This window comes from Thalassophryne amazonica, chromosome 5 (assembly GCF_902500255.1).
Source record: "Thalassophryne amazonica chromosome 5, fThaAma1.1, whole genome shotgun sequence".
Lineage (NCBI taxonomy): Eukaryota > Metazoa > Chordata > Actinopteri > Batrachoidiformes > Batrachoididae > Thalassophryne > Thalassophryne amazonica.
In genome coordinates, this window is record NC_047107.1 from 108,064,195 (window position 1) to 108,208,373 (window position 144,179).

The 144,179-nt window shown below is 42.9% G+C and overlaps 1 protein-coding gene across 2 annotated transcripts; it reads right to left on the bottom strand.

Moving 5' to 3' along the window:
• Positions 1 to 29,688: 29,688 nt before the first annotated feature.
• Positions 29,689 to 108,767, bottom strand: atad1a (ATPase family AAA domain containing 1a). 2 transcript variants are annotated; one of them, XM_034171076.1, is made up of 10 exons: positions 62,701 to 62,768; positions 55,864 to 56,064; positions 48,574 to 48,672; positions 48,380 to 48,500; positions 48,076 to 48,276; positions 46,841 to 46,947; positions 45,237 to 45,326; positions 35,644 to 35,694; positions 35,319 to 35,491; positions 29,689 to 32,874 (listed from the first exon to the last, which is right to left on the bottom strand). In XM_034171076.1, exons 2-10 carry the CDS (start codon positions 56,035 to 56,037, stop codon positions 32,745 to 32,747), a joined length of 1,146 nt encoding a protein of 381 aa, XP_034026967.1. In that variant the 5' UTR covers positions 56,038 to 56,064; positions 62,701 to 62,768; the 3' UTR covers positions 29,689 to 32,744. The 2 variants fall into 2 exon arrangements, with proteins under 2 accessions (XP_034026967.1, XP_034026968.1); XM_034171077.1 differs by lacking the exons at positions 45,237 to 45,326; positions 46,841 to 46,947; positions 48,076 to 48,276; ... (2 more) ...; positions 55,864 to 56,064; positions 62,701 to 62,768 and adding exons at positions 107,027 to 107,116; positions 107,295 to 107,395; positions 107,760 to 107,960; ... (1 more) ...; positions 108,351 to 108,449; positions 108,552 to 108,767.
• Positions 108,768 to 144,179: the final 35,412 nt, after the last annotated feature.

Genomic DNA, 144,179 nt, shown 5'->3' on the forward strand with positions numbered 1-144,179 from the left:
AGTGCCAAATCACAACAAACAGTTGGCCCAAGGCGCTTTATACTGTAAGGCAAGGCCATACAATAATTACGTAAAAACCCCAACGGTCAAAACGACCCCCTGTGAGCAAGCACTTGGCGACAGTGGGAAGGAAAAACTCCCTTTTAACAGGAAGAAACTGCCAGCAGAACCAGGCTCAGGGAGGGGCAGTCTTCTGCTGGGACTGGTTGGGGCTGAGGGAGAGAACCAGGAAAAAGACATGCTGTGGAGGGGAGCAGAGATCAATCACTAATGATTAAGTGATTAAATGATTAATTGAGTCTATAGACGTAGACTGCTGGGGGGTTCCCATGATGCACTGTTTCTTTCTCTTTTTGCTCTGTATGCACCACTCTGCATTTAATCAGAGTGGTGCATAGAGAGCAAAAAGAGAAAGAAACACTCAGTGCATCATGGGAAACCCCCAGCAGTCTAAGTCTATAGCAGCATAACTAAGGGATGGTTCAGGGTCACCTGATCCAGCCCTAACTATAAGCTTTAGCAAAAAGGAAAGTTTTAAGCCTAATCTTAAAAGTAGAGAGGGTGTCTGTCTCCCTGATCCGAATTGGGAGCTGGTTCCACAGGAGAGGAGCCTGAAAGCTGAAGGTGAATATGGGTGAGATATGCTCTCTCCTTCTAGTCCCCGTTAGTACTCTAGCTGCAGCATTTTGAATTAACTGAAGGCTTTTCAGGGAACTTTTAGGACAACCTGATAATAATGAATTACAATAGTCCAGCCTAGAGGAAATAAATGCATGAATTAGTTTTTCAGCATCACTCTGAGACAAGACCTTTCTAATTTTAGAGATATTGCGTAAATGCAAAAAAGCAGTCCTACATATTTGTTTAATATGGGCTTTGAATGACATATCCTGATCAAAAATTACTCCAAGATTTCTCACAGTATTACTAGAGGTCAGGGTAATGCCATCCAGAGTAAGGATCTGGTTAGACACCATGTTTCTAAGATTTGTGGGGCCAAGTACAATAACTTCAGTTTTATCTGAGTTTAAAAGCAGGAAATTAGAGGTCATCCATGTCTTTATGTCTGTAAGACAATCCTGCAGTTTAGCTAATTGGTGTGTGTCCTCTGGCTTCATGGACAGATAAAGCTGGGTATCATCTGCGTAACAATGAAAATTTAAGCAATACCGTCTAATAATACTGCCTAAGGGAAGCATGTATAAAGTGAATAAAATTGGTCCTAGCACAGAACCTTGTGGAACTCCATAATTAACCTTAGTCTGTGAAGAAGATTCCCCATTTACATGAACAAATTGTAATCTATTAGATAAATATGATTCAAACCACCGCAGCGCAGTGCCTTTAATACCTATGGCATGCTCTAATCTCTGTAATAAAATTTTATGGTCAACAGTATCAAAAGCAGCACTGAGGTCTAACAGAACAAACACAGAGATGAGTCCACTGTCTGAGGCCATAAGAAGATCATTTGTAACCTTCACTAATGCTGTTTCTGTACTATGATGAATTCTAAAACCTGACTGAAACTCTTCAAATAGACCATTCCTCTGCAGATGATCAGTTAGCTGTTTTACAACTACCCTTTGAAGAATTTTTGAGAGAAAAGGAAGGTTGGAGATTGGCCTATAATTAGCTAAGATAGCTGGGTCAAGTGATGGCTTTTTAAGTAATGGTTTAATTACTGCCACCTTAAAACCCTGTGGTACATAGCCAACTAATAAAGATAGATTGATCATATTTAAGATCGAAGCATTAAATAATGGTAGGGCTTCCTTGAGCAGCCTGGTAGGAATGGGGTCTAATAGACATGTTGATGGTTTGGAGGAAGTAACTAATGAAAATAACTCAGACAGAACAATCTGAGAGAAAGAGTCTAACCAAATACCGGCATCACTGAAAGCAACCAAAGATAACGATACGTCTTTGGGATGGTTATGAGTAATTTTTTCTCTAATAGTTAAAATTCTATTAGCAAAAAAAGTCATGAAGTTATTACTAGTTAAAGTTAAAGGAATACTCGGCTCAATAGAGCTCTGACTCTTTGTCAGCCTGGCTACAGTGCTGAAAAGAAACCTGGGGTTGTTCTTATTTTCTTCAATTAGTGATGAGTAGTAAGATGTCCTAGCTTTACGGAGGGCTTTTTTAGAGTCCGAGCTCTAGGGGTATCCAATTATATGGCTTATAAACAGCCAAATCCTGGACTATTTTGAATTCCGAATTCCATTTGTGACTTAAACACACTGTATGAACCCAGGAGTGTTATGTGTCGACGCAGATTGAGGAGCGAACCTGCGTCAGACAGGACCCAGCAGTAAAATAACCAGAAAGCGGTTCCATCAACAAAAAACAATTTATTTTTCACCTGTGCCTAAATAAATTATACAAAAAAACCCCAACCCAATGTCCTTCAAGAGGAGTGACTGCTGGCACGCTCTCCAGTGTTCATGGGGAGAGAAGTCCGGTGCTCCTGGACTCACTACCATCAGACAGACACCCCCCAGGTGGACACGAAAAACTGACTCTCTGTTGAAGCACAGAAGATGTGAGGTACGTTAGCAGTTATAGCAATTTCTTTCACAAAACACATGCTATCAGCAACACATCAAGGTCTGTACTTTTTATCTTTATGCACATGAGCAGCTTCTCACAATAAGTGGAGGATCACTTATCCTGCACGCCACAGCAGTGAGAAGCAAGCCACACCATTCTCATCACAATTTCACGTATACTATGTAGCAAAACATCAAGTTACTATCTACAATTAGTCCAACAGTTAATTACCTTTACTGTGTGCTGACAGCATGTGTCCTCACCCTTCCTTGCTTCATGGGCTCAATGTGTCAAACCCAGGTGCGGTCCTCAGCGTCTCACAAACGAACATCACAAGGTCGAGTTCCCGGCAGTTCTGCTTGATTCACACATGCCTTAAAAGCAGAACGCCATCCAATTATCCGCTACAGCTGAAAGTCTTTAGGGCTGCACGTGAGCACCAGTCCCAGGTGCCTCACATGATATTGACGAGGGTGAGGATTCTTCAGCCAGCACCTTTTTTCCACAGACAAATCAGCTTCCATGCCACCTGAGGAGCAAAGAAAAGAAAACAACACCAAAACCTCCAGCCACACCCTCCAACACACAAGGAGTGGTAATTTCAAAACGGTTGAAATTACGGATGTATTTGCCATTGGGAATGGCGAATCATCCAGGAACTCTATTTGTGGCATCCAGGAACTCTATTTGTGGTAATGGATCCAAGCCAGATGGGGGGAGTGATGTCAGCCCAGTTGCAAACATCAAAATATCCTCCACAGACACAGCAGCCTCACCTTCTGCAAAGAAAGACATGTTCATATATAATCAGGGGTGCACATAACTGGTACTCATCATGCTCATGTGTGCTTAAAAAAAATCATTGATGCACAGCAGACAGCACACAGAGAGAAACACTTTTCCTACAATCTGTCATTGCTTTCGTCCTATGAAGTTCTTCCCTTGTGTTTTTTGCTGCGCATCTTTTATTTTTAGCATGTACAAGCATCATGAGTACCAGTTATGTGCATGCCTATATATAATGCATTTTAAATTCTGTTATAACTTCCAGAACAAAATAGGATCTTTTTTTTTTAAAGATATTTTAAGATTTTTGCAACTTCACCACAAACAACTCCCAGTTGAGAAACACTAATACAACCCCTGGCAATAATTATGGAATCACCGGCCTCTGAGGATGTTCGTTCAGTTGTTTAATTTTGTAGAAAAAAAGCAGATCACAGACATGTCACAAAACTAAAGTCATTTCAAATGGCAACTTTCTGGCTTTAAGAAACACTATAAGAAATCAGGAAAAAAAAAATATACCATGGTAATATGATTTTTCAAGCAGTTACAAAAAACCTTACCTTCACAATCAAGGAGAAAGTCAGCCCAATAGGCCAATGTTTGACTTTCTTTTAGTCTCCTGGTACTTCCTGAAGGGCTGAGGTCAGGTTTGAAGATTCTTTCAAGTTCAAAGCCAGTGAGTCGCTTTTCAGAGTGGCACAGGACCGGGGTCAGCAAAGTAGGGTGTTGCTGTAGTGCACTCAGAAACTGAAGAGCTAAAAGACCATCTTTGAATCTGCAAAGTGAACACAAACACTTTCACTGCTGTGTTCCAACTGCATTTATCTTACCAACAATTACAATCCACCTAAACAAATGTACCTTTGGGGAAAATGGCGTGTGCGCTGTTGTGTGTTGGGGGGGTGTGGCTGGACATTTTGGTGTTCTTTTCTTTTCTTTGCTCTCCAGGTGGCATGAAAACTGATTTGTCTGTGGAGAAGGTGCTGGCTGAAGAGTTCTTCACCCTCATCAACATCATGTGTAGCACCTGTGAATGGTGCTCACGTGCAGCCTTAAAGACTTTCAGCTGAAGCAGATAATTGGATGGCGTTCTGCGTTTAAGTCATGTGTGGTTCAAGCAGAACTGCCGGGAACTCGACCTTGTGATGTTCGTTTGTGAGATGCTGAGGACCGCGCCTGGGTTTGACACATCGAGCCCGTGAAGCAGGAAGGGTGAGGGACACATGCTGTCAGCACACATCAGAGGTGATTAAGTGTTTGACTAATTGTTGATAGTAACTCGGTATTTTGTTACGCAGTATATTTGAATTGTGATGAGAATTGTGCAGCTTGCTTCTCACTGCTGTGGCGTGCGGACAAGTGATCCTCCACCTGTTGTGAGAAGCTGCTCATTTGCATAAAGCTTAAAATACAGACCTGAATGTGTTGCTGATAGTGTGTGTCTTTTGAAGGATATTAGTTGTAACTGCTGACTTACCTCACCTCTTCTATGCTTCGCAGAGAGTCGGTTTGTCGTGTCCACCTGGGGGGGTGTTTGGCGGTGGTAGTGGGTCCAGGAGCGCCGGGCTTCCTTTTGGGCGCTGGAGAGCGTGCCAGCCTTCACTCCACCAGAAGGACGCTATTTTGGTTTTTACACTTTGTTGTGCACCAGCGGGTGAAATAAATAAATTGTTTTTGTTATTGGAACCGCTTTCTGGTTATTTTTAGCGCTGGGTTCCGTCTGACGCAGGTCCGCTCCTCAACCCGCGTCGACACATAACATGCGCAAAATCTCAGTTTGTAGCTATACAGATTTCCATCAAAATTTGTTTCCATGTTCCACTTATGTCATATAAAACCACTAGCTAAAAAAAAAAAAGTATTTTATGGCTTTGACATGAAACGCGCTCCTCTCAAAAAGTGTGTCCCTGTGCAATAAAACAAACGAACCCTTCTTTTGTGGCTTATAACGACACCCTGCATCCTTATTGTTTAATCAGTCCGGCGTCTTTCAAGTACTTAAAAAGCAAACACTTCCCCCCCTCACTTGATCTTATTGCTAAAATACTTCCTACAGAAACTTCTTTCAGGCCTTACAATTGATTTCTTTGTTTTTACACATTAATAGACTAAAAAATGACTAGATATATTATGACGTAAAATCAAACACTGTGCAAAATACTGTTATATATTAATTGGTTATGATTTTTATTATTTATATTAAAACTGGTGGCATTTGAAAGCACTGCATTCTGGTGTTAGTATTTCACAACACTATTTAAAATTCAATTGTCTGGTGGTCGTATTCAGCGTTAATATGCGGTATTGATCTGTTAATATGCGGTATTGATCTGTTAATATGCGGTATTGATCCAGGAACTGTTTATATGACGGGCAAGATTTTTCTGCTGAAATAAGCAGATCTCCGTTTCAAAATAGAAAGTTACCAGCCGCTAACCTTCCATTCACATATTTCAGATAGCAAGCGTTATGCTGCACTTACTTTGTTTAGCATTATCCGGCTGCTCGGATGTCTCCTGCGTGTTTGGTCCTTCCATTTTGTCTGCGCCATCTAAAAACTCCAAAGACCGACCGCACGAAAAGCAAAACCGCGTTAAGCGGCTCATGTGTTTTCCACAAAATGGGCAAAACATAACTCCATCGCTTTCCAACTAAAATAAACTTCAATCTGCCGCTCCTGGTTTCACTTCTGGGTCAATCCCAGAATTGGGACATTCCCTTTCCGGTTGATATTGTTGGGAAAGTGTAGGTACACGGACCCACAACAGGGGGCGCAAATGAACGGACAATGGAGGAAGTCAAATAACAACACTTTACTGTTGTGAATGGGCACAACAAACACAACAGATTACAACAATAGACAAAAAGCCAAATCACAAAAGGTGTCGTGTGGGCAGGCTCGAAGATAGAAGACGTCTGTCCAAAGTAGAACCGGAACCACATGATTTCCTCCACCACCAGACCCCGGGAATACTGGAGCCGCCAAGTCCCGAACTCCCAGGTGGCCACTGCCTCCGCGTGTCGGACCTGGTACTGCTGGCGAGGAACAAAAAAACAATTAAATGTGGGCGCGTTTGCACCCAGCAATCCACACGGCAGGAAAACTACCTCCACCTCTCGTTGGAAAAAGAGTCTGCTATACAATGCACAAAAGCCACAAAAGGTTACTGTCGAAAGATCACACAGTCAGCTGAGAACGTTACCTTCCAGGTAGAGCGATATCTCGGCAAAGAGGTGGAGACGTCGTCCTGCTGATGTACCCCTGCTGATCAGGTGATTGGTAACAGCTGTTGCAGGTGATGCCTGACAGCTGTCACCCTGGCTGCTCCTGTGAGGCGGCTGCGCCCTCTGGTGCCTGGAGCCCGCACTCCAGACAGGGCGCCCTCTGGTGGTGGGCCAGCAGTACCTCCTCTTCTGGCGGCCCACACAACAGATATAGAGAGTTGGGACATTCCCTTTCCGGTTGATATAGATTGTAAATTTGTTTCGGGACTTGTTAATTTGTTTCAGCGTTTGTAAAAGTGTTTCACGTCTTGTTAATTTGTTTTCTAAAATGTAATTTTGTTTTGGAACTTGTTACTGTGTTTCAGAATTTGTAATGTTGGTTTGCACCTCCAGGCCACCGTACCAAACACGTGCAAGTGTTCAGCTGAGCTCTGTTGAAATTCCATGAAGGGATGAGGAGCTCTTGGCCTAGCTGGTGTGGGTTTCATAGCTGCTGTGTTGTCAAGTGTTTATGAAAGCAAAGAAAAACACTGAAAATGCATTTCTACAATCAAAATAAGAGAAACCCCGTGCATCAGCCACTGAGAGCACAAAACGTCCTCAACAGACAGGATCATAAATCATTCAGGAATAAAAGGAGGTGTCCGGAGCACTCAGTCAGAAAAAATGATCTTTGAATAAGTTGCAGCAATGAACATTTCGACAGGCAATGTGTCATCAGATGAAGAAAAGGCAAGACGAAAAGTAGCTCTGGGCATCGTTCACCAAACACTCAATGCCAAATTGCCACAGGGTGTATAAATTAACTAGATAAATGAGACAGAATAAGAATAGTCACCAAACCTAAACCAAGGTTATTACAAAAATAAATAAATAACTAGCGTGTTTCCCGTGGGGATCCATGGGCTCTAGATTGGGTCGTGTTTATAAAATAGTTACCTGACATTTTTCAAGGGTTCAAGATTCTGTAATGAGTTGGAATGACGTGTGAGTCCAGAATGTTTTTAGATCCTTAGACCTCAACAGGTTTTTGTCATGATCTGTGATTGTTCAGCTATGTTTTAGGTCAGTGTTTTTTTGGTGATTATGTCTTCCTTTTCTCTTGGTGCTGGGTGGTGGGCGTGGTACTATCTTGACCACACCCACTTCTGGATCCTTCTGCACAGGTGTTTCTGATCAGCTGCCTATTACCCAGGTGTATATTAGTCTCACTGGTTGCACTGGTTATTCGCTCGATCGTTGCGCCTTGTGCCCTCGCTTCTAGCTCTGTTCAGTTTGTATCTTCCAAGTCCTGTTGCCACGTAGTATATCTGACCACCTGCCTGTTTGTACCGACCACGCCTTTTGCCTGATGATTCTGCTTTGTTTGCTTGTTTTGGACTGCCTATTTGTGTACCGAACCCCACTGAGTTTCTCAGTAAACGATCTCAACCAGAGCTATTGTGTCGCGTCCTGCATTTGTGTCCAGCCATTCCTGTCTGACTCTCCTGATAGTTTTAGAATAAGAACTCAACCCTTTTATTTCCTGTTAATGACATTTTTTAATGTTAATTTACTGTCTTAATGTATTTATAAATTGTTTAGGTTCTTGTTATTATATACACATTATTATAATTATCATTATTATTATTTTATTTTTACTTCTGTTTTGTCATTTGATTTTTAAATGGACCACAGTGGAAATAAGTGTTTTCACTTTCTTGTGTCATCCATGTATTTTTAACGTATTTACAACTATATTATGTACTTACAATAATGTTACTAAATAAAATCACACACACACACACACACACACACACACACACACACACACACACACACACACACACACACACACACACACACACACACACACACACACACACACACACACACACACACACACAGAGGCTACTTAGCTATTATAATATAGATTGCATTTCTTCATTGAGTGAATAAGATTTCACAGTGTTGGGTGCTGAAATCCAAAAACTTTCCTTGTGTAAGAAATGATCTGTTTGGGCTTGTGATGGCAAAGAAATAAATCCTACATCGGCCCTGAGGCTCACCGGTGCTGATGCTTATCTTTGGTTTCTGTAGCATGACACAGATGAGAATCCCCGACCTTTCTATTTACAGCTGGGTGGAGTGGGACAACACATGTCAAGTGTTTGGTCCAAGTAACAACCTCCAGTACTGAGAAATGAGGCAAAACACGGAAGTGGTAAATTTTGCAGGTCCTTGAATGGTAATTTGAGGCTGGCTCCAAAAGTGAGCCACACAGTGGAATGGACTGCTCTATCTGATCTATTTTTTTTCCCCATCAGATGAATTTCCCTTCCCATTGTTTATGCTTGACATCCATGTTTATTCTATTTATTTAAATTTTATTTCATGTGTGTATGAGAAAACCATGCAGTTTTATCTGATTTTGCAAGTGTGTGACCACAAAGGCTTGGAGACAAAGCGACATTGTGCAGAACCAGTGTGTGTTGTCTGGACTAAATCCGATGATGATGTTTGTTTTTTGGATGCACCCGGCCATTCAGGGTAATCACAGTGGATAGAGTACAGATCTGTATAGGGACTTGGCACAAGTTTTACGCTAGATGCTCTTCCTGACACAACTTTAGTTCTGCTGGGAGAAAGACACACAGCATCTGGTCTTGTAAATTGGTCTCCCGGGACTAATCATGACCTACTCCGTTTGACTTCTGAGATCTGACTGGATCAGGTGTAATCAAAGTGGGATGGCTACGATTAAATGTAAGGAAAAGTTCCCTGAATTCCCTGAATGTGAAGGCATTGGTTTGTGCATGTCAAAGTCAAATTTATTTATATAGCACATTTACAGCAACCAAAGCTGCCCAAAGTCCTTCACGGATACAAAATAAAAGGCTATAAAAATACAAAAATAGAAAATACAAGATCCAAACACTAATAAATACAATAAAAGTTTAAAACAAAAATGCAACTCTGCCCAAGTGTTGAAGACCTGTGCAAAAAGATGGGTGCAGATTTCCAAGGTGGATGGAAATGAAACATTGCAGTGGTGATGATGCTGTCACACCATCTGCTTGCTTTGACTTTGTTTTATCATCTGTTGCATGGGCAGAGGCGTGACTACAGTCTAGTTGAGAGCAGAGGCGCCCTGTTGCATAGGCAGCACTGACAAATATTTGGGGTAACAATGATTCATACCCCAATTTTTTTTAAAACATTATCACTGGAGCATTTATTCATTCATAAATTAAAACTGTTACAATTGTTCTGTAAAAAGGATAAACTCTCCTTATAATGATAGATTAAGCATTCATATCGCATGCTTATTTTAAAAATGCGTGCGTTATTTTTGGTGCTCAAATTCCATCATGAGAAAGAGAATGTAAAATAAAATTGCATGAGGGAAACAATTTCCTTCATGGTAGCTGCAGTAGTCTGGAGGAGGACTTCACAGTAGCACAAAAGATTCTGGGAGAACTGGAAAGCTAAATAATTGTTTATTGCAACAAGTTATTTGAGAATGTTGTATGGTAGTTCTTATGGTGAGCTTGTTAAGATTACATTGGTAAGTGAATGGTAAATTATGTTGTTAAAGTTATGTTGATAAGTCAAAATGAAGGAGCAACATTCGGCACCATGTGTATAAATTATATCTCACAGACTGACTTTCACTTCTTGGTTGGTTGTTTGGAATGGTTAGGTACAAAAACTACTTAAGGACTTATTGCTGCCACCTAGTGATATGGAGAAATGTGGCAGGGAAATGCTTAATCTATGATTTCTATCTTATTTTTTAAAGAACTATGTACTTTAAGTTATTTTTGTTTACAGACAAAATAATGAATATATCAAAGACTTAACCTATGACAAAATAATGAATATATCAAAGACTTAACCTATGACATTTGTGTAAATATATGAACATGACAATTTGTAGTCAACTAGCTGTGATATATAAGGCACCAGATAAAAATTTGCCTATGGACCCAAACTGATCAGGGCTCAGTGTTCCGCAACCATAGATCCCGACCCTGTCTGAAAAGACTTCTCATCGAGCCCACACATTTTGTGATCTCCAACATCCTTACACTCATTCAGGACGTTTACACTCACAAATGACTAGACTGAAGCTGCACACCACACTGCATTATTATGTTCTGCTATAAATGCCATTTGGGTATTAAATTATTTTTATATTTCCCTTCACCCTGCATTACCTCATCTTTTATCATTGTTTCTGAGCTAGGCAACGACAGCAGAAGACAAGAGACAGAAAAGCTTCTACAAGGTATTTTTTTCAAAGCAGCTTTGAAACATCTCTGCAAAGATGTAGTGATGTTTTCAGATAAAGCACTCGAGTACTTGTTGCAGCTTGATTTTGTGCAGCAATAATGGCTGCAACTGCTGTGCTGAGGGAAGTGGAAGGGAGGTTTCGGTTTGGATTGGAAATAAGGATATTCTGATCTCTGTGCTTAGGCAACAGCTGCATTTGCAAAAAATCAAATACATATGTGTGTCAGGAACTGTGAGGACATGGCATGACAGGCAGCTGGACACAAATGCAGACTCATTGCTCAGAGGTGGGATTTAGAAAAAGGTTTAATGAAAAACTGGCTCAGGTCGGTACACTGGATGACAAGCAGGCAGGCAGAGGTACAGACAGTCATGAGGCGGCGGTGTGTTCAGTAACAAGCAGAGTTCCAGCACGCGCAAACAGGTGTATCGGAGGAGGCAAAAAACGGAGTCAAAAACAAGCAGGGTTCAGGCACAGAGAAGCAAGTTAACTGGCTCAAGCAAAAGGCAAGGTCAAAACAGGCAAAGGTCATACACGGCAAGAAAACAGACTATGGCAGAAAACACACGAGAGGCTTGGAACGAGGCAAAACGCACAACGAACTAGCAGTGAAATAGAGGAAAGCATGGGCTTAAATACAGAGGTTAATCGGGGCGTGATGACAAGCAGGTGCAGGGAAGAAGGCGTGGCTGAGTGAGACAAGAGTGGAGTGACAGGTGGGCGTGTCAGACGAACGCAGCAAAAAGAGGAATGTGACAGTGACAGAACAAATGTTAAACGATGATACCTAGAATCCAAATGTGAGAAACAGGATAAACAAATGAAGGCAGAAACAGAACAGAAAATTAAAGGCTGGATCTAAACTAGATGAGAACTCAACATGTGGCAGGAGTGTACAGAAAAACCTGAGGGACTAATGTGCTCAAAACAGAGTGACTGAATAGCCAGAAAATGAGACAAAGACTAAACTAGAATGGAACTCAATAAGTGGCTGACGTGATAATTCTCAAAACCTAACTTGATAACACAGAATGACTAAATAAGAAACAGAGACTAAACTAGAACCAAACTTAACATGGGTGAAGTGTAACAATCATAAAACCAAGACTAAAGTGTAAGAAACAGAAAATAAACACTCAGAGCTAAACAGAAGGACCAAGACAGGGAAATGGACGGAGACTGGGGGACAAAAGCAGGTTCTGGGCCGATCCAGGACCAAAGCATGACAATGTGACAATATGTGGCCTAAATCAGATCTGAAAATAGCCCAGGCCTAAGAATGAGACATCCTGAAAGTTGGTCAGGGGTCTGGGGCCTGCTGTCAGGGCCTCCTGGGTCTTAGGCAAAATTAGATCCATTTTATGCCTTACTTTGGCAGTCAGGAATACTTCATCCAAATCATCATGGAAAATCCTGAAAATTCTCATGTCTGAAATACTGAAGTGAATGTACTCACAATGCAGAATTGATACATACCACATGGTAGCAAAAGATCGGAATCAGGTCCCTTGTACAGGTCAGGTGCTGGAGCATGCAATGGTGCCACATTTGCCCTGTACACCACACTATGGAACTGGCCTTGGTTTGAGTTGACATCCACACAGCCAGACCAGTGGTCCATCCCCACTACCTGAAAGTAGCCAATTCTTGTATTTGCGATAGACAGTCAGTGCTGACCTATAATACATCCTATACAGTACAGGCCCTGAGGTCCATTGGTGCTGGTGCTTATCTCTGGATACTGTAGCGTTAAGTGGATGAGAGTCTACGACTTCCTTGGGACAGGATGCCAGTACATCACAGGATACCGATTTAAAGCTGGGTTGACTGAGAATGCAGATGAAGTATCTTGTCCACGGATGCAGATAAGCAGCTTTACTGGGAATCAAATGCAGGTCTGCAGCCCAGGTTCATGTTTTTGACACAACTGCAGTGTTGCTGTTGATGCTCTACCACAGTGCAAACAGTAAGCCTCATCTAGTTCCCCTGAAGCAACAACTCATTTGTCACAGTCATTCCAGCGACATCCTGGGACTGTAGGAGAGGCTTTGTCCAACATCTTCATAATAAACTCTTTCCAGATATCTATGGCATATCTCTCCCTTAAACAGTTCATTTAGCAAAGCTCAAGCCATTTGAACTTTACACGATTTGGACTACATATATGCAGCATGCACCTTCATTTGGGTGAAGGTCACAGTCACTGGAGCCAAATGTCAGACGTGCAGTAGCCCTTACAGTCTTCATGTTTGAGTAGATAAATGTGCATGGCCCACATCTCGTGTCTTCTCACACATCAGCTTTTTGTGGCGCTCCTTGACTCCTATTTGCAGTGTGGAGCTGCTGTTCAGTTCACACGGTTATGGAATATGACTTTGTTAGTTATCCACCCTGTAGCTATATAACCCGTTGAAACGGTGGATTTCAGGATATCTTGCTGAGAAATGTGGTGGCAGTAACAGCTGCTGCTGATTACTTGGAGCTTGCTAGATCATGTCTGATGGCACTGTTGCTTTCAGAGGACTGTCACAGAGTGGTGAGAAGCCATTACGGACACTTTCGCCATCCCCATCGGATAGAAATAGCGGGCTGATGTCATCAGAACGGTGCTGACAGACTGGATCGGTACAAAAGTGAGACAATCTGCTCTCCCTCAGAAGTCTGATATCTCCTGCCAGCCGCGTAGCAGGGGGAGATGTTCTTCCATCGCGTTTATCGACTGGGAGCTGACCTCTAGCTTGAAAAGATCTTAAATGGAAACTCTGACTCCCTCTACATGAATAATTCAATATCTGTATATATAACTAATCAATGATTATGAGACAAAGATCAAACACAAATAGCAGAACACAGTTGGACAGAAAGCCTCAAAGTTGGCCTCATTAAAAACTGAGCCATAAATATCACCTCACCATCTGGTCAGGCTGCAGACAACAAATGTGAACCCATTTAAGGAAGGAATGCTACTGGTCCTAAAATACATCCTGTATGTTTGCTTAAGTTTAATAAAGTGGGTGATTTGCGAGTAAATACTTATGTCACAATATCCACACAAACCTGTGATAATATGTAATTTATTTTAAAAGGGTTTTTTTTGTATTTTCCACTCTACACTGACAGAAAAGCAGCAGTGGCCGAGGTGATCATCAGATCCAGGCTTTGGATATGAACAAAAATGACAATTTCAACCTACATTTGTTTGGTATTGTAGCTCTAATTTGATGAGTGGAATAAATTAATATTTTGAGAAATAATAACTATAGGGATTAACATGCTTTCCACTATACACACACAAAAAAAATGTTGAACTCCCTTGGTTCTAAAACTACACTGTTCAACGGCTCCCAATTCAGGCTGCATGCAGTACTAAATAAATACAGTGCTCAACGTGAACCACAATCAAAACCATATGAACACACATCAGTTATGGTAACCACTGCAGATAGCTTCTACTATATGACAAACTGAAACCCAGTTACATACTTGTTAATATTGGTTATAGTACAAGTGCTACTAAAACAATGTGCACACAAAGACAACTAAAATGACACTCAGAATGCACCTGAAGCCACAAAATAGTTGCCTTTTTTTAACCAATTTTTGCACAGGGGGATGCCCTGGACCCTCTTACATCTTACGTACCTTTGCCACATCAGCTGCTGATTTAAAATAGCCACATATTACTTCACTTGTGGAACACCCCGTGTCCCTTATGCCCCCGTCACACATAGCAAGAATTTGCTGGAAGCATGCCTGACACGGCAAATATTGCCATAATCCAACGCAGCCGGAAGGAAAAGAGGCATGGGCAGCAATGTCAGGACGCAGACAGACTGCCTCATCCACACCTGTCAGATCACATCCAGAGCATATGTAGATGACACAGACTGCTGTCAGACGGCCATAAAAGGCACTGAAGACTGCCCGATCTCCAAATGTCTAGATGGCAAGCACAGACCGGAGCGCTGTGTTCCTCACGCGCATGTGTGCAGCACAGGGCTGCAATTATCACTCAGCCGTGTGTGTGTGTATATGCATAACGCTGCATGGGCCACTAAGCATGTGCATGCAGGGTGCACGTACGCCTGCCTGCCACTGGACAGCTTCGCTCAAAGTTTGCTGGCATTGGGCCATGCAGTCCCTCAGATGGAGCACCTTTCCAGGAAACTTTCCTTTTTCTTGTTTGCCCACTTCAGGAGCACAACGCAACTCTGGACACCGCAATGGTTGGATTATCACATGGACTTACTTTTTATTTTTTGGGTGAGAGGATTTTAACCGCAGGTGGCTGTCCCGGCTTCATGTCCACATTTGCACTGTGAAACACTCCTGGACCATTGCTGGAGGTAAGATGTCTGTCTGTCTGTCTGTCTGTCTGTCTGTCTGTCTGTCTGTCTGTCTGTCTGTCTGTCTGTCTGTCTGTCTGTCTGTCTGTCTGTCTGTCTGTCTGTCTGTCTGTCTGTCTGTCTGTCTATCTATCTATCTATCTATCTATCTATCTATCTATCTATCTATCTATCTATCTATCTATCTATCTATCTATCTATCTATCTATCTATCTATCTATCTATCTATCTATCTATCTATCTATCTATCTATCTATCTATCTATCTATCTATCTATCAATTTTATTTATATAGCGCCAAATCACAACAAACAGTTGCCCCAAGGCGCTTTATATTGTAAGGCAAGGCCATACAATAATTACGTAAAAACCCCAACGGTCAAAACGACCCCCTGTGAGCAAGCACTTGGCGACAGTGGGAAGGAAAAACTCCCTTTTAACAGGAAGAAACCTCCAGCAGAACCAGGCTCAGGGAGGGGCAGTCTTCTGCTGGGACTGGTTGGGGCTGAGGGAGAGAACCAGGAAAAAGACATGCTGTGGAGGGGAGCAGAGATCAATCACTAATGATTAAATGCAGAGTGGTGCATACAGAGCAAAAAGAGAAAGAAACACTCAGTGCATCATGGGAACCCCCCAGCAGTCTAAGTCTATAGCAGCATAACTAAGGGATGGTTCAGGGTCACCTGATCCAGCCCTAACTATAAGCTTTAGCAAAAAGGAAAGTTTTAAGCCTAATCTTAAAAGTAGAGAGGGTGTCTGTCTCCCTGATCTGAATTGGGAGCTGGTTCCACAGGAGAGGAGCCTGAAAGCTGAAGGCTCTGCCTCCCATTCTACTCTTACAAACCCTAGGAACTACAAGTAAGCCTGCAGTCTGAGAGCGAAGCGCTCTATTGGGGTGATATGGTACTATGAGGTCCCTAAGATAAGATGGGACCTGATTATTCAAAACCTTATAAGTAAGAAGAAGAATTTTAAATTCTATTCTAGAATTAACAGGAAGCCAATGAAGAGAGGCCAATATGGGTGAGATATGCTCTCTCCTTCTAGTCCCCGTTAGTACTCTAGCTGCAGCATTTTGAATTAACTGAAGGCTTTTCAGGGACCTTTTAGGACAACCTGATAATAATGAATTACAATAGTCCAGTCTAGCGGAAATAAATGCATGAATTAGTTTTTCAGCATCACTCTGAGACAAGACCTTTCTAATTTTAGAGATATTGCGTAAATGCAAAAAAGCAGTCCTACATATTTGTTTAATATGCGCATTGAATGACATATCCTGATCAAAAATGACTCCAAGATTTCTCACAGTATTACTAGAGGTCAGGGTAATGCCATCCAGAGTAAGGATCTGGTTAGACACCATGTTTCTAAGATTTGTGGGGCCAAGTACAGTAACTTCAGTTTTATCTGAGTTTAAAAGCAGGAAATTAGAGGTCATGTTGTGAAAGTGTAGGAACACGGACCCACAACAGGGGGCGCAAATGAACGGACAATGGAGAAGGTAAATAACAAGTTTTACTGTTGTGAAACGAGCACAACCAATACAACAATCAACAATTTGGGGTTAAGCCGAATTCTGCTGGTGTCGTGTGGGCAGGCTCGAAGGTAGGAGACGTCCGTCCAAGTCGAACCGGAACCACCCAGATCTCCTCTGCCACCGAACCCTGGAAGTACTGGAACCGCCAAGTCCCGAATTCCCAGGTGGCCACTGCCTCTGCTCGTCGGATCCGGTACTGCTGGCAAGACAGAGCAACAACACACAGGTGTGGATGCGGCTGCACCCAGTAACACGGAGAGGGGAGAAGCCGCCTCCACCTCTCGTCACAATAAAGCAGGAAGGTGAGTACTTATCCAAGCAATCGGCTTTCGGTAGTCAGCTGTCCTGAAAGGTTTAACAAGTATTATCAGATAACACAGAATATGCTGCAGAGAAGGTTACCTCTATCTCAAGGCGATATCTCGGCACTGAGGTGGAGACGCCGTCCTGCTGATATACCTCCGTGCTGAGTGGAACAGCTGTGTCCAGTGATGGGTGACAGCTGTCACCCTGGCTGCTCTCGTGAGGCGGTAGCGCCCTCTGGTGCCTGGAGCCCGCACTCCAGGCAGGGCGCCCTCTGGTGGTGGTGGGCCAGCAGTACCTCCTCTTCAGCGGCCCACACAACAGGACCCCCCCCTCAACGGGCGCCTCCTGGCGCACGACCGGGCTTGTCTGGATGGCAACGGTAGAAGTCGGCCAGGAGGGCCGGGTCCAGGATGAAGCCCCTCTTCACCCAGGAGCGTTCTTCGGGACCGTACCCCTCCCAGTCCACCAGGTACTGAAAACCCCGGCCCATTCGACGGACGTCGAGGAGCCGGCGCACAGTCCAAGCCGGTTCCCCGTCGATGATCCGGGCAGGAGGTGGTGCCGGACCTGGGGTGCAGAGGGGTGAGGTGTGATGGGGTTTTATCCGGGAAACATGAAATACTGGATGGATCCGCAGTGAGGCCGGGAGCTGAAGCCTCACTGCGGCGGGATTGATGACTTTAAGGATCTTGAAGGGTCCGATGTATCGTTCCTGGAGTTTTGGGGAGTCCACTTGCAGAGGAATGTCCTTGGTGGACAACCACACTTCCTGCCCAGGACGATACGTGGGGGCCGGGGCCCGCTGCCGGTCTGCATGTTTCTTCGCCCTCGTCCGGGCCTTCAACAAAGCAGAACGGGCGGCACGCCACACCCGACGGCACTTCCGTAGGTGGGCCTGGACCGAGGGCACACCGACCTCTCCCTCAACCACCGGAAACAAGGGGGGCTGATACCCCAAGCACACCTCAAAAGGGGAGAGGCCGGTGGCTGACGACACTTGACTGTTGTGGGCGTACTCGATCCAGGCCAGGTGGGTACTCCAGGCCGTCGGGTGCGCGGCTGTCACACAGCGTAGTGTCTGCTCCAGTTCTTGGTTGGCCCGCTCTGCTTGCCCGTTGGTCTGGGGGTGATACCCGGACGAGAGGCTGACCGTAGCCCCCAGTTCCCGGCAGAAGCTCCTCCAAACGTGCGAGGAAAACTGGGGACCGCGATCGGAGACGATGTCTGATGGTATCCCATGCAGACGGACGACGTGGTGGACCAAGAGGTCCGCCGTCTCCTGGGCCGTTGGTAGCTTCGGGAGGGCCACGAAGTGGGCCGCCTTGGAGAAACGGTCCACTATCGTGAAGATGACGGTGTTACCCTGGGACGGCGGGAGACCCGTGACAAAGTCCAGGCCGATGTGGGACCAGGGGCGATGTGGACCGGGCAGCGGCTGTAGCAGCCCTGAGGTCTTTCGATGGTCGGTCTTGCCCCTGGCGCAGGTGGTACAGGCCTGGACGTAGTCCCGGACGTCGGCCTCCAGGGACGCCCACCAGAAGCGCTGCCGGACGACTGCCATGGTCCTTTGCACCCCAGGGTGACAGGAGAGCTTAGAACCGTGACAGAAGTCCAGCACTGCAGCTCTGGCTTCCGGTGGGACGTAGAGTCTGTTCTTTGGTCCGGTTCCGGGGTCCGGGTCTCGGGTCAGGGCCTCCCGGACGGTCTTCTCCACGTCCCAGGTGAGGGCGGCCACGATAGCGGACTCCGGGATGATGGGATCCGGGGGATCCGACGGTTCTGTTTTGACTTCGTCTTCGTGTACCCGGGACAATGCATCCGATCTCTGATTCCTGGTCCCGGGACGGTAGGTAATCCGGAAGTCAAAACGGCCAAAGAACAGTGACCAGCGGGCTTGCCTGGGGTTCAGCCGCTTGGCGGTCCTGATGTACTCCAGGTTCCGATGGTCAGTGAAAACCGTGAATGGCACGGATGTTCCCTCCAACAGATGTCTCCACTCTTCGAGGGCCTCTTTCACCGCAAGGAGTTCTCGATTACCGACGTCATAGTTCCGTTCGGCCGGGGTCAACCTGCGGGAAAAATAGGCACACGGGTGAAGGACCTTATCGGTCTTCCCGCTCTGGGAGAGCACCGCTCCTATCCCTGAGTCCGAGGCGTCCACTTCAACCACTAACTGGCGGCTAGGATCGGGCTGCACCAGAACGGGTGCAGACGAGAAGCGCCGTTTCAACTCCTTGAACGCGGCATCGCACCGATCCGACCAGGTGAAGGGGACTTTTGGTGAGGTCAGGGCTGTCAGGGGGCTAACTACCTGACTGTAGCCCTTAATGAACCTCCTGTAGAAATTAGCAAAGCCGAGGAACTGTTGCAGCTTCCTACGGCTTGTGGGTTGGGACCAGTCTCTCACCGCCGCCACCTTGGCCGGATCAGGAGCGACGGAGTTGGAGGAGATTATGAACCCCAAGAAGGACAAAGACGTGCGGTGGAACTCACACTTCTCGCCCTTCACAAACAGGCGGTTCTCCAACAACCGCTGTAGGACCTGACGGACATGCCGGACATGAGTCTCAGGATCCGGGGAAAAGATGAGTATATCGTCCAGATACACGAAGACGAACCGGTGCAGGAAGTCCCGCAAGACATCGTTTACCAAAGCTTGGAAAGTCGCGGGAGCATTAGTGAGACCGAACGGCATGACCAGGTACTCAAAATGACCTAACGGGGTGTTAAATGCCGTCTTCCACTCGTCTCCCTTCCGGATCCGAACCAGATGGTACGCATTCCTAAGATCAAGCTTGGTGAAGATACTGGCTCCATGCAAGGGGGTGAACACTGAATCCAATAAGGGCAACGGGTATCGGTTGCGAACCGTGATTTCGTTCAACCCCCTGTAATCAATGCATGGACGAAGCCCGCCATCTTTTTTACCCACAAAAAAGAAACCAGCACCCATCGGAGAGGTGGAATTCTGGATCAACCCGGCAGCTAATGAGTCCCGGATGTAGGTCTCCATTGATTCGCGCTCCGGCCGTGAGAGGTTGTACAGCCTACTGGACGGGAACTCACTGCCTGGCACCAAATCAATGGCACAATCATACGGGCGGTGAGGAGGAAGCGTGAGAGCCAGATCCTTGCTGAACACGTCCGCAAGACCGTGGTACTCCGCCGGCACCGTCCTCAGATTGGGCGGGACTCTGACCTCCTCCTTAGCTTGGGAGCCGGGAGGAACCGAGGAACCTAGACACTCCCGATGGCAGGTCTCGCTCCACTGCACCACTACCCCGGACGGCCAATCGATCCGGGGATTGTGCTTCAACATCCAGGGAAAACCCAGAACCACACGGGAGGTGGCCTGAGTCACAAAGAACTCGATCACCTCCCGGTGGTTACCTGACACCACCAGAGTTACTGGTGGTGTCTTATGCGTGATCGGCGGGAGTAGGGAGCCATCTAGTGCCCGAACCTGTACAGGCGAGGTAAGAGCCACCAGAGGGAGCCCTATCTCCCTGGCCCATCTACTGTCTAGCAGATTCCCCTCAGAGCCCGTGTCCACCAGTGCTGGGGCCTTCAGGGTTGAATCCTCATACAGGATCGTGACTGGGAGTCGTGTGGCAATGTGGGTGTGTCCCACGTGAATGTTTCGGCCCACCCCAGGCCCAGTCTCTAGGGGCGGGGCGTTGGAGTTTAACCGCTCGGGGCAGTCGTTTGCAAGATGCTCAATCGAGCCACAAACAAAACAAGCTCCGTGGGCCCGCCTCCTTTGTGCTCCAGGTGCCCTAAATGTTGCCCTGCTCGTGTCCATAGCTTCGTCAGCAGGGGGAGCCGTAGCCGCACGGAGCACAGGAACAGGGGAGCGTGGGGAGGGCGGAGCTCGGTCGGAACCGGAAGGGAGAGGGACGACGCGTGCCTGGCCACGCCCTTCGCCTCGTTCCCGTCGGCGTTCTTCTAACCGGTTGTCGAGTCGTATGACTAGATCGATGAGCCCATCTAAATCCCGCGGTTCGTCCTTCGCCACCAGGTGCTCTTTTAGGACCAGTGACAGTCCGTTTACAAAGGCGGCGCGGAGGGCAGTGCTATTCCAGCCGGACCTCGCAGCCGCGATGCGGAAGGCGACTGCATAGGCAGCTGCGCTCCGACGCCCCTGTCTCATTGACAGTAGCACGGTTGAAGCGGTCTCTCCTCTATTGGGGTGATCGAACACCGTTCTGAGCTCCCGCACAAACCCATCGTATGTATGAAGGAGCCGTGAGTTCTGCTCACAGAGCGCTGTAGCCCAAGCGCGTGCCTCCCCGCGAAGCAGGTTGATTACATAAGCTACTTTGCTAGCGTCAGTCGCGTACATCACGGGACGCTGTGCGAAGACGAGCGAACACTGCATAAGGAAATCCGCGCACGTCTCCACACAGCCTCCGTATGGTTCTGGAGGGCTTATGTATGCTTCTGGGGACGGAGGGAGGGGCCGTTGAACGACCAGTGGAACGTCACTATTACGCGCAGGGTCCTCGGCAGGGAGAGCCGCAGCGGCGCCCGGAGGGCGCGCTTCCACTTGTGCGGCGAGAGCCTCCACCCTGCGGTTTAGGAGAACGTTCTGCTTGGTCATTAAATCCATCCGAGTGGTGAAAGCGGTGAGGATCCGCTGCAACTCACCGATTACCCCTCCCGAAGACGCCGACGCGCCCTGTTCTTCCATTGGCCGTTCAACAGCCGGTTGACGCCCCTCGGGATCCATGACGCTGGCCGAGATATCCTGTTGTGAAAGTGTAGGAACACGGACCCACAACAGGGGGCGCAAATGAACGGACAATGGAGAAGGTAAATAACAAGTTTTACTGTTGTGAAACGAGCACAACCAATACAACAATCAACAATTTGGGGTTAAGCCGAATTCTGCTGGTGTCGTGTGGGCAGGCTCGAAGGTAGGAGACGTCCGTCCAAGTCGAACCGGAACCACCCAGATCTCCTCTGCCACCGAACCCTGGAAGTACTGGAACCGCCAAGTCCCGAATTCCCAGGTGGCCACTGCCTCCGCTCGTCGGATCCGGTACTGCTGGCAAGAGAGAGCAACAACACACAGGTGTGGATGCGGCTGCACCCAGTAACACGGAGAGGGGAGAAGCCGCCTCCACCTCTCGTCACAATAAAGCAGGAAGGTGAGTACTTATCCAAGCAATCGGCTTTCGGTAGTCAGCTGTCCTGAAAGGTTTAACAAGTATTATCAGATAACACAGAATATGCTGCAGAGAAGGTTACCTCTATCTCAAGGCGATATCTCGGCGCTGAGGTGGAGACGCCGTCCTGCTGATATACCTCCGTGCTGAGTGGAACAGCTGTGTCCAGTGATGGGTGACAGCTGTCACCCTGGCTGCTCTCGTGAGGCGGTAGCGCCCTCTGGTGCCTGGAGCCCGCACTCCAGGCAGGGCGCCCTCTGGTGGTGGTGGGCCAGCAGTACCTCCTCTTCAGCGGCCCACACAACAGGTCATCCATGTCTTTATGTCTGTAAGACAATCCTGCAGTTTAGCTTATTTAGTTTATTAATGCTGTAACAGCCTGGCACAAGTTCCATGTTATATCTTGTACAGAGTTAGAAGGTGATCATTTATTACAGTGTGAGATCCATTCAGCTCTGATCCCGATGTCTGCAATGACGCTTTACTGCACACCACACAGAGGCACAGCTGCCCGTGTTATGATGGAGACAATAGTTCACATTATTTACATCGTCCATGTGAAGGAATGGACAAATATCTGTACTGTAAGGTCCATTGTGGATATAACAGCCTGTTCAGATTTGCGGTGGCGTGTGCACAGTAGCACACAGAGCTTTCAGTTTGATAGCCTCTGTTCACATTTAATGTACATGATAATAATTCAGAATTATTATCGTTATGAAGTGTGCCAAATCCGTGTTTTCGGGGGGGTGGGGGAGTGGATATTATTATACATGGCACATGCAGGTCATACCGGCAGGTTTTGCAGTGCCAGATCCATCTTGAGGTTCCCTCGTATGAGCGCAAATCATTTTGGATCCCGTTTTGCAGCCATCAAAATATGTAAATTGCGGTCAGATGGTCCTCAGATTGCACATGGACCGCTGTCACATAGGTGTCCCATCTCAACCGCGCCCGGAGAGTTTTGAACATATGCATCACACTCGGGGCCCCCAGCTGATTTTGACCAACTGTGCTGACTTCCGCAGATGGCTGTCAGAACATTTTCAAACTGAAATCCGACACTTTTTGCATGTGCGCCATTTCATATTCCAACACCACTCTGCGTGATTCCGGCTATGTGTGACTGGGCCCATCCATCTGGTCCATCAAGATATCGAGATGACAGTATGTGAATGGTAAACCAGTCTGGAGAAAACCGAAAAACCATTGCAGTATAAGGAGATGAGTGAAGAAAGCCACCAGGACACCCACGAGAACTCTGAATGAGTTACAGGTTTCCATAGATCAGACAGGAGAAATTACGGAGAGCAAATTTTGCCTCTTGCGAAATCTATATATACATTTATTGCCAAATGTGTGAAAAAAAAAAATTCATAATAAAAAAATGGCACTTCTTAGTAAGTAAGTAAGTAAGTAAGGTTTATTTATATAGCACCTTTCAAGATAGAAATCACAAAGTGCTTCACATAAGAACAGAGAAATTAAAAACAGCAGAAACATAAAACCATAAAAACTAGGTAAAAGCCAGCCTATACAAAAGGGTCTTTAGCTTCACTTTAAATGTTTCAACAGAGTCCACGGAGCGTAGGTCCAAAGGCAATGCATTCCACATTTTAGGTGCCACCACCTCGAAAGCACAGTCTCTGGTCTTCAGTCTTGTCCTAGGCACAACCAATAGGCCCAGGTCCGAAGACCTCAGAGACCTACTTGTCACATATGGATGTAATAGCTCGGTGATATAAGATGGCATTTGACCATGCAGAGCTCTAAAAGTCAGTACTAGAATTTTAAATTGGACTCTGAAATGGATGGGGAGCCAGTGCAAGGAGGAGAGGATTGGGGTTATATGTGAGCTCTTTGATGACCTCGTCAGCAGCCTCGCAGCCGCATTCTGAACCATTTGTAAGCGGTCCAAAGAGGACTTGCTAAGGCTAAAAAAATAGAGTAGTAGTCTTAGTGTTTTTTGCTGTAGAACTACCTGCTCCTTCAAAATTTAGCAATGAAAAGTCTAAATATAATACAAATGCTTGTTTTTTTTGGTGTTAAACCTTAAAAACGCACCTAAAATAGGCATTTTCCAGTGACAATTAGTTTTAAATGTGTGATTTCATTATGCAGTAAGTGAGTGAATTCATGTCCTGGGATATAAGGTTTGTTCCAAGTTCACATGTTGTGTTATTTTGCTTCGACTTAAAATTCAAGCTTTCCAGGCAGCAGTGACTTCATCCTTCATGATTATTTGTCCAAGGGCTGAGTGACAATTTTGTTGGCAAAATTTTGTGTTTTAGGTCAGACAAAGTATACTTTACTATATGGTGGTGGTGTTTTAAAAGTTGTATTCATAAACTGCCTATCAAAATAATCAGTTGATCCTATGCAGTTGAATGATACTTTACTATAAGCAATATCTAATTGTAGTTAAAAAAAATTAACATTTATCTCAAACCATACATACTCCTTAAATTTATGATGTGTGAAAAAATTATATTATGTTGCAAAAAAGAAAAATCTCATTCCTTCAATTTTAATGGTAGACTCCAAAACCTTTAACTGGTAATACCTATTTATATAGGTTACATGAAAGTTACATAAATATATCTATCACCAAAAAACAGATATGGATTTTTTTTTTCAAAACATTTTTGTGATTTTCCAGGCAGTTATTAGTAACATAACTTAGCATATCTGTCAGGTTAGCTGGGGATGTGTATCCTGTTGGTATATTTTAGAGACAAGAAACCTAATTAAGCATCTGTATTCATGAATTATTCAATCCGCAAATGTGGATTCTTTGTCTGAAAATAAAGCAGATGCCGCCAGAGCATCCAGATCGCATCGGATGCAGATCTTGTATCAGCAAGCTCTGGCTGATCTTGGACTGTGGTATACAGTAGTGTTCAGAATAATAGTACTATGTGACAAAAAAGATTAATCCAGGTTTTGAGTATATTTCTTATTGTTACCTGGGAAACAAGGTACCAGTAGATTCAGTAGATTCTCACAAATCCAACAAGACCAAGCATTCATGATATGCACACTCTTAAGGCTATGAAATTGGGCTATTAGTAAAAAAAAAAGTAGAAAAGGGGGTGTTCACAATAATAGTAGCATCTGCTGTTGACGCTACAAACTCAAAACTATTATGTTCAAACTGCTTTTTTAGCAATCTTGTGAATCACTAAACTAGTATTTAGTTGTATAACCACAGTTTTTCATGATTTCTTCACATCTGTGAGGCATTAATTTTGTTGGTTTGGAACCAAGATTTTGCTCATTTACTAGTGTGCTTGGGGTCATTGTCTTGTTGAAACACCCATTTCAAGGGCATGTCCTCTTCAGCATAAGGCAACATGACCTCTTCAAGTATTTTGACATATCCAAACTGATCCATGATACCTGGTATGCGATATATAGGCCCAACACCATAGTAGGAGAAACATGCCCATATCATGATGCTTGCACCACCATGTCTTCACTGTGAACTGTGGGTTGAATTCAGAGTTTGGGGGTCGTCTCACAAACTGTCTGCGGCCCTTGGACCCAAAAAGAACAATTTTACTCTCATCAGTCCACAAAATATTCCTCCATTTCTCTTTAGGCCAGTTGATGTGTTCGTTGGCAAATTGTAACCTCTTCTGCACGTCTTTTATTTAACAGAGGGACTTTGAGGGGGGATTCTTGCAAATAAATTAGCTTCACACAGGCATCTTCTAACTGTCACGGCACTTACAGGTAACTCCAGACTGTCTTTGATCATCCTGGAGCTGATCAATGGATGAGCCTTTGCCATTCTGGTTATTCTTCTATCCATTTTGATGGTTGTTTTCCATTTTGTTCCATGTGTCTCTGTTTTTTTTGTGTCCATTTTAAATCATTGGAGATCATTGTAGATTAACAGCCTATAATTTTTTGCTCCTGTGTATAAGTTTTCCCCTCTCTAATCAACTTTTTAATCAAACTACTCTGTTCTTCTGAACAATGTCTTGAACGTCCCATTTTCCTCAGGCTTTCAAAGAGAAAAGCATGTTCAATAGGTGCTGGCTTCATCCTTAAATAGGGGACACCTGATTCATACCTGTTTGTTCCACAAAACTGACGAACTCACTGACTGAATGCCACACTACTATTATTGTGAACACCCCCTTTTCTACTTTTTTTTTTTTAAATAATAGCCCAATTTCATAGCCTTAAGAGTGTGCATATCATGAATGCTTGGTCTTGTTGGATTTGTGAGAATCTACTGAATCTACTGGTACCTTGTTTCCCATGTAACAATAAGAAATACGTATACTCAAAACCTGGATTAATCTTTTTAGTCACATAGCACTACTATTATTCTGAACACTACTGTATGTGAACTTTTTTGGTTGATTTATGAAGATTATCTCCTTTGCAAATGATGAAAGCGTGTTAAAATGTTATTTATGCAGTGCTACTTCCTTTTCCCCGCTCATATTCATGATTATAACGTTTAATAAACCTATCTGTAAAATAAGGCTTGCAGCAGCAAAATGGTAAGATATTTTGCATTTTGCATTGCAGCGCTGAATTCCTGAGAGAATTTTAGAAACGAATGATCTGTTATTTTTATTATTACTGATAAGTTATTTTCATAAAGTTGAAATTGGATGATTTTGGCAAGAAGTTGTGAGTCAGACCTCGAACCTTGTTATATTTAGTGCTCCAACTACCTATGGCCTCTGAAAACATAGGGCATCCCTTCACTGACTTCCTGTCCCAGTGAGATCAGATTTTAAGGTTCTGCTACTAACCTATAAAATTATTAATGGACTGACACCTCCTTACCTAGCTGACCTAATTAAACCTTACATACCGGCCCGGGCTTTACGTTCTCAGGGTGCAGGACTACTTTGTGTCCCTAAGGTGAATAAGAAGTCTGCGGGTCACAGAGCTTTCGCTTATCGTGCCCCTGTTCTGTGGAATGATCTCCCTGCATCAATAAAACAGATTCTGTGGAGATTTTCAAGTCCAGACTTAAGACGCACTTATTTTCCCTTTCATATGGCTAGCATACTGGTACAGTTTTGTTTTACGCTTTTTACTCTTTTAATTCATTTATTAGTAATTGGAGCGGGCTGCGGCCTCAACTTTACTTAAATTCTGGGTCTTTTAGTGACGTTTAGGGCTAGTGGCTGGTATTTCTCTGTTTTGGTTGTTGTTTAATGCTGGCAAATTATACAGTATTTTTTGTCTTTCTGATGCCTGATTGTTTTTTCTGTTTAAGGTGCAGCTCCATCCAGAGATGGAGTTGTATTCGTGTTGGCGATCCTCCTGTCCTGTGCGTCAATAGCATTTCTTGTATATTCATCCGTGAATTGTTCTGTAATTTATGTTTGTAGTATGGCCCAAGCAGAGGGTCACCCCTTTGAGTCTGGTCTGCTTGAGGTTTCTTCCTCGGGGGAGTTTTTCCTTACCGTGGTTGCTCTGGAGGTTGGTAAGGTTCGACCTTACCTGTGTGAAATGCTTTGAGGCAACTCTGTTGTGATTTGGCTCTATATAAATGAAAATAAATTAAATTATAGGGACTGTGTATAAAAATGGCTGTAATCACTAAATGGCTCACATATTTCTGCAAAACCTTGAATTAAAGATGCTCAGGTCCACTGTGTCCAAATACTTATGGACCCGACTGTACATACACAGACATGTTAAATGAGATACCATTGAATGAGGTCAGAGTTATCAGACAGATAATCATATCTGGCTGTGGTCCAAATTGGTGATAACTGATGCGGCAGATTGGATGCTGGCACTGGCCAGGAGAGGCTTTACCAAAAAAGGATTGGCCTTCATCATCAAATTGCAAAAAAACCTTCTGATTTATATGAAGTTGCTTTTAATCCTATAACACGATTATGCGCATTCCTGCTGAGCAGACAGTTGACATTTTATAGCTGAGCACTTTGGGCAGCATCTATTAAAAGCATCAGACCACAATTTTAATATTGTCTGGTTGTCATAAACGGCTTAAAAGTGCACTTGTTTGCGATGCAAGGCAAGGACGAAAGCATCAGAGCTGGAATGTGGCCAACAATAACATATTAATGCCTGCCTAAAGGCTGGCTGAAAACAGCATATTGGTTCAGACAAAAGCTGCTGATTCAGAGCTCAACTTTTAAGAATTCAACTGAAATGAACACAACAAGAAAAACATTAATGCCACTTGGTAGGATTTCAGGGTGTTTATTAGCCTAATATAGAATTAATAATCTGTTCATTATTTAATTTCACGCAACAAAAAAATCAACACTTTTCTGCAAGCTTAGATTGAGTCCTTCATATGTTTATATGGGCTCCTTCCTGGAGTTGATACAGTCGCCCAAAAGGGACACACTGACTCCACCCTTTCCCATTTGGCAGGAGAGCTGAGAGACAGCAGCTGGACGATGAAGAAGAAGAATGGTAGTGCAGGCTTACTAGGTTGAGAACACTTGTCTTTATGAAATGGAGGATCACACATATTGCTTATCACAAGAGAATACAGATGCCAGACTGTGGCTGCCCACTGCTCCTAGTGGCTGTATTGTGTATAACTGTAATTAGGATGGGTTAAACGCAGAGGACAAATTTTGTTGTATGCATCTATATACGTGTGTACAGTGACAATAACGGCTCTATTCTATTCTAGCAGGCAAGGCAGCACAAATCCCCACCATCAAACGAGCAAAAACATGAAGAGAAACGGTAAAGTAATTTACTTAAAAATGACTTATGCACTGCATGGACAAATCTTCAAACCAGAACAATTTGCAGTATGTAATTATTTTTATTTCAGGAGAACATTGGTGGCATTTGGTGGAACATTTTTAAGTTTTATTGCAATTACAACTTCTTACAGCATTAAATTAATTGAAACAGAATGAGCGATACATGCAGACGGAAACATCTGGCGGAAGAGGAACGCTTTTACTTTAGACTTTTTTAACTACAGCAGAGGTCTCAAACCGGTTCCAGAAAGGGCCAAGAGGGTGCAGGTTTTCTGTGCAACCACCCACTCCAGCAGGTGATTTCACTGATTAACATCACTTTGAGCAGGTGAAATCAGTTTATCAGTGAAATCACCTGCTGGAGTGGGTGGTTGCACAGAAAGCCTGCACCCTCTCGGCCCTTTCTGGAACCGGTTTGAGACCTCTGAACTACAGTATACATGGTGTGAATAAAAACTACATACTGCTTGCCAAATAACCGACAACTAATCCCGTTGTCGCAGACCAAACAGGTCACCCCTAAAAATTGGTCCACCACTGCGCATGCTTCATTTCGGACCTCAGCAGCTCATCTGAGACAGAGTCTCTTCACCCAAATTGATCAAAAGGATTAATGTGATTATCAACCATCAGATGAAAAGGTAAGACCTCTTAAATCATTCTAAAACCAGTTTTAAGCAGAAACGAGGCAATACTCTAACGTTATGAAATGACTGATGCGCAGTGAACACATCAGCTAGCAGCTTGTGTAGCCACGGCGCTCTGATCGCTTCCTCTGTCTTTTATGATGAAATAATGCTGAATTTATGTGGACATGATTGTCGTACAATAGCTTCAGATAACTGTCGCTGAGACACATGATGACTGGAGTGCAGTTTGAAGCAGAAACGAGTTGATAATCTGTGAACCGCTGCTGATGATGATGCATGCGCAGTGAAGGCAGGGCGGACCAATTTTTAGGGGGGACCATTTGGTCGGTGGCAGTCATTAGTACAATGCTGAAGAATAATGTCTTCAAGAAAAGGAATTGAATTTGCAACCTGCAGTGGCTCAGCTGTTAACAGTTTGACTTTGGACCGACACACACGGTGGTCTAAAGAGCCCTAATGCTGCCAAACAACAACAAAATAGGAACAGATGCTCATTACAGGAATCAGCTCATTATCTCAGCATGCTGTTATAAACAGATCTGAAAATGTACAGCCTCAATAACAAGGCAGTGCAGCTACAGCGCCACCAAGTGGTTGTTTTACTAACATAGGAAAAAACAAGCTCTGGGAAAACTGACATGCTGTGATTGTGAGGCAAACAATGAGACTTTTTACAGAGGGAAATCACAACAACAACAACAACAATAATAATAATCCTAAAATCTGTGTCTGACAGAAATGCACCCTCACAAATAATGTTTGAAGCATGACTGAAAATGTATAACATCTAAATAGAAACTAAAGATGATGGCATAACAAAACTGAGAATGCAAAAAAGCTACTCAAATGCTGACATGATTTTAAAGTGACAAACCTTTCTTAATAATAGCAAAAAAACAAACAAAAAAAAAACTTAAATTCTACTGCAGTCTCACATCATATTGCACAGACATACATACATAGAGCACACCGTGTATCATACAGCGCCGGACTTACAACATATTTAATTTTGCAAACATATTTGCACTTGTAGTCGGAAACTGCTGTATCTTCTTGTGATTAAACAAAATTTGTTTTCTTAGTTTGATGAAATGGGAGGGACTGGAGAATTTGTACCATACTTCATACTGTATGCACAGAACTACCTAAATAACATTACAACAACAATAGTGTACCCATCAAATACACTGCAAGGTGTATTTGATAGGTACATGATTTCATATCAGGTAGAAGCCTGATATTACAGAAAAAACAGGCACATTTCAAAGAATTCTACATGTTAAAACCTAAGCTAGCAAGAAGAGCATTGTGTGCAGTGGGCCAGAGAAGCTAACTCAACTACTAGCCACAATAACAACTGCAATAAGGGGGTACACTTGAACTCTCTCTAGCATTGTTCTGCAGCTGCAGACTACAGTGACCTCATACAATTGTAAAAATGTAAACATGTCATAACTAACCAATATATGGTGACAGCTTGCATCGTTTTAAATATTTTTTTATTTATTTTTTTTTACTTACACCAGGTTAATACCATTTCCCTTCTTGCACATGAGGTCGTAACAACTACAGACCCTGTGCAGTCGATGCCATTAGATCACCTGACGTTCAAGGAAAAGCAAAGTTTCCCCCTGGTGAGACGATGGACACGGAGGTTTCACATTCAGCATAATGTTGCAGAAATTGACTCGAACAAAAGTAGGATGTTTCGTTCCAAATTGTGTTTTGTCATTACCCATAATGCAATGTATTGCTACACAATGGTGCATGCATGCAAAATCTTTAAAAGAGTTTCAGTAGTTTGTGTTCCTTTCTACATCACATTCTCAACACTATTTCAGATCTTTCGGAAATATGGTTAAGTACACTATGTGTGTGTGTGTGTGTACATACAACATTACCATCTTTTTATGTGCTCAGTTGTATTTTCTGTAGATTATCTGCTAAAGTTTAGGGGATAACAAGGACTTAGACTCAATGCCATGGCGTGTTGCCAGCCTTTTAATAACTGCTTGTTACGAGCCATAATTCATTAACAAACAGTAAATCATGTATTCTTTGCCCTGAATTCTGGTCTGCTGTATTTTAAGCCATGTGAATTTCAACTCTGGTTATTTCAGACCAGAAATCATTAACCTCTGGTTCCACTGTGACCTGGAATTTTTCCGGGTTCAGATAGATGCTCTTTGGAGTATAATGTTACTGGCCACTTACTGTTCCTTGTCCTCAATAGATAAGTGTTATAAATATTTAAACAGCAGAACATTCAGGGTGTTAGCCCACGTGCACAAAGAAAAGTCATGTGGCATCCCCAAAACAGTGACAGCAGCACTAACGGTCTAATGGTCACATGACTGCACGTTCTAAAGAAAATTACATTATGCAACATGTGAAAATCAGGGATCTAAGCATAGATGCAGGCACATGCATCATCTGTCTTTTTTTTATAAGAGGCTGAGAGGACAAGTCAAGAATATATGTGAATATATGAGATATGATGCCTGTGTGTGTGTGTGTGTGTGTATATTATATATATATATGATCGAACGTTCTTGCCTTTTTAGTTTAAGAGCAAGGAACTATTCATTCATTTTCAATACCCGCCTACTCCAAGTAAGGGAAGCTGGAGTCTATCCCCAGTGGTCAAAGGGCAAAAGACCAGGTACAACCCTGGACAATCTGTCAGTTCATCTCAGGGTCACAAACAGAGACATTCACACTCACTTTAAAGTTTCCAGTTCACAGAACTTGCCAATCTTTGACAGTGGGAACATTAATCAATCTGCCCCAAAGTTTCTGTTGGCATTTGAAGGACGTCATGTAAAATCATACAGTGGGGAGGAAAAAGTTGCTTGCAGTAGTACAAGCAGTAACTTCATAGTTCTGCTCATTTCTGATAGATGCCACCTCTTCTTTCAGCTCAGACCGTCACTGGCTATGATCTGTTTGACTGATCTGCCAGCAGCAGCTGCAGATTTCTGAAGGTAGTTTAAGTGGACACATGTAGCTGAAAATGAGCGTCGCTCATGTCCCTTCCTAGATGATGTCTGTGAGAAAAGCTTAGATGGCTGCTGAACATCCAATGTGACTTGCTGATGGAACATCTCTTTTGTAGAGTTGGAGCTCACTGTGGGAACACAGGAGGAGAATTCCTTCAACATTTAGTCCAGAGGAACCTCTGACAAGCTGGGCACAGCAGACGCTGTAACCAGCTTAGATTCTTTCAGCTTGTCCAAACCGAAGAGCAGGTCCAGCTGGGTGACTGGCCGCAAACGCTCCTCATCGACAGGACTGGAGAAGTAGACACGAGGTCAGAGGTCAGGCACAGAGGTAAAAAACGGACAATATCCTCCTGTTCACTTAGTCTCTCGATTACATTCACCCAATTTTGTTCGCTTTTCACCTGATGTCTTCACCACCAAGCACAATGACCAAAACAAATCAATGCTTTTACTGCAGATTTAAACCCTTAACTTGCAAAACAAAACAAAACTAAAAAAATGATCTCAAGGACAAATGTCCAAATAGGTGCTGCTACCATGGGAGTAAAGATGGAAAAATACAGCAAAAATAGTTTGTTGACTTTGGACAAAATGGAATCGAAACACAGGCAACATTCAACATGACCAAGGTCTTACCGAGGTGACCTTGTGTACCAAGTCTCACTTTGTCAAAATACCGCAAACATAAGGTTTTACACACTCATCCCCTGGCGGACACAATTAGAACTGAAACGTGCGCAGTGTCAAACTTGTCCACCATGTTACACTTTGACAGAAGAAGCCTTTGTCAAGATATCGTGCACACAGATATGCACAAATCTGATTTACTGTATGTTGTGCCATTTATTTGAAATATCACAGCTTCTACTGAAAGCTGCTCATTCAGCTCAGCTCACTAACACAGCAAGTGTGCACAGAGGCTGTGGACTTTGGTTTCTTTGCCATAATATTGATTGAGGTGGATGGATGAAAGAAAAGTTGCACTTTAACTCAAGAATTCAATTAACAATAACATTTTGTTCCAAAAAGTACAAAACATTTCATTTCACAGCTGAAATAAGGTGCAGCAAGTCAAGTGTTAAGAGTTTTATTTTTACTTCCACCAATGAAGCTGGAGGTTACGTTTTCAACCATTTGTTTTTGAACAGCCCGGAGCCCACAATTTTTCATAAATCATTATGAAATTTTTACTGACGACTCATCTCCTGATAGGCAAGAAGTGATTCAATGTTCAAGGCCATAGGTCAAATGTCAAAGTCAGGAAAACTCCTTGTCTTTAACATTTTCCAAAATTCATAACTCTGTCAAAAAAGAAAATGTCTTTCATATAAGCATTAAGTAGGATTGTATCTTTTATCGATTGGCGAAGTTTGATCTGGATCTGATCTAGATTACTGGTTTTATGGCCATTTAAATTAAAACCCCATTTAATGTATATTTTACATTATATCTTAAATGTGACTCAATCACTCTCATAATTGAAAGTGATGTGCAGACTGACACTCACTGTCACCTGACAAAGTTTGATCCAGATCTGATCTGGTTTGTGGATTTTGTGGACATATGAATTTGAAGTTGAAAAGCCCATTTGGTGTACATTTTGCATTATATCTCAATCAGAAGTGTTCATTTTTCTGTTATGGATTTACCTACACCACCAAAACTGGATGAAGGATCCAATTTTATGCCTGTTTTTCCATCTTCTAGTTATCAGTCAGTCATTTAAACCCATCCTCAATTTACTTTTTATTCCTTATTAAATCAAATCACATGGCACAAAAGTTTTAAACAAGAGCTGTGCAACGCGCGGTATACACCCCCGACTTTATGTGAAGTTGGTGTATGGTTTTATAGAAGTAATAATGAAGTCTGGAAATGATTTCTAGAATGAAAGACTAGTGGTATAGGGTCTGTTTGTATAGTGAAAGTTTGCAGCTTTTCAATTGGCGTGTGGTATTCTCAACCCCATTTTTCAAAAGGATACTTCCTCTAGACTTTCCTAATTCACTACCAAGCAACAGATCCAATCATACAAGGCATTCTTTAGACACTGCACTGAAAGTAAAATCAAGATGGCGCCCGTGGCAGACATACGCCAATTGACAACCAAGAAATAACTTCAGTCAGACAAGGTTTTCTTGAATTGTTGTGCAGAAATGAAAATCAAGACAGCATCCGTAGCAGCCATATTACATCACAGATGATGGCAGTTTTCAAAAGGAACCGATCTGTAGCCTCCCCAAACACACCACTTGATTGTGATGTATTTGTGATTGTGGTGTCTGACTGAAACCTCAATGGCTCCAATCAGACAAGGTGTTCTTTAGTTACTGTGTGGAAACAAAAGGTTGACATACAGACACTTGGAGAGGGTGAAAACATAATGTCCCCCAACTTTGTTGAGTGGGGGCATTAAAAAAAAAAACAAAAAACACACCTTACAGAATTTCCACTAGTGGTCTCATTCATATATGTGTATTGCATTGCTTCAAAACCACAACCAGGTGGTGTATGTCCTATGTTTACATTCTTGTTGATCACACCTGCTAGATGTACATAAAGTAATGGGTTGCAGGATGAAGAAAATGGCTTCAGAATTAAATCTTGGAAGATATCATAAAGAAACAAAACAAACTGAATTTCATGTATAAATAGCATCCCGATAATGGAGCGGGCACCTTTAAAATGTCACTATTTGAGTCCTAAAATCATGCTGCATGTCAGTCCACCTACCTTTCATCATCCTCAAAGTCATTTAGCTGCTGAGCAATCTGCCTCATCTGTTGCTTCCGCACATAGTCACGTACTCGATACATGGCAGCATCGCGGCACAGCTCTCGCAGATCGCTGCCAGAATAACCTTCTGTCTGCTCAGCGATCTCTTTTAGATTAATGGCATTGCTCATCTACAGATGAAAGATCAGGGACACAAAAAGAGACAGAGATATAATGGATCATTCATTTTGTTTTCTGCTTACGTAAAAACTGTATGTGGGTTTCCAAATTTATTTAGATTTGACAAACATTACGTGAAGCTAAAATAAAAACGGAATCTTACGTTTTCTCCTGCCAAGATCAGTCGCAGGATTTCTTGTCTCTGTCTTGCATTCTGGAAAAAGACAGGCTTTTGTTATATGAAAGAAATAGGTTGGATCTCATACTAAAAATACAATGCACGAGTCACTAAAATAAAAACTAAACTAACAATAATCAGAGATGACTGAAAAAAAACGGAGAATGAGAACTAAATCTGCCTCAGATTATCAACTTCATGACTTGTTAGGATTTAAATACTGTTACTCCAGTTTGGCACTCGATTTTGTACTTATCACTGTGTGTGTTTGTGGGGTGGTGGATGTGGCACAATGCAGCACAAGCACATGCTCCCAGACCCGACCTAACTGTTAGGTACCAAATGGGGCCTGTTAGATTGTGTTGAATTATGTCCAGAGACACATCAAACATGGCCAAAATATTATAGCTGAAGTTCTCAGGTATGTTTCTGCTGGTGCCGGTTTCTGCAAACGTCAAGTCATTCCAATGGTACTAAAAAAATCTTTTGAAAAGACTTAATAACAGAGGGGCTACAGACCCTTATTTCAGGGTGAAACACAGATGTACGTAAGTAAAAGCACCCACAGGTTTTTTTAAACCAGAAAATGAAGGAGCAGCACCCTCATACTTTCAGTGAGTGCCCTCTTGACCAAATGCCAATTTATTTTTAGATGCCATTCATAATATGCTATTTACACAGCATGCAATCCTCCAGAGAAGGACCTTTTTCTTTTCTATAATTACTCCAGACGGCCAGATGGCTTATACTGCTTTGATGTGGCATAGCTCCGACAGAGTGCATTGCCACATTGGATCATGCTGTTTATGCCCACATATTCTTGCAAGATTTCCACATAGCTGATTCTTATATCAAATAACATACTATAGAAAAAGATTCTCATGGCCTTGGAAAGTACACTTTTATCAAAGAAGTTCAAAGAGAACTTAGAAAAGTGCATTCTTTACTGTAAACAATGTGTCACCTTTCAGGAAAAATACAAGAACAAAGAATAATTTTCCCCTTCAGGTAGCCTCAGAATTCACAATTTTCAAAAGCTACCCTACCATGAAATGGCAGGTACCCCATTTGGTTATTTTGCTCAGTCACATGAGTATTTGTTGCAGACACTTTAAATAAATAAATAAAATAAAATAAAATAAACACCCTGGCATCCAGTAAAAACAGTGATGTTCTCAGAATGAACCAAACTGCACAATTGCAATTTTTCAAACTCTGTTATTTAGCCTAAAATTTCTGTTGCATCACCTCAGCACAAATACTTTTGCAGTGTTTGTGTAACAGTAGTGCAATCACCTGAGAGTTTGATTTCTCCACCTACTCTAAAACTTAATGAAAAGGCTTTATATTCCATCAGTGGAATTGCACAGCGTATTTTAAGCATGTGTAGCACGGAGAGAGTCAGTGTGAGCTGATTCTTCCAGCACACTGTGTGTACTGACACAACACAAAGACCAGTCCCATTACACTGGTCTCAGACTAAATGAGTGTTTCTCATCATCCCTACATCTTCAACTGCTTATCCAGGAATGGATCGCAGAGGCGACAGCTCCAGCAGGGGGACCCCAAACTTCCCTTTCCCTGAACACATTAATCACCGCTGACTGGGGGATACCAAGGCGTTCCCAGGCCAGTGTGGAGATATATCCTCTCCACCTAGTAGTCCTGGGTCTTCCCTGGGTTCTCCTTCCAGATGTAGGAAAGTGCCTGGAACACCTCCCTACAGAGGCAACCAGGGGGCATCCTTACCAGATCCACGAACCACCTCAGTTGGCTCCTTTCAAAGTGAATGAGCTGTGGCTCTATTCAGAGCTACTCACAAATGACCAAGCTTCTCACCCTATCTATAAGGGAGACACCAGCTACACTCCTGAGGCAATCCATTTGGGCTACTTGTACCCACGATCTAGTTCTTTCGGTCATGACCCTCTCATGACCACAGATGAGAGGAGGAATAAAGATTGACCAGTAGCTTGAGAGCTTCGCCTTTTGGCTCAGCTTCGTTTTCATCACAACAATACAGTAGAATGAATGCAACACCGCCCTTGCTGTGCCGATTCTTCGGCCAATCTCACACTCCATTGTCCCCACACTTGTGAACAACACCCGAGGTACATGAACTCCTTCACTTGGGCAAGATCTCATTCCCTAACTGGAGTTGGCAATCCATTGGTTTCCTGCTGAGCACCACGGCCTCAGATTTAGAGGTGCTGAGCCTCATCCCAGCCGCTTCACACACTGCTACGAATCAACCCAGTCAAGGCCGATGAAGCAAACAGGACCAGATCATCTGCAGAAAGCAGTGATGAGACCCTGACCCCACCAAAGACCATCCTCACCCCAACTATGCCTCGGCATCCTGCCCATGAATATCGCAAACAGGAATGGTGACAGCCTTGGCGGAGGCCAACCCCCGCTGGAAACGAGTCCGACTTAAGCATGGTTTACACATAGACGGTTTTGTCGGCAAGTAGTACGTAGACCGAAGTTCGCAGTAGTCCTGGCTGTTTTCGCGGTGGAAAGGGGCGGAGCATTTCGCCGGAGTTTTGAGTAGAGGTGCACCGATCAGGATTTTTTAGGCCGATCACCGAAATTTTGATCGGCCGATACCAATCAAGTACATATTTGGATCATGCCCAAAATAAGAATATAGGTCTAATGTATAGGACTATTTTTGCATTCAAACTTAATGATGAAAACAAAAAACATGCATTCAAATAAAGACACTAGAATAAACTGCCAACTTTTGTTTTATTACACTGACTTTGTTTGTTCTACCAGCAAGCTTTTCTTTTCCATGTTGCTCAGGTTACAGCCTACAGAACGTTGAGAATGTAAAATACAACCCTCATTCTATGGGGTTAAAATTGTCTCATTAATATTTGTAAATGCACACAGGGTGATCTACAAATAATCATTGATTTGCAAATGTGTTCAGATATCCACAAATACAAATTTCATATTTGTAACTTGTAAATTGGTCTTTGCAAATAATGTTGTAATTTAATAATAAAAATAATAATAATTTGCAAATATAAAACTTAATTTGTAAAAAAAAAAAAAAAAAAAAAAAAAAAAAAAAAATTACATATGTAAAACTGGAAATGGTATTTGTGAATTGAGTTTCAGCATTTGTGGATCACCAATTACATGCATTCATCGCTTTCCTCTGTGATGTCATTTTGAGACATTCTTTTCCCGAAATCCACAGATCCACAAACAAATGCCTACTGATTCACAAATACACACTCACGCACACTGGATATCCACTAGATGGCAGTGTGGTTCCATTCATTACACAGCAGTCTATTTAGATCTCTCAGAGCCATTTGACTCATTTTGACTTCTGATATGAGCTGGACGGACATGGACTACATTACATGATGGTGACTGCTCTCCTTGTCCGTCCAGCTCATATCAGAAGTCAAAATGAGTTTGCGTCACAGAGGAAAGCAAAAACAAAAACAAACAAAATGGTGTTTCACTTTGAAGTTATATATTCAGACTGGACTATCATTCTAACTTGACTCATCAGAGAGCCGCGCAGCGTTTGGAGCTGTGTGAACAGAACAGAGGACGATTCTCATTTCTTTCTCGCAACAAGACAGGAGTCCCAGTTAGTAACTTTAATCCGCACAAACATGACTCACGATTGACATATTCATGGATGAAAGTGGTGAAAAACAAAAAAAAGCTGAAACCTAAAATTACCCCCCAACACCACCCACACGAAAATGCTTCAATTCTAGAAGCTCTGAAATGCAATCTGGGACTATTCCAGATGATAAACTGGAGTGAGTGCAGCATCCATTTAGTGAGAAAATCAAAACAACTTTCCTTATTAAAATTAATTCCAGTAGTATTCTGCTCTTACTAGGATGCAGCAGTTTTCTAGTTTGCCAGATAGTTCTGGAGAAAATCACTGAAGAAATTAACATATTGAAAATATGGTTTGACCGAAACAAACTGTCATTAAACTTAAATAAGACAGGGATGAAATGGAGGTGTAAGAGACACTAGGTGTGCACAGGAAACACTTATTTATTTCTGTATGTATGTATTTATTTATTTATGTATGTTCATTATTAGTTGCTATTATATATTTTCTGTTTTGTTTCTATTCAGGTTCTTTTTGTCTCTTTCTCTAAAATTGTATATAATAAGCATTAGATTATTAATATATAAACAAAAATAAATTTAAGAAATATTACAATTTGAAAACAAATGCACCCAAACGTGATGACAGCTGCAATTGCTTAATGCTAAGTTTTAACACTGAAAATGCCAGAGACATGCTAAGGAGTTAGCATCGCTACCGTTTTTAAGTTATAAAATACATCTATCAACTGTTTCAGAAGACCATAACAGGTCGGTTTAACATAGAAAAGGTAAATAATACTCACAGATGTATGCTCTTTAGGGTTTTAGCGGGGGAAAATTAAGCGAAAGAAAGAAAGTATAAATGAAGCAACAGATCAAAGCATTGCTTCAATCTGCGAACCACTGCTTCGATTGGTTCAAGGTTCAGAGCAAACCCATGCTGCAGAAAAGTTGATCACGGACCCGCTGCAGGGTCTGTAATCAATGTAGAGAAATGATCATTTTCCTGACAAACACCCCCCAAAACAACTGTGCACTGTTGTGATCGGTCCTTTTGCCGATCACCGATCAAACCGATCAAGGCGTGATCGGCCGATAATGATCGGTGGCCGATCGATCGGTGCACCTCTAGTTTTGAGCGCCGTACTAGCCGCAAATACGCGGATAAAACGCCGCTAAATCCGCCGAATAAAGCGGCGTTTTGACGCCATAAGCATCCGGCACACATCAGGCAACGGGGGTTAATACCCAGTTCTATCCTTTACAATCGCAGCTTAAGACGTGCGTGATAATGGCGGTGTTCTGCTGCCGCCGATAATGCCCTGTGTACCGCTGGATTTATCCAGGCAAATCCTGCGTTACTCCAGGAACTTTTGCATATAGGCACCGCCCCCAGAGTATAATAGGCTGAAGCAGCTGTCACTGCAGGGGGAGGGAGATCATACTCAGCCTTTTCTTCTCTTTCCTTTTCCCCTCCTCAACGTGTTGCTCGTCTTCACCACAGGGCTACCCTCTGCTTCTGAACCAGACCTCTTGGTAAGTCCTTGCCGCTGCCAATTTTCTTTTAGGAGGCATACTGGAGCTTCTCTGCAAAAATATCTGGAGCTGGCCGCGAGTGAGAGGCCTGCATGCAGCGCGCTAGCGTTTTTATATTGACCACCGCTTATCGGCCGTTTGGAATGCCGTTAACCGGGAGGTGGCATTTAGAACGGCGTACTGTCCGCTAGCGCCGCCGTTTTGTCTGCCTCTGTCGCCGGTTAAAACGCCCTTGAGGACGCCGATGTGGGCTCTACCGCCGTTTTACACGCCGTTGATTAGGGATACAACGCCGGCCGCCAATTATGGCGGTGTAAACTGTGACACTACAGGAAGGGGCAGGATGAAACGGCGATTAAAAAGTATCAAACGCCGTTGTTCGCGTTGTCTCCGTCGTCACGTGAATTCTCCGGGAGCGGTCCCGGAATTATTCGACATGTTGAATCATTTTTTCGACGATTCCAGGTAAAGCCGGAACTAAGCCATGCCCCCTAGTGCCGGCGTTAACAACGGCGTGTGAGCCTTAAGACGGCCATAAACTCTTCCGGGAGCTCTTACAGTCTATGTGTAAACGGGGCTTTACTACCGAGAACCTGAACATAGCTCTCGCTTTGTGAGTACAGATTTTCTTTGTTTTCCTCTTCTGAGGTGCCTCACAGTCCACCAGAAGCACCTTGATGCTGACTGAAAGATCTTTTCTGTGGTTACTCTGAACTCCTCCCACACCCACTGCTTTGCCTCCCACACAGCAGAGGCTACTGCCCATCCGGCTTATCAGTACCTTGCAACTACCTCCGGAGTCCTCCAGAGACATCTCAGAAGGACTCCTTCAGACGGACGGCTTCCCTGATGACCGGTGTCCACAACAGCGTTCGAGGGTTGCTGCCCCTTGTGGCACCGAAGACTTTCAAGCCACACCTCCCCACTGCAGCTTCAGCAATGGAAGCTTTGAACAATGCCCATTCTGGTTCAATGCCCCCGACCTCCACAGGGATGACAGAAAAGTGCCGTAGGAGGTGTGAGTTGAAGACCTGTTGGACAGTGGGCTCCTCCAAACATTCCCAGTTCACCCGCACTATCCGTTTGGGTTTACCAGGTCTGTCCAAAGTCCTCCGCCACCCTCTGATCCAACTCAACACCACATGCTGATCAGTTGACAGATCTGCTCCTCTCTTCACTCAAGTGTCCAGATCATGCAGCCCCAGATCAGATGATATGATCACAAAATCAATCATCGATCCTCCGCCTAGGGTGCTCTAGTACCATGTACACTCATGAGGATACCTATGTTTGAACATGGTGTTTGTTATTGACAGTCCATGACTAGCACAGAAGACCAATAAAAAACGACTGCTTGGGTTTATATCAGGGAGGCTGCTCCTCCCAGTCACGCCTCTCCAGGGGCCTCATGTACAAAGACGCGTGGATTACCTACTAAAACTTGGCATATGTCAAAACCCAGAAACTGGCATAAGCACAAAAATATCCAGATGTATCAAAGTGTGCATGTTCCGTTTGTACAGTCCACTGAATGTGGATTTGAACACACATGCACACACCATGCAACTCCCTTTCCATGCCCCTATTTAAATATTCAAATCCATGTAAATAGACTCTGGGAGCTGGGAATTCCCTTGCATCAGATCAGTCAACATGAACACAAAAAAGAAATTAGAAATGAATGAATGAGTGAGTTTATTCGACACACAATTCAACAATAACAACAAAAAACTCATAAGAAACAACTCTACAATGAACATGTGTGACCAAAAGGGTGAGGGCAGAAGCAAAGCTTATAAATACCCACTCCTTATATTATAAAAATAAGAACTATGCATGCACACATAAACACAATTTCATAAATGCACATCTACACACACATACATACATGTGTGAACACACATGCACACACATACATAGATATATACATGCATACATATACACACACCCATGACAACCCATGATACCAAAAAAGCATGCAATGAACTCAAATTTACAAAACCCAACCAGACAAACAATGGCACACAACACACAAGCCCGAAAGCAATAACAAAAATCAATAAACCTAAGTCTTCACACTATAACAAGCAATTGTATTATTCTTGCTATGTCTTTTAAAGCCTACTAAAGTACCAAGTACTTTAATATTGTCAGGACAGTTTTTCCAGATGTTCCACCTTTAACAGAAACACAATGATTTTTGCAGTTGTTGAATTCCTTAATTTCTCAAAAATAAAATTCCTCTCCAATTGTAACTGGAGTCCCTCAGTTTAAACAGATCCTAGACATGTTGTGGGGACAGTTTATTTTTAACTTTATACATAATTTGGATTGTGATGTAATCAACCAAGTCCCAGAATTTTAGAACATGGAAAAAGGCAAACATTAGATTTGTTGGCTCGCAATATGATTTGTTCCAGATAATTCTTATAGCTTTCTTTTGCAACAAAAATATTGGATTAGTACTAGTTTTATATGCATTTCCCCATACCTCAATACAGTAGGTCATATATGAAACAAACAATGAATGATATAAAGATTTAAACAGTGGTATCACTTTTGCTAATTTCATTCTGAAAGGAAATTTCCCAGTCACCCGCAACTTGTCATTAGTGACAAGTTACAAATATCCGTGAAAGGTTTAACAATACAATCAATATTTTTAATCAAAAACACATCACAGTTATTAGTATCAATTGATTTTTCCCCTTGAGTTTGTGAACAATGTCAATTATTTTGTATTTATCAGTTTCTTTAATGAACACTGAATCCTGAATTTATTAATTTTTCTCTGTAATCTAAAGAGCACGGTCCGGTAAATACAATTGAATTTGCAAAATTTTTACCCATATTAACAAAGTAATCATTGAAGTGATCTGCTATAGCTTTATTTCCCTTAACAACTGTATCAGTATTTGTGCAAAAAAGGCAGGATATTCTTTAACAACTTTTTTTTTTCTTATTTATGATTTCATTTAAAAGCTTCCATTCAAGTACCCTTAATGTTCGTTTAATTTTTTCCAAATAAATCACTATAATACTAACTGACAAAATTGTATAATGTTAGTTTGTATGTTTTTATATGCGTTATATCTTTTCTCAGCATCAATTATACCGAGTGTGTGCTACAGATGACTGGAAATGAAGTGGAGACACACAGGGATAGTTTACCTTCTCAAATGTAATAAACATGAAACGGTAAGCGAGTTAGTGGGAGTGTGTGCGTGTGAGGCTGAAACACTGTGGGTTCAGGGCAGCACACACACAGTGACATTAAAAGGACATGTCGCACCAAAATCATAATTTAGATTTAGGCTATTCGTGACCATCCGATGATCCACTGGGATTACTTTGTGCACTTCCGTGACCTGTTCCAAAGTATGCGGCATTCGCAACAAACAAAGTACTCGTGAGTACTCGAGTGTTTCCGACAGCCGTGTCCCCCACTGGAGGCCCATGCAGGACACCATTCAGGGACTCCAAGAAAGCAGAATACTCCAAATTACTGTTTGGTGCATATGCACAAACAACAGAGTTTTCCCCTTCACCACCCAAACGTGCAGGGAGGTGATCTTCTTATCTACCAGGTGAAACTCCAATGTAGCGGCGCTCAGCCGGGGACTCATGAGCATCCCCACACCTGCTCGTCACCTCACACCCTGGGCAACGCCAGAGAAGAAGAAGGTCCAACCCCTATCAAGGAGAGTGGTTCCGGAACTGAGGCTGTCCGTGGAGGTGAGGCCCACCAGATCTAACTGGTAGTGCTCTACCTCCCGCAAAAGCTCCGGCTCTTTCCCCAACAGCGAGGTGACGTTCCATACCCCCAGAGCTAATCTCTGCTGCCTGGGTGTGGTCTGTCGAGGTCCTCAACTTTCACTGCCACCAATGGGACAGCACACCTGACCCATGCGGGTGGAGAGCCCACAGGGTGGAGATGGTAAGTCCAAGTAGCCTTTTCGGCTTGTGCCCAACTGGGCAACGTGGCAAGCCCGGGCCACCAGGCACACGCTGATGGGCCCTCTGTCCAGGCCTGGCCCCAGACAGGGGCCCTGGGCTTCCTACGGGGTGGGGTCACGTTTCCTCTTCCATTTTCCATGGAGTCATTGCGAACCATTCATAGACTGGCCTTTCGCCTGAGACCAATTTGTCATGGGAGACCCTACCAGGAGCAGGAAGGCTCCAGACAACACAGCTCTCGGTTCATAGGGGCACACAAACCTCTCCAACACGATAAGGTGATGGTTCCCGAAGACGGTTTCTCAGCCCTGATCCCCAAAAACCATCAGCACTGCACATTTTCCATCTCTGGTGCACCAACACCTGGCAAACGAAATCTGTCACAGCTCCTGATTGGCAAGACACACCTAAATGAGCTAATCAGGTGCGGGTGGAGCAGGAAGAGATGGAAAAATGTGCAGTGCTGCTCTGTGTGCACATCTTACTGGCAATCCAATGTGGAAAGCGGTGGGCATCCTCCTCAGAATAGCGGCATCTACATCCTGTGGCCGGTTTGTTGCTCCCATCACCATCACCTACAATCACAGAAATCACACTGAATTCCTGTTCACACTTTATTGATAGAAACATGTCCCTCATAAACTCGGATTAGAAAAGGTACAGCATCACATGGACAGTGGCACTTTTCAAGTAGTAGGTACCAGCAAAACAAAATCCAGCATTTCACTATAAAGAGAAACCTCAGTCTAAGGTCTGGTAAAAAAACAAAACAAAAAAAAAACCCAAAAAAAAAACACGAACTTGCAACCTGAAGTTCATTTAAATGCTTCTGATAATAAAGAGATGCTAAAAGATTTCTGATGCTGTGACTTGCTGGCTATGCTACCAGTGTGTTGTGTGCAAACCAACCATTACACAGAAACATCCAACTTCACATTAGCAAGGTCAAATCATCAAGATAAAATCACAACCTTTGAAACAATCTCAATTTGACCAATAAACACCTTATCAGAATACACCATTTGCTTGCAAACAAATTCAACAGGTTCATTTGTAGTTGGGTTGGAATTCTCTTGTAGTAACTGGCTCCACAAGCCATCTTGTACCCTGCCTCAAATAAGTTAAAATTTATTAAATTAAAGTGAGTGTATGTGTAGTTTTTATACAAAATGCCAGTTTTCCTTACAAGCGCATCAGACAAATTCAACAAACTGAATGAAATGGTTTCTCTACATCAAGGATATGGAAAAAGTAGAGTTTCCAGGTTTCCAATCATCCAGGTTAACGATAGAAATATACTCTGGAGCAAGTGGTCATCTATTTAGTCTTCATGGTATTCCCAATATGCACTCTTATAGGAAAGTAGACTTTACAGTAAAACAAAGTAGGTCGCTTTTGTTTGTTTAGTTGTTGAAAACTACTCATCTCCAGGGGATCATTGGGTGTGAGGCACAAATTTGAGGGTCAACTCTGAACACGCTGAATGTTATGTAAAGCAGCGGTTCCCAACCTCCAACCCCCCTACCGCCATTTGTACCTATGGAAAAGCTGAGGCCCCTTCACCCAGCCCGTGAAATACCGCGCATACCTTCCAGGCACAAACGCTGCACAAGAATGGAGGTGATTCATTCCAATTTTTGGTTTTTTTGGGGTTTTTTTTGTTTTTTTTTTTTGTTGCTAAAAACAAAGAAAAATCACTAAAATTGATATAACTTTAAGTTATATTACGCCTCCCCCTCCCTTCACTTTGGTTCATCCAAACAAAAACAGCGATCTTTTAATTACTCTTGAATAACCAGTAAGTACATTATTATGGCTTTATGCAAAATGTCTACATCTAATTTTGACAACCTCAGAGTAGACAAAAACTCATGACAACACTGTGCGGCTCATATGATGCCTAGATGTTACTGTATAGTGCTCTGAGATAATTTGGTGCAGTGTAAAATCAACTGGACTGAATCCAAGCAAACCCAATGATTGCAGCAAATGACACTGAAATATAGTGTAATTTGAAAATATGCAACCATTTTAATTCAAGGTTTATTGGGTTAACTGTTAAATGTGATAAAGGCATGCTGGCTGTTACCTGGCTGCCTGTGGAAGTCTGTAGGCCATCCCACAGGCTCATGAATTGGGCCTTCATCATGGCTGTAGCCTCATGATCCAGGTTGGAGCGATTCCTTAGAAATGAATCTGAAAGACCAGAGAAAGCAAAAAAACATCAAAGTACGAAGACATAATAACACCATTTGCAGAGCAACATGACAAATTGAAAGGAAATGTCTTTTAAAGACCAACATTATTTGATGAAATTAACAGTTTATCCCACAGAAGAGGGGAAAAGATGAAAGAAGATAATTGTAAATTAGACTGTTAGACACATTACATTTATTATCTACCATGAATCTTTAATGAGACTTCGGTGCACACAAACACAAAAATATTCAGATCTGAAAGATCTAACAATGTCAAGAGACAAAAAGAGGCCATGAAAACCCCTCAGAATGACATGAAATTCATTTTAACATAAAATAGGGTGTGCATTATGTTTCAAAACTCACAGATGTTACAAAGTGGTTGATATAACTGGAGTGCTCACTTTCCTTCGGCTTTGAGCTGCCAAATCTGTCTGATATTCAAAGGTCTACAAAGAGCAGATCTGAAAATCTCAACACAACTTAAACAAATAAATAAACTGCATCTTTACAAACATGTTGCTTCTGAATATTTTGGAGGACTAAAATTACAATCAAATACACTTATTTTGCCCCAGCACCATTAAATAAAGCAAAGGGCAAAGATAACTAAAATAATTAAAACTCAGCAACATTATCTCTAGCATGCTAAAAGCTCCATGGCGGAATTAAAGGGGTATATTATCCACATTCTCAATCAGATAAAAAAACAAAACAAAAACAAAAAAAAAAAACATAAAAGATTCTAGTCATTCTTTAAATGGAAAGGAGCTGCTGCTTGCTCAGCCTTCCCCTCAGAGACTGGCAAACCCCTTTTCCTCTCAGAAACAGTCTGGGTGGGTTATACACAACAGAGACGAGCTCAATGAGCAGCACACAGAGGCAGCAGGAGTCCAGCAACATCCTGCCATTACATCACAAGCCGTTTCAGGACCAAATTTTGCCTTGAGTGGCAGAAACATGGGAAATCACGGGGGCCTGCTCAGCAGAGTTGGCAGCGTCAACCGATGTCTTTGTGGCAGAATCATCACAAACCTGAAGACAATGTCTGACTTTGATGCGCTGGTCCTCATCCAGGTGAAAGTTTAAAACCACTGTTTTGTAGGTTTCCAAGAGCGACACTCACCGATCTCATCAATGAAGATGATGCAGGGTTGGATTTTGACGGCCAATGAGAAGACGGCAGCTGTCAGCTTCTGTGATTCTCCGTACCACTTATCTGTCAGTGAAGATGTCTGCAGATTGATGAAGTGGCATCCTGAAGCTTTAGCTGTTGCCTTGGCGATCATAGTTTTTCCACAGCCAGGGGGACCATACAATAAAACACCTGAAAAGGCAAGGGGGGAAAAAAAAAATCTAATCAGATCAATACAAAATTTCACTTGAACAACATTTCAAAAGAAGAAGTATTAGATGATGTACTGCTGTACCTTTAGGAGGCTGAAAGAGTTTGGATCCAGCTAAGAGGTGCCTCTTCTGAAAGGGCAGGATGACCGTGTCTTGCAGCTCACTGATAACCTCATCTAGGCCGGCTATCTCTCTCCATGACACCTGCAGGAACACACTGTATTGTGAAATCTAAATTGTTGTGCAACTTCATCTTTTTAAGACTGAGGATTGTTACCGTCATTGACTGTGGAACAACGAGGTGAGACGCGATGTTCATTTCATACTCTGTAAGTTTGACCCCCTCAATGCCGAGCCTCTTCATCAGCTGTTCTGCCTGGAAAGAAAAGACACTTCAGGAAAACAAACAAATATATCAAATCATCTGGCACAACCCACGGTGTAAGTGGAAAAAGAACAGGGCTTAAACAATTGACATAACAGACAGAACTGATAATAATTGACTAATATTTTAAAAGAGAATTAATCATTTCAACCAGTAGGAATACTGTATCTGAGGAGCCTGACAGAGCACATGTCATCAGTCAAAAAGGAATGTTGCAGGCAAAGAGTGGAGACACCAAAGCATGGGAATCATTTAAAAAAAAAAATGCAGTCATGTTGGAGCATCTGAAAAAGAAAAAACTAGGACTAGGAACATCAAAAGTGAAAACAGTGCAGTAGAGCTACAGTAGCTCACTACAGTTCAGTTGGTTAGCTAGCAGCTAGAATACCAGTTCCAAAAATGGGCATGTGTTAGCAAAGTCTTTAACATGTCAAGATGTAATCAAATTGTTACAGCAAGTGACAATGGCTACATACTCATACTTGCTTGCTATACAGAAGCCAAAACGTAGTATGCCACAATTCATAGGGTATCTGAATACTCAGTACGTATTTAGTCGTAGTTGACTGGGACCCAGATTATCTACTACCTTCACAGTGTGCACACGGGCAGCACTCTGTTACCCCCATGATGCAGCTGGAGCCCGTTGACCAAACACGAACTCATTCATTCATTTCCTGCCACTGATCCGGGTCACAGTGGCAGTAAACCAAGCAGCTTATCCTCCACTTCCCTATCCTCGGCCACATCCTCAAACTCTTCTTGGGGATCCTGAGGCTTTCCCCAACCAGCTGGTAGATATAATCCCCTCCAGTCTGTCCTCTGTTCAGCCAAGACTGTGAGACCATGGGACTTAAGGTTACTAGCTATGAACTGGGTATGCAGTACATCTGGAAAGGATTCCCAGGACTTCACTTTTGCCACATTTTATGTTACAGCCTTATTCCAAAATGGAGTAAATTAATTTTTCCCCCTCAAAATTTTACACACAACACCCCATAATGACAACAAGAAAAAAAGTTTTTTTTCCCAATTATATATATATATATATATATATATATATATATATATATATATATATATATATTAAAACAACTAAGAAAACACGTACGCAAGTATTCACACCCTGTGCTCAATACTTTGTTAATGCACCTTTGGCAGCAATTACAGCCTCAAGTCTTCTTGAATATGAAGCCACAAGCTTGGTACACCTATCTTTGGGCAGTTTTTCAAATTCCTCTTTGCAGCACCTCTCAAGCTCCATCAGGTTGCATGGGGAGTGTCAGCGCACAGCCATTTTCAGATCTCTCAAGAGATGTTCAATCACATTCTAGCTGTACCACTTAAGGACATTCACAGAGTTGTCCTGAAGCCACTCCTTTGATAGCTTGGCTGTGTGCTTAGGGTCATTGTCCTGCTGAAAGATGAACCCCAGTCTGAGTTCAAGAGCGCTCTGGAGCAGGTTTTCATCAAGGATGTCTCTGTACATTGCTGCATTCATCTTTCCCTCAATCCTGACGAGTCTCCTAGTTCCTGCTGCTGAAAAACATCCCCACAGCATTATGCTGCCACCACCATGCTTCACTGTAGGGATGGTGCCTGGTTTCCTCCAAACATGATGCCTGGCATTCACACCAAAAGAGTTCAATATTTGTCACAACAGACCACAGAATTTTGTTTCTCATGGTCTGAGAGTCCTTCAGGTGCCTTTTGTCAAACTCCAGGTGGACTGCCATGTGCCTTTTACTAAGGAGTGGCTTCCATCTAGTCACTCTACCATACAGGCTTGATTGGTGGATTACAGCAGAGATGTTTGTCCTGCTGGAAGATTCTCCTCTCTCCACAGAGGAATGCTGGAGCTCTGGCAGAGTGACCATCGGGTTCTTGATCACCTCCCTGACTAACCCCCAATCTCGATTCTCTTTTGTACCCCTACCCCTACGCCTACTCCTTTAAAACAAGGGGTAAGGCGAAGGGGTATGCCTCTAGCCCTATGAATTGAGACACCCCTCCGCCTTAGGAGAAAAAAAACTGCCCGTGTCAATCTGCCGTCTTCACTGTTTGTTAACATGGCAATTGAAATGCAACTTGTTGCAGTAGCCTGTTTGCTCTTTTTATTTTCTCACCTTTCTGGATAAAGGCAAAGAAATAGAAGAAGTTGCAGATTTCTTTGATGCATCGCAATCATGTCATGTTAATTTAATTAATTTGTAATTTATAATAATAATAATAATAATTAATAGTAATAATTAATTAGTAACTGGTTGTTAACAATACTAATAATAATCTAATAGTAATTTAATATTATTTGATTAATCATTAATTGATTGATCAGTAATTAATGAATTAGTGATTATCCATCCATCCATCCATTTTCTTCCGCTTTATCCGGAGTCGGGTCGCGGGGGCAGAAGCTCAAGCAAAGCCGCCCAGACCTCGCGATCCACACACACCTCCCCCAGCTCCTCCGGGGGAACCCCAAGGCGTTCCCAAGCCAGCTGAGAGATGGAGTCCCTCCAGAGTGTCCTGGGTCTTAAAATAATTTCTAATAATAATTTATTAATTTATATAGCGCCAAATCACAACTAATCGCCTCAAGGCGCTTCACAAACATCATTTAAAAGCAGAATAAAAGCAGAATAAAAAAAAAAAAATAATAAAAATAAAATAAATAAAATAAAATAAATAAATAAAATAAAATAAAAAATACAAATACAATAAAGTTTTAAACATAAATAAGTAAAATGAATAAAAAAAAAGACACACAATCATATAAAATACTAATGATAAAACAGGAAAACAGTTTATTTAAAATAAACACGAAATATATCAGCCTGTGTGCAATGAATGTATACATTATACAAGTTTCACTTTTTGAATAGAATTACTGAAATAAATCAACTTTTTCTTGATATTCTAATTATATGATCAGCACCTGAATGTATGTTATGGGCTGCATCTATTTCTGTTAACCTTGTATTTCTTTTTCAAATTCTCCCATTTTTTGCATCCAGCCCTATTTCCTTCAGAAATTTCCTTGACAAATAATAGCAGTCTATTAGGACGTCAGGTTATGTGTTACACATATACGTGTGTGTATATATTTTCCAACTTATTCCCATTAATGAAACTTCTCATTTTCTGCCTGAAAGCTTATTAGGTGACGAGTGTGCTCAGGGCTCCCTGTTTGTTTACAAAATACACACGTGTTACAGACCTTGAAATCCAACAGCAGGGATTGATATTATCCAAAGATTTATGAACATACAAAATTAACGTGCTTATCCTTTATCATGATTTTCTCCGTTGTGACATATGAAAGTGTCTTATTGTAGCGTTCGTGTGTACGAGGTCTATTAGAAAAGAAACCAACCTTTTTATTTTTTCAAAAACTATATGGATTTGAATCACGTGTGATTGCGTCAGACAAGCTTGAACCCTCGTGCGCATAGTGAGTTTTTTCACGCCTGTCGGTTGCGTCATTCGCCTGTGAGCAGGCTTTGAGTGAGCACTGGTCCACCCCCCTCGTCGGAATTCCTTTGTCTGACTTCTTCCTGAGAGACTGGCGCTTTGCTTGATCAAAATTTTTTCTGAAACTGTAAGGCACATCCAAGTGGACACCATTCGAGACATTCAGACGGTTTTCGGTGAAAATTTTAACGGCTGATGAGAGATTAAGGAGTGTTACTATCGCTTTAAGGACAGCCCACGGCGCCGGACGGTGCACTGCGCCCCGAGCTGCCGTCGTCAGCCTGTTTCGAGCTGAAAACTTCCAAATTTAAGCCTCTGTTGACCCAGGACATCGTGAGAGAACAGAGAAGTTTCAGAAGAGCTCGGGATCAGCAGTTTATCCAGACATTCCACTGTTAAAGGAGATTTTGTAATGAAAGACGTGCGGACAGATATGCGCGTCGGCACCCAGCCGCTCATGGCGCGGCGCCACAGCAAAACACCTCCGCTGGAAGCATTACAGGACAAGTTTGAACATGCCCAGCTGTTAAACAATTTCTCAGATACTCACTCGACTGAAAGCCATGGAAAACCGCCTGAATCTTACGAATGGTTATCAACACGGAGGTGTCTTGCTGTGGCGCCGCGCAATGAGCAGCTGGGTGCCGACGCGCGAATCCGTCCGCATGTCTTTCATTACAAAACCTCCTTTAACAGTGGAATGTCCGGATAAACTGCTGATCCCAAGCTCTTCTGAAACTTCTCTTTCTCTCACGACGTCCGGGGTCAACAGAGGCTTAAATTTAGAAGTTTTCAGCTTGAAACAGACTGACGACGGCGGCTCGGGGCGCGGCGCGCCGTCCAGCTCTGTGGGTAGTCCTTAAAGCGACAGTAACACTCTATAATCTCTCATCAGCCGTTAAAATTTTCACCGAAAACCGTCTGAATTTCTCGAATGGTGTCCACTTGGATCTGTCTCACAGTTTCTTAAAAAATGTTGATCAAGCAAAGCGTCAGTCTCTCAGGAAGAAGTCAGACAAAGGAATTCCGACGAGGAGAGTGGACCAGTGCTCACTCAAAGCCTGCTCACAGGCGAATGACGCAACCGAAAGGCGTGAAAAAACTCACGCATGCGCACGAGGGTTCAAGCTTGTCTGACGTAATCGCACGTGATTCAAATCCATATAGTTTTTGAAAAATATAAAAAGGTCGGTTTCTTTTCTAACAGACCTCATATATGCATTATAACGCCTCAGCACATGAGCGAAGTTACGATATTCTTCAGAACGACAATATACACAACATGCATCCAGCAGCATAGATGTTGCTGTCATAGGCAACTGCCTGTAAAGTTGTTTTTTGACAAGTTATAACTTTCTAAACAGCGTAATTTCTAATAAAAGCCGCTTCATTTGTGCGGCTCTTTCGGCACCATGTTTGTTTTTTCAGAGACAGCAGTAAGCTCCACCTACCCCTCTAAACGGAGTGTGCATCCAGATTCACTCCAAATGGAGGGGTTTGAAGCCCTCCGCCTTCCCCTCCACCTCGCTCCAAAAAGAGAATTGAGACACCCCTCTGTCTCTCGTGCCCACGCAAAACGGAGGGGAAGGGGTAAGGGGAAGGGCCAAGTGATAGAACTGAGATTCAGCCTAAGTCCTTCTCCCCTGATTGCTCAGTTTAGAAAGGCAGCCAGCTCTAGGAAGAGTCCTGGTGGATGCAAACCTCTTCCAGGTTTTTTTTTTTTACCCTGTGCATATATCGTGAAGGTAAATGCCAAACTTTGTTCTTGCAAGACAGAACCCCTTCCATTTACAGATAATGAGGCCACTGTGCTAATTAGGACCTTCAAGAAAGCAGAAGTGTTTCTGTACCCTTGCCCAGATTTGTGCCTTATGACACTGTCAATTGTGCGACCTTATATGTAGACAGGTGTGTGTCTTTACAAAACACATCCAACTGAGTTTACCCAAGGTGCACTCCAATTAAGCTGTAGAAACATCTCAAGGATGATCAGTGGAAACAGGATGCACCTGAGCTCAATTTTGAGCTTCATGGCAAAGGATGTGAATGCATATGTGCATGCGATTTCTTGGATTTTTAAATTTAATAAATTTGCAAAACAAAACTTTTTCACATTGTCATTATGGGATGCATGTAGAATTTTGAGAACAACTTTTTCATCCATTTTGGAATAAGGCTGTAACATAAAATTTGGAAAAAATTAAGCGCTGTGAATACTTTCTGGATGTATGATACACACACACACACACACACACACACACACACACACACACACACACACACACACACACACACACACACATATACATATATATACAGTGAGGAAAATAAGTATTTGAACACCCTGCAGTTTTGCAAGTTCTCCCACTTAGAAATCATGGAGGGGTCTGAAATTTTCATCTTAGGTGCATGTCCACTGTGAGAGACAATCTGGGAAAAAAAAAAAAAAAAAAAAAAAAAAAAAAAATCACAATGTATGATTTTTTAAAATAATTTATTTGCATGTTACTGCTGCAAATAAGTATTTGAACACCTGTGAAAATCAGTGTTAATATTTGGTACAGTAGCATTGTCTGCAATTACAGAGGTCAAACCTTTCCTGTAGTATTTTACCAGGTTTGCACACACTGCAGCAGGGATTTTTGTCCACTCATCCATACAGATCTTCTCTAGATCTTTCAGGTTTGGAGTTTCAGCTCCCTCCAATGATTTTCTATTGAGGTCAGGTCTGGAGTCTGGCCAGGCCACTCCAGGACCTTGAAATGCTTCTTACGGAGCCCCTCCTTAGTTGCCCTGGCTGTGTGTTTGGGGTCATTGTCATGCTGGAAGACCCAGCCATGACCCATCTTCAATGCCCTTACTGAAGGAAGGAGGTTGTTTGCCAAAATCTCACAATATATGACCCCATCCATCCTCCCTTCAATACGGTGCAGTCGTCATGTCCCCTTTGCAGAAGAGGACCCCCAGAGTATGATGTTTCCACCCCCATGCTTCACGGTTGGGATGGTTTTCTTGGGGTTGTTCTCATCCTTTAAACATGGTAAGTGGAGTTGATTCCAAAAAGCTCTACTCTGGTCTCATCTGACATGAGCTTCTCCCATGCCTCCTCTGGATTATCCAGATGGTCACTGGTGATCTTTAAATGATCCTAGACATGTGCTGGCTTGAGCAGGAGGACCTTGCTGCCCTGCAGGATTTTAAACCATGACAGCATCATGTGTTACTAATGTAATCTTTGTGACTGTGGTCAGCTCTCTTCAGGTCATTGACCAGGTCCTCCTGTGTAGGTCTGAGCTTTCTCAGAATCATCCTCACCCCACAAAGTGAGATCTTGCATGGAATCCCAGACCGAGGGAGATTGACAGTCATCTTGTGTTTCTTCCACTTTCTAATAAATAATCATAACAGTTGTTGTCTTCTACCAAGCTGCTTGCCTGTTGTCCTGTAGTCCATCCCAGCCTTGTGCAGGTCTACAGTTTTGTCTTTAGACAGCTCTTTGGTCTTGGCTATGGTGGACAGGTTGGAGTGTGATTGATTGAGTGTGTGAACAGGTGTCTTTTATACAGGTAATAAGTTCAAACAGGTGCAATTAATACAGGTAAAGAGTGGAGAATAAGAAGGCTTCTTAAAGAAAAATTAACAGGTCTGTGTGAGCCAGAATTCTTGCTGGTTGGTACACACACACACTATAAAAGATTGAACACTACATACCCTTTTCTTCTCTTGATTTTTCTGTTTGGAGGTCGGGTCCATGGTGTCCACAACCCATTTAATGCTGTAGTAAGTGGCAGCACCAAGAATAGTCAACCTCACCAACAAGCCCACCACTTCATTCCTGGACAAAGGCCGCAACAGGGCCTCTGTGGGTATATCTTTCAGCAACATCTCTGCTGGCCAATGTCAGCTTGTTGCCTGGATAAAGTGGAAGGAAGCAAAAGTATAAGTCCATGACAACAATATTTTTCATGCATGATACACAGTTTGGAACAACATAGCTCCTAGGATCATCCGAGTATGCAAACTCCCCCACCAGGATAAGGTGGCAGCTAGAGGGGGAGGTAATCAGCGCATAAAAAAAAAAAGAAAAACGCAGGGTGTTCAAATACTTATTTTCCTCAGTGTGTGTGTGTGTATATATATATATATATATATATATATATATAAAATTATTATTTTTTTCAATACGCTGATTACCTCCCCCTCTAGCTGCCACCTTATCCTGGTGGGGGAGTTTGCGTACTCGGATGATCCTAGGAGCTATGTTGTCGGGGGCTTTGTGACCCTTGTAGGGTCTCCCAAGGCAAACAGGTCCTAGGTGACGGGTCAGACTAAGGGCAGTTCAGAAGCTCCCATGACCAGTAAAAAAACAAAAAACAAAAAAATCAAGGACCGAGACGTCGCCTGGTATGGCGGAGCCAGGGCCCCACCCTGGAGCCAGGCCTGAGGTTGGGGCTCGCACGCGAGCGCCTGGTGGTCGGGCCTTAGCCCATGGGGCCCGGCAGGGCTCAGCCCGAAAGAACGACGTGGGCCCGCCCTCCTGTGGGTTCACCGCCTGCAGAGGGAGCCATGGAGCTTATTGCTCCCCAGCTCAGTCGCCATGTGTTGGAGTTCGAGTCGGGGACAGGTCTCTCACCGTTGTCTCGGCCTACAGGCCGAGCGGCAGTGCAGAGTATCCGACCTTGGAGTCCCTGGGAGGGGTACTAGATAGCGCTCCGACTAGGGACTCCATTGTTCTCCTGGAGGATTTCAACACCCACGTGGGCGGCGACAGTGAGACCTGGAGGGGGTGATCGGAAAGAACGGCCTCCCCGATCTGAACCTGAGTGGTGTTCAGTTGTTGGACTTCTGTGCTAGTCACAGTTTGTCCATCACGAACACCATGTTCGAGCACAGGGGTGTCCATACGTGCACGTGGCACCAGGACACCCTGAGCCAGAGGTCGATGATCGACTTTGTAGTCGTATCATCTGACCTTCAGCCACGTGTCTCGGACAATCGAGTGAAGAGAGGGGCTGAGCTGTTGACCAATCACCACCTGGTGGTGAGTTGGATCCGCTGGGAGGGGAGGAAGCCGGTCAGACCTGGCAGGCCGAAACGTATCATGAGGGTCTGCTGGGAATGACTGGCGGAACCCTCTGTCAGCGAGGTCTTCAACTCCCACCTCTGGGAGAGCTTCTCCCAAATCCTGGGGGAGATGGAGACATGGAGTCCGAGTGGACTATGTTCTCCACCTCCATTGTCGATGCGGCTGCTCATAGCTGTGGTCGCAAGGTCTCTGGTGCCTGTTGCGGCGGCAATCCCCGAACCCGGTGGTGGACGCCGGAAGTAAGGGATGCTGTCAAGCTGAAGAAGGAATCCTACTTGTCTTTGTTGGTAGGTGGGACCCCGGAGGCAGCTGACAGGTACCGGCAGGCCAAGCGTGCCGCAGCCCGTGCGGTCGCAGAGGCAAAAACCTGGGTCTGGGAGGAGTTCAGGGAGGCCATGGAGGAGCACTATCGGTCGGCCTCGAAGAAATTCTGGCAAACCGTCCGACGCCTCAGGAGGCGGAAGCAGCTCTCCACCAGCACTGTCTACGGTGCGGGTGGGGAGCTGTTGACCCTGACTGGGGATGTTGTCAGGCGGTGGAAGGAGTACTTCGAGGATCTCCTCAATCCCATCGTCATGTCTTCCGAAGAGGAAGCAGAGACTGGGGACTCAGAGGCAGACTCATCCATTACCCAGGCCGAAGTCACCGAGGTGGTTAGAAAGCTCCTTGGTGGCAAGGTTCCTGGGGTGGATGAAGTCCGTCCTGAGTACCTTAAATCTCTGGATGTTGTGAGACTGTCTTGGCTGACACACCTCTGCAACATCGCGTGGCGGTTGGGGACAGTGCCTCTGGATTGGCAGACCGGGGTGGTGGTCCCTGTTTAAGAAGGGGGACCGGAGGGTGTGTTCCAACAACAGGGGGATCACACCTTCCCGGTAAGGTCTATTCCAGAGTACTGGAGAGGAGAATTCGACCAATAGTCAAACCTCGGATTCAGGAGGAGCAGCGTGGTTTTCGTCCTGGTCGCAGCACACTGGACCAGCTCTACACTCTCCATCGGGTGCTCGAGGGTTCATGGGAGTTCGCCCAACCAGTCCACATGTGCTTTGTGGATCTGGAGAAGGCGTTCGACCATGTCCCTCGGCGCACCCTGTGGGGGGTGCTCCGGGAGTACGGGGTCCGGGGTCCTTTGCTAAGGGCTATCCAGTCCCTGTACGACCGTAGCAAGAGCTTGGTTCGCATTGCTAGTATTAAGTCAAACCTGTTTCCAGTGCACGTTGGCCTCCGCCAGGGCTGCCCTTTGTCACCGGTTCTGTTCATTATTTTTATGGACAGAATTTCTAGGTGCAGCCAGGGTGTAGAGGGGGTCTGGTTTGGGAACCACAGAATCTTGTCTCTGCTGTTTACGGACAATGTGGTTCTGTTGGTTTCATCAAATCAGGACCTTCAGCGTGGGGCGGTTTGCAGTCGAGTGTGAAGCGTCCAGGATGAAAATCAGCACCTCCAAATCCGAGGCCATGGTTCTCGACCGGAAACAGGTGGTTTGCCCTCTTCAGGTCGGTGGCGTGTCCTTGCCTCAAGTGAAGGAGTTTAAGTATCTCGGGGTCTTGTTCACGAGTGAGGGACGGATGGAGCGTGAGATCTGCAGTGATGCGGTCGCTGTATCGGACCGTCATGGTAAAGAGAGAGCTGAGTAGGGGGGCAAAGCTCTCGATTTACCAATCGATCTATGTTCCGATCCTCACCTATGGTCATGAGATTTGGCTCATGACTGAAGGAACGAGATCGCGAGTACAAGCGGCCAAGATGAGTTTTCTCTGCAGGGTGGCTGGGCACTTCCTTAGAGATAGGGTGAGGAGCTCGGTCACTCGGGAGGAGCTTGGAGTCGAGCCGCTGCTCCTCCACGTTGAAAGGAGCCAGTTGAGGTGGCTCGGGCATCTTTTCCGGATGCCCCCTGGACGCCTCGCTGGAAGGGTGTTCTGGGCATGTCCCATCGGGAGGAGGCCCCGGGGAAGACCCAGGACACGCTGGAGGGACTACGTCTCTCGGATGGCTTGGGAATGCCTTGGGGTTCCCCCGGAGGAGCTGGGGGAGGTGTGTGTAGATCAAGAGGTCTGGGCGGCTTTGCTTGAGCTGCTGCCCCCGCGACCCGACTCCGGATAAAATGGAAGAAAATGATTACACGCTGATTACATATAGGCATGTATGAGTAACATCAACAGTGACAAATTACTTGTATTTTTTCCGGTGAAGTTTGTGCAGTAACACATATTACATTTTTTGGAGTACAAGTCACACTTAAAAAAAGCCTTTTAAAGTGTAAAAACTCATATACAAAGTCAGACTGGGATATAAATCACACCCCAATTGCTGAAATATCAGCTCTTTAATTTGGGATTTTTGTGTATTGTTGTAGTGTATTTTTATTGTATTACTGGCATTCTTTTATTTATTTTTTTTGTTTAGTGCTTTGATTCCTAGGAAAGCCCCATATAAATAATAATAATAATAATAATATTAATAATAACAACAACATTTATTATTATTATTATTAGTAACAGCAGCAAAGATATGCTTTTTCAAAGCTAAGTTGCACCACACTACAAGTATGACACTAGTAAAATAAAAAAATACGACTTACAGTCCAGAAAATACGGTAGATGTAGTTAACTTTTCAATGACATTTTGTGACTACTAAATTAATCAACAACTATTTTGATAACTGATTCTATCATTACTAATTCTTTTTTAAAATCCACATTGTTTTCAACTTCATCAATAAGAATAACTTAATATCTTTAGTAGAGGTGCACCGATCATTATCGGCCGATCATGCCTTGATCGGTTTGATCGGTGATCGGCAAAATGCGCCGATCAAAAGGACCGATCACAACAGTGCAGGCAGTAGCGCAGGGAGCGCTTGGTCCTGTCATGACACGCTTTCCTCTGTGACGTAAACTCATTTTGACTTCTGATATGAGCTGGACGGACAAGAAGAGCAGTCGTCATTATCTAATGTAGTCCATGTCCGTCCAGCTCATATCAGAAGTCAAAATGAGTCAAATGGCTCTGAGAGATCTAAATCGACTGCTGTGTAATGAATGGAACCACACTGCCATCTAGTGGATATCCAGTGTGCGCGAGTGTGTATTTGTGAATCAGTAGGCATTTTGATTTTGTTTATTTTTTCATATGAGTGTAGAGGTACAGAGAGTACAAAGAAGCTTTGTTCATGTGATTTGCTTATATTATGAACTGCCATGAGACTGGAACTGACAACTAAGTTCGAAATAAAAAAATTGATTGAATTGATTGATTTGTTTGTGGATCTGTGGATTTCGCGAAAAGAATGTCTCAAAATTTAGAGGAAAGCGATAAATGCATGTAATTGGTGATCCACAAATGCTGAAACTCAATTCATAAATACAATTTCCATTTTTACAAATGTAATTTTTTTTTTTTTTTTTTTTTTTTACAAATTAAGTTTTATATTTCCAAATACATTATTTGCAAAGACCAATTTACAAGTTATAAATATTAAATTTGCATTTGTGGATATGTGAACACATTTGCAAATCAATGATTATTTGTAGATCACCCTGCGTGCATTTACAAATATTAGTGAGACAATTTTAACCCCATACGACGAGGGCTGTATTTTACATTGTCAACGTTCTGTAGGCTGTAACCGGAGCAACATGAAACATGGAAAAAAAAAGCTTGTTGGTAGAACAAAGTCAGTGTAATAAAACAAAAGTTGGCAGTTTATTCTAGTGTCTTTATTTGAATGCATGTTTTTTGTTTTCATCATTAAGTTTTAATGCAAAAATAGTCCTATACATTAGACCTATACGAGTATTCTTATTTTGGGCATGATCCAAATATGTACTTGATCGGTATCTGCCTTGATCAGTATCGGCAGATCAAAATTTCAGTGATCGGTGATCGGCCTAAAAAATCCTGATCGGTGCACCTCTAATCTTTAGGCTGTGGACAAAACAACACATCTGAAGGTGTCAACTTGGGCTCTGGTTAACACTGACAGACTTTTTCATCACTTTTTGTCCTTATATGGTACTAACAGCTAATCGAGAAAATAAATGATTGACTAATCTGATGAAAATAACTGTTAGTTGCAGCCCTAATATGCACTAAAATTTCATAACTTTTTGAGTTGTGTTGCTATATCCCTGACATTCTTCTGGATCCCAAATCCAGAATATATTCCAGATCCACTCAAAAATTACAGAAATTATTCATCATCAGCTCACAAAATGTGACTGAACTTCATTATCAATTCATTCATTTGCTGCCACTTATCCGAGTTCGGGTCACAGGGGCACCAAGCAGCTCAGTCCACCCTTCCCTATCCTCAGCCAAGTCCTTTAACTCAGTGGTTCTTAACGGGGTCCTCAAGGATCACTGAACCTGCACAATTTTCATCTCTCCGTGCTCTGCCACAAGCTGATTTACTAATTCAGGTGCGCAGCCAATCAACTCCTAACAGTCCTGAAAAAGTGAACAAGCTTGTGGGAGAGCAGGGAGAGATGGAAAATGTGCAGGTTCAGGGGTCCTTCAGGACCAGGTTGAGAACCACTGCGGAAGATTCCATGGCGTTCCCAAGTCATCTGGGAGATATAATTCCCCTAACATGTCCTGGGTACTCCCCGGGGTCTCATCTTAGGACGTGCCTGAAAAAAAAAAAAAAAAAAAATGTTCCTGGATGCTTAAGATTTCTGAATCAAAAACATGACCCGGACAAATTTTAAATAAAATGTATCAGTTTCTAGGACATTATCCATCTGCTCACAAAATTTCATCAACATCCTCTCACAACAGTTTGACTTTAATATATTGTATGTATGTATGTATGTATGTGCCAAACATTCTTCTGGATCTCAGTTTAAGAATACATTCCGGATTGCATCCAAAATTTAATCACTTATTTCCCACAACATTACAGACCTGCTCACCAAATTTAAGAGAAAGCCGATCGTTACTTTTTGAAGTATCCTGTTAAACATAAACGCTGGTGAAAACTGTAAATATGGTCCAATTCCAAAATAATATTTCTGTATGAAAAGGAACCGTCAATGAACTTGAAAGGAGAGACAAACAGAAACAATTTGACCTGATACAGCAAACAAGTACAGCAATGATCTTTTCTAAACAAAATAATCCACTTATAAACGACTGGAACGCAAACAGCATTGTGGTTAGCCGCAGAGCTAACAAACTCACTACCACTTTGGCTGTATTGTCTGCCGATAGGTCAGGAATTGTTATCTAAAAGAACACTGCAAACCATCTTGCTACCAATACCAATATCATAAAATACTGTTTTGAACGGAAAAAAGCATTTTTGTTAATTTCATGCTAACGCTGACGTCCCTATCGTCTTTCAAGCTGTCACAGCAGCAATTAGACACTACCCATGCCGATTTATAGCTAGACATATTATTGTGCCATGGCTTAAGAACAGAACTTTTCTCACGTAAAGTAAAACATAAATGCCAACTTACTGAATGTGTCACCAAATCAGCAACAAGACGAGGTTGCACAACTCATTGTAGCTCGGGTAGGAACAAACAATATTTGTCCCAGGATTTATTTGGTTCCCTTTCCTCAGTGAGCTGGTAGTACACAGATTCAGCCACTAGAGGGCAGAATTGCAGCAAAGTACATGAGCCAGAGGCTGATCTGAGCCCAAATCTGACATGAAAATCCAACACAAAATATATTAATCCTTTAATCTGGATAATTTCAAACAGACATCAGTAATTAGGACTGGACATACAGTTTTTGCTTTTGTGCACAGCCACAGCAGACATGAAATAAAACATGATTTAGTTGGATGAAATCATTCAGGTTTAGTTTGAGGCTATTTTGCATTTAGCAGCAAAAAGAATTAGGAATTACAGTTTTAATCTGTTGAAAAATAACTGGACAAATGTTTGCTCGGCTGATTCACATCCAGATGTACAATCGTATTTAAATTGTGAAAACACGTCAACACACATTATTGGAAATAATAATAACAATAATAATTTAATTTCTATAGCACTTTAACAAAAGCAAAGTGCTTCACAAACCAAATCACAATGCAACATTGTCAACAGAAAGTAAAAAAAAAAAAAGATTTTGGATGATGAAATGAATGTGCTTGTTTTATCAGTGTCTGTGTCAGTTTATATGAACCTGTAAAACAATTACAGCACGCTGTACATGTACATGAACCTGTTTTAATGAACAAATATGGATTAATTTACACACCTCTCTGCAGCTTCTCTCCCCCTGCCATCCCCTCATTACCCCATCCCCGTAGAGACGGTGCCTGCTCCCAGACTACCAATAACCAGCAAAAATCTATTTAAGCATAAAAATTCAAAAGAAAAAATAATATAGCACCTTCAACTGCACCACAGACTAAACAGTTAAATGTGGTCTATTAAACATTAGGTCTCTCTCTTCTAAGTCCCTGTTGGTAAATGATATAATAATTGATCAAACTATTGATTATTCTGCCTTACAGAAACCTGGTTACAGCAGGATGAATATGTTAGTGTTAAATGAGTCAACACCCCCGAGTCACACTAACTGTCAGAATGCTCGTAGCACGGGCCGAGGCGGAGGATTAGCAGCAATCTTCCATTCCAGCGTATTAATTAATCCAAAACCCAGACAGAGCTTTAATTCATTTGAAAGCTTGTCTCTTAGTCTTGTCCATCCAAATTGGAAGTCCCAAAAACCAGTTTTATTGTTATATCTATCGTCCACCTGGTCGGTTACTGTGAGTTTCTCTGTGAATTTTCAGACCTTTTGTCTGACTTAGTGCTTAGCTCAGATAAGATAATTATAGTGGGCGATTTTAACATCCACACAGATGCTGAGAATGACAGCCTCAACACTGCATTTAATCTATTATTAGACTCTATTGGCTTTGCTCAAAAGTAAATGAGTCCACCCACCACTTTAATCATATCTTAGATCTTGTTCTGACTTATGGTATGGAAATAGAAGACTTAACAGTATTCCCTGAAAACTCCCTTCTGTCTGATCATTTCTTAATAACATTTACATTTACTCTGATGGACTACCCAGCAGTGGGGAATAAGTTTCATTACACTAGAAGTCTTTCAGAAAGCGCTGTAACTAGGTTTAAGGATATGATTCCTTCTTTATGTTCTCTAATGCCATATACCAACACAGTGCAGAGTAGCTACCTAAACTCTGTAAGGGAGATAGAGTATCTCGTCAATAGTTTTACATCCTCATTGAAGACAACTTTGATGCTGTAGCTCCTCTGAAAAAGAGAGCTTTAAATCAGAAGTGTCTGACTCCGTGGTATAACTCACAAACTCGTAGCTTAAAGCAGATAACCCGTAGTTGGAGAGGAAATGGCGTCTCACTAATTTAGAAGATCTTCACTTAGCCTGGAAAAAGAGTCTGTTGCTCTATAAAAAAAGCCCTCCGTAAAGCTAGGACATCTTTCTACTCATCACTAATTGAAGAAAATAAGAACAACCCCAGGTTTCTTTTCAGCACTGTAGCCAGGCTGACAAAGAGTCAGAGCTCTATTGAGCTGAGTATTCCATTAACTTTAACTAGTAATGACTTCATGACTTTCTTTGCTAACAAAATTTTAACTATTAGAGAAAAAATTACTCATAACCATCCCAAAGACGTATCGTTATCTTTGGCTGCTTTCAGTGATGCCGGTATTTGGTTAGACTCTTTCTCTCCGATTGTTCTGTCTGAGTTATTCTCATTAGTTACTTCATCCAAACCATCAACATGTTTATTAGACCCCATTCCTACCAGGCTGCTCAAGGAAGCCCTACCATTATTTAATGCTTCGATCTTAAATATGATCAATCTATCTTTGTTAGTTGGCTATGTACCACAGGCTTTTAAGGTGGCAGTAATTAAACCATTACTTAAAAAGCCATCACTTGACCCAGCTATCTTAGCTAATTATAGGCCAATCTCCAACCTTCCTTTTCTCTCAAAAATTCTTGAAAGGGTAGTTGTAAAACAGCTAACTGATCATCTGCAGAGGAATGGTCTATTTGAAGAGTTTCAGTCAGGTTTTAGAATTCATCATAGTACAGAAACAGCATTAGTGAAGGTTACAAATGATCTTCTTATGGCCTCGGACAGTGGACTCATCTCTGTGCTTGTTCTGTTAGACCTCAGTGCTGCTTTTGATACTGTTGACCATAAAATTTATTACAGAGATTAGAGCATGCCATAGGTATTAAGGCACTGCGCTGCGGTGGTTTGAATCATATTTGTCTAATAGATTACAATTTGTTCATGTAAATGGGGAATCTTCTTCACAGACTAAAGTTAATTATGGAGTTCCACAAGGTTCTGTGCTAGGACCAATTTTATTTACTTTATACATGCTTCCCTTAGGCAGTATTATTAGACGGTATTGCTTAAATTTTCATTGTTACGCAGATGTTACCCAGCTTTATCTATCCATGAAGCCAGAGGACACACACCAATTAGCTAAACTGCAGGATTGTCTTACAGACATAAAGACATGGATGACCTCTAATTTCCTGCTTTTAAACTCAGATAAAACTGAAGTTATTGTACTTGGCCCCACAAATCTTAGAAACATGGTGTCTAACCAGATCCTTACTCTGGATGGCATTACCCTGACCTCTAGTAATACTGTGAGAAATCTTGGAGTCATTTTGATCAGGATATGTCATTCAAAGCGCATATTAAACAAATATGTAGGACTGCTTTTTTGCATTTACGCAATATCTCTAAAATCAGAAAGGTCTTGTCTCAGAGTGATGCTGAAAAACTAATTCATGCATTTATTTCCTCTAGGCTGGACTATTGTAATTCATTATTATCAGGTTGTCCTAAAAGTTCCCTAAAAAGCCTTCAGTTAATTCAAAATGCTGCAGCTAGAGTACTGACGGGGACTAGAAGGAGAGAGCATATCTCACCCATATTGGCCTCTCTTCATTGCTTCCTGTTAATTCTAGAATAGAATTTAAAATTCTTCTTCTTACTTATAAGGTTTTGAATAATCAGGTCCCATAGTACCATATCACCCCAATAGAGCGCTTCGCTCTCAGACTGCAGGCTTACTTGTAGTTCCTAGGGTTTGTAAGAGTAGAATGGGAGGCAGAGCCTTCAGCTTTCAGGCTCCTCTCCTGTGGAACCAGCTCCCAATTCAGATCAGGGAGACAGACACCCTCTCTACTTTTAAGATTAGGCTTAAAACTTTCCTTTTTGCTAAAGCTTATAGTTAGGGCTGGATCAGGTGACCCTGACCATCCCTTAGTTATGCTGCTATAGACGTAGACTGCTGGGGGGTTCCCATGATGCACTGTTTCTTTCTCTTTTTGCTCTGTATGCACCACTCTGCATTTAATCATTAGTGATCGATCTCTGCTCCCCTCCACAGCATGTCTTTTTCCTGGTTCTCTCCCTCAGCCCCAACCAGTCCCAGCAGAAGACTGCCCCTCCCTGAGCCTGGTTCTGCTGGAGGTTTCTTCCTGTTAAAAGGGAGTTTTTCCTTCCCACTGTAGCCAAGTGCTTGCTCACAGGGGGTCGTTTTGACCGTTGGGGTTTTACATAATTATTGTATGGCCTTGCCTTACAATATAAAGCGCCTTGGGGCAACTGTTTGTTGTGATTTGGCGCTATATAAAAAAAATTGATTGATTGATTGATTAATTACACTTTCACTGTACAGATAACGTTTTGTGAAGCAACAGTCAGTGTATCTCACAAGGATAACAGGTTGTTCAAGATTGACCATAATTATACAATGGGACTACAAAACTTTGAAATATCCCTCAACCATATGTTTGTGTTCATGTGATTTGAATGAGTCCTGAATTTATGAACAAATTAAAAACAAATAAAGAACTGTACTACACGCTCCATCGGGTGCTCGAGGGTTCATGGGAGTTTGCCCAACCAGTCCACATGTGTTTTGTGGATCTGGAGAAGGCATTCGACCGTGTCCCTCGGCGCACCCTGTGGGGAGTGCTCCGGGAGTACATGGTCCAGGGTCCTTTGCTAAGGGCTATCCGGTCCCTGTACGACCGCAGCAGGAGCTTGGTTCGCATTGCCGGTAGTAATTCAAACCTGTTTCCAGTGCACGTTGGCCTCCGCCAGGGCTGCCCTTTGTCACCAGTTCTGTTCATTATTTTTATGGACAGAATTTCTAGGCGCAGCCAGGGTGTAGAGGGGGTCTGGTTTGGGAACCACAGAATCTCGTCTCTGCTGTTTGCGGACGATGTGATTCTGTTGGCTTCGTCAAATCAGGACCTTCAGAGTGCACTGGGGCGGTTTGCAGCCGAGTGTGAAGCGTCCGGGATGAAAATCAGCACCTCCAAATCCAAGGCCATGGTTCTCGACCGGAAAAATGTGCTTTGCCCTCTTCAGGTTGGTGGAGTGTCCTTGCCTCAAGTGGAGGAGGTTAAGTATCTCGGGGTCTTGTTCACGAGTGAGGGACAGATGGAGCGTGAGATCGATAGACGGATCGGTGCACCATCTGCAGTGATGCGGTCGCTGTATCGGACCGTAGTGGTGAAGAGAGAGCTGAGCAGGAGGGCAAAGCTCTCGATTTACCGATCAATCTACGTTCCGATCCTCACCTATGGTCATGAGATTTGGCTCATGACCGAAAGAACGAGATTGCGAGTACAAGCGGCCGAGATGAGTTTCCTCCGCAGGGTGGCTGGGCGCTCCCTTAGAGATAGGGTGAGGAGCTCGGTCACTCGGGAGGAGCTCGGAGTCGAGCCGCTGCTCCTCCACGTTGAAAGGAGTCAGTTGAGGTGGCTCGGGCATCTTTTCCGGATGCCCCCTGGACGCCTCGCTGGAGAGGTGTTCCGGGCACGTCCCACTGGGAGGAGGCCCCGGGGAAGACCCAGGACATGCTGGAGGGACTACATCTCTCGGCTGGCTGGGAACGCCTTGGGGTTCCCCCGGAGGAGCTGGGGGAGGTGTGTGTGGATCGGGAGGTCTGGGCGGCTTTGCTTGAGCTGCTGCCCCCGCGACCCGACTCCGGATAAAGCGGAAGAATATGGATGGATGGATGGATAAAGAACTGTAAAATACAAATAAAGTGGAGTCTCACTGACATTATTTTGAGGATTAGCTTGATGCTGACAAATTCAAGATTGGCAGGCAGCAATATTTTCATACTTGAAAATTTGATCCATTGACACTCAATGTGCATCTTTTACCTCTGTCAAAATTAATATTCTTCTTCAAGAAGATCAGAGCTGTATTTCTGAAAATGATCAGGTAGTGTCTTTCGGAGTAACAGAAAATAGAAATGACTTTTCCAAATTCATCCCATGGCCTAAATTCTATGGACTGATGTGAAGAGTGAAGGAAGTCACTCGTGACCAGAAGGAAAGAAAATTGAAATGAGAAACCTCATTATTTGCTGTGAAATAAACATTCTGTTGACAGAATTGCAGCTCCATTAGGTAAAGTTTGACCACACATTACACTATGTAACACAGTTTTTGTTCCTGGCTTCTAAGTGTTATATTTCAACTGCTTATGTCTAAAGTCTATGGAAAAATGACTACATTCAGCACAAACTTTGATTTGATTTGATTTTTTTTTACGTGCTAGAAAGTTCTAAAAGTTTCTTGAAATTTCTAGATAATTCTGGAAACGTCTAGAAAATTCTGGACAGTTCTAGCAGTTAAAGAATATACTAGAAGACTCGGTAGTAGTGAAGGCGAATCGAGAATATTCTTGAAACAGACAAATGTCAAAATGTCATTGTCCTGATCACAGAAGCAAAGTTTCTGTGGAATAACAGCTATGTTCTATTTATTTAAGGCATAACAGGTTAGGAAAACACACTGTGTACCCAGGAACAAAACAAAAATAAAAATTTGTTACATACTGTAATAAACGGTGTTGAGTTCTGGAACAGTTCTGATTTATTCAGAGGGAACAACATTTAAAACATTATAACTTTAAAATAGTTGAAGCCTAAAGAACTTTAAATGCAATATGACAATCAGAAAATACAGTAAGAAGGAGGTTTATAAGACAAACTATAGTGAATCAGCTGTTTCATTGGGTGTATCCAGCTCAACTGAATGAATGTGTTTTAGAGATTTGTTGAAGGCAGTGTTGCTGTTTCTTAAAATGCACAACCACTGAATTACTTATTAGAGTGGACAGTGTTTATGTGACTTTGTGGTCTGTCAGGTTAAACTATCGTTCAAGTGAACATGACTCAAGTTGGAAAAGAAAAACAAAAAAGACCCAAAACACAAAACATGTCAAAAACAAGAACACATTTTATTTTTAAAAATGAAATAAGAACACTGACACGATATATTATTACGTGTTATCGTTTTACTGATCAGAAATTATATGCAGACTGTGGAATCCCGACACTGGGGAAAAAGATTATTTCAGAGGAACTGAATTTTGTACAACACCAGCCCGCGAGGTGTTTTTTTTTTCGCAGGATACGTCGGGCATTTTTTGCGGATTTTAATCAAATACTATTGCAGAAGTGTGAGGCTGGTTTTGTCATAGTTCTAAATGAAACTTCCCCACAGCTGTTATGCTGCTGCTGCTAGAGTTCCAGAGAGTCATGGCGCCATTTTGGGGCCAACTGTGCTGAACTACTGAATTAACTTTTTATGTTTTCAACATTTAAAAAAAAAATTAATCACATACAGCAACACATCCAGGTACTATCAAAATAAATATAAAAATAGGTAAGATATCAAATTTACATAAATTTACAATTTATCATGATTTATTTAATGAATTTAAAGCCTGATGTATGCTTTGGGGGAGGTGATTTAGGGGAGGTGATGGTGTTGGACTTAAGACCAGAGGATCCTTGTTTCAAATCCCAGCCTGACCGGAAAATCATAAGAGCGCTTGGGCAAGGTCCTTAATCCCCTAGTTGCTCCAGGTGTGTAGTGAGTGCTTTCTATGGCATCAGCCTCACATCAGGGTGAATGTGAGGCATTAATGTAAAGCACTTTGAACGTCTGATGCAGATGGAAAAGCACTATATAAATGCAGTCCATTTACTATTTTACCATTTCTGCATCTCTGTAACTCCATGTCATGACGCCAACGTACGTGACAGTTTTAAAGTTCTCCGTCTCTGGATTATGCTTTATTCTTGACTAATTTGACCCTCAACAAGCTTTTCTTTGTCCAATCATCACCTTCAATTCAAAGGTAAGCTGTAGAATTTTATCTTTTTACCGACTCCGTGTTGTAAAGTTGCAGACTTTTTTGGTCCATTTGTAATCAGCGTGCGCACTGCAAAAACTATTAAAATATGATGGAAAACGAAGGAGTGAAAGTAGAAAAGTGTCAAATCACAGCCTTTTGTGTCTGATTTAACAGGTGCATGTCTGAGCACAGTGTGAAAAAAATAAACGGCTGGTTTTAATCACAGAAATGACTCCGGTCCCACTTTCCTCAAATTGGCAAGTGTCAGAGCTGAACTTTAATTTGTACCTCTGTTACTGTGCATGTCCAGACTACTCAGGTTTTTAATGGAAATACATCAATCGGACAGGACATTTTATCAGATGTGAATGAAAAATCTGTTATAAAAAATCCGTTATATACGGTGTTTATTACATGGAAAACAATACAAAAACATCCGGTTTATATCATCACTGTTCAGGCAAGTTTAAAAACAGTTAAGCTATCAAATTTAAAATTTATGATGATTTATTTATTTGCAGTTAAATCAATTCTTTCAAGGCACAAATTTGGTAAGTTTTTTTTCTTCAAACATCTAAGTGGAATCTTGAATCAGGACCTGTGCCTCATTTAATGACCGGGTTAAAATTTTCTCAGAAATTTTTTTTCTGCCAAACGTATTTGATCCAAATCAAAATGTAATCAGTGTGCGCACTGCAAAAACTATTAAAATATGTTCGGAGACGAAGCAGTGAAAAGCGAAAAGTGTCAAATCACAGCTCTTTGTGGTGTCTGATTTAACAGGTGCACGTCAGGCTGCGGGTCCGAGTCTGAACACAGTGTGAGAAAAATGAACGGCCAGTCTTTTAATCAGGGAAATGACTCCGGTCCCACATACGAGGAGTTATTAATGGAAATACATTGTGATCGGACAGGACATTTTATCCAATGTGAGCGAAAAATCCGTAATACAAAATCCGTTACATACTGTGTTTATTACAAAAAAAACAAGACAAAAGCTTTGGGACTTTTTTGTCCGGTGACTGCCAATATCCAGTTTATCCACCTCATTCGTGAGGGCGCTGTTGTAGAAGCGATTATGGGCTCAACTTCCTGTGAGACACCAGTCATAGCAGTGAGTCATTGTTTTCTAGCAGTTTTCGTTTCCCGGACAGGTTAATTTTAAGATTTAGTGTTTTCTTTTTGAAATGATGATCAACTCCTGCAGCATTTAAAAAATGTCTGTGCACAACTCGGGAACATGTTGCGCTGTTCGCTTTTGTACTAACAACCAGACGTAGTTAAATTTGCGGCTACAACAGTGATGTTTTGAATGTGCAGCTGGACTGAGAGAGTTTCCACCGCCGACCGAGGGATGATGAACCCAGAACCCAGAAGGATGTGGCAGAAAAAACTCAACTTGAAAAGACCACCTAAAACATTATACGTGTGGTCTTTTCACTTTATTGACAAAAAAGCCCACAGAGGAACGTATTAGTTTGGGGTGGGGATGCGACAGACCACTGGAGAAGATAAAGATGATTCACAGCAGTATCACAAGAATAACAGGCATGATTTCATGTGTCTGGAGGACAAATTACTGAAATATTAATCATTAGCACCAACATTTTACCATTTTCTGAACAGTTAAAATGTAACATGCATTTGGACTGCTGCAATATGAACCTAAAAATACCATAATTTCAGTACAGACATAAAATGTTCAACAATGCAGTATTTGTATGCACTCCAGTATGATGGCCGGAGTGCAGTTTTAAGCAAAAACGAGGCGATAATCGGTGAAATACTGCCAACGCTCCGAAATGACGCATGTGCAGTGATGGCAGGGCGGACCGATTTTTAGTGGGGAACGTCTGGTCTGCAACACTGCAAAACCTGTGCAATTAACTGCACAGAGACACTTTTCAAAAAGCAAAAAACCTGGATTCAAGAAGACAGTCATACAGCCACTATTATGCAAATAACACAGTTAAGTACTTAGTGGCCGTTTCTCCCTCTTAGTGCAGCAAATAACTGAAACAATACTTCACATGGTGATACAAGCGCCAAATCCAGCACAAATTCTCCTTAGAAATTGCTCAGTAGGCGGCCAGGTAGGGGTTAATTGAAGAATTACACAGGGGTTAAAATATAAAATGCTCCAATCATATTAAAAATTATACCACATTATTTGTCTGATCATAAAGATTCCAAAAAGGTATAGTTTGGACTATCTATGACTGAATGTTATGGAGTTATGAGGTAATAATGAGGTGGGCTTCATAGATAATTGGCAAAGCTTCTGGGGAAAACCTGGTCTTGTTAGGAGAGACGGCATCCATCCCACTTTGGATGGAGCAGCTCTCATTTCTAGAAATCTGGCCAATTTTCTTAAATCCTCCAAACCGTGACTATCCAGGGTTGGGACCAGGAAGCAGAGTTGTAGTCTTACACACCTCTCTGCAGCTTCTCTCCCCCTGCCATCCCCTCTTTACCCCATCCCTGTAGAGACGGTGCCTGCTCCCAGACTACCAATAACCAGCAAAAATCTATTTAAGCATAAAAATTCAAAAAGAAAAAATAATATAGCACCTTCAACTGCACCACAGACTAAAACAGTTAAATGTGGTCTATTAAACATTAGGTCTCTCTCTTCTAAGTCCCTGTTGGTAAATGATATAATAATTGATCAACATATTGATTTATTCTGCCTTACAGAAACCTGGTTACAGCAGGATGAATATGTTAGTTTAAATGAGTCAACACCCCCGAGTCACACTAACTGCCAGAATGCTCGTAGCACGGGCCGAGGCAGAGGATTAGCAGCAATCTTCCATTCCAGCTTATTAATTAATCAAAAACCCAGACAGAGCTTTAATTCATTTGAAAGCTTGACTCTTAGTCTTGTCCATCCAAATTGGAAGTCCCAAAAACCAGTTTTATTTGTTATTATCTATCGTCCACCTGGTCGTTACTGTGAGTTTCTCTGTGAATTTTCAGACCTTTTGTCTGACTTAGTGCTTAACTCAGATAAGATAATTATAGTGGGCGATTTTAACATCCACACAGATGCTGAGAATGACAGCCTCAACACTGCATTTAATCTATTATTAGACTCAATTGGCTTTGCTTAAAATGTAAATGAGTCCACCCACCACTTAGATCTTGTTCTGACTTATGGTATGGAAACTGAAGACTTAACAGTATTCCCTGAAAACTCCCTTCTCTCTGATCATTTCTTAATAACATTTACATTTACTCTGATGGACTACCCAGCAGTGGGGAATAAGTTTCATTACACTAGAAGTCTTTCAGAAAGCGCTGTAACTAGGTTTAAGTGTTGTGTGGGCCGCCAGAAGAGGATGTACTGCTGGCCCACCACCAAAGGGCGCCCTGCCTGAAGTGCGGGCTTCAGGCACGAGAGGGCGCTGCCGCCACGGACACAGCCGGGAGTGACAGCTGTCACTCATTAATTCCTGACAGCTGTCACACATTCTTCATCATCGCACTCCATAAAGACCAGACGTCATCTCCACCTCATCGCCGAGATATCATACTTCATTAGAGGTAATATCCTCAGCCGTTTGTGTCTTTTGCAATATATCTGTATATTGTGAGTGTTTGCAGGAGTACCGGTTCCTTTTTCTGTGGAGGCTGAGTGAGTGCAGGACTGCACTCTTTTCCCCTGAGGAATCACTGCGGTACTCTGCAACATATTGAGTGAGAGGTGGAGGTGGCATTCCCACCGCTGTTGTTACTGGGTGTACACACACCCACACTTGACTGTCTTTGTTCTTCGCCAGCAGTACCAGATCCGACAGTCGGGGACGGTGATCACATGGGAATTCGGGACTTGGCGGCTCCAGTATTCACCAGGTTCTGTGGGGGCGGAAATCGTGTGGTTCCGGCTCTTCTCAGGACAGACGTCTTCTATCCTCGAGCCTGCCCACACGTCACCTTTGTAATTTGACTGTAATTATATTCTGAGATTGTCTGTATGTTCGTTGTGCACGTTTCACAACATTAAATTGTTACCTTTTGGCTCATCTATTGACCGTTCATTTGCGCCCCCTGTTGTGGGTCCGTGTCACTACACTTTCACAACATTAAGGATATGATTCCTTCTTTATGTTCTCTAATGCCATATACCAACACAGTGCAGAGTAGCTACCTAAACTCTGTAAGTGAGATAGAGTATCTCGTCAATAGTTTTACATCCTCATTGAAGACAACTTTGGATGCTGTAGCTCCTCTGAAAAAGAGAGCTTTAAATCAGAAGTGCCTGACTCCGTGGTATAACTCACAAACTCGCAGCTTAAAGCAGATAACCTGTAAGTTGGAGAGGAAATGGCGTCTCACTAATTTAGAAGATCTTCACTTAGCCTGGAAAAAAAGTCTGTTGCTCTATAAAAAAGCCCTCCGTAAAGCTAGGACATCTTACTACTCATCACTAATTGAAGAAAATAAGAACAACCCCAGGTTTCTTTTCAGCACTGTAGCCAGGCTGACAAAGAGTCAGAGCTCTATTGAGCCGAGTATTCCTTTAACTTTAACTAGTAATGACTTCATGACTTTCTTTGCTAATAAAATTTTAACTGTTAGAGAAAAAATTACTCATAACCATCCCAAAGACGTATTGTTATCTTTGGCTGCTTTCAGTGATGCCAGTATTTGGTTAGACTCTTTCTCTCAGATTGTTCTGTCTAAGTTATTTTCATTAGTTACTTCATCCAAACCATCAACATGTCTATTAGACCCCATTCCTACCAGGCTGCTCAAGGAAGCCCTACCATTATTTAATGCTTCGATCTTAAATATGATCAATCTATCTTTATTAGTTGGCTATGTACCACAGGCTTTTAAGGTGGCAGTAATTAAACCATTACTTAAAAAGCCATCACTTGACCCAGCTATCTTAGCTAATTATAGGCCAATCTCCAACCTTCCTTTTCTCTCAAAAATTCTTGAAAGGGTAGTTGTAAAACAGCTAACTGATCATCTGCAGAGGAATGGTCTATTTGAAGAGTTTCAGTCAGGTTTTAGAATTCATCATAGTACAGAAACAGCATTAGTGAAGGTTACAAATGATCTTCTTATGGCCTCAGACAGTGGACTCATCTCTGTGCTTGTTCTGTTAGACCTCAGTGCTGCTTTTGATACTGTTGACCATAAAATTTTATTACAGAGATTAGAGTATGCCATAGGTATTAAAGGCACTGCGCTGCGGAGGTTTGAATCATATTTATCTAATAGATTACAATTTGTTCATGTAAATGGGGAATCTTCTTCACAGACTAAGGTTAATTATGGAGTTCCACAAGGTTCTGTGCTAGGACCAATTTTATTCACTTTATACATGCTTCCCTTAGGCAGTATTATTAGACAGCATTGCTTAAATTTTCATTGTTACGCAGATGATACCCAGCTTTATCTATCCATGAAGCCAGAGGACACACACCAATTAGCTAAACTGCAGGATTGTCTTACAGACATAAGGACATGGATGACCTCTAATTTCCTGCTTTTAAACTCAGATAAAACTGAAGTTATTGTACTTGGCCCCACAAATCTTAGAAACATGGTGTCTAACCAGATCCTTACTCTGGATGGCATTACCCTGACCTCTAGTAATACTGTGAGAAATCTTGGAGTCATTTTTGATCAGGATATGTCATTCAAAGCGCATATTAAACAAATATGTAGGACTGCTTTTTTGCATTTACGCAATATCTCTAAAATTAGAAAGGTCTTGTCTCAGAGTGATGCTGAAAAACTAATTCATGCATTTATTTCCTCTAGGCTGGACTATTGTAATTCATTATTATCAGGTTGTCCTAAAAGTTCCCTGAAAATCCTTCAGTTAATTCAAAATGCTGCAGCTAGAGTACTAACGGGGACTAGAAGGAGAGAGCATATCTCACCCATATTGGCCTCTCTTCATTGGCTTCCTGTTAATTCTAGAATAGAATTTAAAATTCTTCTTCTTACTTATAAGGTTTTGAATAATCAGGTCCCATCTTATCTTAGGGACCTCATAGTACCATATCATCCCAATAGAGCACTTCGCTCTCAGACTGCAGGCTTACTTGTAGTTCCTAGGGTTTGTAAGAGTAGAATGGGAGGCAGAGCCTTCAGCTTTCAGGCTCCTCTCCTGTGGAACCAGCTCCCAATTCAGATCAGGGAGACAGACACCCTCTCTACTTTTAAGATTAGGCTTAAAACTTTCCTTTTTGCTAAAGCTTATAGTTAGGGCTGGATCAGGTGACCCTGAGTCATCCCTTAGTTATGCTGCTATAGACTTAGACTGCTGGGGGGTTCCCATGATGCACTGAGTGTTTCTTTCTCTTTTTGCTCTGTATGCACCACTCTGCATTTAATCATTAGTGATTGATCTCTGCTCCCCTCCACAGCATGTCTTTTTCCTGGTTCTCTCCCTCAGCCCCAACCAGTCCCAGCAGAAGACTGCCCCTCCCTGAGCCTGGTTCTGCTGTAGGTTTCTTCCTGTTAAAAGGGAGTTTTTCCTTCCCACTGTAGCCAAGTGCTTGCTCACAGGGGGTCGTTTTGACCGTTGGGGTTTTACATAATTATTGTATGGCCTTGCCTTACAATATAAGGCGCCTTGGGGCAACTGTTTGTTGTGATTTGGCGCTATATAAAAAAATTGATTGATTGATTGATTGATTGAAAAACCTTAAGAATGGTGACAAAGGTCAGTTTCAGTTTGTACAGGGGTCAAATGTTAAAGTTGCTCCAATTTTAGTAAAAAATGGTGCAAATTGTTGATTGAGCGACTTTGATTAATAAATGGAATAGTTTTGACTGTTGAATGCTTGGTCTCTAAAGTAAAGGTCAAATAATGTTGACGTCCATTGAATTCTGTGACATGTGACATATGTTACCCCGTAACGTGATAACTAAGCATGATACATGGTGCAAAGTATTTCTTTTTGAAACCCTATTAACTCAACCAATAATTTGCATCATCTTTGAACAAAATGTATGAACAAAACCCCTGTAGAAACTGAAACTGACCTTTGTCACCATTCTTGTTGTTTTTACCCCATAACTCCATAGAATTCAGACATAGATAGTCCAAACTATACCTTTTTGGAATCTTTACAGTCAGACAAATAATGTGGTGTAATATTCAATATGACTGAAGTATTTTTATATTTTGACCCCTATGTAATTCTTAAAATGACCCCTACGTGGCCGCCTACTGAAAATTCAAGTGGCCTGCCGTTTTTTTTAAAGAATAATATCTAAGGTGTACTTTTGCCATATTTGGTGCTTGTATCACCATTTGAAGGATTCCTCTGTAAATATTCTGTTATCTGCTGCACTATCTGGAATAATCATGTTTATTTCTGACACTTATGGTGGAAAATGTGACATGTACAGAACACAGATAAAGTTTTATTTATTTATTTATTTTAATTGGAACATATATTGAAAATGTGTTGAAAACATTGTTTTTCTTGTAACAATAAAAAATAAATAAAGTATCTTATTTCCATCCTTCTTTATTTTCCTTCAGTGCTCTTTTGTTGTCTGTAACACACATTACATCTGATAAGTGATGATTCAGATATTTGGGGCAGAGCAGAACCTTCTTCACCACAAATTCATCCCCTAATGTTGGAAGCATGTGAGAAAAGTAGAAATTCTGGAGGTGTTTCATGTGTCTGTAACAGGTGCTCAGTTGGTGTCCAGATGACTGCAGACACGTCTCTGTCAAATGGACCTAGAGGGATGTAAAAATCTGGCTTAGAGTTTATTTTAATGAAGCCTCCCATGTTGGTCTGGCTGTCTGTTTGAGTGCTGACTGGTTTTTAGCAGCTGTGGCTTTTGGATGCTTTGAGGCTGATTTGTGGATCCGGACTGTGGACAGTGGAGTGGACAGCACCTGGTGTTTGTCTCACACGTGGTGACTGATTCTGACGTCACTCCCTGAAAACGCTGCTTCAGCTCAGTGTGTCAGACTGAAAACACACAATTTCTATTATTTATGTTCACAATCAAGTGCTCACTGCAGGCTACAAAAAGAACAGTGACAATTAATACGGAAAGCAAGTATTTTGAGTATTTTGAAAATTACGATTTGTACACAAATTCTGTTGTTGAGTTTAAAGTTTATGGGAAATAAAGCTGATTAGTGAATATATGAGTTCTGATTCAAATAAATTTGAGCCTCAATGACACTGGAATGACACATTCAAGTTAAAAGTAAAATTTTTCTGCTTTCATGACTAAAACTCTGTAACTTTGGTGTCAAACAGTGGGACAACGTTCAGATCTTTGAATCTGGACTCAGGCTGATGAACCACCACAAGATGTGACATTTATTCCTGAACATCATTTCACACAATCAGAACAGTTCTGGAAGTTCTGATCACATGACTGTGGAAATCAAGGCTAAAATAATACAGTAGCCATTAGAAGTAAAGGGTTAATAACTTGGTGCCGTGACCTCTGACTGAAACCACCAAAAGACAACTGATCACCTACATCTCCTCCGGATGTGATCAGTCGTCTTTTCCTTTCACTATCTGCCAAAGTTGATGAGCTAACAAGGCATTTGATGAAATATAACTTCAGGCATGTTGCTGGTCTTTTAATAACGGCGCGTTAAAGAGCCACTGGAACAACTGTTCCTTTGCCTCATCAGCTCAGTGTTGAACATACAGTAGTGTTCAGAATAATAGTAGTGCTATGTGACTAAAAAGATTAATCCAGGTTTTGAGTATATTTCTTATTGTTACATGGAAACAAGGTACCAGTAGATTCAGTAGATTCTCACAAATCCAACAAGACCAAGCATTCATGATATGCACACTCTTAAGGCTATGAAATTGGGCTATTAGTAAAAAAAATAGAAAAGGGGGTGTTCACAATAATAGCAGTGTGGCATTCAGTCAGTGAGTTCATCAATTTTGTGGAAAAAACAGGTGTGAATCAGGTGTCCCCTATTTAAGGATGAAGCCAGCACCTGTTGAACATGTTTTTCTCTTTGAAAGCCTGAGGAAAATGGGATGTTCAAGACATTGTTCAGAAGAACAGCATAGTTTGATTAAAAAGTTGATTGGAGAGGGGAAAACTTATACGCAGGTGCAAAAAATTGTAGGCTGTGTTGTGTGGGCCGCCAGAAGAGGAGGTACTGCTGGCCCACCACCAGAGGGCGCCCTGCCTGAAGTGCGGGCTTCAGGCACGAGAGGGCGCTGCCGCCACGGACACAGCCGGGGGTGACAGCTGTCACTCATTATCTCATGACAGCTGTCACCCATCTACGCGTCATCATACTACTCCATAAAACCCGGACGTCATCTCCACCTCATTGCCGAGATATTATCTACCTGTGAAGGTAATTTCTCTGCTGACTTAAAACTAAATAATAGTCTGAACTCTTTTGCAGCCGTTTTCCTGTGGTGTGCCTTATCTGCTGGATTGGCGTTTGGTGTGAACAGCGACGGCTTCGCTTCACACCCAAACCAGATAAGTGGTTTAACAGGAGCTGCACGAGTGTGTGATTAGAGGTGGAGGTGACTTTCTACCTTCTGACTGTTTTTGTTACTGGGTGTGCACACACCCACATCTCACTGTTTGTGCTCCTCACCAGCAGTTCCAGTCGGGGACGGTGATCACCTGGTAAATAAATGAACGGAGCATACACGGGTAAAAAACCCTGCTGTGGAGAAGCTGCAGTGATGTTCAGACGCACAGATCACATAAAGTAGGCGAGAACTCTGAACTTTAACAGCTGTTATTTTCCAAAGGTATTTATTTGTTCAATGTTAAGCTTAATGTAGTGTTCAAGCACAAAACATGACTGATAAGGAGAAAAAAATGACTTCATCACACTAAAATGAACTGGAGTCAGAATAAAAATACAAACGGTTGATTTTTGTTATTTTTCAAAGTTATTACAAGCTGCAGCTATGTTTTATTTATTTCAAAGTGAGTTACTTATTTTATTCTGATTTATTTATACAAAAATTATGGGGAGTCAAATCAGCCTGCATTGTTCTGTTCAGTTTATATCAGTTTTCCTGCACATCTGTGTATTTTTTTCCTTCTTTATGAGTTTGTTTGTGCCACAAAGTTTTAAAACACAATAACATGTTCACACTTTTCTTTAAAGCAGTTCTGTAATTTTAGAAATGCAACAAACCACAAATCAGAAAGTTGGGACTATATGTAAAATGAAGTTCTTCCAGAGTTGTGTCTTGGTGGCTTCCCTCACTTGTCTCCTTCCAGCATGGACATTTTGTTTTTGAGAACTGCCTATCTGACACAGATTTACTATAAAGTACCACACTGTTTGTGTTTCTGAATGGTTGATGTAAATGAAGCCTAAGAAATAGTCATTGATTTGGAAATGTTCATATTTTCATCCCAACATTTCTCGGAAAATGCTGCAGGCCTTAAATTTAGGAAATTACGTGTGATCCGACTAGTCGACTAATCACAAATCGTTGACTAACAAAATAGTTGTTTGTGGCAGCCCTACTCTTAACTCACTGAAATTATAAAAGTGTGGAAGCAATGTAAATAATGTTAAAAGAGCTATGACATTAACGTCATGAATATTTAGGTCTATATTAACGAGGAGTGAGGTTAATGTCATGAATATTTTTTCTGTAATACAATACCCTAACCTCTATTTTAATCAGTTTCAAACAAGAGGTCATGATTAGGTCTGAGTGCTTCAGATCCACGAAGAAGACCCAGAAACCTCACTGTCTGAGTGTAAGGGGAAGCAAAGTCTTCCTGCAGGTTCAGTTCAGGTTCAAAAAGGTTCCTGTTTGTCAAAATCAAGTTTCTATGAGTCATGTCATTGCTGTGAATTAGATACAGATAAACACGATCATTGCATTTATCGGTACCTGAGACGTGAAATATTATGCATTGCAGGGTGTGCCAGTAAGAATGTGAAATGAATGGCTTTCACAGAACCAAGATTTGGTCAAAAGTTACTATAATTTTTTTAAATTTATTCTACACTGATATTTGAAAATAAGTAAAGTGAGAAATCACAATCTATTACATTTTAGTCAAGACCCAGGTTGAAATTCTTCCAGGTGCCCAAGTCCAAAAAGCAATAGCCACATGCTTTTCATCATGATTAGTCTCACTTTATTTATTTACATAAATTGTATCAATACCTGTATCACTTTGCATGTTTTAAAGTTTATTCAATTCAAATTTATTTATATAGCATATTTAAAACACAGCTGCAGCTCACCAAAGTGCTTCACAATAATAGCAATACAAAAGTGTAAAATATTAAAGGAAAAGAATAAAAATAAATCTAAAAATGCAAAGCTTACACTTAGCCAGTGTTGAAAGCCAGGGAGAAGAGATGGGTTTTCAGTCTGGACTTAAACTGTCCCACAGACTCTGAGGACCTGATAGTCAGCAGAAGATCGTTCAAGTCGTGGTGCTGCCACAGAAAAGGCTGTATCACCTCTGGATTTAAGCCTGGCTTTAGGAACAGCCAGGAGAAGCTGGTCAGCTGACCTCAGAGCCCTACGTGGAGTGTACGGCTGCAAGAGCTCACTCAGATACATCGGGCCTATACAGTGCAGACACTTATACAATCAGAAAAACGTTATATTTAACACGAAAGCCGACAGGGAGCCAGTGTAAGGTGCAGAGCACAGGGGTGATGTGCTCATGCTTCTTTGTTTTAGTCAAAAGGCGGGCTGCAGCATTCTGTACACTCTGCAGGCACTGTAGGGAGCGCTGGTCCAACCCAATGTAAAGAGCATTACAATAATCCAGACGTGATGTTATAAATGCATGGATAGCTCCTTCAAAATCAACTCAACTAAAATAAGATTTAATCTTGGAAAGAGTCCTCAGCTGAAAAAAGCTGGCCCTGATGACAGAGCTGATGTGCTTATCAAATCTGATCATTGGGTCAACTATCACCCCTAGATTTTTTACAAAAGGACAGCAAAAGTGGACAGAGGACCAATAACACTGTCTTGTCCTTGTAGAAGGTTACTTTGCCCAAACCCTAAAATCTCAGTTTTATTTTTAAGATTCAGAAAATTAGCTCTCATCCAAACTTGTACATCATTTCGACAGTCCTGTAGTATTTTTATAGCAGCCTGGGTATCACAGGAAATTACAGGAAGGTAAATCTGAATGCTAATAGATTACTGATTCTCTTGTGATTACAATTGCAGCTGCTATATTTTCTCTAAAAAATATTTTGTGTTGTAACAGATTGTGCTGAGGGATTCTAAGCCGGTGGTCTTACTGAGATGCCAGTGTACCTGTGGCAGGTACAGCCTTATGTAGTCATGTGGCAGCTTTACTGTACCAGACGGCGCACTATTCCCAGCTGACACTTACATCAGTTCCCCCAGTGTTCAGTTGCACAGAAACTGAACAAAAGTGGCACAAGCCTTTTAATGACTCTTACATGTTGTATATGGGTGTCTTGAATGTTTCTTACACGTTTTTATTTCAATGCAGGGTATCAAACCTGGTCCAGTTAATGAAATGGCCATAATATCTGCAGCCAGACCAAGAGAGAGAAGACTAGTAGAGGGAATCAGGTATCTGTTGTCCATACTACAACCCCTGGCAAAACTTATGGAATCACCGGCCTCTGAGGATGTTCATTCAGTTGTTTAATTTTGTAGAAAAAAAAAGCAGATCACAGACATGACTTAAAACTAAAGTCATTTCAAATGGCAACTTTCTGGCTTTAAGAAATCAGGAAGAAAAAATTGTGGCAGTCAGTAACGGTTACTTTTTTAGACCAAGCAGAGGGAAAAAATATGGAATCACTCAATTCTGAGGAATAAATTATGGAATCACCCTGTAAATTTTCATCCCCAAAACTAACACCTGCATCAAATCAGATCTGCTCGTTAGTCTGCATCTAAAAAGGAGTGATCACACCTTGGAGAGCTGTTGCACGAAGTGGACTGACATAAATCATGGCTCCAACACGAGATGTCAATTGAAACGAAGGAGAGGATTATCAAACTCTTAAGAGGGTAAATGATCACACAATGTTGCAAAAGATGTTGGTTGTTCACAGTCAGCTGTGTCTAAACTCTGGACCAAATACAAACATGGGAAGGTTTGTAAAGGCAACATACTGGTAGACCAAGGAAGACATCAAAGCGTCAAGACAGAAAACTTAAAGCAATATGTCTCAAAAATCGAAAATGCACAACAAAACAAATAAGGAACGAATGGGAGGAAACTGGAGTCAACGTCTGTGACCGAACTGTAAGAAACCGCCTAAAGGAAATGGGATTTACATACAGAAAAGCTAAATGAAAGCCATCATTAACACCTAAACAGAAAAAAAACAAGGTTACAATTGTGGACTGTGGATGACTGGATGAAAGTCATATTCAGTGATGAATCTCAGATCTGTATTGGGCAAGGTGATATGCTGGAACTTTTGTTTGGTGCCGTTCCAATGAGATTTATAAAGATGACTGCCTGAAGAGAACATGTAAATTTCCAGTCATTGATGATATGGGCTGCATGTCAGGTAAGGCACCGGGGAGATGGCTGTCATTACATCAGTAAATGCACAAGTGTTACGTTATTTTGGACACTTTTCTTATCCCATCAATTGAAAGGATGTTTGGGGATGATACCATTTTTCAAGATGATAATGCCTCTTGCCATAGAGCAAAAACTGTGAAAACATTCCTTGCAAAAAGACACATAGGGTCAATTTCATGGCCTGCAAATAGTCCGGATCTTAATCCAATTGAAAATCTTTGGTGGAAGTTGAAGAAAATGGTCCATGACAAGGCTCCAACCTGCAAAGCTGATCTGGCAACAGCAATCAGAGAAAGTTGGAGCCAGATTGATGAAGAGTACTGTTTGTAACTCATTAAGTCCATGCCTCAGACTGCAAGCTGTTATAAAAGCCAGAGGTGGTGCAACAAAATACTAGTGATGTGTTGGAGCGTTCTCTTGTTTTTTTATGATTCCATAATTTTTTTCTCAGAATTGAGTGATTCCATATTTTTTCCCTCTGCTTGGTTTAAAAAAGTAACCGTTACTGACTGCCACAATTTTTTTTTTTTCCTGATTTCTTATAGTGTTTCTTAAAGCCAGAAAGTTGCCATTTGAAATGACTTTAGTTTTGTGTCATGTCTGTGATCTGCCTTTTTTCTACAAAATTAAACAACTGAATGAACATCCTCCGAGGCGGGTGATTCCATAATTTTTGCCAGGGGTTGTGTATACACACACACACTCACATCATATGTACGGCAAAGCCATTTTCACACAGAAAATGGCTTTTTACATAGAAGTACTTACCTACTCACTTGCTTAAAGACACTTTTCTTCCTACTAATAGGACTATGTTTGGAAGTATACTGGAGTATCACTTTAAATGCACACAACTACATGCACCCCCCCCCCCCCCCCACACACACACACACACACTCACTTACCGTATTTCCAGGGATGTATGTGCACACATACACACACACTCACTCACCGTATTTCCAGGGATGTACACACGCACACACCTTTATACAAGCAACCCACGAGTGCACAATGCGCACACACACTGCCACACACAAAGCTCACTTATTTCCATTCAGTACATACATTATGCACATGCTTTTGGACTTACAAATTATGACACATTTGTTTGTCTTTTCTTTCCACAGAAGTAACTTTTATAAAGGAGTAAGCTGCCCTCTGCCAAACATCTCCAGTCTGAAAATCCAGGAGGCATACCATGGACTTAGTGCAGATGAAGCACCCATGATCACCACAATGGCCATCTCCATTGATGTACCTTTTGTTGATTCCCTGTTTGGTCTAGTGCGGGATGGAAGTGTGCTGTCCTATCAACTTCCTGTAAGGACAGTCCCCAGTACCCGACGCCCCTGACCCCCCACAGCTGCTTCTCTCTGGTTACAAACTGTGGCCCTCTGCCTGTGTATCTGCCTATACTGAACACCAATTCCATCATCTCGCGTCCCTCGAAACATCTTTGGAGACTGCACATAAAATTGAAAACGGCAGAAGAGACCAAAGTTTCTGTATTGAATGGCACCAGCTAAGGAGGTGCCGCATCACCACCAAAATTTAGAGAGGTTTGTCACACCAGCTGTGCAGAAAATCTAGCTAAAAGGCTTCTGGGATCTTGTCATCAGACTCCCTTCTGTCTGATCATTTCTTAATAACATTTACATTTACTCTGATGGACTACCCAGCAGTGGGGAATAAGTTTCATTACACTAGAAGTCTTTCAGAAAGCGCTGTAACTAGGTTTAAGGATATGATTCCTTCTTTATGTTCTCTAATGCCATATACCAACACAGTGCAGAGTAGCTACCTAAACTCTGTAAGTGAGATAGAGTATCTCGTCAATAGTTTTACATCCTCATTGAAGACAACTTTGGATGCTGTAGCTCCTCTGAAAAAGAGAGCTTTAAATCAGAAGTGCCTGACTCCGTGGTATAACTCACAAACTCGCAGCTTAAAGCAGATAACCCGTAAGTTGGAGAGGAAATGGCGTCTCACTAATTTAGAAGATCTTCACTTAGCCTGGAAAAAGAGTCTGTTGCTCTATAAAAAAGCCCTCCGTAAAGCTAGGACATCTTACTACTCATCACTAATTGAAGAAAATAAGAACAACCCCAGGTTTCTTTTCAGCACTGTAGCCAGGCTGACAGAGTCAGAGCTCTATTGAGCCGAGTATTCCTTTAACTTTAACTAGTAATGACTTCATGACTTTCTTTGCTAATAAAATTTTAACTATTAGAGAAAAAATTACTCATAACCATCCCAAAGACGTATCGTTATCTTTGGCTGCTTTCAGTGATGCCGGTATTTGGTTAGACTCTTTCGCTCAGATTGTTCTGTCTGAGTTATTTTCATTAGTTACTTCATCCAAACCATCAACATGTCTATTAGACCCCATTCCTACCAGGCTGCTCAAGGAAGCCCTACCATTATTTAATGCTTTGATCTTAAATATGATCAATCTATCTTTATTAGTTGGCTATGTACCACAGGCTTTTAAGGTGGCAGTAATTAAACCATTACTTAAAAAGCCATCACTTGACCCAGCTATCTTAGCTAATTATAGGCCAATCTCCAACCTTCCTTATCTCTCAAAAATTCTTGAAAGGGTAGTTGTAAAACAGCTAACTGATCATCTGCAGAGGAATGGTCTATCTGAAGAGTTTCAGTCAGGTTTTAGAATTCATCATAGTACAGAAACAGCATTAGTGAAGGTTACAAATGATCTTCTTATGGCCTCAGACAGTGGACTCATCTCTGTACTTGTTCTGTTAGACCTCAGTGCTGCTTTTGATACTGTTGACAATAAAATTTTATTAGAGATTAGAGCATGCCATAGGTATTAAAGGCACTGCAGTGGTTTGAATCGTATTTATCTAATAGATTACAATTTGTTCATGTAAATGGGGAATCTTCTTCACAGACTAAGGTTAATTATGGAGTTCCACAAGGTTCTGTGCTAGGACCAATTTTATTCACTTTATACATGCTTCCCTTAGGCAGTATTATTAGACGGCATTGCTTAAATTTTCATTGTTACGCAGATACCCAGCTTTATCTATCCATGAAGCCAGAGGACACACACCAATTAGCTAAACTGAAGGATTGTCTTACAGACATAAGGACATGGATGACCTCTAATTTCCTGCTTTTAAACTCAGTTATTGAAGTTATTGTACTTGGCCCCACAAATCTTAGAAACATGGTGTCTAACCAGATCCTTACTCTGGATGCCATTACCCTGACCTCTAGTAATACTGTGAGAAATCTTGGAGTCATTTTTGATCAGGATATGTCATTCAAAGCGCGTATTAAACAAATATGTAAGACTGCTTTTTTGCATTTATGCAATATCTCTAAAATTAGAAATGTCTTGTCTCAGAGTGATGCTGAAAAACTAATTCATGCATTTATTTCATCTAGGCTGGATTATTGTAATTCATTATCAGGTTGTCCTAAAAGTTCCCTGAAAAGCCTTCAGTTAATTCAAAATGCTGCAGCTAGAGTACTGACGGGGACTAGGAGAGAGCATATCTCACCCATATTGGCCTCTCTTCATTGGCTTCCTGTTAATTCTAGAATAGAATTTAAAATTCTTTTTCTTATAAGGTTTTGAATAATCAGGTCCCATCTTATCTTAGGGACCTCATAGTACCATATCACCCCAATAGAGCGCTTCGCTCTCAGACTGCAGGCTTACTTGTAGTTCCTAGGGTTTGTAAGAGTAGAATGGGAGGCAGAGCCTTCAGCTTTCAGGCTCCTCTCCTGTGGAACCAGCTCCCAATTCGGATCAGGGAGACAGACACCCTCTCTACTTTTAAGATTAGGCTTAAAACTTTCCTTTTTGCTAAAGCTTATAGTTAGGGCTGGATCGGGTGACCCTGAACCATCCTTTAGTTATGCTGCTATAGACTTAGACTGCTGGGGGGTTCCCATGATGCACTGAGTGTTTCTTTCTCTTTTTGCTCTGTATGCACCACTCTGCATTTAATCATTAGTGATTGATCTCTGCTCCCCTCCACAGCATGTCTTTTTCCTGGTTCTCTCCCTCAGCCCCAACCAGTCCCAGCAGAAGACTGCCCCTCCCTGAGCCTGGTTCTGCTGGAGGTTTCTTCCTGTTAAAAGGGAGTTTTTCCCTTCCCACTGTCGCCAAGTGCTTGCTCACAGGGGGTCGTTTTGACCATTGGGGTTTTTACGTAATTATTGTATGGCCTTGCCTTACAATATAAAGCGCCTTGGGGCAACTGTTTGTTGTGATTTGGCGCTATATAAATAAAATTGATTGATTGATCAGACGGCAGACATGCGGCGGGGTCTTGCTCTGGAGCCGACTGCAGTGGAGGAGTACTGCAGGGTAAGAGAGGTAAATCAATACCGTTGTGGGTTCCTGATCCACCCCGACGCGCCATGGATGGGGGCAACACCTGATGGCGTAGTGTACGATCCGGAGGGGCAGCCAGAGTTTGGCCTTCTGGAAGTAAAATGTCCAAATGTTTCAAGTTATGTTGACTGCCCTTACATCATGATCGGGGAGGGTACTCATACACTGAGGCGTTCACACCCTTATTACTGGCAGGTCCAGGGGCAGATGCTCATTTCAGGGTGTGAGTGGTGCGACTTTGTTGTTTATACAGAAATGTGACATTGAAGTCACGCAAACCATAAAAAAAAGTTGACCATTTCTTTTTTTATTACTATCTCAATGCCTTCTTGTCAAATTAATGACATGATTACAGTGTAAATATGATTGGCGATACTCTGTGGAAATGAAATGTTACTGTATTGTGTTTTTGTCTGTGATGCAGTGTTTAGGAGTAATAAATTAATGAATTTAAGCATTTTTGGCATTTTGGTGCTTTAAGTTCAGTTTCAAAAGGTACAAGAGGGATTAAAAGGACGAAGAAACAAAAGCAGATTACCACTTGAATAGTGTTTTAACAATGTAGCAGTTAAAGGTCCAAACAGTAGGCCTATACAAACAATGTCCAAATTCTGATATGGAACACAACTAAGATTTGATTGAATGTAAAGAAAACTTATTTATGCTAGCTTTCATAAAGGCATTGTTAATGAAGTGCTCACTCAGGGTACTGCACATTTTGCACCAAGTCCTCACACTTCAGGGGTCTTTGCCCAGGCCTTTACCAGAGGCCCATTTCATAGTTTGTAAGGAGACAAGCCACAGTGTACAATTGATTTATGTTTTCAAAAGCCCGTAGAGGGATGACAGAATCAAAAATCTTGTGCTCCTTGATCCGGCGAATGGCGCGCTCTACATGCATCCTCAAGCGTGCTATGGTCTGGGTCTCCCTGACCTCAGGTGCAGACATTTGAGGTCTGCCCTTGAGGTAGGCTGGCCTGTAGATTTTGCATGGTACAATGTCCTCAATGAGGAAACCTCTGTCCACCATGACGGCCATTTCAGGCTTCAGGAGACGGAGGATGCCAGATTCCCGGGTAATCTGCTTGTCGCTGACAGACCCAGCATACAATGCAGAGACAAAGTTCACTGGCCCATACGGTGCAATCCCAATGAGTCCCTTCAGTGTGCAGTGGGACTTGTATGATGAAAACACTTCACTCTGGAGGAGAGGGGAAGATGGGCACTGACACTTCAGCTCGGTGCAGTCAAGGATGACTATGGCGTCAGGATAGTCCTTGAAGTCTGTTGGCAGATTTCTTCGAATCTCCTCCTCCGGTAACCAGATTGGCATGGAACCAAGCACTGTGAAGAGGAAGTTGTTCCACTTCGTGATGACCCTGCTGACTGTGGACTGATGGATATCATAGCGTTCAGCAAGATCACATTGTTTGGATCCAAGGGCAAGGTAGTTCAAAAATAAAAAAAAGCTTGTCAATGAGTTGAAGGGAGTGGGTGGTTGCATTTGACTGTGTGAGAGCTCCTCTCTGGTCTTGGCGGACACTGACAATGAATGGAAGATACTCCTCAAGCAAGCTCCAAAAATGCATCAGTTGATCATACGATGCAAACCTAAAGAAATACACATGCAGATCATGCAACAGAATATACACAAACAATTTTAATTCAAAACATCTTGAACATACATAGGCTACCGTTGAAGAAAAAACTTAAGTTTTGCCACAAAATAAATGAACTAGCTACCTAAATGGATGTCAGACTCTTGTCAGGATTTGCACCTGGAATCTCCACCCAAGGGTGGTGGTGTTACTAGTATTACACCACAAGAGTTTTTGACAGAATAAAATAATCAAATGCCCTCCATAGTGTGCTAGATATAACATAAGCCTATTGCACTTTACAAACTCCCCCTTCCCTCAGTCTCACACACACTCATAAACACACACACACATAAACACACACACACTCACATAAACACACACATAAACACACAAACACACACGCGCACACATTCCATTTTCAATTCAATTTAATTACCTTATAATGCGCCAAATCACAGCAAAAGCCGTCTCAAGGCGCCTTACACAAAACAATTCAACATAAAATTGAAATAATAATTAAAAATTAATTAAAAAATTCAATACATAAATAAAACAGAAGTAAAAGAATAAACAGATAAAAAAAATAAAAAATAAACTATAAGAAAGAGAATAAAAATGGGTTTTCAGTCTTGACTTAAAAATGTCCATGGACTCTGACTGCCTCACGGTCGCAGGAAGACTGTTTCACAGGGTGGGTACATGATGTGAAAAGGCTCTTTGACCTGCTGACGACTTCTTCACCCTGGGAACACAGAGAAGTCCCATATCCTGCGACCGCAAAGCCCGGGCCGGCACGTAGAGTTCCACCAGATCAGCCAGATAAGATAGCGCCAGTCCATGAACAACTTTATAAGTCAATAACAAAACCTTAAAATATGCTCTCAGAGAGTGCCGAGAAGACGATCAAACTTGACTATCTAGAGGAAGTAAGAGTCGTAACAAGGTTTCCATAGGTGAACCTGCAGAAGGATCATCAAGGATCACACATAAACACACACACATAAACACACACACACATAAACGCGCACACACATAAACGCGCACACACACACACACACACACACATAAACACACACACAAACGCGCACACACACACACTCTCTCATCTACACACACACGAACACGCTCATCTGCACACACGTTAGCCTACCTGTCAAGACTTACCTTGTAAAGAACCTGATATCTTTGTCCGAGGCAGCAAAACGGTGGATGCCGAACCACTGTCTCAGTGTGAGGGCCTCGACTTGCTGGAGTAGCAGGCGAGTTTCCTTCTTGAGGGACACATTTTCCTCCAACACCAAATCCACGACTGCAGGGTCGGGAGCTTGCGCATAATCATGTTCCATGGGGATGTCGTGGTCTGGTGTATCCTCCGGTTCATCTTTTGGCGCCGGTCTTTCCCTTCTCTCCCAAACTCCTGGTCTTTGTGGTGGAAGGGAGAAGTTGTTCCACTCGAACAGCACAGGAACCGCTCCCTTTTTCAAAAGACGTCTACCTGTCCGGGACAGACTGCCCCTGACGCTGGTTCATGGATGTCCTCTGTTTTAAAGTGCCGGCTACACACCCGGGTATTAGGCGTCAGGGTAAATTTTTCCCGGCGAATAGCGTTGATCCACTTCCTCCTCAGCTCCACATCAACAGGAAAGGTAAAAAAACTAAGTACTGAATTGTACTACGCGGATGCCGAACACTTTGGCACACAGCAGTGTTCAGCGGTTGAAGCAGACACTCTCTGATATTTAAACGTCGACTTTTTCATGTTACCTCAGGTAGCGTCGCAGCTAACTACTAGAGTGTACCAGGATAGAGTCTGAAGCTAACGGAAGTGCTCGAGCTGGCCGACATTTCAGCGGAGGTACGTCACAATAGCTACTGGCATTTATGGAATTCTGCTTCACAATGATAGGAAGAACTGACATTGAAGGATCAAATAGCGACGTCGCTATGAACGCTTGGCTGCCACAAGCCAGTTATCCCTATGGTAACTTTTCTGACACCTCCTGCTTAAAACCCAAAAAGTCAAAAGGTTCGTGAGGCCCCGCTTTCACGGTCTGTATTCATACTGAAAATCAAGATCAAGCGAGCTTTTACCCTTCTGCTCCATGGGAGGTTTCTGTCCTCCCTGAACTCTCCTTAGGACACCTGCGTTACCGTTTGACAGGTGTACCGCCCCAGTCAAACTCCCCACCTGCCACTGTCCCCAAAACGGGTCACACCCAGTGTGGGCCGGGGTGCTTGACGCCAGAAGTGAGAGCCCACTTGGGGCTCGCCTCCCCGCCTCACTGGGTAAGTGAAAAACAATAAGTAGATTTACAATAACAAGATTTAAGTTTAATTAACTATAAATTGTTAAGTTACTAAAACTTTAACAATTAAATATTTGAAAATTATTTTGAAGCCATTCAAACCGGTACTTCTCACCAGCTTCACTCCTCTCCTATCACCTCTATTTCTCTCTTTGGTTACAGCATTCCCCTTTCTCCCTCTGTTACAAACCTCTGGGTCAAATTTGACCCCCACCTTTCTTTTGACAACCATGTCACCCACATCTACAAAACTTCCTTCTTTCCCTCCATAATATTTCCAAACTCTGAAAACTTCCTTCTTTCCCTCCATAATATTTCCAAACTCCGTTCTTCCCTTTCCCTCCCAGCTGCAGAGTAGCTCATCCATGCCTTTTTCTCCTCCAGGTTGGACTACTGTAACGCACTCCTCATCAGGATCCCTGGCAGGAGCATTCCAAAGCTCCAGTATGTTCAGAACAGTGCCAGGGTCCTGATGAGGGTGTGGAAACGCGAGCACATCACTCCCATCCTCCACACCCTCCACTGGCTCCCTGTTCACCTCCGCATCGAGTAAAAGGTCCTACTGCACACGCACCACTGTCTCTATGGTGATGCCCCCACCTACCTAACAGACCTGCTCACTCTACACACCTCAGGTAGAGCCCAGTCAGGTCAACAGTACCGTCTTCTCCTGTCCAGGACACGACTTTAGACAATGGGGGGCCGAGCCTTCGAGGCCGCTGCTCCCTGTCTGTGGAACGCTCTACCAGACCATCTCAGGGCCCCACAGACAGTCGACGCTTTTAAGAAATGACTAAAAAAGTATCTTTTTAGGAACGCTTACAGCCAATGTTATTAACTGATGTGTATATTTTATGATGCTTTTATTATTATTTTTTGTCTCTGTAGCACTTTGAGATTTGGAATCAGATGTAAATAAAATGTATTATTATTATTATTAATATTATTATTATGATTTAAGTTGGCAAACTCAAATGGTTTAAGGCAATCGGTTTCCTCATTGAGTTTTCCTGTTGTGTGGGCCGCCAGAAGAGGAGGTACTGCTGGCCCACCACCAGAGGGCGCCCTGCCTGATTTGCGGGCTTCAGGCATGAGAGGGCGCTGCCGCCACGGACACAGCCGGGGTTGACAGCTGTCACTCATCAACTCATGACAGCTGTCACCCATCTCCACTTCATCAATCCACTCCATAAAAGCCGGACGTCATCTCCACCTCGCTGCCGAGATATCATCTACCTGTGAAGGTAATATTCTCTGCTGTGTCTGAACGTTGACTTACGTGTGATCTGTTTGCAGCCGTTGTCCTGTGGTGCCCTGTCAGCTGGGTTGGCAGTCAGTGAGAGTGCCGACGTCTTCGCCTCTCACTCCAACCAGATAAGTGGTAACAGGAGCTGCTATCGTGTTCCTATTTCAGAGGTGGAGGTGACTTTCCACCTTCTGACTGTTTTTGTTACTGGGTGTGCACACACCCACATCTCACTGTTTGTGCTCCTCGCCAGCAGTACCAGATCCGACAGTCGAGGACGGTGATCACCTGGGAATTCGGGACTTGGCAGCTCCAGTATTCACCAGGTTCGGTGGCGGTGGAAATCGTGTAGTTCCGGCTCTTCTCAGGACAGACGTCTTCTATCCTCGAGCCTGCCCACATGTCACCTTTGTGTATTGACTGCTATCAGATTCTGTGATTGTCTGTATAATCGTTGTGCACATTCACAACATTAAATTGTTACCTTTTGGCTCATCTATTGACCGTTCATTTGCGCCCCCTGTTGTGGGTCCGTGTCACTACACTTTCCCCAACAGGATATCTCGGCCAATGTCATGGATCCCGAGGGGTGTCAACCATCTGTTGGACAGCCAACGGAAGAGTAGGGTACACATGCGTCGGCTGGAGGCGTGATTGGTGAGTTGCACCACATCCTCACCGCCTTTACCGCTCGGATGGACCTGATGACCGAGCAAAACATCATCCTTAATCGCAGGATGGAGGCTCTCACCGCGCAGGTGGAAGCACGCGCTCAGGGCACTGCTGCAGCTCCTCCTCCTGCCGACCCGGTGCCGAATACAGACATTCCACTGGTCATTCAACGCCCCCCCCCCCGCCATCCCCTGAAGCATACATAAGCCCCCCAGAGCCGTACGGAGGTTGTGTGGAGATGTGCGCGGACTTTCTTATGCAGTGTTCGCTCGTCTTTGCACAGCGTCCCGTGATGTACGCGTCTGACGCCAGCAAGGTGGCTTACGTGATTAATTTGCTTCGGGGTGAGGCACGCGCTTGGGCTACAGCGCTTTGGGAGCAAAGTTCACGGCTCCTTGCCTCTTATACTGGGTTTGTGAGGGAGCTCAGAACTGTTTTTGATCACCCAAACAGAGGCGAAACTGCGTCTACCGTGCTGCTGTCAATGAGACAGGGGCGCCGGAGCGCAGCCGAATATGCAGTCGACTTCTGCATCACGGCTGCAAGATCCGGCTGGAATATGACTGCGCTCTACCCCGGCCTTCATAAACGGACTGTCGTTGGTCCTGAAGGAGCACCTGGTGGCTAAGGAGGAACCGCGGGATTTGGCTGAGCTTATCGATTTGGTTATACGATTGGACAATCGGTTAGAAGAACGCCGACGGGAGCGAGGTGAAGGGCGTGGTCAGGCACAAGCCGTCCCTCTTCCTCCCGGGTCCGAAAGGGAGACGTCTTCCCCACGCTCCACTGCCACAGCGCTCCGTGTGGCTACAGCTCCCCCTGCTGACGATGCTAGGGACATGAGCAGGGCCACATTCAGACAGAGGAGGCTGGTCCGCGGGGAGTGCTTTGTCTGCGGCTCGAGTGAGCATCAGCAGAGAGACTGCCTCAAACGGTCAAAACACAAACGCCCGCCCTTAGAGACTGGGCTGAGGGGGGGTCAAAACATTCACGTGGGTCATACACATCTTTCAACACGACTCCCAGTTACAATCCTGAGCGGGGATTTAACCCTTCAAACCCCAGCACTGGTGGACACGGGGTCAGAAGGGAATCTGCTGGATAGCAGATGGGCAAGGGAGGTAGGGCTCCCTCTGGTGGTGCTTTCTTCGCCAGTGAAGGTGCGGGCACTAGATGGCACTCTTCTCCCTTTTATCACACACAAGACACTACCTGTAACCCTGGTAGTGTCTGGGAATCACCGGGAGGAGATTGAGTTTTTTGTAACTCCTTCTACCTCCCGCGTGGTTTTGGGCTTCCCATGGATGATTAAACACAATCCCCGGATTGACTGGCCATCTGGGGTTGTGGCTCAGTGGAGCGAAACCTGCCACCAGAATTGTTTAGGATCCTCGGTTCCTCCCAGTGTAAATGCTAATGAGGAGGTTAAAGTCCCTCCCAATCTGACAGCAGTGCCGGTTGAGTACCACGATCTTGCTGACGTCTTCAGCATGGATGTGGCGCTCACCCTTCCCCCGCACCGTCCGTACGATTGTGCCATTGATTTGGTCCCGGGCGTTGCGTTCCCGTCCAGCAGGCTGTACAATCTCTCACGTCCTGAGCGCGAATCAATGGTGACCTACATCCGGGACTCATTAGCTGCTGGGCTGATCCGGAATTCCACCTCCCCGATGGGTGCAGGTTTCTTTTTTGTGGGCAAGAAAGATGGCGGACTCTGTCCATGCATTGATTACAGGGGGCTGAACAACATAACGGTTCGTAATCGATACCCTTTACCCCTGTTGGATTCAGTGTTCATGCCCCTGCATGGAGCCCAAATTTTCACCAAACTGGACCTTAGGAATGCGTATCACCTGGTTTGGATCCGGAAGGGAGACGAATGGAAGACGGCATTTAACACCCCATTAGGTCATTTTGAGTACCTGGTCATGCTGTTCGACCTCACTAACGCCCCCGCGACATTCCAAGCATTGGTAAACGACGTCTTGCGGGACTTCCTGCACCAATTCATCTTCGTATATCTGGATGACATACTCATCTTTTCCCCGGACCCTGAGACTCATGTCCAGCATGTACGTCAGGTCCTGCAGTGGTTGTTGGAGAACCGGCTGTTTGTGAAGGGTGAGAAGTGTGACTTTCACCGCACCTCTTTGTCCTTCCTGGGGTTCATCATCTCCTCCAACTCCGTCGCCCCTGATCCGGCCAAGGTTGCGGCGGTGAGAGATTGGCCCCAACCAACAAGCCGTAGGAAGCTGCAACAGTTCCTCGGCTTTGCACATTTCTACAGGAGGTTCATTAAGGGCTACAGTCAGGTAGTTAGCCCCCTGACAGCCCTGACCTCTCCAAAAGTCCCCTTCACCTGGTCGGATCGGTGCGAAGCCGCGTTCAAGGAGTTGAAATGCCGGTTCTCGTCTGCACCAGTTCTGGTGCAGCCCGACCCTAGCTGCCAGTTTGTGGTTGAAGTGGATGCCTCTGACTCAGAGATAGGAGCCGTGCTATCCCAGAGCGGAGAGACCGATAAGGTTCTTCACCCGTGTGCCTACTTTTCTCGCAGGTTGACCCCAGCTGAACGGAACTATGACGTCGGCAATCGAGAACTCCTTGCAGTGAAAGAGGCTCTTGAGGAGTGGAGACACCCGTTGGAGGGAGCGTCTGTGCCGTTCACGGTTTTCACTGACCATCGGAACCTGGAGTATATCAGGACCGCCAAGCGGCTGAACCCCAGGCAAGCCCGCTGGTCACTGTTCTTCGGGCGTTTTGACTTCCGGATCACCTATCACCCCGGGACCAAGAACCAGAGATGGGATGCCTTGTCCCGGGTACACGAAGATGAAGTCAAGACGGAGCTGTCGGATCCACCGGAGTCCATCATTCCTGAGTCCACTATCGTGGCCAACCTCACCTGGGACGTGGAGAAGATCGTCCGGGAGGCCCTGGCATGGAGCCCGGACCCAGGAACTGGTCCGAAGAACCATTTATACATCCCACCAGAGGCCAGAGCTGCAGTCTTGGACTTCTGTCACGGTTCCAAGCTCTCCTGTCATCCGGGGGTGCGAAGGACCGTGGCAGTTGTCCGGCAGCGCTTCTGGTGGGCGTCTATGGAGGCCGACGTCCGGGAGTATGTCCAGGCCTGTACCACCTGTGCCAGGGGCAAGGCGAACCACACGAAGACACAAGGACTTCTGCAGCCTCTACCGGTGCCTCGTCGCCCCTGGTCCCACATTGGCCTGGACTTTGTCACGGGTCTCCCACCGTCCCAGGGCATGACGACCATCTTCACGATAGTGGACTGATTCTCCAAGGCGGCCCACTTCGTGGCCCTCCCGAAGCTCCCAACGGCCCAGGAGACAGCAGACCTCCTGGTCCGCCACGTCGTGCGTCTGCATGGGATACCAGCGGACATCGTCTCGGACCGTGGTCCTCAGTTCTCCTCCCAGGTGTGGAGGAGTTTCTGCAGGGAACTGGGGGCCAGCGTGAGCCTCTCGTCCGGGTATCATCCTCAGATGTACGGACAGGCAGAGCGGGCCAACCAAGAACTTGAACAGGCTCTCCGCTGCGTCACGTCCACGTACCCGTCAGCCTGGAGTGACCATCTGGCCTGGATTGAGTACGCCCATAACAGCCAGGTGTCCTCTGCCACCGGCCTCTCCTCATTTGAGGTGTGTCTGGGGTATCAGCCCCCACTGTTCCCCGTGGTGGAGGGAGAGGTTGGTGTGCCCTCGGTCCAGGCCCACCTGCGAAGATGCCGACGGGTGTGGCGCACCGCCCGCTCTGCCTTGTTGAAGGCCCGGACGAGGGCTAAGGCCCATGCAGACCGCCGGCGTTCCCCGGCCCCTGCTTACCAGCCCGGGCAAGAGGTATGGCTATCAACGAAGGACATCCCCTTACAAGTGGACTCCCCTAAGCTGAAGGAACGTTACATTGGACCATTCCAGATCCTCAAAGTCCTCAGTCCGGCCGCAGTGAAGCTGGTAGGTTCAGCTTCACTGCGGATCCACCTGGTCTTTCATGTCTCACGTGTCAAGCCATACCACACCTCCACCCTCTGCACTCCTGGACCGGCGCCGCCTACTGCCCGGATCATCGACGGGGAGCCTGCATGGACAGTGCGCAGGCTCCTGGACGTCCGTCGTAAGGGCCGGGGGTTTCAGTATTTGGTGGACTGGGAGGGGTATGGACCAGAGGAACGCTCCTGGGTGAAGAGGAGCTTCATCCTGGACCCGGCCCTCCTGGCCGACTTCTACCACCGTCACCCGAACAAGCCTGGTCGGGCGCCAGGAGGCGCCCGTTGAGGGGGAGGTCCTGTTGTGTGGGCCACCAGAAGAGGAGGTACTGCTGGCCCACCACCAGAGGGTGCCCTGCCTGAAGTGCGGGCTTCAGGCACGAGAGGGCGCTGCTGCCACGGACACAGCCGGGGTTGTCGCCCATCTCCACTTCATCAATCCACTCCATAAAAGCTGGACGTCATCTCCACCTCGCTGCCAAGATATCATCTACCTGTGAAGGTAATATTCTCTGCTGTGTCTGAACGTTGACTTACGTGTGATCTGTTTGCAGCCGTTGTCCTGTGGTGCCCTGTCAGCTGGGTTGGCGGTCAGTGAGAGTGCCGACGTCTTCGCCTCTCACTCCAACCAGATAAGTGGTAACAGGAGCTGCTATCGTGTTCCTATTTCAGAGGTGGCGGTGACTTTCCACCTTCTGACTGTTTTTGTTACTGGGTGTGCACACACCCACATCTCACTGTTTGTGCTCCTCGCCAGCAGTACCAGATCCGACAGTCGGGGACGGTGATCACCTGGGAATTCGGGACTTGGCAGCTCCAGTATTCACCAGGTTCGGTGGCGGTGGAAATCGTGTTTCCGGCTCTTCTCAGGACAGACATCTTCTATCCTCGAGCCTGCCCACACATCACCTTTGTGTACTGACTGCTATCAGATTCTGTGATTGTCTGTATAATCGTTGTGCACATTCACAACATTAAATTGTTACCTTTTGGCTCATCTATTGACCGTTCATTTGCGCCCCCTGTTGTGGGTCCGTGTCACTACACTTTCCCCAACATTTCCATTTTAATACAATAATTAAGTTAATGTAACTCAAGCTTTGAAAAAAGTTAGAGTCACTCATTTCCATTAGTTAAACTAACTCAAAAATGAATTCTTGTCATAACAACTCAGTTCCTTTTAGTGCATTTAAAGTTTTGGGGCATTTAAGTGTTGGTGATGTATTTCCAGTGCATTCCATTCACTCATTTTAAATGAGTTTATGTAACGGAGGCCAGCAGGTGTCGCTGTGCGTTCGTAAACCTCACTCCCAACAGCTCAAAAGGATTCTCTGGTCACAAGGTCAGAGTCCTGGGTTTTAGCCTTCTGGATAGAGAGTCCAACTACAATCCCAGAGATCGTGAGTTCGCATCCCGATGGGAGTGAATGGGCAGAGTCATAACAACACAATGCAGAGTCAACAAGTAAACCAAAGAATGCATCAAAAAAAAAAAAGTCTAATCCAAAATATAATGGAAATTTTTTAGGAAGAAATTTGTCACTTTTTTAATGAAAAGTATAAACTAGATTTACATAAGTTTAAGTAACTATAAATTGTTAAGTTACTAAAACTTTAACAATAAAATTTTTGAAAATTATTTTATTTTAGTTGGCAAACTCAAATGGTTTACGGCAATCGGTTTCCTCAAATGGTTTGAGTTCAACTAACTCATTGAGTTTTACAGTGGAGTCATAGAGTACAGCTGTGTGAATATATGATAAAGACAATTTAAACAACCAAATGTTCATGTCTTTTGAATTAAATTTAATGAAACAACAAAATCTGTACACAGTGAAAGCAGCTATGATTTTGTATGAAAAGACAGGACATTTTTAACGAGGTACCACATTCACTAATTATTCAATCAATCAATCAATCAATTTTTTTATATAGCGCCAAATCACAACAAACAGTTGCCCCAAGGCGCTTTATATTGTAAGGCAAGGCCATACAATAATTATGTAAAACCCCAATGGTCAAAACGACCCCCTGTGAGCAAGCACTTGGCTACAGTGGGAAGGAAAAACTCCCTTTTAACAGGAAGAAACCTCCAGCAGAACCAGGCTCAGGGAGGGGCAGTCTTCTGCTGGGACTGGTTGGGGCTGAGGGAGAGAACCAGGAAAAAGACATGCTGTGGAGGGGAGCAGAGATGTTGTGAGCAGAGTTATTCACAACATGTTTCTGGGGTTTTGTTGTTTTTGCCTCAGTTCTTCTTCGCCCACATGTTGGTATTTCACGGTCTTCTGTGGTGGGTCATGAGGTCATGCTGTCATCCTAAATGTCTTTTTTCTGGTGACTTAATAAACAGTCTGATTTTTTGAACCATGGAAGTGAGTTGATCTTCAGAGACGGGCTTTCTGTTCAGGGTCCGGTGGCGCTGGGCATAGTGGAGGATGTGGCCCGCTTAGATGCCTTCAGCTTGCTCACACCAAAGAGCAGGTCCTCCTGGCTGAGTGGCTGCAGACACTCGTCCACAGGACTGAAAGAGGAGAAAAGGAGAAACATGAGGTAAGAGGTCACGCAGCACACTGGCAAAAACAGACAACAGTCTGCTGTCCAATTAGTCTCTTAATTATATTCACCCTGTTCATGTAAACACTGCATTTCATGTATCATTAACTTCTCTATAATGGAGTGGGCACCTTTAAAATGTCAATATTTGACTACCAGGAACATGCTGCATGTCAGTCCACCTACCTCTGATCAGACTGGCCATTGGTTTGCTGCTGAGAACTTTGTCTCATCTTGTTCTTCTGCATGTGCTGGCAGACTTGATGTATCACAGCATTTCGGCAAATCTCTCGCAGATCGCTGCCAGAAAAACCATCTGTCTGCTCAGCGATCTCCTTCAAATTAATGGTGTTGCTCACCTACACATGAAAGATCAGGACACAACAGGAGACACTTACATGGACTATTCTGTTCATTTTTGTCTTCTGCTTCTACAACCCCTGGAAAAAATTATGGAATCACCGCATAGCCGGCGCCACGAGGGGGCGTTTGGGGGCGATGCCCCCTCACGTCATCAACTTCGCCTCCTCGGATGTTAGAGTTATCAAAAAAAATAAAAAAGAAAGAAAAAGAAATACTGGAAAATATAGCAAAATATTAGTTATTCAATAATATCACGCATTTAACAAATAAACCAAATTAATTAACTAAAGTAATCAATTTTAAAACAAACAGATATGGCGTGTGTCTGTGTTCAAGGGATTTGATAGGTTGAGGGTTGCGCTTGTCAGTGCGGCAGAGGGCGGTGCGTTTCCAACGCGTCATGACGTCAGATGCGTCGCTTCGGAAGCGGCAAGGGGGCAGAGATTGCTACGTCACACTCTGGCTGTTTCCACAACCTGAATAAAGTTCAGCGATCACCATCTTAAATTTGCATCGCCGAACCACAAAAAAACCTTTAAAAAACAGCAGTAGAACGATTCTCCCATCACCCTGCTGGGAGAAGCTTTTTTTCAGCTACTTTTCGGAGTGACACCGACTGAGGGAGGACTGACGTCTTGGTGGGATATCAATCGAACCGTGACAGCGGGCCGACCCGCACGGAGAAGCCGGCCTTCAGGCATCATCACTGTGCAGAGCGATCCAGGCCACCGGGGTGATGGAGCAAACCCACTCAGTCCGAAATCTCCCACTTTTTGGATATATGCGAAGTCCCAGTTTGCCCAACGGAGTTTAGTTATGCAGCTTTACTGAGGTGAGAATAATGTAAAAATAAAATGTGACGTTTACTGAACTGTGAAGGTTTAATGATCGGCTAACGTTAGCTTAGCCTTTTAGCATAGTTGATCTGAGGGAGGGGCAGTCTTCTGCTGGGACTGGTTGGGGCTGAGGGAGAGAACCAGGAAAAAGACATGCTGTGGAGGGGAGCAGAGATCAATCACTAATGATTAAATGCAGAGTGGTGCATACAGAGCAAAAAGAGAAAGAAACACTCAGTGCATCATGGGAACCCCCCAGCAGTCTACGTCTATAGCAGCATAACTAAGGGATGGTTCAGGGTCACCTGATCCAGCCCTAACTATAAGCTTTAGCAAAAAGGAAAGTTTTAAGCCTAATCTTAAAAGTAGAGAGGGTGTCTGTCTCCCTGATCTGAATTGGGAGCTGGTTCCACAGGAGAGGAGCCTGAAAGCTGAAGGCTCTGCCTCCCATTCTACTCTTACAAACCCTAGGAACTACAAGTAAGCCTGCAGTCTGAGAGCGTAGCGCTCTATTGGGGTGATATGGTACTATGAGGTCCCTAAGATAAGATGGGACCTGTTTATTCAAAACCTTATAAGTAAGAAGAAGAATTTTAAATTCTATTCTAGAATTAACAGGAAGCCAATGAAGAGAGGCCAATATGGGTGAGATATGCTCTCTCCTTCTAGTCCCTGTTAGCACTCTAGCTGCAGCATTTTGAATTAACTGAAGGCTTTTCAGGGAACTTTTAGGACAACCTGATAATAATGAATTACAATAGTCCAGCCTAGAGGAAATAAATGCATGAATTAGTTTTTCAGCATCACTCTGAGACAAGACCTTTCTAATTTTAGAGATTTGCGCAAATGCAAAAAAGCAGTCCTACATATTTGTTTAATATGCGCTTTGAATGACATATCCTGATCAAAAATGACTCCAAGATTTCTCACAGTATTACTAGAGGTCAGGGTAATGCCATCCAGAGTAAGGATCTGGTTAGACACCATGTTTCTAAGATTTGTGGGGCCAAGTACAATAACTTCAGTTTTATCTGAGTTTAAAAGCAGGAAATTAGAGGTCATCCATGTCTTTATGTCTGTAAGACAATCCTGCAGTTTAGCTAATTGGTGTGTGTCCTCTGGCTTCATGGATAGATAAAGCTTGGTATCATCTGCGTAACAATGAAAATTTAAGCAATGCTGTCTAATAATACTGCCTAAGGGAAACATGTATAAAGTGAATAAAATTGGTCCTAGCACAGAACCTTGTGGAACTCCATAATTAACCTTAGTCTGTGAAGAAGATTCCCCATTTACATGAACAAATTGTAATCTATTAGATAAATATGATTCAAACCACGGCAGCGCAGTGCCTTTAATACCTATGGCATGCTCTAATCTCTGTAATAAAATTTTATGGTCAACAGTATCAAAAGCAGCACTGAGGTCTAACAGAACAAGCACAGAGATGAGTCCACTGTCTGAGGCCATAAGAAGATCATTTGTAACCTTCACCAATGCTGTTTCTGTACTATGATGAATTCTAAAACCTGACTGAAACTCTTCAAATAGACCATTCCTCTGCAGATGATCAGTTAGCTGTTTTACAACTACCCTTTCAAGAATTTTTGAGAGAAAAGGAAGGTTGGAGATTGGCCTATAATTAGCTAAGATAGCTGGGTCAAGTGATGGCTTTTTAAGTAATGGTTTAATTACTGCCACCTTAAAAGCCTGTGGTACATAGCCAACTAATAAAGATAGATTGATCATATTTAAGATCGAAGCATTAAATAATGGTAGGGCTTCCTTGAGCAGCCTGGTAGGAATGGGGTCTAATAAACATGTTGATGGTTTGGAGGAAGTAACTAATGAAAATAACTCAGACAGAACAATCAGAGAGAAAGAGTCTAACCAAATACCGGCTTCACTGAAAGCAGCCAAAGATAACGATACGTCTTTGGGATGGTTATGAGTAGTTTTTTCTCTAATAGTTAAAATTTTATTAGCAAAGAAAGTCATGAAGTCATTACTAGTTAAAGTTAAAGGAATACTCGGCTCAATAGAGCTCTGACTCTTTTGTCAAAATGTCCACGAATCAAAGTCAAAAGACATTTGCACAAGTAGAAGCTCTCCACTTATTGTGCTCATATTCATATTTTAGAAATGACTCTGTCTTGATAACATTAAAGGCAATTACATATTTTGACGAAATTACAAGTTGAAATGACTATAAAAAATTCATCATGAGGTTTATGTGACAGAAATCCTACTTTACAATCACACTGCAGTCATTGTTAAATTATTTCCTTTTGCATTTATAATAAACATTTGTATTTATTTAGTGTTTGTTTTTCTGGTTGAAATGAGATATAAATAATCTACCAGACTTAAAAAATATACAAGTTTCCATGTTATTTTATTTGTCTAAAAATAAATGTGTGAGGTTCCTTATGTTAAACGAAATTATCTAATATGAAATAACAGGTGGCTTTAATTTACAGATGAAAGGTTTCTAAAGAACCATTTATTGATTTATTTAGCTATTTTAATTATAAGTGTTCTAATTTTTTTTTAACAGTAATCAGAAATTTTGAGGTAACAAACAACAACAACAAAAAAACATTTCCAATGATTTTTCTTCAGAAAACTGCTCTCTAAATGAGCAGTCCTGTCACACATTAATGTTTTGTACAGATCAGTGGTTTCTGCACCAATCGGATTGGTCCAATCCATTTTGTACAGATCAGTGGTTTCTGCCACGAGTCTTCCGTGTTTTGGCACGACGTCGTTCCTATTGGACAACACGAAGGTACGTCACAGCTCAGAGTGTCGAAAGCTGGTGCACCTCATCTCAACAGAACACCGGCTCTGTGTGGTATGCAGGAGATCACTTGACCGAGGGTCTATACGTTCAAATAATAATTAAAAAAATACTGTCATCACTATTTACTCTTACTCAGTCAGCCTCTTACAACGGTGTAGACTAAATGCACAAGCTTTCCAGGAGCGCACCCAATTCATTACGCACGCTCAGAGGCACATCTCCTCCGTTTTTTTGGGGGGAGACCCCGGCCCCTGTGATAAACTCATCGCCCCCTTAATATTTTTTTTCTGGTGCCGGGACTGAATCACCGGCCTCTGAGGATGTTCATTCAGTTGTTTAATTTTGTAGAAAAAAAGCAGATCACAGACATGACACAAAACTAAAGTCATTTCAAATGGCAACTTTCTGGCTTTAAGAAACACTATAAGAAATCAGGAAAAAAATTTGTGGCAGTCAGTAACGGTTACTTTTTTAGACCAAGCAGAGGGAAAAAAAAAATATGGAATCACTCAATTCTTCATCACTAGTATTTTGTTGCACCACCTCTGGCTTTTATAACAGCTTGCAGTCTCTGAGGCATGGACTTAATGAGTTACAAACAGTACTCTTCATCAATCTGGCTCCAACTTTCTCTGATTGCTGTTGCCAGATCAGCTTTGCAGGTTGGAGCATTGTCATGGACCATTTTCTTCAACTTCCACCAAAGATTTTCAGTTGGATTAAGATCCGGACTATTTGCAGGTCATGACATTGACCCTATGTGTCTTTTTGCAAGGAATGTTTTCACAGTTTTTGCTCTATGGCAAGATGCATTATCATCTGGAAAAATTATTTCATCATCCCCAAACATCCTTTCAATTGATGGGATAAGAAAATTGTCCATCCAAAATATCAACGTAAACTTGTGCATTTATTGATGATGTAATGACAGCCATCTCCCCAGTGCCTTTACCTGACATGCAGCCCCATATCATCAATGACTGTGGAAATTTACATGTTCTCTTCAGGCAGTCATCATTATAAATCTCATTGGAACGGCACCAAACAAAAGTTCCAGCATCATCAGCTTGCCCAATGCTGATTCGAGATTCATCACTGAATATGACTTTCATCTAGTCATCCACAGTCCATGATTGCTTTTCCTTAGCCCATTGTAACCTTGTTTTTTTCTGTTTATGTGTAATGATGGCTTTCGTTTAGCTTTTCTGTATGTAAATCCCATTTCCTTTAGGAGGTTCTCTTACAGTTCGGTCACAGACGTTGACTCCAGTTTCCACCCATTCGTTCCTCATTTGTTTTGTTGTGCATTTTCGATTTTTGAGACATACTGCTTTAAGTTTTCTGTCTTGATGCTTTGATGTCTTCCTTGGTCTACCAGTATGTTTGCCTTTAACAACCTTCCCATGTTGTTTGTATTTGGTCCAGAGTTTAGACACAGCTGACTGTGAACAACCAACATCTTTTGCAACATTGCCTGATGATTTACCCTTTTTTAAGAGTTTGATAATCCTCTCCTTTGTTTCAGTTGACATCTCTCGTGTTGGAGCCATGATTCATGTCAGTCCACTTGGTGCAACAGCGCTTTTTTAGATGCAAACTAACAAGCAGATCTGATTTGATGCAGGTGTTAGTTTTGGGGATGAAAATTTACAGGGTGATTCCATAATTTATTCCTCAGAATTGAGTGAGTCCATATTTTTTTCCCTCTGCTTGGTCTAAAAAAGTAACCGTTACTGACTGCCACAATTTTTTTTCTTGATTTCTTATACTGTTTCTTAAAGCCAGAAAGTTGCCATTTGAAATGACTTTAGTTTTGTGTCATGTCTGTGATCTGCTTTTTTTCTACAAAATTAAACAACTGAATGAACATCCTCTGAGGCCGGTGATTCCATAATTTTTGCCAGGGGTTGTATAAAAACTTTACAAATAAAATTTCTCAAAAATGATATGAAGTGAAAATAAAAGACAAATATCTTACGATTTCTTCTGCTAATATCAGTCGAAGGATTTCTTGCCTTTGTGTCAAATTCTGGAAAAAGACAGGTTTTTGTTATATGAAAGAAAAAAAATTGTTTATCACATGGAAAATAAAATGTATGATTCATAAAAATAAAAAAATGGACCAATCAGAAACTATCTTGTGAGAATTTAAATCCTGTAACTGTTGTGTTTCTCATCCTTGAACACCAAAATCCATCAGCACTGCACATTTTCCATCTCTTTCTGCTGCACCAACACCTGACGGCCCAAATCTGTCCAAGCTTCTGATTGGCTGGACACATCTGACTGAGCTAATCAAGTGTGGGTGGAGCAGGAAGAGATGGAAAATGTGCAGTGCTGCTGTGGAATGTGTGCACATCTTACTGGCAGTCCAATGTGGAAAGCGGTGGGCATCCGCCACAGAATAGCGGGATCAATGTCGTGAGGCCTATTAGCAGCTCCCATCACCATCACCTGCAATCACAGAAATCACACTGAATTCCTGTTCGGTCAAGTTAGAAACAATAATGTCTGAACTGTTTTAATGAGCAGTCTGCGGTGGCAGTGGTTTGCCCTGATACACACACAAGAATGAGGTCTAGATGTGTGGGTTTGACTAAGCCCTTAATGTGACAGACACGCTGGCTCTTACGTGGCTGGAAGTCTGCAGGCTGTCCCACAGGCTCAAGAACTGGGCCTTCATCATGGCGATTGTTTCGGCGTCCTGACTGGACCGATTCCTCAGAAATGAATCTGACACACATGAACTTGATGAACATGAACATGTTTGTAACTAAAAGAAACATCCTACAAACTTTAGGATGGATTACACAGGTCATAATGCATCACAAAAAATGACAGTTTCAGATCCCTAAAAAAAGACTCATTTCTATACTGGTGCTTTAAATGGAAAGTGGGATTCCATTAAGTGGGATTTTGCTCAGCAGAGGTGCAGCATCAGCTGATAATACTGTGGCAGAACTATCACTGTCCTCAAAAGAACATCTGATGTACTTTTGCCAAACTTCTTTTTTTTTTTCCTTTCATGTAACAGTGTTCTTTATGTAGGTAAAAGTTTAAAACCATATTTTTGTAGGTTTCCAGGAGCGACACTCACCAATCTCATCAATAAAGATGATGCAGGGCTGGATTTTGGCAGCCAGTGAGAAGACAGCAGCTGTCAGCTTCTGTGATTCTCCGTGCCACTTGTCCATCAGTGTGGACGGCTGCAGATTGATAAAGTGGCATCCTGAAGCTTTAGCTGCTGCCTTTGTGATCATGGTTTTTCCACATCCAGGAGGACCACACAATAAAACACCTGCAAAGGCAAGAAGAAGAAAAAAGAACCATCAGGATGAAGGACAAGAAACTGTTCGGTTAAAGACAGCAAGCTTTTGCTGCTGGTGGGTTCCTCTCTTTTCCCCAGACGATCAAACAGGGTATCATTGGGGAGTTTGTTCATTTGTGATGACTGTTGTGATTAGATGATGTGCTGTTGTACCTTTAGGAGGCTGGAAGAGTTTGGACTCAGGTAAGACGTCCCTCTGCTGGATGGGCAGCATAACATTGTCTTGAAGCTCCTCGATAATATCACTGAGGCCGGGAATGTCCTTCCATGACTCCTACAAGAACATATTGTACTGTGAAATCTGTGCTTCAATAAAACAAACAAAAAAGTCAGTTGTTCAACTTGATGGAGGATTGTTACCGTCATTGATTTTGGATCAATGAGATGAGCTGCGATTCTCATCTCATGGTCTGTCAGTGAGACTCCCTCAATGCCGATCTTCTTCATCAGCGCTTCTGCCTGGAAAGAAAAGACAAACGTTTCAGTTAAACTCAAAAATGTATCAAATAATCAACAACTCACAGCTTCATAGTGGAGCACAGAAGGATTTTCATCAGATACCTGTTTCTTTGCCTTTTGTTTCTGTTTGGACGTCGGGTCCATAGCATCAGCAAACCATTTCATACCATAATAGCTGATGGCGCCAACAACAGCTGTCCACACCAGCAGGTCCACTGTGTTATGGTTGGCCAAAGACTGGAACAGGTCCCCAGTACTGGACAAAAAGCTCCTCAACATGTTTGATGGAGAATGTCAGTCAACTACCTGGATAAAGAGGAAGGAAATATCAGTACGAGTCGGTAACATAAACACATTTTATACAGGACACACAGTCTGGATCCTGGTCCAACTCATCATCATCACATAAGGACCAAGGTCTGTCCAAGGAATGTCCTCAGTTTGAAGATATAAATATCTGAAATGTGGCCTCTGCTACCTCCAAACTGCTGACTGTGGATTTTATCAAACAAAATATGATTCAGGACTGAAAATTATCTCAAATTATTGTCTTCACAGGATCTTGATGAAGATCGGTGTGAACAAATTAAATGATCATAAATGTGTTTCACACATCATCATTTTAACATTCTGACTCCTTTTAGCAACTACAGCCTTTAATTTTACTTTGTGCTTCATGACTCATCAATGGGGGGCTCTTTTTTCTTTCAAAAATACATTTTCACAGAATATCTTTCAAATGTATCCAAATACTTACCTCTAAAATGTGATGCTTATTCTCTGAAATAAGTTTCAAGCCTGAAAATTGTCTTCACAGGCCCTTTAGCTAAAAGTTGCAGCACGATGATCAGTTTGAACAAGTAAAATTAAGCACAAATGTGTTTTACACACCTAAATTTAGAATCCTGACTTCTTTCATTAGCAACTGTTGCCAAGGCAACAAATCCATATGCTAGTTTAGCCTGTTGGCAATGAGCATGCTAACCCAGCATGGGCATATTTATGTTTGCAAGCAAATTATGCATCCTGCTGTTGTGCAACTTTTACCAGTTTTTAAACATTTCTGTTCATCAGCAAATGCTGTGGAAGTTCTGTGTGATTATGAAGGACCTCAGTGGAAACAAGTGTAGCACATTCTTATGTTATTCCTTATTTTTAACATATTTTTGGACAGACTTTGCACATTTTACATTTCGTATTGAAGACATCAAATCAAATACAAAATCTGAGGAGAGCTGACTTGAATGACATCAGAACAGTTACAATGGAGAAAAGTCTACAGCCATGAGTTTTGAGATTTTTCAGTACAGTTCAATGTAATTATGTTGGCACTTAATATACTCTTATAATTGTTCTGAATTCCAACAAGAGGGCGCTACTGTCCTGGTAGATGAAAGGAAGTGTCATTCATAAAGTTACATAAGTAAGGATTAAACAACGAGAAGCCGTGCATTATACGGTTGAATGCACAACACGGAGTCTAAAACACCACGACGCGAAGTGGAGTGATGTTACTACGTGAAGTGCATTCCAACCGTATAACGCACGGCTTCGAGTTGTTTAATCCGCTTATACCATTGTCCCACACAGTGAGCTAACACATAAATATCTATTTAAGTTAACTTTCTTCATGTTCTCTTCTTCTTTCCCGTCTTCAATCTTGTTCAGTTTGTCCAGTGTTAAATCTTTATGCTTTTGCTGTTCTTTTTGTTTGCTCTCTTCCTCTTCCCATTCCTCAAACGTTTTATTTTGGCCAAAAATGTTCAAATTCAGGTGGAAATCCATGTTTTATCGTGTTTCTGTGATTCACCTGTCAAAACACAGCTGATCTGCGCCAACTGATTTGTGCGTTGCTGTGGTGACAACCAGAGCGGAGAGATATAACAGTGACTTAACTCACCGAACTACATGTGCGTATACACGAAAAGAATGCACGCCAGTTAGACATGGAATTCTCACTAACCATGGTATAATACATATGAACTTATGGCTAAGTGCCTGAAATAAAATATCCACTGTGAAACAAACATTTACATTCATAAATTATATAAGCCTATGCATTGTTGTCACTACACACACACACAACGCGCACACACACACAAATCCACTGCGCTGTCTGGAGGCTGTTAGCAGGAAGTTAGAATGAAAAACTGGACTATTTTCTGACATGATTTTTTTTTTGTCTTTTTTTGTAGTACATGCGTGAACAAGCGCAGACCCAGTTGTGTGAGCGTGTGAACACGCTCGGGACAAGGACACAAGCGAGACGACAATTTTATTGAGCTAACTGATGGTGCTAATTCTTGTAACACACAAACACACACACACACACCCCTACACACATGTGCGTGCACACACACACACACACACACACACACACACACACACACACACACACACACACACAATGTGCACGCACACACAAATCCACTGCGCTTTCTGGAAGCTGTTAGCAGGAAGTTAGAATGAAAAACTGGACTACTTTCTGACATGATTTTTTTTTCACTGCACAGTGGATGTACACAGTCTTTTTTTGTAGTACATGCACAAACAAGTGCCAACCTAGTTGTGTGAGTGCATGCGCACGCTCGGGACAAGGACACAAGCGAGACGACGATTTTATTGAGCTAACTGATGGTGCTAATTCTTGTAGCACACACACACACACACACACACACACACACACACACACACACACACACACACACACACACACACACACACACACACACACACACACACACACACACACACAAAATCCTCTCCACTGTAAGCCGTCTGGATGCATGAAGAACTGTTCAGATGTAAAGCTGAAAAGCTGATGTGATTTTTGACTGGACAGAGGAACTACACAAAGTCTTTTTTTTTTTTTTAATAGAAGTCCGAAGTCAGTGCACAGCATCACTGGACTACACGTCACAATTTGGACATTAGCAGCAGTGGAACACCAAAATGTAAGTCCCTTTTCTGTTGTTTATAAATTAATAAAATATCAAATGACAAGGATCTATTTTAGCTGTTATATAAAACAAATAATGAATGTTTTTACATTCTTTCAATGGAATGAATATTTAATTTGGTGAAAGCTGGAACAAACCATTCAACATTGAATGGTTTGTTCCAGCTTTCACCTCATGAAATATTCGAACCATTGAACTCATAAACATTCATTATTTGTATACTGTTTAACTTGGTAGGAGTTGGCAATAGAGTAGGCAACGAGTGTGTTTTGTAAAGATAACCACAAACTAATTCCATCAACGTTTCTTAAATTCAAATGAAACACAATATTAATTATTGAATTAAGTGTGGAAGCTCAAAGAAGAATAGTGCAAGGATACAGACATTATTTGTGTGTGTTTGTGTGTTGGGGGTGGTCCCAAAAACGTCTTCAAAATGAAGGTTTTGAAAATAAATCCCAAACAACTTCATAATAAAGGAAGAACTTTTATGTCATTCAGCGTTATGTGTCGGACGCGGTTGGAGCACCGACCCAGCGTTTGACAGGACCCAGCATAAAATAAGCAGAGCACGGGTCAAAGGATAACACATTTTAATGAAAGTGAGTGAATTGATAAACAACTAAAAAGTCCGCGGTCTGGTGAGGTGGAAACACGGCGCGCTCTCAGCAGCGCAAATGGTCCGGAGACACAGCAGTTCGGACCCAGGGACCCCGCCGACACCCCCCAGGTGGCCGCGACAAACCGAGTCTGTGAAGAAAGAAAATATGAGGTGAGTCCAACACTCTCCACCCAGAAAGACACAGCTCAAAGGTGCACACAATCAGGAAACACTTCCTGGTTTAAATATATATATCAGCTTCTCACCCTGCAGACACGGAACAACTCAGTTCAAATCTCCACTGCAGCAGAAGCTGATTAGACAATTAGCATAACGTGACAGCTCAATACAACAAGGTGTGAGGGACACCAAATCCACTGTCATTACTTCATAAAAGTCACCAAAACCAAATTACCTCAGGAACTGTGCTGAAGAGCGTGAGACCTCACCCAATCCTCCTTCACAGACTGTGGCGTCAAACCTGGAGCGGTCTCTGCGTCTGTAATGGTGAGATTGTTCTCCCGACGCCGATCTCACACGTCTGCTCACAAGGTCGAGTCTCTGGCAATCACACACTGTGCATTCAAGGTTTAAGTGCAGCAATCTCTGATCAAAACAGAATACACCACAGCTGTGAGCCTTGATGACCTGCACGTGAAAACAAGCCTCAGGTGTTCAGAGTGAGGTCCTAATACTCAGCCACTCAGTCCTGAATGCATACCACCTGGTGGGAGAAACAGAAAAACAAAAACCAAGCCAGCCAAACACCCCAGCACACAACAATTCAGGTCTGTTTTACTTGATATGTTATATTATTCTTTTAATGTTTAATTTAAATTTATTTTCATTTTAATATAGCGCCAAATCACAACAGAGTTGCCTCAAAGCGCTTCACACAGGTAAGATCTAACCTTACCAACCCCCAGAGCAACAGTGGTAAGGAAAAACTCCCTCTGAGGAAGAAACCTCAAGCAGACCAGACTCAAAGGGGTGACCCTCTGCTTGGGCCATGCTACAAACATAAATTACAGAACAATTCACAGACAAATATACAAGAAATGCTACTGGCGCACAGGACAGGAGGATCGCCAACACGAATACAACTCCCATCTCTGGATGGAGCTGCACCTTAAACAGAGAGAAAAAACAGAATCAGGCATCAGAAAGACAAAAATACTGTATAATTTGCCAGCATTAAACAACAAGAAAAACAAAGAAATACTAAGGTGATCGCCGGCCACTAGCCCTAAACTCCACTAAAAGACCCAGAGTTTAGGTAAAGTTGAGGCCGCATTCTGCCCCAATTACTAATAAATGAATTAAAAGAGTAAAAAGCGTAAAACAAAACTGTACCAGTATGCTCGCCATATGAAAGGGAAAATAAGTGCATCTTAAGTCTGGACTTGAAAGTCTCCACAGAATCTGACTGTTTTATTGATGCAGGGAGATCATTCCACAGAACAGGGCGATAAGAGAAAGCTCTGTGACCCGCAGACTTCTTATTCACCTTTGGGACACAAAGTAGTCCTGCACCCTGAGAACGTAAAGCCCGGGCCAGTATGTAAGGTTTAATTAGGTCAGCTAGGTAGGGAGGTGCCAGTCCATGAATAATTTTATAGGTTAGTAGTAGAACCTTAAAATCTGATCTCACTGGGACAAGAAGCCAGTGAAGGGATGCCAAAATGGATGTAATGTGGTTGTACTTTCTGCTTCATGTCAAAAGTCTGGCTGCAGCATTTTGAACCAATTGGAGACCCCTAATGCTAGACTGCGGTAAATCAGAAAATAGAACATTGCAGTAGTCCAATCTAGAAGAGATAAATGCATGGATCAGGGTCTCAGCATCAGCCACAGACAGGATGGGACAAATCCTCGCTATATTTCGCAGGTGGAAGAAAGCAGTCCTATAATATTTCTAATGTGGAGGCCAAAGGACAATGAAGGATCAAAAATTACCCCAAGGTTCCTTACTTTGTCAGTGTGATGTATGACACACGAGCCGAGGCTGAGCGTTAACTGGTCAAATTGATGCTGATGTCTCACTGGACCAAGAACCATCATTTCAGTCTTATCAGTATTTAAAAGTAGGAAGTGTCTAGACATCCAACTTCTCACTGCTGCAAGGCAATCTTCTAAGGATTTTATGTGAACGAGATTACCAGCAGTTATTGGCTTGTATAACTGAGTATCATCTGCATAGCAGTGAAAGGTAATCCCAAAACGCCACAATATGTGCCCAAGGGGTGCTATATAAAGGGAGAAAAGCAGGGGGCCTAAGACAGATCCCTGTGGAACCCCAAATTTCATGTCAGTAAGGTTAGAGGTAGTGTTACTGTACAAAACACAGTGAGAACGACTGGTCAAGTGTGACGTCAGCCATGCAAGGGCACTCCCAGTAATCCCAAAATGATTTTCCAGCCTATCAAGTAGAATATGATGATCCACTGTATCAAATGCAGCACTGAGATCTAATAGCAACAGAACTGTAGTGGTGTCCGAATCCATTATAAGCAGAAGATCATTCACCACTTTAGTGACAGCCGTCTCTGTGGAATGATATTTTTTTAAAAGCAGACTGCAGTGGCTCAAAGAGATTATTCTCAGTAAGGTAGTCTATGAGCTGCCGTGACACCACTTTTTCCAGAATTTTAGAGAAAAATGATAGATTTGATATTGGCTGATAGTTTTTCAATACACTAGGGCAGGGGTGGCCAAGTTCGGTCCTCGAGAGCCACCTTTCTGACACTCTTAGTTGTCTCCCTGCTCCAACACACCTAAATCCAATGAAAGGCTCATTAAAAGTCTGCTAATGAGTCTTTCATTGGATTCAGGTGTGTTGGAGCAGGGAGACAACTAAGAGTGTCAGGAAGGTGGCTCTCGACGACCGAACTTGGCCAGCCCTGCACTAGGGTCAAGATTAGGTTTCTTAAGTAATGGTTTAATCACTGCAGATTTGAAACATTTAGGAACAGATCCAGAAGTTAAAGAAAGATTAATAATTTCCAGCACAGTCGGCCCAAGAGTGGGCCACAGGTCCTTAAACAGTTTTGTTGGTACAGGATCAAATAAACAGGTTGTGCTTTTTGCTGACATTACGAGTTTTGTCAGCATGCCTAGTGAGATACTATCAAATTCTTTAAATCTATGTAATACCTCTGTAGTGGTGCCCACCTCAATAGCAGGGTGTAGTAGCTGGGTTAAGGCATGCTGGGATATGTTTAACCTAATGTCTTCTATTTTCTTCCCAAAGTAATCCAGGAAATCTTGTGCTGTAAAAGGAGAGCGAACTACAGGTGGTTGTCCATGCATAAGTGTTGCCACCATGTCGAACAAGAACTTTGAGTTATCCTTGTTTTTGTTGATCAAATCAGAGTAGTAGGTCTGCTTTGTAGCCAATAATGCATGCTTATAGTCTAAGATAGCATCATGCCACGCAAGGTGAAATACTTCTAATTTTGGAACAACGCCATTTCCGTTCTAGACCTCTTGATTTATGCTTGAGGAGCACTGAGTTTAAACTATCCACAAGTCTGTCTACTGACTGGGTATTTGTCAAATGTGAAGCTAAGACATCAGGCAGTCTAGCTTCGAGTTCAGTCTTAGTTGAGGAGTTGATGCATCGCCGTAATGATATATAAGGTTGTTGTTCCACTAAACACGGCAGCAAAACTGTAAACTTAATAAGACAGTGATCAGACACCACTGATGTAAGAGGCATGATGTCAATATTCGTGACAGCAATACCACGTGCGAGAACCAGATCCAGGGTATTTCCACTAATGTGCGTCGAATCCAGAATGCATTGCTGAAATCCTAATGCATCCACAATTTCCATAAATAATTTGCAGAGGGGATCAGAAGGCTTATTTATATGAATGTTAAAGTCACCAATGATCAGAACGTTATCTACACTAGTTGACAAGTTAGAGATGAACACACCAAATTCATCTAAGAATTCAGAATATGGGCCAGGAGGTCTATATACAGTGACAAAGTATTACAACTGATTTTTATTCTTCTGACCTTGGCGATGTGTAATATCCTGAGCAGAGGGGAGAATCAGATGCTCAAACGAGTTATATTTGTGACCCCCAACAGCTAATAAGCTAAACCTAGATTTATAAATAAGAGCAACACCCCCGCCTTGCTTTGCATCACGAGGGACGTGACTAAATGTATATGCTGGTGGGCAGGCCTCATTTAAGGGGAGGACAGCTGTAGGTTTAAGCCAGGTTTCACATAGCCCAATCATATCTAAGTGATGATCAATAATTAGATCATTGATCAACAATGATTTTGAGGACAGTGATCTTATGTTAATGAGACCCAGTCTAAGGACCTCAGTGGGGTTGACAGTTGAACTGTTTGGGTTTAGGGGTGGTTCTAGAGTAGCATATATAAGATGCCAAGAAGTAGGTTTAGGTTTGAGACATTCCACGTGCGTTGTAGGTAGCAGACACGAAATCTTTGCTATTGCTGGAACAACCACTGGGCCATCCTCAATTTCAACATCATCCAATATAGTAATGGGTATTAAGTTTGGAAAGCATATCCCTCTATGATTTTTATGGGCACGACTATTGAAGCAGGCCACAGTCTCAACTTGTTGAAATTCCCTCCCTGGCAAATAAACTGCACTATCACCATAGTGGATTTTTTGCACTAAATTCCCCGCTAAGCTAATGGATTCCACACCACATTTGTTATAAGCCTTGCAGGGTCTCTAATCACCTGCTCCATGGCCTGCTGTAGATTCCTAATGTTACCCTCCCTGTAGAGCTCTATCTATGTTCGCAGACAAGATGGCGGCGCCTTCCCCAGTAGGGTGGAGGCCGTCCGGCATCAGCAAGCCATGGCAGCCCCAGAACGAAGGCCAGTTATTAATAAAGGTAAAGCCTTGCTGTCTACAAAACTGCGCCAGCCACCTATTCTATGACGACAGCCTGCTAAACACCTCATCAGTACCCCGGGAGGGGAGGGGACCAGAGACTATTAATCGATGCCGACACATCTTTCTAGCAAGGTCCCATTCCTCTCTATGTCCATTTTTGTGACCTCTGAGTGCTTCATCCTGATATCATTGGTGCCAATGTGAATAACTGTGACTATATTTCATGTCATGTTCCTTCATCTGTCTTCGCTTCTGCAGCATCAGCACTTTAAGGTGAGATGCAATGTCGGGAGCTCTGGCCCCAGGAATACATTTAACGTCAGCCGGTGTCTGTAACCTGACTTTGCGGGTGATAGAATCCCCTATCACTAAAGTCCGGTGTTTCGGCCTGGAGACAGGAGTGGAATTGGCTGCCAGCTTTCTATCACACCACCAGTGCTAATTGCCTCGAGCACCTCCAATCCAAGCATAAGCACAAACCCAGATGGCCCGGTACCAGCAACAGCTGCACTCTCAGGTTTTGGAAACCTACAGATAATTTTAAAATCCTGTTGTGTGAACCAGGATTTAGACAACAAACAGTGTTGCCTTTCTCTTTTTATTGATTTTTCTAAGGGGTGTGACACTGTGGATCACTGTATCCTAGCAGACCGCCTAAAGTCTTCTGAGTTCTCAGAGCAGGCAGTTATGGTCTACGCTCCATCTCATCCCTGCCCCTGTTCAAAGCCAGGCTGAAAACGTATTTGTTTCGATTGGCCTTTGACACATAGAGCTGTGACTCCCTGGAAATTGACAACTGTAATATATTTTAGATGTATATGTTTTATCTTATGGTTGTTTTTAACTGTGTGCAGCACTTTGATCAACTTTGGTTGTTGTAAAGCAATTTAGAAATAAAACTTGATTGATTGATTGATTGATTGATCTATCTGGCAGAACCCAGGCAGTTCAGTCAGATGGTCTCATATCTGAGGTACTGCATATACACAAAGGTGTGCCTCAAGGTTCAGTTCTAGGACTGCTCTTATTTACTATTTATATTAACTGCCTGGGACAGAATGTTCCAGATACAAATTTTCATTTTTCTGCTGATGATACGGTCATTTACTGCTGTGCACCTACACATGCTCTAGGTTTTGTACATCTTCAGCATGCTTTTAATTTGGTTGAGGATCATCTATGGCAGCTGCAACTTGTTCTGAATGTGGAGAAAACTAAACTCATGTTTTCATCTACAAGAGCAACAGGAACATGGTCTGAGAAAATTAATATTGACGTATTGAAGTATCTGGGGTTTTTATTGTATGAAAAGCATGTTGCTAGAAAGCTGAAAGTTTTATTTGTTTTTTATTATAGAAACAAGCCCTGTTTCTCTTTTAATGTCAAAAAGAGATTTGTGGAGTCTACATTCTTACCTCTCCTTGATTATGCTGATGTTTTATACATGAATGCCTCTGCTCAGAGTCTGCAAATGTTGGACAGTGTGTACCATAGCGATTTGAGATTTATAACAAACTATGATTTTTTAAACTCATCACTGTACTTTACACACTAAAGTTCATTGGACATTTTTAAGTATACGCCATCTTGGACATTGGTATGTGTTCATTTGTAAAGCCATTCTTGGGAAAATTCCCGAATACCTCTCCTCCTCATTGATTTTAAAGGATGGATCACACAACATATCATTGAGCTTTGTACAGTTTGTTGTCCCCAGAGTTCAAACTGAACTGGCAAAGAAGGCCTTTAGGTTTTCTGCACCCACTACGTGGAATAATATGTAGACTGAATTTAAACTGCCAAACTTGGTGTCACTGACTACGTTTACATGCAGCCAATAACCCTTTCATAACAGGAATATTAGCAATAACCCGGTTGCGCATGGCCATGTAAACACCCGCAAAAATCAGAATATGCTCATATTCTGGTTTTTAAAAACCCGAATATGACCGCTGGGTTACTCCTTTTCTAACCCGAATATCAGGTCATATAAATGCGCATCGGAATATCCCCATAGAAAGGAACATTATTTTGTGTTCTGCGCATGTCCTATCCGCAAGGAATCTTGGTCTTTTGAGTACAGCAACTACTTGTATGCGGCGCGCGCAACCCACCGGACACCACAGAAGCAGAGGTAAAGAAGTATGGGGAAATCCAGATGCGGTAGCACAGCACCACACTTTTGGAGCGAGGAGGAAACCGAATACTTCATTAGTATTGTGAAAGACATGAATATAATGTCTTTTATTGACGGTAGAAAGAGGAAGAAGAAACGGAAATGATGCATATTTGCATCATGACATTCTTCGTGCGTCTGGACGTTGTCCATGCGTCGCTGTTTAGATGGGGATACTCCAAATGATACCAGTGACCATGTATACAGGAGTAACTCTGTCTGCTTAAGCATGTAAATGGGTTATTCCTAATGATTCAGAAACCAGAATATTGACCTTAACCCAAATATTAATGGAATGTAAACGCAGTCTTTGACTATTTTTAAATCTGAAGTTAAAAGGCTGGAATGCAGACTTTCTGAATGTCAGTTTTAACTGATGATTCCTTACATATTTGTACTGTATTGAGTCTGTGTGACTGTTTGTTGAAACTATGTATTGCTGCCATTTTTGGTCAGGTCTCCCTTGAAAAAGAGATCTTCTGATCTCAATGGGACAAACCTGGTGAAATAAAGGTTACAACAACCTCTGTCTAGCTGCATAGTTTCCTTCATGAGTATTTAGTGGAAGTGCGTAGGATAAGTGGGTAGGATTTGGTTTCAGAATGGGCCTCTATCTCTCTCCTCTGTCTTCCAGGTGGCGTGCCTTGTGGAGTTGATGAACACACCTCCCAGTAATCACTCCTGCTGTGTTTAAACCCTGGTTCAACACATCATCGGCACCAGAAACTCAGTGTTCACAGCCTGGTAACCTGGCCGCTGTATTTCTGTGTAGAGTGAATTGTCTGCGTTCCGTCGCAGTAGTCTGTCCTGTTTTTTGATACTTGGTATCATTCTGTGTTCTGACACAGTGCTGGTATTTTTTCAGCCTCGAGGCTGGTGCCTGCACCTGTACTCACCTGGTTTCTCCTCCTACACAGTGATTCTGCTCCTCCTGAGCTCCACGGGGAGTCATCTGGCCCTGGTCTCTGTCACCATTTCTCCACCGCTCCTGGTTCTGGTTGCAGCTCCTTCATTCCTGGTCCCATCGGGCTGTGACTTCCTGTTTCCACTACAGCGCAGGCTGGGTCTCCCTTCTCCAGGCTTCTGAACCATTTTTCCACCATTCAGTTGCATATTTCATTGTGCTTCTTCTGTACAATAAATCTGGTTTTCTTCCATTCCTTTAGCCTCCTGCTTTTGGAGTTCATTCTGGTCATTTGGGTCATGACCAAAACAGCTTGGAAGACTCCATTAAATTTTGGAAGTGATCCAGATTCTGAATTAAGATTTCACTTTATATAGGCTTTGAAGGATTATATCAAAACTACTGCATGGATTGCCACCAAATTTGCATCACAGGTAAATATTAGGCCATGGAAGACAGACTCCACTGAATTTTGGAGGTGATCCGGATCCGGATTGGCGGACATCAGAAATCTTGAATCGCTCTTGTCAATAAAATTAATTCTACCTTTATAATGTCCATTATAGACAGAAATGTTGATGATTTTCCTTTTATATGTTCACTGCTCCCCGCAACCCGATCCCAGATAAGTGGTTGAAGATGAGATATTCATGGCTGTCGACCTGAAATAAAGTGCATGTTGCTGCCTCCTGGTGCTAAATTGTTGTCATTCCTGCCCATTTATTATCCATGAATTACCGTTAGTGTTCTCTGCAAGGGTGGTGCCCAAGTGGTTAGTGTGCTTGGTTTCAGTGTGGAAGGTTTTTGGTTCAAACCTCACCCCTGCTACATTTATCCTGTAATGTGGAGTTGCTTCAGGAAAAGTATCTGGTGTAAAAATTGTGCCAAATCCATATGCAAATCCACCTTGGATCTGTGATGGCGACCCTGGCAGCAAGGGAGCAGCCAAAGGGACCTGCGTTTACTGTTGTTTTATCCTGCAAGGGTCCAACAGCAACAGTGAGGTTGCACAAGTTACTGTAACTCGTGTTATGTGTCGGACAAGGCTCGGAGAACCGACCAGCATTTGAAGGACCCAGTATGAAATAAGCAGAGCACGGTACAAAGGCTAACTGAATTTAATACATAACAGTGATACATAAAAATACAAAAGAAAGTGCGGTCTGACGTGGTGCGCTCCCAGCAGCGCTAACGGTCTGGAGCCAGAAGCTGTTCGGACTCAAGGACCCCGCCGATACCCCCCAGGTGGCCGCAACAAACCGAGTCTGTGAAAGAAGGAACCATTATGTGAGTCCACACTCTACACACAGAGAGAACACTTAAAGGTGTACAAACAGCAAACACTTCCTGGCTTGATTACTAATCAACTTCCCAACCTGCAGGCATGGAACATCCAGTTCACAAAACTCCACTGCAGTGGAAGTCGATACATGACCAACATACAGCTCAATATAAAAAGGTGTGAGGGACACCACATTTACTGACTGTATAAATGTTAGTCACAAAATCTAACGTACCTCAGGAAGTGTGCTGACGAGCGTGAGACCTCACCCCCTCCTCTTTCACAGACCGTGCATCAAGCCTGGACGTTCTCTGCATCCACTGATGATGAGATGGCTTCCAAGACGACGATCTCACCCGTCTGGTCACAAGGTCGAGTCTCTGGCAAATACACACTGTGCACTCCAGTCTTAAATGCCACCATGTTCCAATCCATGCAGATGCACCACAGCTGTGAGTCCTGATGAGCCGCAGGTGATCAGCCTCAGGTGATCAGGGTGAGGTCCTGATAAACTCAGCAACACAGCCACTCAGTTCCAAATGCAAACCACCTGGAAGGAAAAACAAAAGACAGAAACAAAAAGGCAGCCAGGCCCCCCAGCCATACAACAACTCGGACATGAACCAACATCTTATGCCCCATTTACACTGGACTGAAACCTATATAAGATCTATAAGATCATGACATGTTGTCAACTCTCACAAGTCTTGGCTGGTCTTCATTGTGATTTGCTATTTGCATTTACACCAAACTTCCATTGTGACTGAATTGTGTGAGTGAAAAATATGTTAATATCCGCAATCATTGAGGCAACCCAATGCAGAGTCATTTGAGACTCTATTACAACTAAGGATGGGTATCGAGAACCGGTTCCTTTCAGGTATCGTTAAGAAATGGTTCGATCCACCGACATCTGTAACCTTTTTACTTAACAATTCCCTTATCGGTCCTTCAGAGTGGCCGTTGTTTTTGGGGGTGTTTGTCAGGAAAATTATAATTTCTTTACATTGATTACAGACCCTGCAACTTTTCTGCAGCGCAGCTTTGCTTTGAACCTTGAACCAATCGAAGCAGTGCTTCGCAGATCGAAGCAGTGCTTCGATCATTGCTTCGTTGATTAATTTTTTTCTTTCGCTTTCCCCCGCTAAAACCCTAAAGAGCATATGGCTGTGAGTATTATTTACCCTTTTTATGTTAAACCGACCTGTTATGGTCTTCTGAAACAGTTGATAGTTGTATTTTATAACTTAAAAACGTGACCGATGCTAACAAGTTAGCATGGCATTTTCAATGTTAAAGTTAGCATTAAGCAGTTGCAGCTGTCAAGCGTTTGTTGTTGTAAAAGAGTCAAATGTATTACAAATTGTAATTTTTTTTAATTTTTGTTTATATATTAATAATAATAGCAAGCACAACAATAATAGTAATAATAACTAATCTAATGATTATATACAATTTTAGGGAAAGAGACAAAAAGACCCTTAATAAAAACCCAACAGAAAATATAAAACCAACTAACAATGAACATACATAAATAAGTAAATAAATACATACATACATACAGAAATAAATAAGTGTTTCCTGTGAACACCTAGTGACTCTCACACCTCCATTTCATCCCTGTCTTATTTAAGTTTAATGACAGTTTGTTTTGGTCAAACCATATTTTCAATGTGTTAATTTCTTCAGTGATTTCCTCCAGAACTATCTGCCAAGATAGAAAACTGCTGCATCCTAGTAAGAGCAGAATACTACTGGAATGAATTTGAATAAGGAAAATTGGGTTTTTTTTCTCACTAAATGGATGCTGCACTCACTGCAGTTTGTCTGGAAAAGTCCCAGATTGCATTTCAGAGCTTCTAGAATTCAAACATTTTCATGCAGGTGGTGTTGGGGTGTAATTTTGGGTTTCAGCTTTTTTTGTTTTTCACCACTTTCATCCCTGAAAATGTGAAATCGTGAGTCACTTTTGTGAGGATTAAATTTACTAATTGGGACTCCTGTCTTGTTGAGAGAAAGAAACGAGAATCGTCCTCCGTTCTGTTCACATAGCTCCAAACGCTGCGCGGCTCTCTGCCGAGTCAAGTTAGAATGATAGAGTCCCGTGGGAATTAATAACTTCAAAGCGAAACGCTGTTTTGTTTATTTTTATTTATGTCCAGAGATCAAGGATACAGTGACCAATTTCATATTTATTTACTTTAAGACTCAATGAAATACATAGAAAACCTGTAAAGCCTACTTTTAGTACAAAATTCACGAGGTATCGATAAGGGAATCGATAAGGAATCGGATTGATAAGCAGAATCGATAATGGCATCGATATCGATAAAATCTTATCAATACTCATCCCTAATTACGACCAACAGGATCAGGTTGAGATTGAGTTGAGACATGAGAGTTTATCAAGACCGATTATGAGACCCGTTAACTGGGTGCACAACTTGTGCGAGTGTTTTAAACAGTTCAGTACACTCGCACACCTGTTGGAGACGGATGGAGAGTGAAGGAGAGTGATGGCGACCAAGAGATCTTTTTTCCGACCACGGAGACCCCATTATGACTAGCCTGCCACCCCAGTGGGAGTCAGTGAGACTGATGGCAAACAGAGGCCGTATTTTGAACACAACTCGGTTGTGGACTTGGTGTAAACGGGGTGTTCGTCCCTGGGTTTATCAGGTTCCTTTTCCTCAATGAGGAGGTAGTACACATATTCTGCCACTAGAGGTCAGAGCTTCCACACACACTCATCCATGCTGCTCAGTTCTGCAGACAGATGCTGATCAGAGCCCAAATCTGAACATCACAGCACCTTCATTCATACAGTTGTGCTCAAATGTTTACATACCCTGGCTGAATTTTTTATTTATTTATTTATTTTTTTACCTCGTCCACAAATACCACCAAAGACTCCCAACTGTCAATGATGTTAAAGGGGCCACAGTATTAACAGGGGAATGTAAACGTTTGATCAGGGTCATTTGAGTAGTTTCTGTTGTCATTATTATTTAAAAAGAGTGAACATAGTTGCTTGAAAATGGCCAAAACATCAAATATTCTGCCAGAGAATGTAAACTATTGAGCACAGTATGTCAGCGAGTGGAAACATGAATATCCAACACAAAATATATTAATCCTTTAATCTGGTTAATTTCAACGCACATCAGTCACTAAGATTAGACACAGTTTTTGCTTCTGTGCACCATCACAGTGGATATGAAACAAGATGCTCTTTGGGTGAAAACATTCTGGTTTAATTTCAGGCCATTTTGACTTCAGTGGCAAAAGTATTTAGGAATTACAATCAGTTCCATAAGTATTTGAACAGTGACACAACTTGTGAAATTTTCCTCTGTTCCGCTCTTTCCCTCAATATTCTACACACAGTACCAATAATGGCAAAGTGAAAAACTATATTTTGAGATTTTTGCAAATTTATTAAACATAAAAAAACAAAGAAATCACATGTACATAAGTATTCACAGCCTTTGTTATGAAACACAAAATTGAGCTCAGGTGCATCCTGATCATCCTTCAAATGTTTCTACAGCTTAATTGGAGTCCACCTTTCATTCATCTTTCAACAGGACAATGACCCTAAGCACACAGCCAAGATATGAAAGGAGTGGCTTCAGGACAACTCTGTGAATGTCCTTGAGTGGCCCAGCCAGAACCCAGACCTGAATCCAATTCAACATCTTTGGAGAGATCTGAAAAATGCCGTGCACCAACGCTCCCCATCCAGCCTGATGGAGCTTGAGAGGTGCTGCAAAGAGGAATGGGCAAAACTGTCGAAAGATCGGTGCACCAAGCTTGTGGCATCATATTCAAGAAGACTTGAGGCTGAAATTGCTGCCAAAGGTGCATCAACAAAGTATTGAGCAAAGGGTGCAATACTTACGTACATATGATCTCTTAGTTTTTGTTTTTAGTAAATTTGCAAAAAAAAAATTTCATGTTGTCATTATGGGGTGTTGCAAGTAAAATTTTGAGGGAAAATGAATTGACTCCATTTTGGAATAAGTCTGTACAGATACTGACACAGATTCTTTACTGTCATTGTAAGCAGTACAATAGGGGTGCCCAACCTTTTTTGAACCGTGATTTACTTTTAAAGTTGACAGTGTATCAAGATCTACCAAGCCATATAGAACGCCAAAGCATAGTTGCAATATATTGTGCACCAATATAATAACACAATTTTCTAGCAGGTTTTAACAATAATAATGCATCAATGAAGTAAATCTGGATGGTGGAAAAAAAAGTAGGCCTAAGACTGGCCTCAAGTTGGGAAAAGTTGTTCCCTGCCTTAGTGGGATTTCAGGCCTCAAGAGGAAGAAGCTGGTCTCTCATAGTCTCATAGTCATAGCTGAGTGCAGCCGTAAGCAGGCACTCATGCACTCTCTGTCTGCATTAGATTCCAGATTTGGACATTCATGTCAGGTGTTGCTCTGGATTTCAGCTCAATGTCATTTTTCATTGTGAGGAATTGAATTGAAGTGAAATTGAATTGAGGATCGAGGTTGAAGAGTGATGCCACTTTGGACGATATACAGTCCATGTCTATATTTTCCCCAAATGGAAAACAGAAAACTGACAACAGGCTCTTGACTGACAACGGAGGAGGACTATCCGTCGGCCTCAAAGAGATTCTGGCAAACCGTCCGACGCCTCAGGAGGCGGAAGCAGCTCTCCACCAGCACTGTTTACGGTGCGGGTGGGAAGCTGTTGACCCTGACTGGGGATGTTGTCGGGCGGTGGAAGGAGTACTTCAAGGATCTCCTCAATCCCATCGTCACGTCTTCCGAAGAGGAAGCAGAGACTGGGGACTCGGAGGCGGACTCATCCATTACCCAGGCCGAAGTCACCGAGGTGGTTAGAAAGCTCCTTGGTGGCAAGGCTCCTGGGGTGGATGAAATCCATCCTGAGTACCTTAAGTCTCTGGATGTTGTGGGGCTGTCTTGGCTGACACGCCTCTGCAACATCGCGTGGCGATCGGGGACAGTGCCTCTGGATTGGCAGACCGGGGTGGTGGTCCCTCTGTTTAAGAAGGGGGACCGGAGGGTGTTTTCCAACTATAGGGGGATCACATTCCTCAGCCTCCCCGGTAAGGTCTATTCCAGAGTACTGGAGAGGAGAATTTGACCGATGGTCGAACCTTGGATTCAGGAGGAGCAGTGTGGTTTTCATCCTGGTCGCGGCACACTGGATCAGCTCTACACGATCCATCGGGTGCTCGAGGGTTCATGGGAGTTTGCCCAACTAGTCCACATGTGTTTTGTGGATCTGGAAAAGGCATCCGACCGTGTCCCTCAGGGCACCCTGTGGGGAGTGCTCCTGGAGTATGGGGTCCGGGGTCCTTTGCTAAGGGCTATCCGGTCCCTGTACGACGGCAGCAGGAGCTTGGTTCGCATTGCCGGTAGTAAGTCAAACCTGTTTCCAGTGCACGTTGGCCTCCACCAGGGCTGCCCTTTGTCACCAGTTCTGTTCATTATTTTTATGGACAGAATTTCTAGGTGCAGCCAGGGTGTAGAGGGGGTCTGGTTTAGGAACCACAGAATCTCGTCTCTGCTGTTTGCGGATGATGTGGTTCTGTTGGCTTCGTCAAATCAGGACCTTCAGCGTGCACTGGGGCGGTTTGCAGCCGAGTGTGAAGCGTCCGGGATGAAAATCAGCACCTCCAAATCCGAGGCCATGGTTCTCGACCGGAAAAAGGTGCTTTGCCCTCTTCAGGTCGGTGGAGTGTCCTTGCCTCAAGTGGAGGAGCGTGAAATCGATAGACGGATCGGTGCAGCGTCTGCAGTGATGCGGTCGCTGTATCGGACCGTCGTGGTGAAGAGAGAGCTGAGTAGGGGGGCAAAGCTCTCGATTTACCGATCGATCTACATTCTGATCCTCACCTATGGTCATGAGGTTTGGCTCATGACCAAAAGAATGAGATCGCGAGTACAAGCGGCCGAGATGAGTTTCCTCCGCAGGGTGGCTGGGCACTCCCTTAGAGATAGGGTGAGGAGCTCGGTCACTCGGGAGGAGCTCGGAGTCGAGCCGCTGCTCCTCCACGTCGAAAGGAGTCAGTTGAGGTGGCTCGGGCATCTTTTCCGGCTGCCCCCTGGACGCCTCGTTGGAGAGGTGTTCCTGGTACGTCCCACTGGGACGAGGCCCCGGGGAAGACCCAGGACACGCTGGAGGGACTACATCTCTCGGCTGGCTTGGGAACGCCTTGGGGTTCCCCCGGAGGAGCTGGAGGAGGTGTGTGTGGATCGGGAGGTCTGGGCGGCTTTGCTTGAGCTGCTGCCCCCGCGACCCAACTCCAGATAAAGCGGAAGAAAATGGATGGATGGATGGATGGATGGACAACAGGCTCTTTGGATGCAACATCAGTAAAGCGCCTGTCAAATTCTGACAAGATGCTCTGCACATGATCATAATAACGTGGACTATTAGGCTCCACAGTCTTTGCCCTGGTGCTTAAGTTCTGTGTCCATGTGTGGAAAGTTCTGCAGGTCACACTGTTGCAACCTGCTTGATCGCACGTGTAATTTGCTTTTAAACTTCCTTTCAAATCCAAAACTGTGCATATTCAGCATGGCTTGAATGTTTCAGAAATTCTTCAATTTCAGACAGAAGACCGTTCCAGAAAGGGCCAGACCGAAAGGTGCAGGAGAAAAAAATATCGCAGGAGTGTCTTGGAGGCCTGAAAAAAAAACAGCTTGTGTGCCGTGGTGGCTGCTGTATCAACTGTATTACGTTACTAAACGAGATACATAGATTTATATCACAAAATGGTCAAATGGGGTAATAGAGATAAGTGTAAAGATGACTGAATATATCATTACAGCAGTAAATTGATCAGTCCATGTGAACATCGTGCAGAACGCTGCTGCCTTCAGGTACCATTGGAAATGACATGACTTTTTTGTTGTTTCAAACTCAGCAGTTGCTTGTGGCAAGAGCGTGGTTTTTTTTATTTTTGGTAAAAAAAAATTCATTGTATCCGCACAAAAGATTAATTCTGGCATTTATAAGGTGACTGAGCCCAGTTAAGATGACCCCCCACCCACATAAAAAAAAAAATCCAAGCAAATAGGCTGTAATTTCCGATGGTACATGAGCGCAGCAGCGATCTGCGCAGTGTTCACATGGACTGATCAATTTACTGCTCTGATGATATATTCAATCATCTTTACACTTATATTCATTACCCCTTTTGACAGTTCTGTGTTATAAATCAATAGATATGGCTTAGAAATGTAATACAGTGATACAGCAGCCACCATGGCGCACCAGCGTTTTTTTTTTAGGCCTCCTGCACACTCCTGCGATATTTTCGGCTCCTACGTGACCTGCGCCTTTCAGTCCAGCTGTCCAGAAATTTACCTCTGCTGAGCCACCAAACGTCTGTGTGCAGCAGATGTGTGTCTCCTCCAACTGCAAACAGAATAAATGTGTCCTCAGACTTGTGGCCCGAACAGAACACTACAATCTTGTTCGCCACATTCATCACTCTTCATATTTATGGACCATGAGTCATTGTGCTGCTCACCGACTTTTCAATTCCTGGACTTTTCAAGCAAGCAGAGGGGATTTAGCCGGGTTAGTATTAGAAGTTAGCATTGTATTTCTTGTGAATCGTCTGAAATGCTGCTCCAAATTCCCTTTCTTCAGTAAAGCCACAATTACATTGCAGATAAGACAGATGGATTTGTCATTCGAATAAATGAAAAAAAAAAAAAAAATACAGGATGAAAATTATAATTTTGCTTATCTACCATAGAAGAAGAGCTCTTCTATTCTGGCAGCCGGCATCCTTGTTGGTGCATTGCTGCCACCTGCTGCATCAGTCAGTTATAGCAGCACTAAATCCTCTTGAGTCATGCGATTGACTGGAACTCAGCCCGCGATCGGCCAGTCGATCGCGATCGACTGGCTGATCGTGATCGACTGGTTGGGCGCACCAGCAGTACAGCGAAAGGTAAGGTACAAACCTTTCAGTGCAAAATATAAACCTGAGTAAACCATGCACAGACTTGAAAGGTCTGGAGAAGAAAAGAAAAATGAACATAAAATTTAACCAAATGAAAGGTATGTCCAGAGTGCAAATTTAAAAAGAAAAAAAAAAAAATTATCAGAACATAGTAACAAAAAGAGATTGCATATAAAAAAGAGAAAACTATGTTCAAATCTGTGGATATTTCAGTGGCAGTGGATATTATACATAAACATGCGGCACTGTGGATTAGTGGTTAGCACTGTTGCCTCACAGCAAGAAGGTCATGGGATTGATTCCCACCTGTGACCTTTCTATGTGGAGTTTGCATGTTTGCATGGGGAGTTCGGTGAGAGGAAGATTTTGTATATGCATGTATGTATATAGCACTCAACTATATTATACACCATCTTAGGCTTTGAGTACATGTGTTAAAATTGTGCAAAGCATCAGACAGTAAAGTTGTGTATCTTTCAGAGCAGATTGTTTTTGGCTGCGGATGTGTTGACACCAAACACTCCAGTGTGTCTTTGCGTTTGCTCGATGCAAATTTGGTTGAGGATGTTGGCTCAAATCTAAAACCCCATCAGTATTTATTTTGTGCTCATTTCCAGTGCCGACAAACAACTGATAATTCAGTCTTCTTAACGGCTGCCTCAGACAAAATGGGCTTCACCAGTGGACACTTTATCACACACAGGCCAGAGGGACTGTTAATGGTCACAGATTGTGAGTTCAATTTGAAAATGCTGCTGCAGCTTCACTTTAGACTGTTTTGTGCTTCAGGGTACAGAAATCTAGAATTTGTACAATTTCACAATTTGCAACCTCTGCCATTTTAAGAGTTTCTGTTGACACTTTTCAAAGTCTCAGCTCTTAGTGCCCCTGAAGCAAAACAAAAACGGGTCCATTTGAAATATCAACATCACATTACAATGGTGACTTGCTGCAAACTGATCCAGTCTGTCACGCTACTGAATTGTGCATTTTGAAGAAGGTGCTGTCTATCTGCCGGGTCATGTGATGTCCAAGGATGCATTCTGGAGGGTTTTTTATGACTATTTTTTCCCCCAATTTAGTTGTACTGCTTATAGTGCAGCAGATAACTGAAACAATCCTTCACATGGTGATACAAGCACTAGATTTGACATGAAGGTTCTTCATAAATCAGTGTTTGAGAAAAAAGTGCTGGCCACGTCAAAATCCAATATGACGGCCAGGTAGGGGTCAATGAAGAATGACACAGGGTAAAAATTTATATCGTATTGAAATCATATTGAAGCTATACCAAATTATGTGTCTGATCACAAAGATTCCAAAAAGGTATAGTTTGGACTATCTATGACTGAATGTTATGGAGTTATGGGCTAAAAACAGCAAGAATGGTAAGAAACTGTTGTGTGGGCCGCCAGAAGAGGAGGTACTGCTGGCCCACCACCAGAGGGCGCCCTGCCTGAAGTGCGGGCGTCAGGCACGAAAGGGCGCTGCCGCCACGGACACAGCCGGGGGTGACAGCTGTCACTGATTATCTCATGACAGCTGTCATCCATCTACATTTCATCATACTACTCCATAAAACCCGGACGTCATCGCCACCTCGTTGCCGAGATATCATCAACCTGTGAAGGTAAACTCTCAGCCGTTCTGTTCGGTACCAAACGCACTTGTATTTGTGCTCTGAGTGTTTGCAGGAGTTTCTGTAGCTACTTTCAGCTGGGTGCTGGGTTTTGTGGACTGTGTAGGAGTGACGCTCTTCACCCCTCACGCCAAAACGGATAAGTAGCTCTCAGGCTCTGCACAACTGTGTTACTGTGTTTGAGGTGGAGGTGGAATCCCCACCATTGTTGTTACTGGGTGTGCACACACCCACATCTTATTGTTTCTGCTCCTCGCCAGCAGTACCAGATCCGACATTCGGAGACGGTGGCCACCTGGGGACTCGGGACTTGGCGGCTCCAGTATTCTCCAGGTTCGGTGGCGGAGGAAATCGTGTGGTTCCGGTTCTTCTCAGGACAGACATCTTCTATCCTCGAGCCTGCCCACACGTCACTTTTGTGGATTGACTGTTTGCAAAATTCTGTATTCCTCTATATGGTGGTTGTGCTCATTCACAACAGTAAAGAGTTCATATTCGACTCTTTCATTGTCCGTTCATTTATGCCCCCTGTTGTGGGTCCGTGTCACTACACTTTCCCAACAGAAACGTCAGTTTCAGTTTGCACAGGAGTCAAAAGTTAAAGTTGCTCCAATTTTGGTAGAAAGTAGTGCAAAATATTGGTTGAACTAGTAGGATTAATAAATGGAATAGTTTTGACTGTGTTGAATGCTTGGTTTGCAGAGTAAATGTCAGACAATGTTGACGTACATTGGATTCTATGGCATATGACATATGTTACCCTGTAACGTGACAACTAAGCATGACACATGGTGCAAACGATAGCCTTTTAAACCCCTATTAACTCAACCACTAATTTGCATCACAGTTTACAAAAATTGGAGCAACTTTAACTTTTGACTCCTGTACAAACTAATACTGTCCTTTGTCACCATTTTTGCTGTTTTTACCTCATAACTCCATAACATTCAATCATAGATAGTCCGAACTATACCTTTTTGGAATATTTATGATCAGACAAATAATGTGTTATACTTTTCAAAATGATTAGAGTATTTTTAAATTCTGACCCCTGTGTAATTGTTCATTGACCCCTACCTGGCCGCCATATTGGATTTTCAAGTGGCCCGCACTTTTTTCTCAAACACTGATTTATGAAGAACATTCATGCCAAATCTGGTGCTTGTATGACCAAGTGAACAATTCTGGCCAAAAGTCATACTTATCTGCTCCACTATTAACATGTGTGGTGTTTGTATGTTTTTATTTATTTATTTTTTGATTTGCACATTTTCACCTTTTCTTTGCCTTTACCCCAAATTGATATCACAACCTACGTGTTTGTTTGATAAGATTACTGTCAATCAATCAATCAGCATTTATTTATATCACCATTACAGCAGCCAGACGGTGTCCAAAGTGTTTTACAGTAAAATCAAAGAACAAGAATTCCCAAAATTAAAAGCAAACATACAATAAAATTAAAGAGGCACATACAAATAAAACATATCACAGCGCCACCAGGTGTTAAAAGCCAGTTTAAATAAATATGTATTTAGCTTTGATTTAAAAGCGCTGGGTCAGAAAATAGTGCGTAACTTAGGAGGTAACCCCAAAATTTATATTTTGACCTCAGAACATCAAAGTAAAGTTGACCGGGCACCTGTCATGTCCCACTGTATGTTTGGAGAGTTGAAATTTCAGACAAGTAAGATGGTGCAATGCCAATAATAGCTTTAAAAAAACAAACATTAAAATTTTGAAATCAGTTCGAAAACAAACTGGAAGCCAGTGGAGTGCCTCACCTGTCATCATGGAAAGAAAAAATGAAAATGTAAAATGAAAAAATAAATTAAATGGTTATATTCATCCAGTGATTTGTACTACAAAGTTATTTTCCTTTGAACATCACCAGTTTTAGATTATTGTTTATTCAAAATTGCCGATTTTTTACATTTACCATTCAAATACTGAGAAGAGACATGCGGTGAGGCAGCAGCCCGCTGTGCCTCACCTTGGATTGCAAAATCACTGGACTAACTGCTGGCATTCTGTGCAGTGAGACTGTATTACTGTCTCTCTGTATGTTGCTCTTAAAATGGTCAAACACTTTGGCTACAGTTGTATGTAAATGATTGGGCACCCCTGATGATTTTCAGGATTTTCCTTTATATCATTGTTTGTTTGGATCAGCAATTTCAGTTAAATATCATATAGCAGACAAACACAGTGATATTTGAGAAGTGAAATTACATTTCTAGGATTTACAGAAAGTGTGCAATAATTCTTTTAACAAAATTGGGCAGGTGCATAAATTTGGGCACCCCAACAAGAATCCTGTGTTCTTTTTCAGCCATGCATACCGCCCTTGTTATGACCAAATAACTCAATTTTAGTTTCATCAGTCCACAGCACCTTATTCCAAAATGAAGCTGGCTTATCCAAATGTACTTTAGCATACCTCAAGCAACTCTGTTTGTGGTGTGTATGCAGAAAAGGCTTCCTCTGAATTACAGCATCATACAGCATCTCCTTGTGCAAAGTGAGCTGTATCGTTGAACAATGCACAGAGACACTAGCTGCAGCAAGATCATGTTGTAGGTCTTTGGAGCAGGTCTGTGGGTTGACTATGACCGTTCTCGCCATCCTTCGCTTCAGCTTATATGAAATTTTTCTTGGCCTGCCAGTTTGGGCCTTAACTAGAACTGTGCCTGCGGGCTTCCATTTCCTCACTATGTTCCTCACAATGGAACCTGACAGCTGAAATCTCTGAGATAGCTTTTTGTATCCTTCCCCTAAACCATGATGTTGAACAATCTTTGTTTTCAGGTCATTTGAGAGTTGTTTAGAGGCTCCCATGTTGCCAGTCATTAGAAGAGATGCAAAGAGGGGAAACATTTGCAAATGGCCACCTTAAATACCCTTTCTCATGATTGGAATCACCTGTGTAAGGAGGGTCAAGGGCCAATGAGCTTACCAACCAATTCTGTGTTCCAGTAAAGAGTGCTAAATGTATTCACATCAATAAAATGACAAGGGTGCCCAAATTTACGCACCTGCCTAATTTAGTTTAAATAATTATTGCACACTTTCTGTAAATACTAGAAACTTCATTTCACTTCTCAAATATCAGTGTGTTCGTCTGCTATATGATATATTTAACTGAAATTTCTGAGCCAGACAACCAATGATTTATCAAGGAAAATCCTGAAATTATCAGGGGTGTCCAAACTTTTGCATACAACTGTATACGTATATGACACATGGGTCATTGCTGCACTGCCGAACAGGATAGTCATTTCACGATTTTGTAGATGCAGGTGGGCCATATTTGGACTTTATGAGCAGTCTAAGACAGCAAAATAGCACAATAAAAACTGTTACATATTTTAACAACGTCTTGTACCATGTGCCTTAATTAATAATTATTCAACACCGGAGCAGGCAGGCAACCTAATGCGACACAAATCAAACACTCAGATGGAACTACACAACCAGCAGGTGCATGAACAAAAGTCAACCTGAAAAGGGATAAAAATGATGAGTGCTCTCACCAAAACATGATTCAGACTCCAATTATTCAAAACTGCCTGAGGAACAACTGACAATCAGCATCAGCGTTGCCAGATTGGTGGGTTTCCATCCACCTGAGATGTCTTCATCCATGGACACATAAGCTACTTTTTTTTTTTTTTTTACAGCATTTTACTGTTTTTCCTGACTGCATTGTTTTTTTCAAGTCATATTTGGTTTTTGGATGTGGGTGTAAGGTATTTTGGTGTATTCACTGGTGTATTCATTTGCCAGTAAGTTTAGCTTTACACAAGTGTTTGTGCTGTTGCAGAAACTGTGGAGAAAAGGCACCTGCTGTTTGTGTTCCACTGTTGCAGATATTATTCTTCCACACTGCATTCTTATCACTGCTTGCAAAAAAGAGTGCTTCCATTATATTTCGGCAAGATACTCAGTTTGATAGTTTTTGCAGAAACAGTAGTCAGTTGTGTATATGTTTGCCTCTTGCCCTGTACACCAAATCAACAGCTAACTGAAAAGTTAGCTTTTATAACACTAAACCGATAAACTGCTGAAAAATTTAGTGGATGTTACCACTAACTTTTAGCAATGACTCAGTACATTATCGACTACTGATAAGCCAGTTTTGAGTTGAAGCGCACCAACGGCTTGGGTAAATTCAAAGGTGATCACAAACACAAATCAAACACTTGAAAAATAAATAAATAAAAAATAAAACCCCAAACACTGTCATCATCTTTATCAAAGCAGTAAATCACAGTATTAGAAGTCACAGTTTATCTCTGTCTTCTTACCAGCACTTGTGTTGGTTTGACCTGTGAACCGGAAGTGTTAACTAGCTCTATCCATTCATAAACAGGAACTAACGTATAATTTTCAGGTTTACAATGTTTTTGACCGTTAAATTTACTCACTTTACCAACAAAACAATGTTAGTGGACTGAAAGTTAGCGGAACTAAATTTATTGGACACTAATTGGCCCGCTGATGGTTTCCAAAGTTAGATGAAAAGCTAATCCGCTAACACAAATGTTACCTTTGCTAATTAGCGGTTAGCGGATTAGCGGAACTGTGCTCACCACTGGTTTTAGCCATAATTCCTCATCAAACATGCTCAAGATCCTTTATGATTTTTCACATATTTATGAAAGTCATAATTTGGGGTCTGTTTTTTTAATTTGGTGGTTTTTCCCTTTGCTGAAACAAGGTAGGTGTTGGACAACAAAAGTTGCCACATCTGCTCGGGCATTTATTGTTGATAGAGAAACGTCTCCCTCAAAGGAACTCTGCTCATTTATTGTCTATATGATACACTTTAATTTTTCTTTGAAATGATGGTACGGCAGTGGCAGTCCTACTTCAATGTGCTCAGAAATGAAACATTTCAAGCATTTTTGATCAATAGAATCAAAACATCAGTTCAGGCGGAGCACTGAAGTCGCTGCTTGTTTGCTGATCTGAAGCCACTGCTTTGTTTTTGCTTTACAAAGAGTAATTGAGTAGAACCCCAAAAGAACAGAGGTGTTTCTGTCACATATCTGGTTCTGAAACGTAAACTGTGTCATTTTTCCAATTGTATACCATCTGTCATGTCAGCGCTGTGGATGTGGGTCTACTAGAGGCGGGCGATACCGGAAATTTTGGTATTGATCCGATACCAAGTAAATACAGGCCCAGTATTGCCGATATAGATAACGATACCTTTTCATATTTAAGCTTCATAGAGCCAAAGGTTCCAAAAGACCTAGGATAGAATTTCGCCAAACATTGTACATGACAACAAAATATTTATTATCATAATCAACATTTTTGTTTAAAAAATATCACTCAACACAACTTAAAACAAAACCTCCTGAGGTAGAGGGCTGACAAACCACAGTACAAGGGTGCGCTGCTCTGTGTTGTGTGCGCAGCAGTCAGTGCGTGCGGGAGAGAAAAAAGCTTGAGTATCGAACTTTTTACACAAGGATCGGTCAATATCAATACCAGCGTTGGTATCGATATAGGATCGTCCGCCCACCTCTAGGGTCTACACCTCTGCTGAAAGCCAGTCTCGATTTGAACAACAGGTTGGAATAATTGGGACTGGTATCTTCTTTCATCTTTATTGTTGTGTTGTGCTGAGGACTTGCACTGGGTAAATTTATCCAAAATCTGTCCCTCACTTATTGTCCAATTTGTGGTTAAATTGGTTGCAAAATTCAGTCCTTGCACAGTTGTAACCTGTAAAGTAAGTCCACTCTTATTGTGCAACATGGAATGCAGACTACTGTAAAATATTCCTGAAATAGCTTAATCATCCGCCTGTGCTCTGCAGTAGCGAGTCCCAGGAGGCGGCAGGCGGACAGGACCATTTTGATGGGTTTTGGGCATGAAAGCACAGACTTGTGTATCTGCAAAGTGCAGCTGGGGGCCCCAGATTCCCACAGACACCTTGCACCTCACCCAAACAGCCATCTTGAGCAGTGTGGAGCATTAAAAAAGAAAGGAGGGGGGGAACCCCCACCCAACGCCCCCTTACATTTAACTCCTGTCACTGTCAGCTTCCATCATGCTGTAAAAAAAAAAAAAATGAAAGAAAAAAACTTACCTCTCTGCTTCCTTGCTCTGAGCTTTCACATGATGTTTTTCATTTTGCGAAAACATGCTGCCAACTCAGTTTTTTTTTTTTTTTTTTTTTTTTTATGAATAACACATAAAAAACAGTGGCATACGTCATCTGTAGCTCTAGGTTGGAAACTCCACTGTAGTTTGTTGGTTCCAGCCCTGTTCTCACTTTCCTGGAAGGTAACGGTTTGAAACCTTCTCCATACTTTGGAAAACCTTCAAGGATCCAGGAATGTGTCTGTGATGAACCAGGATATTCCATCATTGTGCCGGTGTCTTGTTATAACTGTGGTGGTATTTTCAAGATGATCATAAATGTCTTTGATTTTAAATCTTTTAAAATCTGTTCCATTTCTGGGGAGCCTGTAACGCTGTCATACATGCTGTGAAATCACCGGGTGGTTTTCCAGAAGGTCTAGTGTTGTGCCAAAAAGATGTTACAGGTGTGCTGTGGCTGTTTTGCATGTCACATGGTACAAATCCGGCACATTACGTTATCACATTCATGGGCAACCATGAACTTCAGACTGGTTCATTGGATGTATGTCCACCAAACTAAGAACTCTTTATGTTGTTTATTGTAGGTTTCCTTGAGACTGTCTGGTTTCATCCCATTGACAAAATGTACACACGTGGTTGATGTTTCTTCCACTGCCCTTGGGAAAGGCAGTACACTGTGGCTGCCTGCTGTTGTGAAGGGTGAGCTCCCTACTCCAGTCCCAAAATCTAAACAAGCTGCCTGATGAAGTATGCCACATGAAGAATGATTAATACACAATGACTTCACGTCATTTGATTAGTTTTCAGACCAGCTGGAATGTGGTATAATCTCCCCCCCCCCCCCACACTGTGTATATAAAACTACAGTATACTGTAAATGCCTCACCACACTGCCCCACTCTTCAGCAAGTGCTGGTCACATCCAGCAGGTAATTACCCTTTCCGTCTCCTTGGAAAAGATATTACCTTGGTAGGATAAGGAACCATTTGGGAGTGGATTATTTATTTGCTTGTTACCCAGAGGAGTACAAAAGATTTATGCTTAAAAAACAGGAGAGAACCAAACAATCTCAGCCAACATATTAAGATGTAAATTAAGTGGACTCTCTCACTGGTTTGACAGAAAAATGACAAGAAAGGGAATACTTGATTTATTATATAATATTTATTATAGTCTATGTAATATTTTGAACAACTTCAAAACATTAGTTTCAGTTAGTACCGCATATGCCACTGGACAATGATGATTTTGCCATTTTGGGTACCTGTCACAGAATATTAAAGTTATTAATGTTTTAAAAAAGTACTGGACTCATCCAGTTCTCTTATTTGGCAATGGCCTACACGTCTCTGGATTCTCAGCCACCTGGAGTCTTTGGATTGCTGGACAGAGGTGTTTGAGGATGCTGGTGCCATTGCCGGAGAAAAAAGAGTCCAAGGTCTTATGGTCCTGGTGCTTCCTGTCTTACTGTGTCTTTGGGATACTTGAATGCTAACCAGTGACATAAGAAGACCCTGAGGCAGGTAAAACCGGACAAGGCCCCTGGACCAGATCAGATCTGCGGGCGCCTCCTTAAAACCTGCAGTGGTCAGTTGTCCGGTGTCCTCTACACACTGTTCAACCGCTTCTTGGCTGAACATTCCATCCCCTCCCTCTGGAAGTCCTCCATCATCTGTCCAGTGGCAAAGAAGAGCAACCCCACTATCAGCAATGACTATCGGCCTGTAGCACTCATCCTCACCTCATCCTTTGGGTTCTCTCCTTCCTCTGAAGGAGGGAACAGAGGGTCAGGGTAAATGGTCATCTCAGCTCGATCAGGATAATATCCACAGGTTCACCCCAGGGCTCAGTCATCTCTCCACTTCTCTTCACTCTGTACACTAATGACTGCAGGAGCACTACCCCTGGAATAACATATATCAAATATTCTGATGACACTGTTATCATGGACTCCACTAACACAGATGGACTTTTACAGGCTGAACTGGATACTTTTTCACTGTGGTGCAGAGATAATTATCTGGATTTAAATGTATCCAAGACCAAGGAAATGGTTGTCCTTTTCCATCATGGACACTCCACCACTCCCACACTTACAGTTAACAATGAAGCAATAGAAAAGGTCCACTCATACAAATATTTAGGTACAATAATTGATAACAAACTCACATTTCAACTCAATACAGAACAAATCTTCTCAAAATGTCAACAGCGTCTTTTATTCCTTCGTAAACTTCGCAAATTACAGGTTCACCACTCAATTCTTGCAGTTTTTTATAAATGCTTCATAGAATCCATCCTCACGTTCAATATCACAGCCTGGTTTGGTTCACTCAGTCTTACCCATCGTAACACTCTCAATAAAGTCATAAGATCAGTAGCAAAATCATTGGACAGCAGCAGGACTCACTTACCTCCATCTATAACCACAGAGTCGTGAGGAAAGCCACACAGATCTCCACAGACCCCACTCACACTCTGCACCAGCACTACACCTTTTTACCATCAGGTGGTAGGTTCAGGTCCCTGCCTTTTAGGACTAAGAGGGCCACCTCCAGTTTTCTGCCCACCTCGATCCGCCTGATGAACAGCAGCTAATGTGACTAGTTTTTGAACAGGCTGTGCTTGGCTTTTATTGGCTTGTGTAATTATATTTATTAAGTGTTGATGAAGTGTTGATTTTTATGGAATTTTATTATGCATGAAATGTGTGTTTCTGCTCGTGCTGGCGCTCTGTCTGCAAAGGAAGTTCCTAACGGCTAAATGAAGTTATTTTGATTGATTTGATTTGATTAAGATGACAACTGGATGTCTTTCCTACGCTGTCAGAAAGATCCTTGGGTACCACTGGAATTACTTTATGTCAAACAATTGGTAATTTGTTGAGGACAGTTTAACTTTGTTTGCATTTCTTTTCCTTCATTCATTCATTTTCAGCCACTTGTCCGGATCCGGGTCAGCGGCAGTGCAAGCAGCTCATCCCACACTTTCCTATCCCTTGCCAAGTTCTGTAACTCTTCCTCTCGGATCCCAAAGGAGTTCCCAAGCCAGCTGGGAAATATAATCTCTCCAGTATATCCTGGGTCTTCCCTGGTGCCTCGTCCAGGTTGGATGTGCGTGGAAGACCTCCTTAGGGGGATGGCCAGGGAACATCCTCACCAGATGCCCAATCCAAATCAGCTGGCTCCTTTCGATGTGAAGAAGTAGCAGCTCTACTCCAAGTCCCCCCCAGATAGTCAAGCTTCAAACCCTTTCTAGAAGTGTAAGCCCAGATACACGATGGAGGAATGTCATTTCTGCCGCTTGTATCCGCAGTCTTATTCCTTCAGTCATTACCCAAAGCTGATGAAAACAGGTGAAGATGGGAGCGTAAATCAACTGGTAAATTGAGAGCCTCGCCTTCCAGCTCAGTTCCTTCTTCACCGCGATGGTCGGGCACAACACCAGTAAAATCTCAGGTGCCGCCCAAATCCATCTATTGATCTCTTGCTCCAATTTACCCATACTTGTGAACAAGACAGAGAGATTCTTAAACTCCTCCACAGTAACACACCCGTAATCCAGACGGGACAATCCACCATTTTCTGACAAAGGACCATGGTCTCAGATTTGGAGGTGCTGGTTCTCATTCCACTCAGCCATCTGAAAAACGCAGAGATGCAAATCTGAGGTCACCAAACTGCACACCCTCCGGTCCCTGACTGCACCTTCAAATCCTGTCCATGAACATCACAAACAGAATTGGTAACAAGCGGCAGCCCTGCCATAGTCCAACTCCCACCGGAAACAGGTCGGATGTAATGAAGAGAATGCAGACACAGCCCTTCCTTTGGTCATATAGAGACCAGATTGCACAATGCAATGAATCCAGTACTCCATACTCACAGAGCCCCCTACCAGATACTCCAGGGGATCCAGTGATATGCCTTTTTCAAGACCATAAAAGACATGTAGACTGGCTGGTCATACTCCCAAAATCCCTCCAATATCCCTGCAAGGGTAAAGAGCTGGTCCACTATTCCACGACCAAGACAGAACCCGCATTTCTCCTCCTGAAACTGAGGTTGGACGAATGGTCTAAATCTCCTCTCTAGTACCCTGGCACAGACTTTCCCAGGGAGGTTGAGAAGTATGATTCCTCTATAACTGGAACACAAAGTCCAGCCCCCCCTTTTATAAAGATGGGGACCACCACCCCGGTTTGCCAATCCAGAGGTACTGACCCCAACTTCCATGCAACGTTGTATAAAGCCCTGTTTATACATAGACGGTAAGAGCTCCCGGAAGCATCCCAGAAGAGTTTTTGGCCGTCTTAAGGATCACACGCCGTTGTTAACGCCGGCACTAGGGGGCGTGGCTTAGTTCCGGCTTTACCGGGAATCGTCGAAAAAATTATTCAACATGTCGAATAATTCCGGGAGCGCTCCCGGAGAATTCGTGTGATGACAGAGACAATGTGAACAACGGCGTTTGATACTTTTTAATCGCCGTTTCATCCTGCCCCTTCCTGTAGTGCCACAGTTTACACCGCCGTAATTGGCGGCCGGCATTGTATCCCTAATCAACAGCATGTAAAACGGCGATAGAGTCCACATCGGCATCCTCAAGGGCGTTTTAACCAGTGACAGAGGCAGACAAAATGCCGGCGCTAGCGGACAGTACACCATTCTAAACACCACCTCCCGGTTAACGGCGTACCAAATGGCCGATAGGTGGCAGTCAATATAAAAACGCTAGCGCGCTGCATGCAGGCCTCTCACTCGCGGCCAGCTCCAGATATTTTTGCCGAGAAGCTCCAGTATGCCTCCTAAAAGAAAACTGACAGCGGCAAGGACTTACCAAGAGGTCTGGTTCAGAAGCAGAGGGTAGCCCTGTGGTGGAGACACGTTGAGGAGGGGAAAAAAGGAAGAAAAGGCTGAGTATGATCTCCCTCCCCCTGGAGTGACAGAGGCTTCAGCCTATTATACTCTGGGGGCGGTGCCTATATGCAAAAGTTCCTGGAGTAATGCAGGATTTGACTGGATAAATCCAGCGGTACACAGAGCATTATCGGCAGCAGCAGAACACTGCCGTTCTTACGCGCGTCTTAACCTGCGATTGTAAAGGATAGAATTGGGTATCATTGGGATTTAGCGGCGATTTATCTGCGTATTTGTGGCTAGTATGGCGGCCAAAATGCCGGCGAAATGTTCCGCCCCTTTCCACTGCAAAAACAGCCGGAACTACCGCGAACTTCGGTCTACGTACTGCCCGCCGACAAAACCGTCTATGTGTAAACTAGGCTTAAGTGAGTCAGTCATGACAGCCCAATAACATCCAGAGACTTCAGCAACTCAGGGCAAATCTCATCTGCCCCCAGCGACTTGCCACTGAGGAGTTTTTTTGACAACCTCAGTGACTTTCACTAGGGTCATGGCACCACATCCATCTGAGTCTTTCATCCCTGCCTCCTTGAAAGACCTGCCAGTAGGGTTGAGGAGATTCTCAAAGTGTTCTTTCCACTGCCTGATGATATCCTCAGTTCAGTTTAGCAGCTCTCGTCCACTGCTGAACACAGCCTGGGCTAAGAACTGTCTCCCCGTTCCTGAGGTGCCTGACAGTTTGCCAGAACTGCTTTGAGGTTGACCGGAAGTCACTTTCCATGGCCTCCCCAAAGAACACCCCCATGCCCGAGTTTTCCCTCAGACCCCACTGAGGTTGTGGTCTTTCTTACCTGTCAGTATCTGTCCACTGATTACAGAGACCTCTGTGTGAGCATACACAAAAGGCATCCTTCTTCAGCCTGATGGCTTCCCTTACCGCTGGAGTCCACCAGCAGGTTCTTGGGTTGCTGCCACAACAAGAACCGACCACCTTCTGGCCACAGCTCAAAGTATTTGCCTTAACAATGGATGATGCCTTGAACAAACATGGAACACTCTGTTTCCATGTCCTTGACCTTCCTCCGGATCTGGGAGAGGTTCTTCTGAGGTGTCAGTTGAAGGCTGTCTGCACATGCTCTTCCACCAAATGTTCCCTGAAAACACTCACAACACCTTTAGGTCTTTCAGGTTGGCCTGGCAGCTTACCCTGCCATCTGAGCCTACTCATCACCAGGTGGTGATCAGTTGACAGCTCTGCTCCTCTCTTCACCCGACTGTCCAAGACACATGGTCGCAGGTCTGATGACACAATTACAAAATCAATCATCGACCTTTGACCTAGGGTGTTTTGGTACCACATATACTTATCAACACCTTTGTGCTTGAACAAGGTGTTTGTTATGGATAATCCATGACCAGAACAGAAGACCAAAACATCACTTGGATTCAGTTCAGAGGATTGGGGGGCATTTCTCCCAATCACTCCCCTCCAGGGTTTCTCCATTGTTGCCCATGTGAGCATTGAATTCCCCCAGTGGAACTAAGGAGTCTCCAGCAGGGACCTTTTCCAGGATCCCACTCAGTCTTTCTTGCTTTTATAAAAAGAAATAAAAATGAATGCTTTGAAAATAAATCTAAAACAGGGGTAGGCAACCTGTTCCAGAAAGAGCCATGAGGGTGCAGATTTTCTTTGCAGCCACTGACTCCACCAGGTGATTTTACTGATTAATATCACTTTGAGCAGATGGAATCAGTTAATCAGTGAAATCACCTGGTGGAGTCAGTGGCTGCAAAGAAAACCTGCACCCTCATGGCTCTTTCTGGAACAGGTTGCCTACCCCTGATCTAAAACATGCAACCAGAGAAACTCATCCTTTAAGTTAAGTGGATATTGAAGAACCTTGAAACAAACAGCTGTCTGTTTCACCAGGATGTTGTGTGCTCCTATGACACCATAATTCCTGCTGCACAATAAGTGAAACGTTCAGCTGAATATTTGATTTTAAGTCAGACAATAAGATACGCAAATACACAAGTGTGTTAAATCCTGTGATATGGAGGCAATATTTCCAGGTGGGTTTGCCAGTCTGTGGACAAAATAACAGTTCAGCTTCTATTGACATCTGTCGGTGACAAAGGCCTCGGATCAAAAAGTTAATTACAGATTTTTTAAATGTGTTTTTGGCCTTTACTTTGCTTGTGCAATGAAAGACAGCAAACATCACCCAGCTCAGATATCAAATTGAGGATGCTGCAGATTGCATGACAATAAATCATATGGTCAGGACCTTAATCCCTAAGGCAGCATCC

Bases quoted from the DNA above. Each gene is read 5' to 3' on its own strand.
- atad1a (XM_034171076.1), bottom strand. From the start codon at position 56,037: ATGTTGCTGAAAGATATACCCACAGAGGCCCTGTTGCGGCCTTTGTCC. The intron at 45,327-46,840 runs GTAACAGCCAGC...CTGTGATTGTAG, and splicing joins AGACTTCCACAGGCAGCCAG to GTGATGGTGATGGGAGCAAC. The intron at 32,875-35,318 runs GTAGGTGGACTG...CTACTTCTCCAG, and splicing joins GACTTTGAGGATGATGAAAG to TCCTGTCGATGAGGAGCGTT.